The 124,082-nt window shown below is 33.8% G+C and overlaps 7 protein-coding genes across 9 annotated transcripts; 3 read left to right on the top strand and 4 right to left on the bottom strand.

Moving 5' to 3' along the window:
* The first annotated feature begins 14,274 nt into the window (after positions 1-14,274).
* On the top strand, positions 14,275-15,826 carry LOC128204445 (toll-like receptor 2 type-2). Its single transcript, XM_052905861.1, has one exon. The coding sequence runs from the start codon at positions 14,363-14,365 to the stop codon at positions 15,824-15,826; it is 1,464 nt and encodes a 487-aa protein (XP_052761821.1). The 5' UTR covers positions 14,275-14,362.
* A 2,261-nt stretch (positions 15,827-18,087) lies between these two features.
* LOC128205937 (thioredoxin domain-containing protein 5-like) lies at positions 18,088-45,062 on the bottom strand. The gene is made up of 9 exons (XM_052908002.1): positions 44,835-45,062; positions 40,339-40,426; positions 39,754-39,909; positions 36,028-36,261; positions 27,079-27,165; positions 26,239-26,385; positions 25,476-25,555; positions 25,090-25,216; positions 18,088-23,046 (listed from the first exon to the last, which is right to left on the bottom strand). The coding sequence occupies exons 1-9, from the start codon at positions 44,996-44,998 to the stop codon at positions 22,906-22,908; spliced, it is 1,224 nt and encodes a 407-aa protein (XP_052763962.1). The 5' UTR covers positions 44,999-45,062; the 3' UTR covers positions 18,088-22,905.
* A 3,856-nt stretch (positions 45,063-48,918) lies between these two features.
* LOC128206403 (ribosomal RNA processing protein 1 homolog) lies at positions 48,919-52,915 on the bottom strand. Its single transcript, XM_052908812.1, has 3 exons — positions 52,798-52,915; positions 51,358-52,118; positions 48,919-50,503 (listed from the first exon to the last, which is right to left on the bottom strand). The coding sequence occupies exons 2-3, from the start codon at positions 52,078-52,080 to the stop codon at positions 50,411-50,413; spliced, it is 816 nt and encodes a 271-aa protein (XP_052764772.1). The 5' UTR covers positions 52,081-52,118; positions 52,798-52,915; the 3' UTR covers positions 48,919-50,410.
* Positions 52,916-57,326: 4,411 nt separating this feature from the next.
* Positions 57,327-64,559, top strand: LOC128207049 (60S acidic ribosomal protein P1-like). The gene is made up of 5 exons (XM_052909862.1): positions 57,327-57,516; positions 62,472-62,532; positions 62,718-62,840; positions 64,188-64,247; positions 64,484-64,559. Exons 1-5 carry the CDS (start codon positions 57,445-57,447, stop codon positions 64,495-64,497), a joined length of 330 nt encoding a protein of 109 aa, XP_052765822.1. The 5' UTR covers positions 57,327-57,444; the 3' UTR covers positions 64,498-64,559.
* Positions 64,560-68,112: 3,553 nt separating this feature from the next.
* On the bottom strand, positions 68,113-84,267 carry LOC128205387 (transcription regulator spe-44-like). Of its 2 annotated transcripts, none has more exons than XM_052906971.1 (7): positions 84,145-84,267; positions 82,153-82,332; positions 80,074-80,309; positions 78,402-78,907; positions 76,941-77,066; positions 75,438-75,560; positions 68,113-74,787 (listed from the first exon to the last, which is right to left on the bottom strand). In XM_052906971.1, exons 2-7 carry the CDS (start codon positions 82,312-82,314, stop codon positions 74,441-74,443), a joined length of 1,500 nt encoding a protein of 499 aa, XP_052762931.1. In that variant the 5' UTR covers positions 82,315-82,332; positions 84,145-84,267; the 3' UTR covers positions 68,113-74,440. The 2 variants fall into 2 exon arrangements, with proteins under 2 accessions (XP_052762931.1, XP_052762932.1); XM_052906972.1 differs by lacking the exon at positions 84,145-84,267 and adding an exon at positions 83,969-84,043.
* On the top strand, positions 83,967-111,906 carry LOC128205386 (exocyst complex component 3-like). Of its 2 annotated transcripts, none has more exons than XM_052906970.1 (23): positions 83,967-84,084; positions 85,250-85,366; positions 85,725-85,781; positions 87,149-87,261; positions 87,606-87,696; positions 88,795-88,901; positions 89,641-89,722; positions 90,577-90,725; positions 92,876-92,989; positions 95,381-95,486; positions 97,238-97,321; positions 98,020-98,093; positions 100,459-100,554; positions 101,077-101,143; positions 101,826-101,918; positions 103,405-103,498; positions 103,802-103,872; positions 104,496-104,621; positions 106,251-106,369; positions 106,703-106,855; positions 107,698-107,803; positions 109,509-109,589; positions 110,899-111,906. In XM_052906970.1, exons 2-23 carry the CDS (start codon positions 85,265-85,267, stop codon positions 111,076-111,078), a joined length of 2,265 nt encoding a protein of 754 aa, XP_052762930.1. In that variant the 5' UTR covers positions 83,967-84,084; positions 85,250-85,264; the 3' UTR covers positions 111,079-111,906. The 2 variants fall into 2 exon arrangements, with proteins under 2 accessions (XP_052762930.1, XP_052762929.1); XM_052906969.1 differs by lacking the exon at positions 83,967-84,084 and adding an exon at positions 84,181-84,318.
* Positions 111,907-119,141: 7,235 nt separating this feature from the next.
* On the bottom strand, positions 119,142-123,703 carry LOC128206222 (toll-like receptor 6). The gene has a single exon (XM_052908548.1). The coding sequence runs from the start codon at positions 123,469-123,471 to the stop codon at positions 120,970-120,972; it is 2,502 nt and encodes an 833-aa protein (XP_052764508.1). The 5' UTR covers positions 123,472-123,703; the 3' UTR covers positions 119,142-120,969.
* Between the last annotated feature and the right edge of the window lie 379 nt (positions 123,704-124,082).

The following is a 124,082-nucleotide window of genomic DNA, read 5'->3' as shown; positions in this document are numbered from 1 at the left end:
AAATAAACTTAGACGATATTTGGGGAAGGGGGAGCTGTGTTCCGCCTCCCCCACCCCACCCCACCCTCGTAAACGCAAGTGAACATATTACCAATTTATGTACAGTCAGATCCATACTTATTTTTTATTTAAAAGAAATAAAATAAACATTTGTGGTCTTGATATTTTGCCACTGGAAATTGCTTTTACTTTCTCAGCATTTGTCATATGGAAGGCAGACTTACTCCACCCACTATAAATTGATGACATTTCCATTTAGTTCCTAATTTGGGACCTTTCTACCCCATTTTTAAGTTTGCAATAAAATATTTCATGTATGCAGCGGATAGGCTGAATCAACCCATGCGACTTCAAAGTCAATTGAAAATTCTGTTATATGAGGGAGAGAGACAGAAAAAGTGAATGTTACATTATCCAAAACAAGGTTTAGCTTCAATCGTAACAACTCGGCCATCTCCGGCAAGCTTCGTATTATTTCCGAGGCCATATCTTAATACTAGCCGATGAGTTCCGATTGGTTTAGCTTGAGATATATAGGGTCAGTGCCGTGGATTGAGGAAGTTTATCTGACAAGGCGGGGGAATAAATTCCATAGCCGAGGCAGATAAACTTTGTCCATCCACGGCACTAGCCTAGTATTCTATTTATCCTGTTACTTTGTTCATTAAACACGATAAATAACCTTTAAATTGTCAAGTACCTTATAAAGAAAGGGGGACAAATGGGTTCTTTCCCATTTTGACACACAATGTTCCCGTATTTAAATGTGCCCAAAAATAGTTCTCAAAACTGTTCATTTTAATTTAATACGTTAATATAAATTCAAAACTACAACGTTTTTGAAAGTGAATAAACGTAGATTAGTCACCAAACATATCTTATCATGTTACAATTATTCCGCATGTCACAGACTACACCTGTAGCTCAACGATTCAAGATCAGGAGATTTTACAAACAATCTCCACATGCTAAATCGATTTAATTTATGTTGATAAAGTGTTGGATATTTAGAACTTCACCGACAAAGAGAAAAATCATTTCGGTTGTAAGTGAGGTGTAGTCATTCACCACAAAAATGGAATTATATATCGTTGAATGCTGCACGCAGCACATTTTTCAGCATTGGCGGGTGGGGTAAGTGAACATGTAAATTGTCTGGCCAATTTTCGTTGCCAATGTCATTATTATGCATAGTAATTGAGCTTTCACGGATAGTTAATGCTGAAGTTGTTGTTTGCGGACTATATATAAAAATCTGAAGCATTATATGCGCTTTTACTCTGACATTTTAGAATAGAAAAAGGCCCGTTTTTGCGGTCACGTGACCAACTGACTGTATGTAAATATCACGTGGTCTACTGTCCTAATAAACTAAAATTTACACGCCACCTTGTTATATGACCGATTTGTAAGCGAGTGACAGGATAAATTGTATTATGTGTTGCCTATTGCCTATATATTTAGCTCACCTGAGCACGAAGTGCTCATGGTGAACTATTGTGATCGGTCTATGTCCGACGTGTGTCGTCAACAATTGGTTAGAATCATCTTCTTCTCCTAAACTGCTTGTACAATTTTGATGAAACTTCATAGGAATGATCCTTGGTTGGTGCTTTTTCAAAATTGTTCAAATAAATGAATTCCATGCAGAACTCTGGTTGCCATAGCAACCTAAAGGAAAATATCAACAATTGGTTATAATCATCTTCTCCTAAACCGCTTGGACAATTTTGATGAAACTTCATAGGAATGATCCTTGATTGCTGCCTTTTCAAAATTGTTCATAGAAATAAATTCCATGCAGAACTCTGGTTGCCATGGCAACCTAAAGAAAAATGTTAACAATTGGTTATGATCATCATCAAATCCTAAACACCTTGGACAATTTTAATTAAACTTCATAGGAATGATCCTTGGTTGGTGCTTTTTCAAAATTGTTCAATGAAATGAATTCCATGCAGAACTCTGGTTGCCTTGGCAACCTAAAGAACAATTACAAAACTATTTTTGGCAAATACTATGAAACATAGTGCTTAAATATTTGATGTGTAACATTGTCGATTGGTTATCTACCATGTTTATTCAAATTATGCCCCTGGAGAAAAATTGGCCTCACCCCGTGGGTTACAAGTTCATTATAAATACATTTTGGCTATCTGATGGTTATGTAAAGTTTACTCTTGAAGGGCAGCAAGTCTTGCTATATGGTCTCCTTTTTTGTTGGAGATTCCACTACTTTCTATTTTTATTAACAAGGGAATAGATTTTAAATTTTATTAAGTCTTCAACATAGTCACTTCTGAGGTAATTATTGTTCTTTTTTTAGGTTCATAGATTCAAATAATTATTATACATTTTATTCTTTAGAAGAAATTTCATTTTTACTTAATAATCAATTTAATAATCAGACTTTTCCATTGAACTTCATGTAGATAATTGTTCATGCAGATGCTACAATCTTATCTTCTGTGTGGATAGTGTTATTCACCTATAAATTATATAAAGAAAAATATTAATAAACATTACAAGCAATGTGATATTGTCCTAGATGATTAAATGTGATTATATTAATTGAAGGTGTTGAATGTGATCTGATTTGATTTTTAGAGATTAAGGCAGTTTATTGAATTTATTGGATGGTGCACTGTTTGTTGTTTGTGTATCTATACTAAATGTTCTTTCAGTGTGCAAGCAATTTAACATAGTTTTGTCAGTGTGCAGGGAATTGAACAAAGTCCTGTCACTGTGCAGGCAATTGAACAAAGTCCTGTCAGTGTGCAGGTATCTGTACCAAGTGCTGTCAGTGTGTAGTCAGTTACCAAGTCTTGTCAGTTTGCAGGCAACTGAACAAAGTCCTGTCAGTGTGCTGGTATGATAATCAAATTCTGTCAGTCTGCGGTCAATCATCAAGTCCTGTCAGTGTGCAGGCACCTGAACAAAATCCTGTCAGTGTGCAGTCAATCACCAAGTCCTGTCAGTGTGCAGGTATCTGTACTAAGTGCTGTCAGTGTGCAGTCAATTATCAAGTCCTGTCAGTGTGGTGCGCAGGCAACTGAACAAAGTCCTGTCGGTGTGCAGGTGAGAATCAAATTATGTCAGTGTGCAGTCAATCATCAAGTCCTGTCAGTGTGCAGGCAACTGAACAAAATCCTGCCTCTGTGCAGTCAATCACCAAGTCCTGTCAATGTGCAGGAAACTGGGACAAGTACTGTCAGTGATTATCCAGGCAACATGTTTGACCAGTATGTTTTATGCCCCCGAAGGTGGCCATATTAAAATCGCGCTGTAACGTGCTGTAACTTTCTCTTGTATGAACAGATATTAATATAACTTGCCACATGTGTTCGACATACCAAGACGACGAGTCGTGTGCAAGACCCGTGTCCTTACCTCTAAGTTGAAGGTCACACTTAGTGTTTATTCACAATTGAATGCTGCATATAAGTACATGGAGTATATGCTGTCGTGTCCGGGCTGTAATTTTCTCTTGTACGGACAGATTTTAAAATGACTTGCCACATGTATTCGACATACCAAGACGACATGTCGTGTGCAAGACCCATGTCTCTACTTCTAAGGTGAAAGATACACTTAGTGTTTATCACAATGGAATGCTGAATATGAGGACATAAGAATGTAGGCTGTCAAGTATGGGTGGATTTTTTATGTTCAGAGGCAATTTAAAATAACTTGCCATATGTATTTCACACGTAAAGGAAAGATCAACTTTTCATATACTTGTTCATAGGCCAATGCCACATTCGGGGGCATTCGTCACATACTGTGACAGCTCTTTTTCAATATTCTTTGAGAAGCAAGCTATATTGATAACAAAGGTTAAACTCTTTTACTCAGGTGAGCGATAGCCCTCTTGTTATTATTTCTATAATGAAACGTTTGTATATCGCTTATTCTTATACGTTGCAATGCTTTATAAACACGGGGTTATTCAAGGACCCATCACAGACACGTTCATACCAGAATGGGCTATAGTGTTTGCACATGACACATTAATCATCAGAATTGGGAAAAAAGCATATCATTATATTTTTATACAACGATTCCTTCACCACAATAATCATGTAGGTCAAGAGAAGCTAAATGTTCCCCGATATCGCATGGAACACAGAACTACACTGTGTCTTCACCTCGTACCAACAAGCGTGTTTAGTGCAATTTTGTATAATTACCCTGTATCACAAACGTTTGAAACTAAATAGATTAAAACTACTGACTTTTTCGCATAGGCAAAGTGGTTTTACAGTTTTACTACTCTTAGAGTAGGAAACTCATATCGGTAAACAAATAGTTGTATCCCTATTCGTTCCATTAATGTGTTATAGACCAACTTTCCAAAATCATCAATTTACATATTTTATCTAATTTTATTATTAATCACTGATTCATCGCTAAATAACATGTACTATTTCAATTGGGTGTAAATGATTAAAGTGGGCGCAATTGTTATCGGGATTAATGCTCATTGTGAATCTCATAATACGTAGAAAACAGGAAAATTAAGCATATTTAAGGGTAAGTGCACATTGTTATCATATTAACATATCTTAAACTATGAAGTAGTCTTTGTAATTAAAAGACAGAAATGAAATTAAACCTGATTAAAAAAAAGATACGTGTGTATATGGCAAATCATTTTTGTCATTGTCAAAACTCATAAACGGAATATTATGCAAGGACATGCATGAGAAATGCTTAGTATTGGACAAAGAGTGTCTTTTGCGTCATCATTTTGAATCTAACAGTCATTGAATAGTGTCGACATATTTTACTCTATTACCTCTCCCTTTCATATAGAAGGCAGACAATGGATACATTAGTGTGCAGGTGTGCGATCCTGTCAATTGTCCTGATACTGATACTCATCACGGAGATAAGTGGCAAACCTAATTGCAAAAGCTGCTTTCAGTGCCCTGAAAAACATATATTTGGATCAGAACAACATTAAAGTAATATTTCTCCCGTCCTCCTTGCAGTTTTCTTCTTTAGTCAGATACATGTCCATATCTTATAACAGACTACGTTTTTGGCACAAACTATTACTTCCTCAACCAATCATGTCTTCATTAAAGGCACTTAACATAGGTCACAACTTGTTTGACTGTTCATGTAATGAAAACTCCAGATGGTTGAGGAACCAGATTAAAGAAATACCTTCGGGCACCTTCTTCCAAAACGTAAAACTCCTCAGCTGGCCAAACAGTTACAAATTACCATTTCCCCGAGAATATGGCCGGGAGGTTGCTCAGAGACTTTCGACGAACTGAGGATGATTGCAAATTACCCAACAAACTCATACCTGTTTACATTTCAGTTGCATGTACAGGTTTTGTGATCACAGTTATAGCATCAGTTACCTTTTATATAAGATGGTACATATAGTATTACTTACATAAGTTAAAGAAAGGCTGCAAGAGGAAACTGACAAGAGCCAATCCAGAACTAACTCACCTTTTAAATCAAGATGGGGAACCTTATGACGCATTCGTTATTTACAATGAAAACGATGGTGGTTTTGTCCTTGGTGATTTCCGGAAGCTTGTTAAAGCAACTAAACTTCATATTTGGGACAGGGACGGCAGTATTGGAAATGCAACATCAGATTCTTACTTCGATGCAATGGAAGCATCCAGACATGTGCTTATAATCGTTTCTGACAATATCTTCAAAGATGCTTGGTGCGAGTTCCAGATTAACATTGCTTTGATGAGGAACGTTTAGACGGAGGGGCGAAAGAAAATGTTTCTAATCATTCTGAGTAACCTAAATGTAGAATCCATGAAGAAATCGTGGTGTTCGTTGCTTGCTAAAACGTCTTGCGGGAAATGGTGCGAAACGGAAAATGAGATACGGCGGAGGGTGTTCGTAGAAGATCTCAAATCCACTCTTTGTAACTGAATTTTGTAGTGGCGATCTTTCAACTCTGTACATACCGTACTTTATTTTTTGGAAGACTGTTCAAGGAAGTTATATGAAATATGAATATTTTCATTGAAATATATGTCAATGTGGTTTTCTTTTGTCATTTTTTATGACTATCTGTACATATCTTCATTGTTATATTGTGCAGTGCTCATAAGCTTCAATACATTTTTTTTTTAAATTTACTTTTATTGATTTTATGCCAACGACAAGATAAGACAAGTGTGAAGAATCGTTATTTTAAGTCGGGTATATTACAAAAGAACTCAATGAAATTTTCCCGCCTTCTTTTTGATTTCCGGACTGTCCGTCTGTCCTGTGTTTATCTGTCAAAACCGTGTCTCAGAAATAATTGTTATTGAACATAGAACTAATAGTATCTCAACAATCGAAACTGTCAAACTTCACAGATATGTATAGCAGAACAGGAAGTTAGCATCAGTACCCTCGCACCCAATAGTTAAGGTCGCAGTAAGAGGTGAAATCGGGGTCATTTGTCACGTTCATGACAGCTGGTTTCTTTCAATACGCTTCCTCATAGGTAAATATGAAGAAACCCCCAGCACGTTTATGATTTTAGGTGATTTGAATGCTCGTGCAGGTAATTTATCCGATTATGTCACAAACGATAATATTAGTTTAATTCGGCAAAATATATTACTAGACGATGATGCCATTGGTGCTTTTATAAGTCGTTGTTCCCAGGATACCATAACTAATTCAAACGGTCGTTTATTTATTAATTTCCTTCAACAAACTGGGTTAAGAATGTACCAATAGAAGGGTTGGTGTAGAATAAATATTTTCTGTCATTAATAAATGTATATGTATTTTGTAAATAAAATAGTAGATTTGGAGACATCTTCGTCTTATGTTGAGTTTTTTCTTAGTTAAGGTTCTTAAAATTTGTTTTATGCACATGTTAATGATGGCACATGTTTTCGATTGATTAGCCGTTATAATTGCGCGCGGCAAACAACTGTTATCGCATTTCATCCTACCGCGTGGTTACATCACGTCTAAATACCACAATCACTTGGTCGATCTTGTGATCCTTATACTAGATATGTATTTATTTACAGACCACTCGAGAAGCAATGAATCTACCAATTTTATGTTCGGGGTGTCAAACAATGAATGCTGATGATTCCGTTTATTGTAAACTGTGTGGTGTTAAGCTTGGTAGTCAAACAAGTGCATCTCCATTAAATTGTCCTTTGACGTTGGCTGAAAAGTCCGTTGACAGTTTAATTGGAAAACTACGAGCTTTATTCCGTGATATGTGGCGGTCCGCTGAATGGAACCCAGTTTTGCACACTGGAAATCCGGCTTCTGGTTTGCTTTTCAAAAACATTTAAAAGCGGTTGGTTTAGAGCAGGCTGCCTGTAATGTTACAAAAAAACAAGCGGTGCCATTAATGTTCGATAACTAGGTGCGCTTCGTAGATAATTGACTTATCACATAACTGTTGAAAGTTACGAAATATTAAAGTTCTTTTTGCTTAGGGACAGATCATATTTTTGGTTAATTTGTCATTCGGGCGATAGGGCCAGTGATCTGGGTCAATTAAAATTAGATCGGGTGTTTGAATTACCTGACAGTCAAGGCATTTTCATTTCTGAAATTTCTGACAGTTTCATTACACATTCCAAAACATGTAGTCGTTTTAAATTCCAAAGATGAAAGCATTTGCCCTGTTAATCATTTACGAAAAAACTTTTGCACCCACGATTGGTGTTGATCTTACACGTGGTTATCTGTAACAGTTGGTAAGGTGTTTCTTTTTTTCATGCTGAATATAAAAAAAAACTTCATTCGCAGTATTAAAAAGGTTATTATTGTTATTGTAATTGTTCAAAGAGACCAACGCTTATGGTTTTTAAGTTTGAATTAATCGATTTTGAATTATGATAACATGTTCTTATTAATTGAGACCACAGATTTTGTGTAATTGTACATTCCCGGAATATATGGTCCTGTGTGTCGATGTGTTCTCTGCAAAAATCACATAAACTAGAATTTAAGAGTTTATATTACACATGTATAATCATAATGTATTAGTAGTTATAATTCTGTTGATATATTTGTATTGAAAACATCATTTGTGCATCTATAGTGTGATGTGTAAATTGATTTCCATAAATTTTTATCTATATGTTCATTTTGTTTGACCCGTTTCCCTTTTTTCATTTATTTGAAAGTTTCTTCATTTTATTAAGTTGGATTGAATAGAGCAATGCGTTTGGTTTTACTTTGCTTGTTTGAATTTTGTGTTTTAGCGAGTCCTGAGAGTCATTTGTTGGCATGGCAACTTTCATTTGAGTTTTTGTTAACTGTGGCGTACAGGCTATTAGTTGTTGATATTAAAGGTAATCGTTTTTTTATATTGTATTAATGTATTATATCTTTAAATGTGTATAAGTCTTTTGAGCGGTAATCAAATATGTGTTGTATAAATTGTACAACTATATCATACCAATCGCCGCAATAAAAAGTGTTACTCTGTTAATGATGAGTTTATTGTTCCAAATTATTATTTTATTTGTCGGCACTTTTGGATAAAACTGGTTTACTTATGTCCAGGAATGACTTATATCGAATAAGAACTTGTTTTCCCAACACATTATGTTTATCAAGGCATCATTTAAATTGCATTAAAAAAGGTTTCCACCGTATTTGTCAATGCGACTTCAATTAAGTGATTTTATTGGCTTTTGTTAGATCGGTCTAATATTATCTTTACACAAGACACTTTAATTGAATTTACAAGTTTATATATGTCCGGTTTTTTCAGACCTCCGTGTTGGTAATGTCGTATAAGTAAATTTCGTTTTAATTTATCAGGGTTTTTTTATCCCATTTAAAGTTACATATAACTTTGCTTATATCGTCAAGAATATGTTTTTGTGGGTTTGGGAGTACAGTTAATGGATTTATAATTTTTGGCATGGCAAATGTTTTTATAACGGTTGCCAAAAAGGAGTGCGTTTTCTGTGATGCCAAATTTCAGGAAATTGAAAGTTTTGTAATTTAGAAAGAAAATTGATTTCTAGGAAGCTATTTTCGACATTAGTGAAATGTATACCAAGAGTTTTAGCTTGATCCGATGTCCATATGAAGTTTAGTAACACTTAATAGGAGATTAGAAATCTACAGTCGTTCAACGATTCCTTCTGCCATTTCATTGTGGAATAAACTCGATGTAGACGCAAGACACTCGCCTTCACTCTCGTCTTTCAAGCGCAATTTACAACAAAGGTTTAAAGGGCCTGATGTTCCATCGTTAATTGTCTGTGGAGAACGCCGCTGGTCGGTTTATCATGCACGCATAAGAAATAACTGCAGTGATCTCAATTACCTTTAAAAGGATTGCCATTAAACGCATCCGTACTCTTCACGTTTAATCTGTGCTTGGTGTTAAAACAACAACAAAAATTACTTTGTTTACGCCAAGATGGGTATACTTCATATGTAATGATTAATACGGTATGGTTTGGGTTTAAAGTAATCAATACGCAAGCCTTAACAAAACATAATGTTGCAAGATATTGAAACATGTCCACGAAGTACAAATTGGGCGGTGTGTTTCAGGAAGGTTTTTACAGATTTAGGATTTATCATGTTTGGCTAAACCAGGGTGTCAATGATATCCCCCTATTTATGTCATTATTTAGACAACGTGCAGGAGATATTATTATCCAAAACCTTGAAAGTAGGATTCATGACGTTCGTTAATTGTAATTTCCAATCTTACTTGAACTGCGTTAATATTCCAAAATATAGAATCGCACTGAGTAAATTAAAAATGAGCGCACATAGATTGAACGTAGGGCCACTACTTTTATATAAATTGGTTTACAAAACCGGCGGGTCTAATTTTCCGAAAAGTCCAAAAAAAAAAAAAATGAATTTCACTTTTTTTTTCAAAATTATTATCCCGACCGTATTGATTTTGGTGCGAAACGGAAGAAAAACGAACAGATAAGAGTACAAATGCAATAGATCTCGACTGGTTTGTTGTTCCGTAGCCGTATTCGCCAATTTATAGTGATAGCATGTGAGCCAGTCAATTGTTATGGAAGCGCCGTTGGCAATGGCGGAATTGACGATAGCAGTCATTCTTTGTATGAAATAATTTATTAAAATATGCAGGAGTTGTTAAAATAACAAAAGCAATAAACATTGGTAAATTTAACAGCCGACACAAACAATAACTGTCACGTGATTGTTGTTTTTCCCCGCCAATTTAGGTCGTGAAAATATTGTTGTTTATAGATAAAAAATAAGAGTGTCAGCGGCTGCCATCGAATAAGTAGACACAAATATCTGTAAATTATGTGTGAGAAAAACATTTTATAACATTTTATGGTTAAACATCAAATAACAGTGCACTAAGTGTGAGTGGTGAAATCGAAAGTAAGATTTCTAAGTTGACACTGGTGACCTAGTTTCACAAGTTCGGTCGGTGGTGTTTATGGATTTTAAATCATAGAATGGTTTGGAAATACTTGTCATTGAGTCAATGTAAAGCTTGTGTTTATTCTAGATTACATGTTTATTCATGTGTGGGTTAATAGTAGAGACAAAACAATGAAAGAGTTGAACACATGTGTCAATGACATTTACTAATGCCGGGAGTTGTGTGCAAAACATTTAGATAAAACAACACGGAAAACTTTTTTTGAATAAGTCCATTTCAATTTGTAATGAACTTGATATATCACTATAAATGAGATTTGTTGCTGTAACCAAGGAATACTCTTTAAAATGAAAAATAAACAAGCATAAAGTATAGATGCCCTGTGAACGCATGTATACACAAAACTGCGGAGTTGGGAGAAGATGAAAATATCCGATACATAATTATGGATGTCTCTGTCAGTTTACTATCATTGGTACATAAAGATAATTCACATGCTAGATTTATTATTTTGCTATGTGATTTATTATGTACTGATGTGGTAATTTGCTGCAATACTTGAATTTGAAATGGATTTGGTGAACATCCCATTGTAAATATCCCGGTCCAAAAATATCCAGACTTAGTATGGATCGGGTAATACACAACTAGAACCCCGCATGGTAAGGGTTATTAAAACTCAAATCTAGGTTTAGTTTGGTTTTTAGTTTTTCTGGAATTGTTTTCACAAAATTAAAGCTCAAATGTCTTCATAAAATGTTTTATTTACAAAATTGGTAATTATTTCACTTCATTGACATTTTCCAATATTGAAATAACTGAAACAATGTTTAGAAAATGTAATGTATTGTTTAAATACAGTACAATTTTTGTGTATTTTAATGAGTAAAATTCGCCTTCTCTTTTTTTCAATTTAATATTGGTCAGTTTTTAAGTGTTCTGCATTCACTTTTGCTTTAGCATACCTTTAAAGCTAAACAAATGTCTTGCTGAGTGATATTCAATGTTTCTTTGATAAAAAGTGTAGTTTATACATGTAAACATGTTTTATAGTCAATATCATTGATGTTTTATATGCACAGTATATGTAAGATTTAAACTGTGTGTTTAATTAGAACTTTGAAATTTTTGAGTGTATTAAAACATGCATCAAAAGCAGTTTAAAAATTTAAAATGTCAAGTAAATGATATAAATTTCAATGTTTTTATGTTTTGCTCTAATTTTCACCCTTTAAGAGTATGTTTTGTGACTTTTTTCCTTTTTTTTTTTTTTTCGACCACCCGGTGGACATTTTTTCCAAAAATTCTTGTAAACCAAAAAATAAAAAAGGAGTGGCCTAGAAGTGGGTAGATGGAATTGAACTCTAATGAATGGAAGACTGTTTCCTAAATATAATGCACTTGAAGACGAGTTCTATTTTATTTTTTGAATGCCAGATGTGTGTTGAGATTATAATTTTTTTTATAAACCTAGATATTGTCGACAACGACCCTCTATGTAAAAAGCTATAGAACCTTTTTAGTCAGAAAATTAAATTATACTACATAACGTATTTATCTTTGTATACAAGGCCTTGGAATTAAGAAATATAAATGCTCAACTGTTAAACTCATAACGTTCTCTAATCCGGTCATATTTACAAATTGCCCATTTTTCATATTGTATAATCTCAACGAATTGCATATTCAAGTGCGCTTAATTAGATTATAATCTGTTATTTTGTAATTATGTAATGATATCCAGAAAGAATCGTAACATAAACACTAAACATTTAACAAAAGTTCCTTACTTTTAAATGGTGACGTCACGCACGCTTAGATTTTGTCATCATGCTTTAAAATGTTCATGACTTCATTTCCTGTTTAAATACAAACATCAACGGTTTTAAGAATTGTCTTTATGAACTCAAGAGGAAATATCACTTTTTCTCTTATGATTTAAATAAAACATATCTTTATTGAAAAAAATCTTTATCATAAAAAAATGAGAAATAAAGTTATGATTTGCTGGACTATTACCAATTAAGCAATTTACTCTTTCAAATTAAATTGTTTAAATACGTGCGGAGTGAAAATAAAATATTGTATATATTGTACCGATTTACTGTATATTTTTTCTGATTTTATTCATCAATAAAGATTGCATATCGCTTGTACATTGCAATGCATTATAAACACGTGGCTATTCAAGGTCCCGTTGCAGACACCATCACTACCAGAATGGGCTGTAGTGTTTGCACATTACCCAGTATTCATCATAATTGGGAAACTACGATTTTTCAAAGCCTTTCACTTCTTTTTTTCTAAAATGATGCGTTCATCCCAATAATATTTTAAGTCAAGAGAAGCTTAATGTTCCTCAATATCCCCCAAAACATAATACACTAATGTGAAACATGAAAAGTATAGCTAATTTGCACTAATACGCACTAATCACGCGTGTTGGTACGTTTTATGACACAGTTTCGTATTACATATGACTTGTTTGGCGTAGGCTATGCTGAAGGTCTAACAGTAGGAAATTAAACGGTGCATTGTCCCTATACAATACAATGAATCATCGTGAAAAAATTGAACAAAGTCAATGGGGACGTAAATGTTATCGGTTCTTATGTTCATTGTGACTTTAATAATCATAGCAAAACAGGACATTAAGCAAACCGAGGTCCAAGTTCACATTGTTAACATCTACCGTAAGCAATGAACCAGTATTTGTAATAAAACGATAGAAAGGGTATTTAACCTGATTTACAAAACAAAATACGTACATATGTATATCACAGTTTATGGTTGACATTTGCAAGTGATATCAAACGGATTATTTTGATATGTGCAAGGACATGCATGGGACATACATAGTATTGGACATAAAATGACTTTTTAATCATTATTTTAAATATTGAAGCCATAAAAAAGTGCTGTACCTATTTCAATCCATCAATGATACATTTTGTATAAAAGCAGATCATGGATACATTACTGTGTTGGTTTGCGATCATTTCCATTGTCCTGATACTCATAACGGAGATTACCGGCAGACCCGATTGCAGACGCTGCGTCCAATGCCCTGGATCAAGCCTCTGCAAGTGTGAAAAATTAAGGAAAACTAGTTACACTAATGTTTATTGTGACGGAGAGGGTAATCGCCATACAATTCGCCAAGAAAGACTTCCAGACAGTGTGTATAGGCTTTACGTCTCTAATTTCATTTTCCAAAATATTTCAATTGAAACGTTCCCTGCTCTGCTGGACGTAAAGAAATTCTCTGCAATTGAAAGTGATATATGGAATATGGACAAAAATACTTTCTTGCAATTTTCATCCCTGAATGAAGTATCGATTTCAGATTGTAAAATACAAAATATAACGCAAATATTTAAAGCCATAAGCGGCATTAAAGGCGAAGTTAATCTTGCCCTTTCTATCAAAGGCATAAGACTGCTGAATTTAACCAATGCGCATCTTATAATGCGTGGAAAAGCCAATCTGACCAACCTGACGCTTGACCGAAACGATATTTCAGTATTAAACACTCGTCTTTTTGCTCGACTCAATCGTCTTCAACATCTGTCCGTGGTTCGAAATATTATTAGCCGTTTCCCTGCTGGGAATACACAACTCAAAGGTCTGGAGTCATTAGACCTACAGAGCAACAGACTAAGTGATAAAACCGTCTGATTTTGTTTTGTAAATGGAACTAGCTTATTCCCAGATTTATTGTTTTTAAATGTTGGATATAATCGGATTTCAAATATAAAGAAGGCAACATTCTTTTGTTTACATCGTTTGAAGACACTTGATCTCACGCATAACGCTATATCAAAACTGGATTTTACAAGCATCGAATGTCTAAGCTCCCTTCGAAACCTTATCCTGAAACAGAACTGGGTTAAATCGATTGGTGAAAATATACCCGGAAAATTTCCAAAAAGTTTGAATTACTTGGATTTAAGCGCCAACATGTTTGGGCCATACTTACCAGAGCTTTGTTCCAATAACAGCATGGCAAGGAAGAACCTAACAATACTAAACCTAGATTACAACCATATCGTTGAAATAACAAGTAACTACACAAACTGTCTGGTAAAACTAAAGGAATTATATCTCAGCAAAAATGCAATAGAAACACTGCAAGACAACGCTTTTGTCCACCTTCCAAATCTTAGGGTTTTGCATATTTCCAGCCAACAGCTTGGTATGAAAATCATTGATGATAATGCTTTTAACAATTCACATCTCGAGGATTTGGACTTGAAGATGAACTTTTTGTTAATAAGTGGAAGTAAGCTTCAGAACATTTTTGTCCCATGTCCGCACATAGCATATCTGAATTTATCTAATAACCACGTGACAAATATAACTGCTCTGGTTAATATGATAACGCCTTTAAAAGACTTGAAGGTTCTCTCTTTAAAGGGTGCAGGGCTCAACAGATTTCCATATGAAATACTGAGTAGGTTTCAAAATTTGGAATATATAAATATAGATAAAAACAATATAAAATCCATTGTTTTCCCAACGCCCTTTAAGAGTACCAGTTCAGTCAGATATATTTCTATATCTAGCAACAGAATACATTTTCGGCAACGGATGTTATTTCCTCAACCTATCATGTCGTCACTTACAGCAATAAGCATGGGAGTCAACTACTTCGACTGTTCGTGTAACGAAATATCCAGATGGTTACGAAATCAGATCAAACTTAATCATTCTGACGCTTTCTTTCAAAACATAAGACTCATCGGCTGGCCTTATAGTTACAAATGCTATTCACCGAAGGATATGGCTGGCAGATTGCTCGGAGATTATCAACGGACTGAAGATCAGTGCAAGGAACCGAACAGATTGATTCCTATTTATATTTCTATTGCATGTACATGGTTTGTAGTCACAGTTATTGCATCGATTGCCTTTTGGAAAAGATGGTACATACTGTACTACTTGCACAAGTTTAAGAAAGGCTGTAATAGAAAAATGGCAATCAACCCAGAACTAACTCCTCTCTTAAATCACGATGGGGAAACTTACGACGCGTATGTTATTTACAGTGAAAACGATGGTGGTTTTGTCGTTGGAGATTTCCGGAAGCTTGTTGAAGAACAACTAAACTTCAAGCTTCATATTTGGGACAGGGACGGCAGTATTGGAAATGCAAGATCAGATTCTTACTTCGATGCAATGGAAGCATCCAGACATGTGCTTATAATCGTTTCTGACAATATCTTCAAAGATGCTTGGTGCGAGTTCCAGATAAACATTGCTTTGATGAGGAACGTTGAGACGGAAGGGCGAAAGAAAATGTTTCTCGTCATTTTGAGTAACCTAAATGTAGAATCCATGAAGAAATCGTGGTGTTCGTTGCTTGCTAAAACGTCTTCAGGGAAATGGTGCGAAACGGAAAATGAGATACGGCGAAACGTGTTCGTCGAGGATCTCAAATCCACTCTTTGTAACTGTAATTTGTAGTGGCGATGTTTCAACCTCGTATTATACAGTGTGTGTATACCAAGTGACAAATTACGTCATAAATGCTACATCGGAAGATAGCATTTTGCACATACTAATATACCGTACTTTACTGTGCGGAAAACTGATCTAAAACTGATTTAGAATAAGATTTGTTTCATTACATTTCATATATGTTGATGTGGTTTTCTTTTGTCTTATTGTTTGACTGTCTGTACATTTCTCAACTGTTATATTATGCAGTGCTTATACGCTTAATAAAGTTTGTATAGGAGTGTACTTATATCGATTTTATGCCCTCGACAAGATTAGACAAAAGTGAAGAATCTTTTTTTTTGAAGTCGGGTATATAACAAATGAGCTATTTTCGGATATGAAATTTTTCGACAACTTTTTTTAGTTTCCAATTTTTGATAAACTGTACCTCCGTCTGTTTGTCTTGTGTCCATCCGTGGAAACCTTGTCTCAGGAATTATGGTTATTGAAAAGAGCACGTAGAATTGAAGACCACCGTTGTGATAAAATATGGATTTCATGGCGACCATTCGTATCTCAACACTTGAAACGTGTTACATAGTAGCCACACTGTCCGTCCGTGTGTCCGGTCCTAAGTATCCTGTCTAATATATAACGTACTGAATTGTATTCGATGTTTGATCAAACTTTACAGAAATATATAGCAGCACAGGATGTTGGCATCAGTACGCTCGCACCCAATGGACAAGGTCGCAGTTAGAGGTGAAATCGGGGTCATTTAACACCTTCATGTGACAGCTGGTTTTGATTCTATTTTACGCTTTCTTATAGGCAAGTTTGAAGATATTAAATATGCATTTAAAAGAAAACATGATAACACAACATTTGCATTCGTATATCATAAATATCGGCAATTATTAAAAGGAACAGTGTGTGGTTTAAAATAATGATCATGTCATTTTAGTGGCAAATTATGACCAATATCAAGGCTTGTACAGATGAGAATATTTGGTATTTACGATAGTGTCACTGATAACATTCTTATTAAGTTTCATACGAACATCTTGTACGGTTTCGAGATATCTTAAGTTCATGGTTTAACTGTTCTCACTTGGACAACAACACCTTGGATATGACAATGACTTCGAAAAACAAACGAAATAAGTATCTTGAAATTTGCATTTTGGAATACATTGAACCACGGACCTATGGTTTATAGGTCCGTGATTGAACATACACGTAAACATAATTTGATTAAATCTATTAAATTTCTTTCAGTACTTTCGTTAGACACCACTACGCAATTTCATGATTCTGCAAAACCCTTCGAACTTTTTAAATCATGAAACGAGACTTACTGCCCTTGCTTCAAAAGTAGTCATCAAGCGGTTTAGGAGATGATGTTTTAAAGGGACTGTACACCAGATTGGCACCAAAAAAAGTTTTTTTCTGTAACTAATCTCAATACAATTATCTGATAGAATGTGTTACGCTTTGATATCATAATTGTAAAAAAAAAAGTACCAAAATGTAAAAACAAATTTGTGTCGAAGACCGGGCCCCAATTTCTCGAAACTTCTTAAGCTTAACAGGCTTAAGTCTCTTATTTCAATTAGCCATAATACATACTGAAAATGGATTTTGATAAATGAAAAATGGTTTATTCTGATAATCATAAAGATTATTCCTACATAATTTTTAAAAAATCTTGAAGAAGTAAATATAACACATTTTATATAACAACAAAAATAGTGAGATTAGCTTAATCCTGTTATAAGGGACTTAAGAAGTTTCGAGAAATTGGGGCCTGGTTCACCAAAATTGTAGTCCAGCGTCGTATCCACTGAGCCACGGCGGCTTACTCTATTTGATTACATACTTATGCTATTCACCTACCTCGGAAATATCACGTGATAACACCGACTAGCCAATCACGCATAAAGAATGAATTCTACCTGGTAGACATACCCAGTAATCTTTTTTAATGGAAAAAATACGAAATAACTGCTCAATTTAAATAAATTGTAAACTATGTGGTACTTCAGTTAGTAAGTTTCAATGCATTGTACAGATCGATGCCAAGTTTGTCAGTTTTCGACAATTTTCTTTTTTCCCGCTATTTTCCGCTATTTTATCATACGGAGTACAGCCCCTTTAAGCAATTGTTGACGCTGGTCGACGGACGACAGACATGGACCGATCACAATAAATCAATCTAAAAAGCATTGAAATTTCCATTATAAGCAACTTTGTTGCTTAATAAACAATATATATAACAACAAAAATATTTTTTAATTTTATTTCTTGATTCAGAAGAAAATATATCCCATTCATGATATGTTTAAATGTACATTACTCACTCACACAAATGGCAGGAAAGGGTAATGATATCGGAAAAGAAAAACATAGATGTATATTGATTGAATGTAATATCAAGATTATCAAAGGCTATTTAAAATCTTTTTCCTAAAATGTATATTTTTATACATGCATTTCAAATTGTCTATGGACATTTTAAGTATATTTCGACACAAATTAAAAATTGTATACTGTATATTTATTTTGTATCGAAATTGTCCAAAGCGATACAAAATATGTTGCTACAACGATGACATTTTCCACAAAATATGATTATCCTTGTTAAGAGCATTGCTTTTATCTAATTTACATTCAAACTTTTCATCTTAATATATTTAATTTTCAAAACACTGGGCCATGGAATGTGTCTCATAGCAAAGATACACATTAAACAACAGGAGCACTATTACAGAAGCATCTAACTTAAAATTGTACTTCTTAAATTCAACAATTTCCTTAACTGGTTCACTGGTGGAAAGTCGTATGCTTAGTGTACAGCAATTAAAATATGGAAACTTAAGTTTTTAAAAATGAAAAATTTGTTTTAAATCATTAGTGTATTTTTCAAGAAACAAAATAATTCCAATATCTATACTTAAGTTTAATTTGTTTTTCTTAAGATGCTTCTGTAATACTGACCCAGTGTACCTGTTACAACAGCACTTATCATTAAGCAATAAATTAAGATTAGATATTTAATTATTCTATAGAATGTACAGATCGAGTAGCAGCAGCAGCAACAACAACGGCTGTTTTATAAAAATGCTATAGCAATTGTGTCTAATAATTCAGTAAGCAATAAATTAAGATTAGATATTCACAATTCTATCAAATATACAGATGTAGTAGCAACAGCAGCAGCAACAATGGCAATTTTTAACAAAGCTGTAGCATTTTTTCGAATGATTCTATGGCAATTTCACAACCCTGTCAACAGATTTAAAAATGCTTCATTGCTTCATTAAATGCAATTATAACTTAACCCATCCTCACAACAAACTGGACAATGGTAAAAACATCATTGTCAGAAACACTGTTAGGCATTTATTCACAGTATAATAGTACAACACCAAGAAGTATACAACTATTTTAAGAGCATGAACATAGCGTCACCCTAGTGCAATAACTCAATAACTGCATATAGAAATAGAAGCAGATATTGAGTTCTTGCACTAAGGTGACAATAGCCTTTTTTCGGGGATAAAGTAAATTGTTATTAAATAGTCTTCATTCAAACAAAAGAATGTGCTAAATTTGCATAGGTTAGGTTAAACTATGGGTTGTTATACGCTTACTGGATACAATACCTTAACACATGGCTCTCAATTTTCAAAACATCCACATTATAGACAAACAAGTTAACAAATGCTGATGTAAATTATAAAATGTTCTTCATAAATACAAATCTTACTTACTGCATAAAGTATGACCATTCTACTTGTTAATTCTACAAAGAAACTTTCTGAGCACCATCAACAAACAAGGTCATTGCAAGGTCAAACAAGGTCATTCCAAGGTCAAACAAAGTCATTCAAAGGTCAAACAAGCCCATGCTTCAGAGAGCAGTTTCAATAAAGGATTTTAGTATTAACTTCAAAAATCTTTAATCTGTATTAAAGTCACGAATGATAAAAACATTGCATGTTTTTTATTTCCTCAAATTCGTGTTCATTTTTAGTGTTGGCTAATGATTACTTAATAAAATATGCAGCATATTTATGAGACTAGGGCACTACGATAATTTCAATTAAAGACTAAAATCTTTTTTGAATTGGCCCCTGGAAAGGTTGTTCGAAGATTTTAACATCATTTCAAGCTGACAAAGTGGGGGGTATTTCTTTTCTAATAATAAATCTTGGAATAGGAACCATGTCAATTGTTCCACTGCAAGCGGGAGCTCTCCATTTCTTAAATAAAGAAGTAACGCCTTATAAACCTTGTAAGTAATGCTTTTACAAATCCAGGTATTATGCAAACTTTAAAATTTGAACTTTAAGCTCTTAACAAAATGCATATTTTTAGCACAATTTATGATCAACATGCGGCCAATTGTTTAGAATTTTGTTAAAGTTAACAACGTTGTTTACAACATCATTGTTAACTTTTGAAGTTGAACTAATATATGATGTGCTCATATTTAATTCAAGAACAGCTGAAACAGTTGTCTCAAATCTGATTTGAAATACTGCAGATCACAAGTGAATCCATTTAACTTCCAGCGCAGTAATGATTTTGAAGTTAATAACAATTACTTTTACAAAGTTCAGAACAATCAGCCCACTGTGTAACAAGCATATAACCCCAAACAAAGTAAATGCCCCGAAAATGTCACATAAAAATAATATTATATGACAAATGTATACTACAATGTCAAATGTATGTAAAATAAGAAAGAAAAGACAACAATGAGATTCATAATTATGTTACTATGATGAGCTTTATTCAGGCGTTTCCTGCCACCATGAGAAAATAAAAGAAGATAAAAAGAGATGAAGAATGAAATATTATTTTAATTGCAAAATGATTTTTAAGATAAAATTGACCTAATAAGAAAATATCTTTCGTCAATAAATTATAGCATTTATTATTATGCATAAATCAAATGGATTATAAATTAATCTTATTAAATTAATACATACTAATACACACTTATTAAGACCCAATGCCCTGCAGTGTTTGAAATTATATTTTGTTTCACAAAATTGGGACAATCAAAAATTGTTCAAGAAAATTAATTATCAATATAAGGTATGACAATGTCCTGGTACAGTTATATGAATGTGAATTTGCAGTATCAAAAAAAAATCTTTTGAAACAAATTATCATTTCAGACAGGTTCATAATTTGGCAGCAAAATCATCTGCCAATCTGACTAGATAAATATCAAATAAAATTTGGAGCGATAACAACAACTTTATCATATTTATCATTAAATGCAAAAAAAGAAAAGAAAAGTAAAAATGTGAACACAGAAACATTGTTAATTTTGATGCTTCATTTATACAGGGTGCTGATAATGAATGGTGACCAAATATACACACATGTAAGTTTTTCATTCAATAAGTATTGAGGCCAATTCTTAAAATATGAAGAGCAGCTTTTATTATCAAATACTCCACAGAAAATAATAATGCATGTGCTTATTTAAGGGTTCTAACAGTTGACAATTGCTAATCCTGTAAAATTGCTCGCGGTCTCTTAGCAGTAGGAGGGATTCAAGCCCAGAGCAAGGTAAAGGGCCGTTTTTGAAATTGTTTAAATACTCATTTATATATTCATTTCAAGGTATATGTACTTCCCTGTTTTTGATGCAACAAAAGTCCAAGCAAAAAACAACAACAATCATAACAAGTGTACAATAGTCTGAAGTTAAACGATCTGAATCATGGTATCTCGATTTATCCCAAACTTCTGAACCCCTGTGGCCATGATTACGAACAGTCTCAAGTTCAGTGAAAACTCAGAAAAGCATTTTTATGAAGGAACCAAAAATCATATTTATATCATTTCTTTTACAAAAATATATTAAGTGATTAATAGAACAACATTCAAATAGTCATTTGTTTCAAGAAAATTTCACCATCAATGCTTTGTTAGAAGGAAATTTAATGAAATTCAGTTTTGGCATTTTTGAGTATTGGGTCTGAATTCAGACTCAACTGTTCGTAATCACTGCTCCAGGTCTATATATCAAACTTAAGGCAAAAAGGCACAGGATTAAAAATCTGTATATCAATATATCCCAGTTGGCTTAAATATACAAAAATTGTCATTTATACAATGTCTTACATAACAATACCATACTCAAAATACAAGTTGCGGACTTAGCGCAATACAGTTGTAAAGACTCTAATTTCTACATGAAGATGGAACAACCTTGCAGTAAGCCCGCTCCGTAGTTTGACAAATAAAGTGGATTTGTTCATGGATTTATATTTGAACGAAGGCCCATATGGATTTCTATATATAGCATATTGCAAGCTTTCATGTATGACGCACATACAAGAAAGGTGTGAAGAGAAAGAAAACACATGAAATAAAGATAAAGAGACCCTAAGCTCGATTTGACACGCTCAAAATGGAAGACATATCTGTTTCAGATTTTGAAATGTAAACTAATAATCTAGAATACCTCATGTCGTCTTTCTCCAAAAAAATAAATATTATAATAGTAACTGATGTGATATAGATTCCGTTACACAATAAGATTGCAAATTTTAAAGAAAAGAAATTTGCATAGTTTGAGAAACTCTGTCCGATTATGTAAATGCTCAAAATGTGGAAAAAATAATAATTTGATTTTGATTGTAGTATGTTTTTTATTACTATTAAGAAATTTTAAACAAAGATTGTGATTTTAGCATTATTAGCAATATTAAACTTATTGCATTTTTCACTTTATGTCATAACACATCTCTGTTTAAAATGTTATTTCCCAAAATTGAAGGCTACAGAGTCCAATAATTACTAAAACACATCATAGTAATATTAATTTCAAATGAAACCTAATAAATTTGATATCAAAGGATGTAAGAGAAACTGTATTAAATATTTTAATCTTAAGATAAACATTATAAGATTTTATAAAGTAACACCATCTTCTGCTTTAATTACCGTAACAACTTGACTTGCGTTACTGCATCAAGATCTTAAACTAAATATTTAATACAATTTACCATTCAACCCTGTAATTAACTATGGAATTTCAAAATATCTAGAGTTATAATCCTACAAAGTCCTCGCCATTATAACTCATCCTTGGATTTGTCCTTCTGTATGAGGCTCTCGAGGTATTTCGTCACTGCACTGACCGTTTTCTCGCCCTTGTATGTCTCGATGATGGCACCGCTGTTGTAGACGCGCAGCTGTGGGTAAGGTCCCTTGGCCTGGAATGAGCGTATCAAGCATGTATTATTGCGTAAGTGTAACTTTTTAGTGGGTGGCTAATGTTGCGGGAATTGAGAATTTGTGACTCTTTAAACTGGATCATAAATAAATGTATTCCTTATTGCAACAATGATCAAATGTTTTATGAAACTGATAATTTCAGCACATAAAAGTTATATTCTTAAATTACAAAAATAATCATATTTACAACAAAAATCATATTTTATCGTTTCCCAATCAAGATGTAGACCAATCAGGGTTTGAATTTAGACTTGCATACTCGCAAAATGCAAGCGACATTTGCAAATTGCGAGTGACTTTTATTCAAGCTCGCAAACTTCTGCGAGTGGCTTTTTCTAGACCACAAAAAGGAAAGTAGAATAGACATGAACCTAACATGCTTCATAGTCGAGTGAAAAGAACCTATAAGTGGCATGTTTACACTAACAGTATAGAGAAGACAGTATGGAGTCACACTCTAGTAAGTTTTCAAAAACAGAATAATTACGGAAAAGGCAGAGTTTTATCTCGAATCTTTCCGGGATGCTCAAAATGCTCCTAATACAAAGTGAATACAAGTCAAATGACGTAATTACCTAGCTCAATCATTGGCTAAATTTAGCGCTTTCGTCCACTAAATGTAAACCTCATCAACCTCCTAATATACTGTATCCGCCCAAATGTCAAAGTGAATAGACTTCGATATATTTTATAGTCCAAAGCATCCACACTACATTTACTGTTGCTTATATTTATTTTAAGTTAATAATGTTATAGTTTTTAATACTTATAGACTTAATGAAATCAGAAGCGTACTCGCCGTATGTGTATTACCCAATGGCGAGGGTAAATAAGCTCACTTAGGTGTAAATATCTTCTTTAATAAGACAATATTATAAATTATTAAATATTATAATTGCAAGTTGATTTTTCGTTTTGCGAGTTGCCTCAAAAAGCACTCGCAAAATTTTGAGAGTGCTCTTCAAAGTTAAATTCGAACCCTGCCAATAGTATATGATAAAATGTCAATATAAATCAATTTGAAAAAAAATAAAAATAGAATAACCATTTACACAACACATGATTTTTTTGCTGTAAGGCACTTACATGCAAAGTTATTGCACTTCTACTTAGATTTTTGTTCAATTAACTTGACGCACAAATTGGAGAACATGTCAAAACAGGAATTCAATATAACTTTTATAACTAAAAACATTGACAGAAAGCAACGAATGTTAAAACAGGGTTCGTACACCAAGACTTTCAAATAATCAAGAACTTTTAAAGAGGTTTCAAGAACCTTAAGCAAAAAATATTAACATTTTTAAAGAATATATTAAGCAAAAAATATTAACATTTTTAAAGAATATATTAAGCAAAAAATATTAACATTTTTAAAGAATATATCAAGCAAAAAATATTAACATTTTTAAAGAATATATCAAGCAAAAAATATTAACATTTTTAAAGAATATATCAAGCAAAAAATATTAACATTTTTAAAGAATATATTAAGCAAAAAATATTAACATTTTTAAAGAATATCATAGGAAGCTATGACAATAGCACACACTATAGCACCCGATACATTTTTGTTGGCCTTTTTTCTGACTTGCCCATTAAACTGTGGTCAATAACGTTTATGCAATCTTTACACATTGCTTTGTGTTTATTATCGTATCCAACCAGACAAAGATGATTGAAAACGCAAGACATTCACATAAAAAATGAAACCAACGGAAATAGACTATGTAAATTGTACCACTTGAGTCAAAACCTGTAACATTCCCATACCGCTACATGCGAGCCAATAGATTTTATTAGCAAAGAGTTATTAGCAAATCCTCCTTACTTCTTCTAAAACTACACACACTTTTCAAGCAGTTAAAAGGTAAAGTAAAAATTCAAGTAGTTTGAAGGATTTTTTTTTCAAATTTAAGCACTTTTCATCCAGCAGCCTAAAATTATAGTACTTTTCATGTCTGTGCGATGAATACTGTAAAATGTGAAATGTGCACAAAAAAAATCTCCTTTCATCTTACATCCTGGTCCTTGCAAGTTTTCACATTTGTCCTGCAGTTGACCTTGGCAATCAGCACCTCAGGTCGGTCGATAAACTCGTCAGCCACACGATCCATAGTCGGGATCAATGCATTGCTGGAAGGTTTCCTGGAGCAAACATAAAGTAATTTTATTGCAGTCCTTGAGAACATAAAAAGTTATATTTTGTCTGTGTTTAATCATGTTGGTTTGGCTTCCCAAAGACACCTGACACTTCATTTTGTTGGCTTCCTAAAGTAAAACTTTATTGTGTTGCCTTCCAAAGAAACATTTCAAAGTCTGACAGTTTTTGTGTGAGGTTTGTCAGTTTTTCAGAAACCATTATTATAATTTTACGTGAAAAATGAGAAAAAGATGTCATGCTTACTCATCATCAGCGAACATGACGAGTGTGTAGTCCTCTGATACAGATTCAACAAAGTCTTCGTCAGTCAGGCTAACCATACCCTGGAAATGGATCACGAATTACATATCCACTTGTTTCAACATAGAAAACATAAGGTGACAGCAGTTAGCCATGGTTCAAAGTCATGATTAAGGTATTCATTCAAGGCTCCATCAATTTATTTGGAATGCTAGGTAAATTTCTGACTTTTTCATCACATAGTTATATTAAGTTGGTTGTTTAAAAGAAGTGCACATATATGCAATGTCTATTAAAAAAAACACGCACTTCAATACTTAATTACCAAGAAGGAATATATTTATTTTTGCTCCGCTTCACGATTAAAGGTACTCCCTCATGTTTTTGACCTTTTAGCAATTATACATTGATAACATCATGTGATAATGTCAATTAACCAATCATTACTAATCAAGCTGCAATTAAGTGATTATAAGCATGGTTAACACTAATGAAAATCTTTGTCCTCAAAGCCAATATTTGAGCAAATATCAACATTTGCTGAAGGGTTCCAGCTTTTGGTATCTAAGTTTAAACACTCATAATGATTTGCCACACCAAATTTCGTCATACAAAAAAAAGTGCACTTAACACTAATGAGCAAGTACCTTTAATTTTGGTTTTTCTATGGCCCCTTTACTAAAATTCCCAAAAAATGCTGATTGATTTGTCCCCAGATATTTCCATGACCCCTTATTTTCTGTCCCCTACTTCCAACCCTACATACAGCATCAACCTCCTCTTCCTCTCCAGCTTTCTTGGCAGGCACCTGTCCGTCTGTGGATGTCTTCTTCTCCTCAACATCAGCACTTGTCATCTTGGCGATGAACGCTTCAAAGCTGGGCAGCTCCCGTCCTCCGCGGTAATCTTCACTCTGAAGATAAATTCATTTAGTTCTTGTATCGTTTAGAACACAGCTATCTGCATTTAAGGAAACATGGTTAGCTTTCAAAATAATGAATGCCCAATAGGGAACTCATTTAGAAGGATATCGCAAACTGCAAACTGTAAACTGTAACTTTTTTTATCTTAAACTAATAGTTATTCATTTATAAGGCAAAGGACTGGATGGACAGAAATATTAAAACTTAAGTTCAATGTCAAGAGCATTTGAGTGAAAGATTTTGAAATCATTTATATCAAAAGAGTGGACACAAAAACTTAAAAAAAAAACAGTTATGCTTAAGGGGAAATTTTGCAAGATGACAGAAACAAAACAAACACAAACATTATATTGCAATGTGATGTAATAAACATGTATCAAAACACAGTGCACAATGCACTGTCAATTATAATTGATTATTTTTTTCAATTTGGGTGAAAGAGGATATTTTTTGGCTCAAGGAAGGAGAACTTAAATCAGCCAAAAATTTATCAAAAGACAACCCTGTATTTGCATTACCTGTTTATCTAATCGGAATAAAACTGAATACTTGCTGCACATCCCAAAACACTAGTCTTACACTCTTAAGAAATTAAGTACTGGGGCAATCCTAAAAGAGTTGTCTCACCACTCTCAACAAGTCTTTAATCTGAACTAAATTGATCAAGAGTAAGGCGGCCTCACCTTTTCTCCGTTAGTGAACCACATAATTGTCGGGTAGCCACGCACGGAGTGCTTGCTGCATGTCTGCGAGTTCTGGGTACAGTCGACCTGGAAAAGCACAACCCAGTAAAATCAATAAATCAATGTTCATGTGTAAATCAATGAGCAGATTTTGAAACGTTAAACATTCTGCATGCTCAATAATGCATTATTTTTTTTGAACATTGATTTTTCTAAATTGTTAAATGTTAAAATCAGCAGAATTTTTTTAATATTGGTTTTGGTACTGAAATGATCGTTTTGTCTCTATTTAAACTAACACATTTCTAACACATAGGTTTTGATTTTTTGTGTCACACTAGAATTATCATGACCAATACTAAAACTGCACTCTCACAGATTGAGTTTTTTTGGTAACTTTTGTATATTTTGTCTTGGAATTAGCAAATTTTGGCGTACATGTCTGAAAACCGTTGAAACAAGATTGCTGACAGAAGAACATATCGCAGTTTTATATATTTACGCTTGAAAATTGATATTTTATGGCCAAAAGCGTTGCAAACGCTTAAAAAAAATGATTTTTTCGGCAGTTTTCCAAACAACTGAAATCCCTTCTATTGCGAGTTATCCAAATAATTGTTATCTTATATCACTGAATTGAAGACAATGATACCAAAATCAGCTTATTCTGAGACAAAAACTAAAAAAATGTCAGAAAAACTTCAATCTGTGAGGACATGTACATACTATGTTTAACATAAATTTCATACACTTTGGTCACTATCTCTTATTTGTGTAAATGGTCTTTGGTCAAGCCTAAACATGATTGAAATTCCCTTTTTGGACTCACTTTAGGTTGGTGGGCAAGGGGTTTTATCTACTTTACATTTTGAACTTTGGTAAATACATGAAGGTTTTTGTTAAGACTAAACAAATTCTAATCAAAATCCCCCTTTTGAGGCATGCTGTAAGTTAATAGGCAAGCAGTTTTACCAAAGTATCTCAAAGTTGTTATATTTTGAAATTTGTAACATAACTCAGGTCAACAATATTCACTGGGTTCATAATATTCCTAATATTTCAAGATGGTACATCAAAGAATCCAATATGAACCAATCAAATTAGTTAAATTAGATTTTTCTAGAATCAATTTTTTTTCAGCTGTCCAAATGAATACCATACTTAAATTATGCATCAGAAACTTTGAAAGGTTCTCAAATGGTTATATTATTGCTATTTTGTACATTTAAATGATTTCAATGGTCAGTAGTCAATAGGCTAATAATTCAGAACTTTGTTAAAGTTAACATCATTGTTAACAGCATCGTTGTTCATTATAAAAGGAAAATCATTGTACAATATACTTATATACATGCATAAAATAAGTACAGGGGCAGTATACAATATAATTCTTATTCTTATCCATCATCATGCTTGAGTGATTCTATTCATTTCATTGGCCAATCATTTCTTACATGCCAATCAAAACACTTGGATTCTACTTGTACATTTATGTTAAATCTAACTGAAGTTGTTTATTGAATATGGCCCCAGCTGAAACAGTTGTCTCAAATCTTGTGAGAAATACTGCAAAAAAGTGCATCCATTGAACTTCCAGTGAAGTAACAATTTTAAGGTTAACAATGATGATGTTAACAATGTTGTTAACTTTAACAATGTTCTAATATAATATTGGATAAATATTAACCAATCTAACCAATCAATAAAAATTATGGAAAACTTATTATAAACCAAACCAAACATTTAACATTAAACATTTAACCAGTGTTATTCAATTGGCTAAAGATATCTACCAAATGGCTCCAGTAATTTAAAAAATAAAATTTCAAAACATTTCAAATTGTTGTTTTTATATGTTAATATATGCATCAAATAGTAGCCAAATGCTGCCGAGTCAACCGAGCTTCATAAATAGTATCACCATTTGCCTTGCTTGTGATTGGTACACGTATCAATACTGATCATTCAACAGCCACGTTTTAATATCTTTCTTCAATTATACACTGATTTTACACGTCAACAGTCAAACTACACCTTGAGACACGTTTATTAATGTCTTCCCTCTGTCCTTCCCTCCATTCCTAATTATGCTCATTCATGTATTGTAAATACTACGAAATAAACATGTATTTTACTGATGATGACTATAAGGCATTTTTTTTATTGCATTCTTTCCAAACAAGAGACAAATGAGGCTATGAAACAATTAAAGATAAACTAGACAGTGGTAACAAAGAAGTTATGTAATAACATTGTATTTCATTTATTTTGCTTTATATAATGTGTGTAACTTTTCGTCACTAAAATAACCATGTTTTTTGCTGATGATGACGACGACGATGATGATGGTGGTGGTGGCAATTACGATGACGCAGATGATGATGATGATGATAATGGTGTTGATGATAATGATGCTGGTGGTGGTGGTGGTGATGATGCTGGTGGTGTTGGTGGTGGCAATGATGATGATGATGCAGATGCAGATGATGATGATGATAATGATGCTGCTGGTGGTGGTGGTAATGATTGAAAACAAAATAAAATAAAAGTTTTATATGATAACTCAAAACTTGCAAAAGGACATAGATGGAGAATTTTTCTCTTTAAGTGTACAGAAACATTGTAAATGTGTCTTTGTAAGACTAACCAATCATATCACAGTAGTGACTCTGATTAGACCAATTAGAATGCGCCATGTCATTGACTTGTGTCAGAAAAGTAATTTCCACCCTTAAACTAATTTCATGTACTAATGCAATATTCCTAATATTTCAAGATGGCACAACAAACAAGAGGCACATCAGTGCCTGTGCTCCACTGGCCAAAAGGTTCAAGCAAAGACCACCTAACGAACATTTTCGTCAAGTTTCATAGAAATACAATCATCAATTTTTGAGGAGAAGTTATTTAAAAAAAAATTTTACTTTAATAGCTCTGGCTGCCATGTTGTGCAGTGGACCGAAATGATTTGGGCAATTTGAGTAAAGGAGCACCAAACAAACATTTCTGTCAAGTTTTATCGAAAAAAGGTCATCGGTTTCGACGACAAGTCGTATAAAGTTTTTTTTATTTTTTAGCTCTGGCAGCCATGGTGTGCAGTGGACTGGAACCATTTAACAAATTTTGGTTAATGACCACCCAAGGAACATTTCTGTCAAGTTTCATCAAAATCTGATCATCGGTTAACATTTAATCTGAATAGATTATGAAGCAAATATCTAACCTGAACAAGAACTGACGAGATAGAATCGACTTGGTGTTTCACTTACACTTTTCGGCCATTTAAGTTACTAAAAATAGCTGTTTCATAAACTTTCAGAATGTCACTTAAACGAAAATTAATGTTCAGTCTATATACTTTCCTATGTATAAATGTAAGGTTTTTAAATTGATCTTTTTGTGAGAACTTTATGCTTATATGTTTACTCATAAATTATTATTGTTTAAAAATTATTTAAAGATGCTATTCGTGAAAAATTAAGACATTATTTTTTTTTCTATTAAAGGGAGGTAATTCAGTAGTAAAATGTAATCAAAGCTATTAAAGCATGGCATTTCTTTTCTAACCATGTTGATATTATTACAGTCTATTCAAGCAAGATGCCTTTTGTTTTTACATAGTACCCATAGGTTCTGAAAAACAAGGAGCACTATTCCCAACAGAAGGATGTCACTCCCTATCACTGCATGAGCATCATAATAAAGAAATGTTTACTCAAACTGCAAGCTGCTCAATTGAAATAGGTATTTACCTCAAGCATACAGTTTTATAATGTGGCAAAATAGTCGGACTACTAGATTGTCATTCGGACTAGTAAAATATGCCATTATGCTAGTCCAACTGGCTAGTAGGTTAAAATGTTTTTCGTGAAGACTGCGGACGAGAAGTCCTTAAAGGTTTTTTTATTTTTAACTCCTGCAGCCATGTTGTGCAGCGGACCGGAACCATTTGGGCAATTTTGGTTAAAGGGCATCCCGATGAACATTTATGTAAAGTTTCATCAAAATCTGATAATCGGTTTCTGAGAAGATGTAGTTTAACGTTTTTTTCTATTCTTAGCTCTGGTGCCCATGTTGTGCAGCAGACCAGAACTGTTTGGGCTATTTTGGTTAAGGACTACCCAAGTAACATTTCTGTCAAGTTTCATTGCAATACGATCATCGGTTTCTGAGGAGAAGTCGTTTAAAGGTTTTTCTATTTTTACCTCTGGGGGCCATCTTGTGCAGTGGACCGAAACCATTGAAGCAAATTTGATAAAGGACCATCCAAGGAACATTTCTGTTAAGTTTCATCAAAATCTGATCATCGGTTTCTGAGAAGATGTTCTTTAAAGGTTTTTCTATTTTTTTGCCCTGGCAGCCATGTTGTGCAGCGGACCGGAACCATTTGAGCAATTTTGGTTAAGGACCACCCAAGGAACAATTCTGTCAAGTTTCATCAAAATCTGCCAATCCGTTTCAGAGGAGATGTCGTTTAAAGATTTTGCTATTTTTAGCTGTGGCGGCCATATTGTGGAATGGACCAGAACCATTTGAGCAATTTTAATAAAGGACCACCCAAGGAACATTACTGTCAAGTTTCATCAAAATCTGCCGAACCGTTTCAGAGGAGATGTCGTTTAAAGATTTTGCTATTTTTAGCTCTGGCGGCCATATTGTGCAATGGACCGGAACCATTTGAGCAATTTTGGTAAAGGACCACCAAAGGAACATTCCTGTGAAGTTTTGTCAAAATCCGCTTATCAGTTTCAGAGGAGATGTCGTTTAAAGTAAAAGTTTACGCACGCACGCACGCACGCACTCACGACGGACAATCTGTGACGACATAAGCTCCATGGCCTTCGGCCAGTGGAGCTAAAAATTAAATATGGACCAATCAAATTAGATTTTTCTGGAATCAAACTTTTTCAGCAGTCCAAATGTATACCATACTTAAATTTTGCATCAGAAACTTTGAAAGGTTTCAAATGGTTATATTTTGGCTATTTTGTACATTTAAATGATTTCAATGGTCAGTAGTCAATAGGCTAATAATTTAGAACTTTGTTGAAGTTAACACATTGTTAACAGCATCGTTGTTCATTATAAAAGAAAAATTATTGTACAATATGCTTATATACATGCATAAAATAAGTACAGGGGCAGTATACAATATAATTCTTATTCTTATCCATCCTCATGCTTGAGTGATTCTATTCATTTCATTGGCCAATCATTTCTTACATGCCAATCAAAACACTTGGATTCTACTTGTACATAAGTTAAATCTAACTGAAGTTGTTTATTGAATATGGCCCCAGCTGAAACAGTTGTCTCAAATCTTTTTAGAAATACCGCAAAAATGTGCTTCCATTGAACTTCCAGTGAAGTAACAAGTTTAAGGTTAACAACGATGATGTCAACAATGTTGTTAACTTTAACAATGTTCTAATATAATATTGGATAAATATTAACCAATCTAACCAATCAATAAAAATTATGGAAAACTTATTATAAACCAAACCAAACATTTAACATTAAACATTAAACCAGTGTTATTCAATTGGCTAAAGATATCTACCAAATGGCTCCAGTAATTTAAAAAATAAAATAAAATTTCAAAACATTTCAAAGTGTTGTTTTTATATGTTAATATATGCATCAGATAGTAACCAAATGCTGCCGAGTCAACGGAGCTTCATAAATAGTATCACCATTTGCCGTGCTTGTGATTGGTACACGTATCAATACTGATCATTCAACAGCCACGTTTTAATATCTTTCTTCAATTATACACTGATTTTACACGTCAACAATCAAACTACACCTTGAGACACGTTTTTTAATGTCTTCCCTCTGTCCTTCCCTCCGTTCCTATTTATGCTCATTCATGTATAGTAAATACTACGAAATAAACATATATTTTACTGATGATGACTATAAGGCATTTTTTAATTGCATTCTTTCCAAACAAGAGACAAATGAGGCTATGAAACAATTTATGTAATAACATTGTATTTCATTTATTTTGCTTTTTATTATATGTGTAACTTTTTGTCACTAAAATAACCATGTTTTTTGATGATGATGATGATGATGATGATGATGATTATGATGACGACGGCAACGACAACGACGACGACGATGATGATGATGGTGGTGACAATGATGATGATGACGCAGATGATGATGATGATAATAGTGTTGATGATAATGATGCTGGTGGTGGTGGTGGTGATGGTGATGCTGGTGGTGGTGGTGGTGGTAGCAATGATGATGACGCAGATGATGATGATGATAATGGTGTTGATGATAATGATGCTGGTGGTGGTGGTGGTGGTGGTGGTGGTAATGATTGAAAACAAAATAAAATAAAAGTTTTATATGATTTTTATAACTCAAAACTTGCAAAAGGACATAGATGGAGAATTTTTCTTTTAAAGTGTACAGAGTCATTGTAAATGTGTCTTTGTAAGACTAACCAATCATATCACAGTAGTGACTCTGATTAGACCAATTAGAACGCGCCATGTCATTGACCTGTGTCAGAAAAGTAATTTCCGCCTTAAACTAATTTCATGTACTAATTCAATATTCCTAATATTTCAAGATGGCACAACAAAAAATTAAATATGGACCAATCAAATTAGTCAAATTAGATTTTTTTAGAATCAAACTTTTTCAGCAGTCCAAATGAATACCATACTTAAATTTTGCATCAGAAACTTTGAAAGGTTTCAAATGGTTATATTATTGCTATTTTGTACATTTAAATGATTTCAATGGTCAGTAGTCAATAGGCTAATAATTCAGAACTTTGTTAAAGTTAACACATTGTTAACAGCATCGTTGTTCATTATAAAGAAAAATTATTGAACAATATGCTCATAAACATGCATAAAATTAGTACAGAGGCAGTATACAATATAATTCCTATTCTTATCCTTCATCATGCTTGAGTGATTCTATTCATTTCATTGGCCAATCATTTCTTAGAGGCCAATCAAAACACTCGGATTCTATTTGTACATTTAAGTTAAATCTAACTGAAGTTGTTTATTGAATATGGCCCCAGCTGAAACAGTTGTCTCAAATCTTTTTAGAAATACCGCAAAAATGTGCATCCATTGAACTTCCAGTGAAGTAACAATTTTAAGGTTAACAACGATGATGTTAACAATGTTATTAACTTTAACAAAATTCTAATATAATATTGGATAAATATTAACCAATCTAACCAATCAATAAAAATTATGGAAAACTTATTATAAACCAAACCAAACATTTAACATTAAACATTTAACCAGTGTTATTTAATTGGCTAAAGATATCTACCAAATGGCTCCAGTAATTTAAAAAATAAAATAAAATTTCAAAACATTTCAAAGTGTTGTTTTTATATGTTAATATATGCATCAGATAGTAGCCAAATGCTGCCGAGTCAACGGAGCTTGATAAATAGTATCACCATTTGCCTTGCTTGTGATTGGTACACGTATCAATACTGATCATCAGACAGCCACGTTTTAATATCTTTCTTCAATTATACACTGATTTTACACGTCAACAGTCAAACTACACCTTGAGACACGTTTATTAATGTCTTCCCTCTGTCCTTCCCTCCGTTCCTAATTATGCTCATTCATGTATAGTAAATACTACGAAATAAACATATATTTTACTGATGATGACTATAAGGCATTTTTTTATTGCATTCTTCCCAAACAAGAGACAAATGAGGCTATGAAACAATTAAAGATAAACTAGACAGTGGTAACAAAGAAGTTATGTAATAACATTGTATTTCATTTATTTTGCTTTATATAATGTGTGTAACTTTTCGTCACTAAAATAACCATGTTTCTTGCTGCTGCTGCTGCTGCTGCTGCTGATGATGATGATGATGATGATGATGGCATTGATTATGATGATGACAACGATGATGATCATGATGGTGGTGGTGACAACACCGACAACAATGATGATGATGATGCAGATGATGATGATGATAATTGTGTTGATGATGATGATGCTGATGGTGGTGGTGGTGATTGAAAAAAATCTTTATAATGTACAGAGTCATTGTAAATGTATCTTCGTACCAGACTAACCGATCATTTCACAGTAGTGACTCTGAGTAGACCAATCAGAACACGCCATGTCATTGGCTTGTGTCTATACTGTATTTTCCACCTTAAACTAATTTCATGTACTAATGCTTTTAAACATTTGCAATAAAATAGCCTAATAAAATGATTAATATTACTACTTGATGTCAACACCCTCAAATATCAAGCCTTTAGCAAAAATATATGAACATAATTAAAGCATATATAAATTAAATTTCTTTGCCACTTCCTTTCCCTACTTGTTGGAAAATCTTTAAATCAATTAAAGTTTCAGCATTTATAAACTTAAAGAAACAAATTAATAAAATTTTAAGCATCTTAAACCTGACTCAAGAGCAACCTTAGTCAGATTTTCAAACCGATGGAAATTTGTCTAGGAACCTGTTAATATAGTAAGGTTTTATTAAAGCCATATAAAAAAGAATTCATATTTCAACTTTTCACGCTGATGTCTTTCCTTATTTTTTTGCATCAGAATCAGCTGATTTTGGCAGCAATGCATTGAATTCAGTCATATAAAATAACTCACTAAAGGACAGATCTCAACTGTTTGAAAAACTGCCGAAAAACTCTAAATTAACGCTTTTTGAAACTCTGCAATCTGATCTTTTGTCAGTATTCTTGTCAGCAAAAGGTATCCGAGTGTTTTGATTGTACTGTAAAATTAATGCCCCAAGACTGATGGGAATCACTGACGCATGTCTAAGGATAAGTATAAGAACTCAATTTAATGTCTCTCCTGAAACACACTTCCCATACCATAGTTTCACACTTGCAAGTGGGAATGATTAAGAAAATAATAAATTCAGATTCGTATAAAAATAAATCTTTTTTAACTAACCTTAGCAATCTTGACCTTTCCTTCGATGCCGGTTTTCTTCGCCAATTCGTCCCAGGTAGGTGCCATACGCTTACAGTGGCCGCACCAAGGGGCGTAAAACTTGATGAAGTGGTGTCCCTTGGCCACGTGAGCCTCGAAGGTGTCATCAGTGAGCACAAATAGTCCTTCCTCGTCCTTTGGCAGCTCCACAGGTGCCTTCTCTTCTTTCGCCTCTTCTTCTTTTTGTTCTTCACCCTGTAACAAATTGAATATTGTGAACATTAAAGTAATCATCAAGGGCGGATCAAGAATGTAGAGGGGGCGTAAGTAAGGAGCATAACCTTTTGACTTGAGCCCGTCCATCCGAACCGAGATTTATTTGGTTGAAATAATTGGAAAAGGCGGGTACTCCCCCAGACTTTTTTACTGGTGCATTTTGGGCGTATTTTATTATTTTTTTATCCTTGGACGATGAAAAAGTTGCCAAATGGGTCAATCTGTGAGAGTGCAGCTTTAAGTCTCTAAAATGCTTGTATTTTTAAGGCACTGTACTTGAGTAAAAAACTGTATTGGCCTTCTTATTCGTCCTATGGGTTAGATTAGTCCATTGATCCCAGTGGTCTCTGTCTCTTATATATCCTATCTATTCTCCTTAAATTTCCTATTCACTAAAAACATAACTATTGTGAATTTTCAGTTGAAACTATTTACTTTGTTTGAAAATAGACCATAGAAGATCTTTGAAAAATGCTATTGATTTTTCTTGGCCCTTAAAAAGAATGAACGAAGAAATATTCTATGGTCCACAAAAATACTTTTGAGGTTATTTATCAAACTAATTTCAGTTCATACATTGACTCCAAATTTCATTTTCACTTTATTCAAAACAATAAAATAGATCCCAAAATGGTTTTTCATGGGTGTTATATTCGATTATCAGTTTGTATTATACCACTTAAGTTCAAAAGTATCAATAATAAATACCCAGAAATGTACATGGTTTGTTTTTAAATCGACATACCTTTTAAGCATTTTAAGCATTACCATAATCAATGCAACATGACATAAATGAACATAAAAGCTCACTTTCCATAAAATTACTGCTCATGCTCATTTAGATGAAAATCATCTCTGGACTATTTTGCAACAGTCTTTAAAGCTGCACTCTCATGCATATACCATTTTTACACTTTTTAATATTTTGTATTGGAAAGAGCAAATTTTTGCTTAAATAAATGCAAACAAATGAAAAAAGATTGCTGGCAAAAGATCAGATCACAGATTTGCATTTTTCAGTTTTCGAAAATTAATGTTTTTTTATGACTTAACCCGTTACTAATGGTTTAAGAAAAATGCAAAAAACATCAATTTTTTAACTTAAATATAAAAATTTGTGATCTAATTTTTGTCAGCAGTCTTAAATAGCTGGTGTCCATGGATTTTCGCATAAATAGCCTCGTTCCAAGACAAAAAATAAAAAAAGTTGTCAAAACGATCAATCTGTGAAAGTGCAGCTTTAATTCTTAGGGCACTACCACTAGAAAGTTGTCATGCATAATTTAAAACACACGCATCATTATTGCCAGTTGCATGCTTCATCAACATCCGATTTGAGTAAATTTATGATAAAAGTGCAAATATGAATAAAACCAATTGTTTCTGATTTAAACATCTATGACTGTTCATCTAAAATCTGATCTTAGTAACTCGATAATCGTTGAAACATGTACCGGTTACAATGTTAAAAGTTATGAATACCAGCATGCTATTAAAATTGGACAAAAAATCATTTTATTATAACCAAGGTAAAACAAGAGCGCCAAACAAAATGGCTAAACTCAATAATCTTAACAGCCAGAGTTAAACATGGGGGTATTGTCTAGGGCAACATATGTTATATCTTATATAAGTCAGTCATTTTTCTGCCCATTGCATGGGCAATTTTTGCCAATTTCAAGAAAAAATCCCAAATGAGATGAACTCATTGTCAAGAAAAGCCGGGCATCTCATCTAACACATTGCCCCTTAGCCAGAGTTTTAGCGCGGGATCAATTCGTTTGGAACAATTGTTCATTTACAACTATAAATGCATTTTTCAGCACTTTTGGGTGATAATCATGGTTCTATACATTTATTTCAAGAAAGTTGCCCAAAATGATTATTTTGTTGAGTATTTTTATTTTCAATATTACTAATTATTACACGACTTGAAAAAATTCAATTTTTGCAAACTTGTACTTTGTCCCAAATTGACAAAAAGGCCTGAAATTTCTTCCCAAATCTGTAATATATGTTGCAAAAAATTTCAATTTGTCTAAAATGGATAGAAAAAGCCCTGCAAGTTTTAATTAAATATATCTGGAAAGGGTTTTGAATTAAGGCCAATGTTCAAGTTGTTGCACATTTATGCCACCACTACTGATTGGAATGACACCAAGGCACAATACAGAAAAGGCAGACTTGTTTTCTTTGAAAAACAGACAAGCTCAGAATCAAATTCCTAAATAATAGATCAGTCCTTTAGCATACAATTAACTATTTTCTATTTCACACAAACAGATTGATCATTAGATTTCTATTTTCTAAAATATTGATGGGAACTGAAGTACTCCAATATGTCGCGGGACAATTAACTTTTGCTGGTAACAGATTGGTATGATCATTTTTCTATTTCTAATCTAGAGGATATTCCCTTTGACTCAAAGTATTGGATTTGATGGTCATTATAAAGTCACAGATGTGTACAATGTTAAGTACATGTATGGTATCTAATATCAACTTCATTATAAATGTGAATTCCTGTGAACGCTTGGTTTTTTCTTGAAATGAAAAAGATTGTTTTACCACCAAAGTTCGCAATGGGCCGATAGTTCAGAACGTTGTTAACTTTCATAGGTGGACAATTTTATGATGTGGTGATATACTTAAGTAAAACAACCATGGCTCAATCAGTTTTCTTAATATTTGTGAAAGAATCACAGAATACATGTGTGTTCATGAAACCTTCAGAGTGTTTAGATTTGTAAGTTAACTATAACAAAGTTCTGAACAATTGGCCCAATGTCTTTAATAAATATGAATTGATTTTTGAGAAATCAATTGAATCAACATGAGTATTGAATTGCCCTAAAGACAAACTTAATTAGATGAAAAATCTACATTTCTATAAATCATCAATTTTAATTATAAAATTATACAACCATGACCAAAACTCAATTGAAATATATTTCTAGATAATTTAAAATTGCATCATTCAAAAGGTAAACCAGTATAAAAAAGCTATACAAGTAATCATTTTAGTCACTTATACTCAGTTCATTATGATTTCTTTGCTGATTTAAGGTGCTTCACTTATATAGCACAATAAAACTACAGCACCCAATTATATAATTCTTAATTAATTATCATTCCCTTCTTTGTTTCTTTAACATATGCTTAAGAAATTTTGAACCACATCTAGGTTACTTTTTTGCTCATGATGCTACAGCTGATACAGATAATGACAACAACAACATTGGCAATGATGACAACATCAACAATGATGATGATGATGAAAACATGAACAGTAATGGAAATGATGACAACAACAACAACAACAATGAAGACAATGACAACAACCATGATGATTAAAATGATGGCAACAACAACAAGAATCATGATGACAACAACATCAATAATGATGTAGTGCGGTAATTGCAAGAGACAGGTATCATGTTTTCCTACAGTATGTTCTTACTGTAACAATACCTTGCCCAGCTGTTCCTGCACGTAAGATGTGAGGGCCTCCATGGTCCGACCACCGGCATACTTCTCCCCTTCTTTGTTCAGGTTGAAGAACTTGACCGTCGGGTAGCCACGCACACCGTGGTCACTGCAGAGGGCCGTCTCAATAGTACAGTCAACCTGTAGGAGAAAAATCATGACATGAATTGTTCAAACAGTTTTTTTACTTTTCTTGTTTGTGTTTTATTGCCCAAATTGATATTCACCATTACATAATGATGTGTGTCATCAAAAACATTTTTTTATGTATATACATCTCTCTGGTCATTATTTAGTATTTACTAAAACTTTTATAATCACACAAAGAATTACATAAAAGTAAAAAGGCAATTCATGTACTTGTTGTAATTCCGTTAAAGCTAAACTTTTTCCTTAAATATATAATTTAAAGTGTATGCATTTGTCAATGTGTCTGCTAAAGTATTGTTAACTTTTGGCATGCAAGCTCAAATTTCAAAATATCTATCAATATATTTATATTCTGTAAAATCACTCAAAAAGATAATAAAGCTTGTAGACTATTTCCGTCATGTATATAGCAATTTTCACCTTTCCGATGGCGACTTCCCTGCCATCAACATTGTATTTGGCGGCAAGTTCGTCCCAGGTTGGTGCGAGCCTTTTACAATGCCCACACCTACAAAGTCAAGAATGGAATAAAGCAAGTGTTCAAAATGAAACTCATATCATCTGGACATTGAACATTTAAAGCTTGGGTCATGTCAGATGACATCCTACACAGATCTGTGAAATGAATATTTAAACCTGCCTGTCCTTGGGACAGACATAATGGCAGAAATATATCAGTCTAAATCAAATTTTGCTTCTGTTTCCAGCCTCCAGACACATCAAGCATATTGCGCAATTATGTTTAGTTTTACAACTAGTAATAGGAATCATCAGAATTGTCTGTAATATCTTGCAGTTTTTACTACTATAAGGTGCAGGGTATCCCCCAGTGTCCTAATTGACTAGTATTAAAAGTGGCCATTCTGGAGTTCTAATACCCTTTTAAAGAAATTAACGACAGCCAAATCTGCTGTAAAATTCACTGTCCAAAAAGTCAGGATAAGTGCAATTTCGCAAACAGCTAGACACCCTCATAAGGAATACCCAAGTACAATTATACAATGTAACAAATCTGACGTTATGCTTTTTAACAGAGCTTTAAAGCTACACTCTCACAAATTGACAGTTTTGACATTTGTTTTAGTTTTGTCTCAGAATGAGCTGATTTTGTTATCAATGTCTTCAATTCAGTCATAAAAGATAACTCACAATATAACAGATTTCAATCGTTTGCAGAACTGCTGAAAATTACATTTATCTTAAAGCCTTAGTAACGCTGTTAGCCATAAAACATCAATTTTCGAATGTAAATATGAAAAACTGCGATCTGATCTTTTGTCACTAGTCTTGTATGACATTATTCAAAAATTGGCTATTTCCAAGACAAAAAGTAAAAAAGGTATTCAGAAACGGTTAAACTGTGAGAGTGCAGCTTTAAATATGACTGACTGGACTGGTGCTGATCCCATTCAAAAATGACATCATTATTAAACACTGAAAAATACAAACTTGGAAAAACGGGCCAAAAATAGGATATTCGTTGGTACTTTAGTCAGACCTCATAGTCTGATAACTAATTTGCTACAACAGGATTAGTAATACATGTTGTAGCTTGTAATCTCTAACATTCAGGGGAAAACACATTAGTAGATGTTGATTTTTTTTCTATTAATCACTTGAATGACACTTTATTTCTAAGTTTTTGACTGACACCAAGTAAAAATTTTTTTTAGTGGATTTATTGATTTTTGGGAAATCAACTGAATCAACATGAGTATTGATTTGCCCTAAAGACAAACTAAATTAGATGAAAAACCTACATTTCTATAAATTACCAATTTTAATTATACAACCGTGATCAAAACTTTGGACATTATAGAAGTTATCTCAATTGAAATAATTTGTTTCTAGATAAATTATATTATTCAAAAGGAAAAAAAAATGAAACAAGCAATATTCACTACTTAGGTCTTCTACTCAGTATATTATGATTACTTGGGTTATTAAAAGGGAATCACTCATATATATAGCAACAAAACTACAGACGTCTACAGCAGCCAATTGTATTCAAATTTGATCATTGGCTACATGTAATTACTTTTTAAAACAATTTAATTGGTAAGTAGTTATCATTGGACAAATATTGACCAATCCAAAAACATTTTAATCAAATCAAAGAATTAACCATGCTGCTGGTGATTAAAACTTTACAGCTAACTTGATGGATAAAACTTTTTTCTGCCAATCTTTAAGAGAGTCCCATTAAAAACATCAATATCTGTGCTTATGTTCAACATAAACCAGCTGAAACATGTCAAAGAAATATTTACCGTACATAGTGATGAATGTACAAAAAAGGTACAACTGTGAACAAAACTAATTTTTATTCATAAAATTGATTAAAAAATATTTTGCCATATTAAAAAATATTTACTGATTCTTTCAACATACTAGTCACATACTAACATTGAGTTAATTACTTCAAAAAAAGCTATAACCAGGAACCAGAAGGGCAGGAGTAAATCTCGGCCATTCACAATTTTTGTTGGGTTAAAAAAAATCAAATGCTTTGTTAAAAGTCAAGGTTTGTAAAGAAAATGTTAAACTTAATTTGTAGGTATTTTATTTTGTGTATACGTATGTCATGGAAAGTCAAATTATAAAGGAGTCATATATTCTGCTGAACAATATTATTTAATGGCAATGGAAAGGTTGTAATTTAATATTTATTGTTCAAATTATTCAAATATTAAACATAAAAACAAGATCTACTCTCCAACTGGTACAAGACCATGTGCAATTTTTGAGAACATAAACAATGGTCTAGTTTCATTTTGCTTGCTGTGGAATCACTGTTTTAATTCTGATTTAAAGCACAATCCCAAAATTCTATATTCTTATATCAATAAGTAAAATACCCAAAAATCGATATGATTCATACAAAGTTTGACATTTTCTACAAACTAAGAAACTTTTTTTTCCTTCAGGCTAGTGCAAATTTTAATCATATGTGGCAATCCTCAGTTTTTAGATTAATATGAATTTGACTAAATGAACATGTATGCATGGATCATTCTGCAAATAAATTAAATAGGGTAAGAATGATTTAACATGACAATGACAAGAAAACATGTCACACTCTGTCTGAAGAGCTTTTATTGAGTCAAACATTATGCATTTCTAAAATAATTCTTTAAACATGTGGTTAAGAACCAATTGCTTTTTACAAATGTAATCAATGACCAGTTCTATATTTCATCATTGATGAACAGATGAACAATCCAGCAAAGATGAATATCAAGGGTGAATCAAACCGGGACACCCAGAACAGCACACTACCAAGTACCCACTATGGCAGGCACCACACACCCAATATACACAAGGCAGGCACTGCACTACTACAGCACGTAGCTACAATAATGAGCGATCAGGGATACTTTTTTTTATTATTTTGACATTTCGTATGTATCCCTGTAACGCTACAACTCTCTACCATTTAACAGCCCACGAAAGAATATAAAGTAATATTATGTATCAATATTGAATAATAATAACAAAATTGTTCAATATATATACCCAACAGTGATCTAAACTGGATTGAATTTGTCATTAAAGTTGTTATTTTCACATAAATATATTCTGAGTCATGAATACCGTTTTATACATGTACACAACCTTTCAGTCCCAGACTTACAGATATTGGGATACTTGATAAACAATCGACACATGTAAGTGTAATGACATAAATAAATATGTGTTTAATATAGCTACAATAATGAGCGATCAGGGATACTTTTTTATTATTTTGACATTTCATGTGTATCCCTGTAACGCTACAACTCTCTACCATTTAACACTGGGCGAAAGAATATATAGTAATATTATGCATCGATGTTGATTAATAATGATATAATTGTTACAAATGTACCTGACAGTGATCTTAACTGGGTTGGATTTGTCGTTAGAGTCGTTATTTTCACATAAATATACTCTGGGTCACGAAATGAGCGTAGCAGTCCACCATTTTTTATACATGTTGATTTTTATCGAATAAATTTGTACCCATCCGTCAATGATTGTTAACCCTGTGCGCAGTCACAGTTATCCTCCCTTTTCCATGTATTGTGCAGAGCAACGCAACAGTGTTCAAAAATGGTGATACCTAATCATCATCATCATCATCATCACGAACATCATCATCATCAACTTCTCCCAACTTGACCCATCAAACACGTTAGCGTTCAGCGCATTGAAATGGTTGCATGTTAATAGTGTTATTTAACCGAGCCTATTAACGACCAAAATATTCGAAATCCTCTACCCCGTTTCATACATGTACACAACCTGTCAGATTTGTCCTAGATTTACAGATTAATGGATAGAATCGATGCATGTAAGTGCATTATGGTATCTGAACATTTTTTTTTGGGCATAATGACATAAATAAATGTGTGTTTGATAGTAGGCAATGATATTTTCGTAGAAATTTTAATTTATAACAAAGATAATTTAAAAATTGTGGCCGCGAGGATCCTCTGCGCAAGGCCCGTTTGCTACTTTTTGCTGGGATGGTGGAGGTCACCAGTCTGCCATAGTCTAAAAATCGTCAAAAGACTGGTTGACGGCCATTTAGGTGGACTAGTGTTTAATAGTAGGCAATAATATTTTCGTAGAAATTTCAATTTATGATGGAGATAATTTCAAAATTGTGGTCGCAAGGATTCTCTGCGCAAGAACTGTTCGCTAATTTTTGCTGGGATGGTGGACGTCTTGAGTCTGCCTTAGTAAAAAAATCGTCAAAAGACTCTTCGACAGACATTTGGTGGACTAATACAGCACGCTACGCACTATGGCACTAGCGATTTGTCATCACTAATTCATCATAATATAATGAACACGTTATTTGATTAAAAACTATATAAACAGGTTACTGATTATAGTAATAGATTCAACTAAAAAAACAAAGAGTCGCTTACCATGGAGCAAAGAACATCACGAACAGGCGTTCTTTCGCCACTGCAGAATCGAACGATTCTTTATTGTAGTCGACTGCATTCTCGCCGTGATCATCCGTACGAACATACACAATTGCTAGCGCAAGAAACAAACAACTGACAATACTTTTTTGCATCATGATCATGAGATTCTTTCCTGCCGGCTGACTGACTGACACTGGTGCGATTTGTAACGTGTACAAACATTAAATTCTGTCGATAACAACCAAAGGCAATCGAATATAAATAGAAACCACGCCTAATAGGACACGTAGGCTACATACCACCTAACCAATCGGATTAATCTATCGTGACGAATTAAGTCGAATATGTACTGAGATTGATAATGCTTGTGATGACATTTATGTGTACAAACAAATTTGTCAATGATATTACTAAAAGCATTGGAGTCATTTTAACAGACGCTGCATGTAATTGCAATCTTATACGAAACAAGGTTCGGGCTGGTAATACAAAGAAGCATGAATCAAAACCAAGGTTTTATAAGGATTGTAAGGCTAAACAAAAAAAAATATAATGAAAGTAAAAGTAAATATAAAAGGGTTAATTCGACACATAATTTAGACGAGTTAAAGGCTGCAGGCAAAGAATATAAAAAATCCCTAAATAAATAGTTTAAGGATTATCATAAAGACGTTGAGGAATTTGAAAAAAAAACATGTCCCAAGGATTATTGGACCTTATTAAACAAATATGCAAGTGTGGGAAAAAAGAAATATACTTAATAAGATTTCATTGCAAACTTTTTATGAACATTTTAAAAATCTCAATAGTGATGAAACTGCTGGTGATATTGGTGATTTTGATATAAATAATATTAGTGAATATAATAATTGGTTAAATGAGCATTTTACGGTTAAGGAAATTGAAAAGCTATTAGTAAACTTAAGAATAATAAAGCATGTTCACCTGAGGACAATATATTAAATGAATATATAAAGTACTCAAAACAGGAAATGTTTCCTATATAGTGTAAATTATTCAATTTATTATTAGATTCTGGTCAAGTTCCAGATTCTTGGTGTGTGTTGGCATTATCCTTCAAATCTATAAAAAATAATAAGGGTAATCCTAAGATCCAGACAATTATAGAGGGATAACATATTAAGCTGTTTGGGGAAACTGTTTACTTCAGTCATAAATAATAGAATCAATGGCTTTTTAGAAGATTCAAATTTGCTAATTGAGGAAAAAGCGGGTTTTCGTGCAAAGTATGGTACTGTTGATCATATTTATACTCTCAAGATGTTGGTAGACTTTTACTTATAAATCAAAAAACAAACAAATTTACTGTTCATTTATTGACTACCGTAAGGCGTTCGACTGTGTTGATAGAACTGCTTTATGGATGAAGTTTTATAGGGGAAAATTTTGAAACTAATATTCAATATTTATCAAAAAGCCAAATCTTGTGTACAGGTTAATGGGGAGCTGTCCAAAACGTTCAGTAGTACTCTAGGGGTGCGCCAGGGTGAAAACATTTCGCCGTTCCTTTTTTCACTATTTTTTAATGACTTAGTACAATTTATTTCTGTAAAATGTGAAGGTCTTTCTCTTTTGACATCTGAAATTCACACACATTTTGATGCAAGTGAGTTGGATGATTATCTGAGGTTATATCTTTTGCTTTATGCGGACGATACAGTTATTTTTGCTGAAAGTGAAAATGAATGGCAAATAGCTCTTAATACAATATTTGAGTATTGTCAGAAATGGCACCTTATTGTAAATTCTGCTAAAACGAAAGTTGTAGTGTTTTTAAGAGGTAAACTAAGAAATAAACCTACTGTTTATTATGATAATGTTTAACCTGATGTTGTGGATGATTTTAGTTATCTTGGTGTCAAATCTAATTATAGTAGTGGTAAGTTCAATGTAACCAAAACATCTTTGTAGTCAAGCAGGGAAACGCAATGTTTTCAGTTATGATTAAAATTAGAAAACTTTTGCTTCCTATAAATATTTAAATACAGCTATTTGATACTATTTGATTTGGTAACTAATATTTTGTTATATGGTAGTGAGGTATGGGGCTTTGAAAATAAGTCTGTTATTACTCAATTTCAACTCAAATTCTATAAAATGATACTTAAATTAAATAAATCAACTCCAACTGTTATGTTTCTTGGTGAACTTGGTGTTTACCCTATTTATCTTAAGATAGAGGGAAGAATGCTCAACTTTTGGAGTTCGTTAGTGTCCGGAAAAGCAGATAAATACTGTGCTGTCCTATATAAACGTATGTATAATTTGCATACCAGTAATGTCTACAGTTGCCAATGGATTGTTAAAGTGGAAAATGTATTAAATAATCTAGGTTTGTCTGAGTATTGGCTCTCTCAATCGGTTATAAATATAAATATGTTTAAAAGTAAAGTAAAATTGACTTTGCAAGATCAGTATAAGCAAACTTGGTCAAGTGACATTAACAATTTTTCTAAATGTTTGAGCTACAGATTATTCAAAACAGAATTTAAATTGGAAAACTATCTTACAAATGTTTCATGGAATCTTGCTTATATGATATGTAAATTTAGATGTTTAAACAATTTTATTCCTGTTGTGAGTGGTCGTTATTTATGAATGTTTATAGGGCTTTACGAAAGTGTACATTATGTGATATAAATGACCTTGGTGATGAGTTTCATTATCTTTTGATATGTTCTTTTTCTGATGATGATAGGAAAAAGTTTATTGATAAATATAACTATCAGTATCCAAACAAACTAAAGTTCCAAAAATGTGTAGCACTGACACCTCTACTATAATTAGATTAGCTAAATTCATAAAAAAATATTTTTTCAAATTTAAAAGATAAATTTTATTGAGTTCCAACTCGACCTTCCTTTTTTCTTTTCTTTTTTTTCTTTTCATGCAAACTATTTTGTCATTGTTCATTGTACAAATGTCTTGTTGTAGTGTTGTAGAATGGCATTTTCATACTTCTAAAACTGGTGATATATACATTTACATAACGTAGGGAAAGATAGAAAAAATAAAGTTATTATATATCTTACACTTTTTATGAAACAATAACGATAACGTCATTAAGGCCAAAAAAATACCTGTGTTTCCGGTAACCCGACCGATCCTATTTTTTCCTCGTCGACCCTAAAACAAAATAGACATAAAAGTAAAAAAAAAAAAAATATTTTTTAAATTCTATTGTAAAATATATTTTTTTTCAAATATATCGTCATTATTTTCGTTGTTTGTCTTTCAATGTCCCCGGGGGAAAAACTTTATTTCCCGATTATGTATTACCGAGACGGAAAAACAAAATGGCGGAGGGCGGCGAACCCTATCCGATATCTTCTAATTGGCAAACACATGTTTACGGTCCAAACACGTGGTTTATCACTGGTATTTTGCTGTCTTTATAATGCAAATATTTTAAAAAATAGTTCGCGGTGTTATTTATTCACATCCATGTTCAAAATAAAACTTACTTTTTTACGATTACCGATCGCGACTTATAAACGAGTATTGTATACAAAAAACACCCGATTTCATGGGCAAAATTGGCGGGAAAATACGGCAGTCGAAGGTAAGGAAATGATTTCAGATATTAAACAATGCTATTTTTATCAGACTTTTTGTAAATTAGGAAACGCTTAGATATAAAATATTTGATCTGATGCAACAGAAAATTGCATGATATTGAAACTGTAAAAATAAATAAATAATAATAAAACAAATATTCCGACCGACCGACCCTATTTTGTTTCGCCATGTTACCGGAAACACAGGTATTTTGTTTTTGGCCTAAAGTATCAATGTCATTTAAACCTGATTTCACGTTAATATTTTAATGTTATCGAAAAGAAATCGAAATGTTATCGATATGAATACAATGTTATCGAAATGTAATATGTTGTACTAAATATTTGCGGTCGATTTTGCAAATCGTGTTCAAATACATTAAAATTATTAACAATTAACCTATGACACTGTTATCATGCTCAATCGATTACGATTTTTGATGCATTGCGTAAACGCACTAGATTGCGGCACTGTAACAACAACTTAACAGTTCTCATAATTTATTATAAATTTTATTAAGGTATAAACATGTTTTTATATATGTATATTAAAAGCAATAATACCAATCAAGAGTTTAGCCATCTTGATTGTACATGAATTAAAACACTAGCACTGAAAGGAATACAAGTTGCATGGCAAATACAATAAAAAACAAGTACTCTATATCACATAAGGCATGAGTTTAGACAACTTCATTGTAAATCAATAATTTAAAGCACATTAAATAATACTGAAGTGAATAACATTTGCAGGGCATTCAAAACACAAAACACAAGTCTCCCTCTCTCCATGACAGAATACAATACAGGTTTTAAAACAAAATTATTATGGCACTTATATAATGATTGAACCTGTTTAACACATTTTAATACATTTATATATAATTTTATGCCGACAAAAGATATTTTGTGGATCTGCGGGTTGAATTGAATCACCCCTAGCTAAATCTGCGGGTTGAACCGTTTACATCTAAAGCGTGGCTTATCAGCGTTCCACGCCGTGACCAGTGGTCACGTGGTGTATGCGTGGCTTATCAGCGTCCCAAGCCGTGACCAGTGGGCACGTGGTGTGTGTCGGCCTATCGCTAGCCTCCCGCTTCAGCCATTCTAGAAAAATCTTCAGAGATACATGCTTGCGAATTTTAAGCAAAATATTTTGCATTATTTTCGTACACCTCCCAATCCACCTCCATACATGTTTTCAAACAATCTATGTATATATTCTTTTTATGCATTTCTTTACGCTGTATATTTGTAGTTTAATCAACCCATTTCTAAATTGATTGTGTATGGTTTTATAGTTCATTTCTATGAATATATACATGTTAATGCATTTGTTCTAGTATATTTTGGTTTTATTGTTACACGTTTATTGGGCGGTTGCTTGGACACCCAATATGCTAGTCGTGAATAATATGTTACGAGGATGTCAAACTCGTATTTAGTATTTAGTTTTGACACTGAATAAATGTCCTTTTCACTCACTGTGGTTTATTATTCACGTTTCCCATTTAGTTAACTTGGCATGGCCAAGCCTTCCTTATTCAGTAGCAATACATAACAAAATCGAACTAAAACTGAAACCATTAGTATGCTAATAATAGGCAATGTTTTCCACATTTTAAACTACATTCTAATGTGAATTAGTAAATTAATATAAAAATCACGGTCTCATAATACAAATACAACTGTTCGTGTCATTGCAAGTTCCTGTACTCAATATAGGAGTGGATACCATGCTTATTCTTAATATAATGTCCAAGCATGGTCTTTGCATGAAGAAGGTAATTTGATGAAAGCAGATACAATATTCCATAGTTTTGACTTTGACTCCTTTTGGTGCAGATCTACAATACATAGTTTATCGAGGTAGTCTTTGTGAATCTCATATGTTTACATAAAATATACCCACGTTCTAAAGTTTCACCGACCGGAGTTCGCTCTTTCAGAACACCATTCCTAAAAATTCATGAAAATGTCTTGCGATTGTAGATTTCACGTGAGTGCAAAGAATATTGCTACACCGATGCCTGCAAGAACCAGAGGAATGCTGAAGGCCAACAGGGCCACGATACACAACTTGCAACACTGAAATATAAAATGAAACATAGCCAGGTGTATGGGCAATAATGTGCTTTATAACAGAAGTAATAATTTTTAAGATATAAATAAAGGGATACCCCGGCCAAAAAGCTCACTTTGATTTTGTCCAATGGCACAAAAACAAAGGTCAACTTCTTACAGCAGACAATCAACAAAAGTGACACTATATAGTTTGTGTACCTTTAAAATCTTCATATCACTATTTGAAAAGGTTATTAATTTTCTGTTGCACATCGGACCCATTTTGTACGTGTATGTACAGTGGCACCAATTAATTATGCAAGAACTATTTATTTGTTTACAGCCGTGACAAGTTGACGACGAATGTGGTCTTTTATACGGAGAATATAATTGTAACCTCATACCAAGAACGGATCTGTACACGTACGAGTATAATTATATATTTAATAGTTTTCACACAAAAAGTAAAACAAAAACAACATTTTGTTTTGTATTTCCAAAAGAGTAGACGTTAAACATGTTATTACTTTGACCTTATGATTTTAGACAAACAGTAATTGCCGGTTGTCCAACGATCCTTAACTGATATTAGAAGTATACCCATTGTAATTTTACGGCTAGCATGTAGATCAGACATTTTAGACATTATGATAATACACCACGCATATATTAAAGCTATACTTAAACATAAAACACAAACGACCTATACCAAATTTTATAAAAAAAAAACCATATTCTCGGTTTGGTCCAAGTTGGCAAATATATTTATCCGAAATTTTCTACTAACCAGTCAAACCATTTAAATGTGTAAACTAACCAAAAAATAACCTGTGTACAATTTATCCCAGTTTTATACAATTGGCTGCTGGTGTACATACGTTTGATTTTCCTTGCACAGTTGTTGACTTGGTATGTTGATCAACTACAGTGACAGTATGAGTCGTGGGTTTCGGGGTTACAGTTGTTGGTCTGATCGGGTGATTATATGGTTCATCTTTATGATACCGTTCGAATTGCGGGAGTCCGTCGCTTCCAGTTGGTAGCTTAGATGTGTTTCTTACAGGTTTCAACTTTATAGGTGCTTTATCTTGATGGTATCGTTTGAATTCTGGGACACCATGTGATTGCGGATGAGGTTTTGATGATTTAGGTGTTTTATCGCCATGTTTAGCTCCTCCAGGTTTCTTCCTCTGCTTTTTTCCTTTCTGTTGACCTTTACTTTGTTTTATTTTTTTCAATTTCTGTTTTGGTTCTTTATCATCATCATCATCATCATCATCATCATCATCATCATCATCATCATCATCGAAAGTCTCTGAATTTTCGACACCCACTTCTTCCTCCACATCACCAACATTATTATCACCATCCCCAGCCGTATAAACAATATCACCGTTACAATTCATCTCAACATTGACGTTCCCGCCAATGTTCTCTTGACCACTGTTGAAATTGTCATACCCGCCTCCAAGCACACTGTACCCGCCCCCTAGAGCACTATTCTCGCCCATGTGACCCATTCCATCTCCCATATATCCCATCTCCTGGCCTCCAGACATTGGGCCCGTCATGTCTCCTCCCATATACCCTCCAGTGTCCATATCCCCTCCCACATATCCAAAATCGCCACCTTCGTACACTGCAATTGATAGAATCAGAAATGTATATAGTACTATACTGTTAAAAATAAGTAAAATATCCCATTACCTTTCTCAGGAATCAAACTCAAATGTGCCCAGGGCGGGAATCGAACCCGACCGGGTCACCGCCTAGGTGAGAAGCGAGTGCACTAACCACTGTCCTTAACGGACAACCTATACATGGGATGCTTTTCATAAATATGTGCTTATCTCACTATTGCGCACAGTGTATTTTCAATATATTTAAAATTAACAACCGCAACGAGATAGGCGGGATGTAAGATATTTTTTTTCATTGAAAGTTCATTTATTCATAAAAAAGATTTGTTAACAAAGCAAAAATCAAAAGAAATTATCATGTTATGGTCAGTACTTATTAATATGAAATGAACATAATGACGCAAATAATTGCTGAATTTAATAGTGAAGGATAAAAAAGTAGCAAAAGCGGAATAAAATAACATTAATTAATATAATAGTCCGAACACTATGCTCAATATTTTATTCATGTTTGTTTAAAGAATACAACGGCAGAACTCCTTAAGTTCCTTAAGACGTTCCCAATATGATTAAGATGTGTTAATTAATCTTTATCAGTTAATTTTAAAGCAAAGTTTAAATAAATAAATTATATACTAGTATACTTACTGTTATCAAAATAATCCAAAAAATGTTCACCTTTATAATAGTAATTTTGTAAGATCGTGTTATTCTTACCCAAGTATACACCTGGGTTTAACCTAGGATGTTGAACTCGTTTTCGTACATGCTGGTGTATCGATTGTAGGGCATATGAGGTTATGGTAAACACAATTTTACTACAAATAAACTACGACAATAAAGGACAAGGTATGTGATGTTTACCACGTTCTATCCCGTTTCAATCACAGGCATCTGAATCATTGTTTGTCACTAAAATATTGTTTAAAACCATTTTGAGTACATACAATGAGATAAACAACACATCTGAAGATATTTAGTGTCTTTGATATACAAAAAAGAAAGACACTAAATATCTTCAGATGTGTTGTTTATCTCATTGTATGTACCCAAAATGGTTTTAAACAATATTTTAGTGACAAACAATGATTCAGATGCCTGTGGTTTCAATACTTAAACATGCTTGCGTATACATTTCAAAATAACAAGCCATGCCCTTTTTACGTACACATCGCGAAATGACAGCTTAAAAAATTTTAAACCGTTAATAATGTAGAAAAAAAAAATCTCCTTGTTAAACAGTACGTGCCTTACTATCACGAATTCAAAAATGCTACAATGTGTTATAAATTACGAATTTTAAAAAGTCACCTAACGTTGTTTAACTTATTTCTGGAAAGGATCACAGTCTTCATTTTTAAAACCTTCACTCTCAATATGTGAATGTATCTATCCATGTGTTTTTACGACCAATTCTAGACGTTGTGATAATGGTACTGCATTGTGTCCAGTAAGTGCACATATACAAGGTCGGAAAGTTGGTACGTCCGACTCCGTTGTTCTTTTTCCCAACAAAAAAAACAATTGTTATTTCTCGTTTAAAATAAAGCGTTTTAGGGTTATTTTTTTATACCAGACGGTGTGCATACTTATGTGTTCGTAGATTTAGCGCTACATAACGGTAGGATGTACCTGTGGGTTTGACCTCGGCTTGTTAGGGTCAGAAACACCTAGGTTATGTCACTGTGGTCACCAGATTTATTATTGCAGCTCGATGTTGCAATTTCTCATTTGGTTTAAAATTATATGGGAGGCATACTCACCGATCTAGGAATGGCCTCACCTGTAATTATCATTGCCTTGTGGCACTAAGATGTTATGGTTTGAGGCTGAAAAAGGCCAGGCTGCTTTTATTTCTATAAAACAGAATGTATGTTATCGTTTTTCTTGTTGTCATGGTGCACTTTAGGTATGACATTTGCTATATGGTGGATGTGTTTGCCTGTACTTAGGTTCACTTTTGTCCTTACCCTGTTGACTAATTGCACTTGGTTTTAGAATGGGTTGAATAAAATATGTTTAAGTCATAGTTTCCACTTCTCACTCAAGTCTGTTTGAGGTCATTATTCAGGAGCTGAGGTCGATCAAGGGTTTGGCAAATTTGCTATTGTGGGATATTTCTTCAAGTTCATTGACAGTCTATCTCCTCAGGGTTTAATTAGTCGTAAGATGAAACTATCTTCGTGTCATGACTTTGTTAGTTTCGTTTGCATTTGTGTAAATTAAATTTTGGTCTATGTTTTGGTGCGAAATAAAGTTAATTGTTTGCTATTTTACCGAGCGATCAAATAATTTCTGAAACATAAAGTATACTATTTTTCTACAATCAACATTAAACTTTCTGTATGACTAGTTCTTTAGGACTAATCTTTGCAACTGATTTGACTTTAAATATTGTTCAACTATTGTTGTAGGAAAGACGTCGATATAACAGAATTTATTTTTCTCCAGCTGTCGTAAAATAATCGGGGCTTTGTCTCGGTCCCGGGAAGGACAGTCAAGTATGGTACCACTAGACCAGAAATCGACTACACTTTAAAGTGACACTCTTATTCAATATCAGTACATACATGTATAACAAACATCAATTTTGACTGATAAACCTTGAACTACTTACTAAATGATGCATTTATGGAAAATACTATTTACTGATAACAAGATTGGAACCGTGTATTTAATTGCAGAAAGCGCAAAAATATTAAATGATTGGTGAATGCTAAAAGATTTACTGTGGTCTACTATAGTTACATAAGGTAGAAGTACCATGTTTTATGCTCATTTCTTTCATATTAAACTCGGTTTTCTTCATAAGAACCATTGTTTTCGACATTTATTCATCCTTTTATTAATATTAAAATAATATCATTAATTGTGGTAAATCTGATTTGGGAGTGAGAGTGCATCTTTAACCAAAGTATGTGCATACGGTAATTCATACTTGGACTATTGTAAATCATTTTATGCTTTTGGGTCATATTGCACACACAGAATGTTACCCTGGTTAGAGCATTAACCATAGTTCTTTAACGTGCACCATTGTATAAAACTGCTGCACGGGACCCCCATTTAATGTCCCTCCTGGGAGTATATTTTAAAAGAGCGGCGGGGAAACGAACCTTCAACTCCTGGATTGACAGTCAAGTGTGTTAACACTAGACCACAGATCCATCACTTTGACCAAATCAAAGAATTAAGGCTTTTATACAAACGGCTTCTGAACATTCATTGGGCAGATTGGACGAGTCTGTTACATGGGACCATTCAGTTAAACTTACTTAATTATTCGTAAGCCGAGGGGAGATGAAAACTGCAATATGAATTTTATCCTAAAGTGGTTGAATAAAACTTAATTATTTGCAATGCATTATATTTCAAAATCATCACAATATATTGATCCGATCCGAGCTTTATTAAATTAAAGAAATACCCGCTGTACTGGTGTGTACATTACAAAATATAGTCTTAACCCCTTTGATAATGTTTTATTTTGGTGAATTAAAATATTATTTCAATGAGGCTAACAACTATAAAATATTTACTTATATGTCAAATGTATCTTTTTATAACTCTTATCAATCAGCAAATGCAAGCTCTATATATAAACTGTTGCAGTGTTATGTGTAGCATGATATGTATTTTATTTTTTGGAATTATCGATCATAATAAATTTCAAATGTGCTTGTTTTGTCAGGAGTCTTCGAGTTTTTAATATTAATCAAAATACCAAGTTACCAATTTATCCAAAAAGGCATTTCTATTATAGCATCCTTACTATTAACCGAACTCTAGCTTTTCCCCTGCTGTCCTGTTATTTATGCAACCATTCTAACCTTTACGCATGACTGATTTCCATATGCCAGTTGTAATATTAATGTGTGTTGGGGCGTCACAATTATTGTAGTCATGTGAAATGGACAATAGGTCGATGATCGATCTTACTTATAGTATGCATTGTCTAGATGTATTCAGTTGTACTATAATGCTTGTCAAGAATAAATGCATATATTTTAAGGTCATGAAATCTTAAGTTGTTACAACTTCATTAATGATAAATATCAGGTTAGTGCATTTTGTTCTATTGCTTCTATGAATTGGATTTTAAATTAGGTACAATCTTATTTATGAAAACCTATTTGTATTAACATATGTTTATTATGTGTATCATTTGCTTACACACACAGGACAAAATTTAGTATTCAAATACCAGAAAAGACTGCAGTGTGCATTTTGAACATGAATATTAATTATCAAAATAAAATGACAAGGGCTAATGTTTTTTATTGTTTCAAATGTGTCAAGCATAATAAACATCGGTTGCCGGGTAGAGATTTGGCTGTTAACTATCGGAAGGTCGTATTGACCCAGTCATAGAAGCAACCATGTCTTTGTTCGCTATTGTTTCTAATAATGCCTGCTAAGTCTACTAGTATTTCATTAAGGTGATAAATTTAGTACCTTCTAGCAATATTGTCCAAATATATTTTTCAAGGAAGCTTAAATTAAGATAAGATAAGATAAAATATATAATGTATAACATTTTTACCAACTAAACATTACTATGCCATGCTGAAATTTCCATGTTCATAATGTAACTTACAATTTTGCTGTTTAAAATGAAAACTATCATTATCCTTCATGTATACATTAGAAAGGACTATTCATTTTGCAATGGTATGTCAACTGCCGGAACCGAGTGCGTGTAGACTGGCCGTACAGACGGGACAAATAGTTGATTTTCAATCATTGTATACAGTGCTCTAGTCATCTATCTTTTTGCAATTGTCCTCATGAGTATAATTTGAAATGGCCTTTGTAAATACATTTTCCAATATGTAACCTATTTAAATGTTCATGCTTTTTTTTACATAGCACCAGTTTATTGTTATGTTATGTATTATATTAATGTTTGTTATTCGTTTCGGAAAATAACTCAATACAAGTATCGTCATTTCCATAACTATCATACCTATAAATAAATAAAGATTCTTGTAGCTTGTATTATTTCATGGCATTTGCCATAGGCCCTATAAATTCTGAACATCGGCGACTAGTCACTATTATATTAATAATAAATGTCTATTATGTGCATGAAATCACTAATCTTTCGGCTATACACAATAAGAACCCAACTACTCCTGACTTTCAGAATTAAGAGTTGTATGTAACCTCTTTCCGTAGGGCAGTAGCTTTTTTGCGACAATTATACTTCCTTTTCCGGTTTTTATCGAGTGAAAGTGTACTGTTCTCGACGAGCTAAGGCCAAATCCGGCAACGTACACTGTTTATTCGTGACATCAAGCTTAAAATTTACTTCAGGACTAAACAATGGCTTCCACAGACGAACTGGCGTGCACATATGCTGCCCTCATCCTCGCTGATGACCAGGTTACCGTCACTGTAAGTGTATTTGGGCATGATTTCTCGATCATAACGAAACTTTTGTGAAACGTGTTATTATTGTTTTTCTGTCGTGGCTGAGTATACATCACGAGGGATTCAAATAATATGACAATTCTGAAATGAAAAATGTAGCTGTCAAGTTAACAATAAGGCTAAATATCTAAAATCCATCAAATCTTAAATGTGCAGATTTAGAAATCGTAAAAATGTTTCAGTTAAGATTGGAATATTTCCAAGAGTGAGCACCAAATGTTGTAATTCACACGTGATTTGGGAAAACTTTACCATAATTGAACCATATGACATCGTAATGGAAATACATGGTCAATCACTTTGTGATTAGTTTTGTACAGTACACTGAACGAGTTAGACCCACTTTCTGTTTCCCTCCGCGGATTTTCGCTATTGCGGCCAACACAATGATTTTATCGACTGTCCTCTGAGTTTTAATTTAAGGCCCTCTGAGGGTGATCAGTCAACCGAACTCCGCGAAACTCTGCGGACACTTGATAAGAATCAACGCTAAAGTTATTTTATTTTAATTAAAATTTTCAATTGATTACGACCACTCCAGTAAATTTATATTCTTTTTTCTTTGCCCGTTTTGAATGAAGTTAGCTTACAAGACCTTAGTTTAAAATAATAGACGTGTTATACAGGATTCTTCCAATCCCGAACGTCTAAACGGGAATGTGCAAAAAACGGGGGTGTTTTAAAAATATTGAAATTGTTTTAAGTGAAGTATTTTATGGTTGAAATTGATCATAAAGAGTTATATTCATATTTTACCATGTAAGTGAAATGTTATTTTGCACTAAACAAGCATTTAATGCATTAAAACAAGTTGTTTACCTTTCCAATAAAACGAAAGTTGACTGACACAGACAACAATTATGCGAAGGGGAACAACTCAATACAATCGTTATAACTCGGCCTCCTCCAACAAACCTTCAAGATAGACCTCGTTATTCAATCATAACAATTCGGCCATGGCCGAAATGTCCCGAGCGATTTAAAACTGTGCCCTGAAGCCTTGCAGGTGCCCTTCATTTATATACTGTTATGTTTTGACAGAATGAAATGAAAAAAGCCATCAAACTCATAATTATAAGTTGGATATTTATTTTTTGTGTACGGAACTAATATAAAATAACATTATCTGATAATATTTCTTGTTTTTATGATATTTTATAGACGCTATATGCTTTAACCCTGAATCCTGATCGGAACAACTACCCACTTTTGATACTAAACAATTTGTACGTGAAGGATTTGCCATATCAAAAACTTAAAAAAAATCTGTCAACGTACAATTATTTGGACTAACAAGACCTTTGCCCGTTTTGAATGAAGTTAGCTTACCCACTGGCATCTGGATCATTGTTTGTCACTTAAATGTTGTTTAAAGCCATTTTGGGTACATACAATGAGATAAACAACACATCTGAAGATATTTAGTGTCTTTCATATACAAAAAAGAAACAAGGTATGTAACTCAAACTTACCCGATTTCACGGTAGAGTCCAGTTTTATGCAAATTTCCCAACCAACATAAAAACCAATCCATTTTTAAATAAGTGACATGGAAAGAAGAGTCAATTACCTTTAAAATGGTGTGCGATATGTTGGTATATCTATAATGTCTTTAGACAAACAAGCATAATTCAATGTCCAATTCTCGTGATTTTCTTTAGTCGGAAAGAGTACAGCAAATTCAAATCTTCAATTTTCCCCGTGTAAAATTTCCAAATAGGTAGGGTAATTCTAACCTAATGTATTTTTTTTAGGTCCAGTTATCACAAGTTACAGTTACCATGCGACCTGCCCCTGTGCTATTAAACACATATTTATTTATGTCATTATGCCAAAAAAACATGTTCAGATATCATTAAACACTTAACAAGGTACATGTGTCGATTGTTAATCAAGTATCCCGATATCTGTAAATCTTGGACAAATCTGACAGGTTGTGTACATGTATAACGGTATTTCGTGACCAGAATATATTTATTTGAAAATAATGACTCTAATGACAAATTGAATCCAGTTTAGATCACTGTTGGGGTATATATTGAACAACTTTGTCATTTTTATTCAGCATCGATGCACAAAATTACCATATATTCTTTCAAAACAACTGTTGCTCTAAGGCCAAATAAAAAAAATGTCTTGTTTCTGGTCACCCGACCGACCCTACTTTTTACCCCCCGACCGTTTTTTTTTTATAGCGTAAAGACCGTTTTTTATAATTAGCGTAAAGTGAGCCGGGATTCCCGGTTCCGGCGCCGAAGAGTAAACCGCGCTATCCGACAGTAATATTATATTCGTGACGTGTTTTTTATACGGCCGTGTCGAAGATGGCTGGCCCTGCGCAGACGACGTCTGTTACGCATTTGATAGCCATAAAAATAGACAAATGTTCGCACTTCGACGGTTGTAGTGTCATTAAAGTTGCCCATTCGCAAACAACAATAAAAAGTCTTTTCATCGATTTACATGGCGAGCGAGAAAATGTCCGACTTGAAGCTAAATGTTCGGTAAGTTGTATGGCTGTTTAGATATCGTAAAAGGGCCATCGTAAAACAAATAATGCCTCGACCGAGAATGACAGTTTTGGCACCGACATTTTCGTAATTCAAAAGACTACAGTACACTCCACGCGGAACTACCACTTTCCTCGGTGACTCGGAGGCGTTTTTAATTTATCGCGGATTTCCGCCGAGTACGCAACCTTTTTCCTCGCTAAATTTCGCCGAGTTGCACCGAGTTAATCGTTTTCTATGGAGGGTTTTATTGCCGGTAGCGCCGGTGATCGTATCGATTTATTGACCTAATCGCGGAAATCCGCGTTTTGTGCATAGCTACTACAGTACATTGCTTCTGTTAAAACAGTATTAAATAATGAGACATTTAATTTTTCAAAGTACAGTAAGTTTCTTTTTAAAAACAATTATTGTAAATTTTCATCAGCATCGTCAAACAACTGTTGTTTTTCACATTATGTAATTAAAAGATATACCATAGCGTGCGTTTGTGTTTGTTATTGTCATCTTTCTCTTACTATATTAAGGTGTTGAGAACTTAATTAGATTGGAGTAATGAAGGTGTTGAAAACTTTGTAAGTGTGAATATTTTTCGGTCATTATTTCTTAATTTGCATTTTACCACTTATTAACACTTATTAATGTATCCGTAGTTATCAATGGTTCTAAACTTATTTATTACGCATATAAGTGTAAATCCTTCATCAAGTTAATTAAAATCCCATTAAACACCATTTTATACATGCATTGAAATGAATAACACATTCTATCGGCTTCAGATCAAACAGTCTCACTGTGTGACGTCACATAACTCACAGTTTTACCCACGAGGATCTCATGGAGAGCATGTATATTGTTATGCAGGATTAATGTTTCTGAGTGGTGTTTTCGAATGTAACTTAAGTTTTGCATTTTCAACTTTAATTCATCACATTAATTAGTTACCTATATCATTGAATGTGTTGACTTTTATTGAGGATTCAATAAGTATAACTGTACATAATTGCTTCTTACAGTCTATAAGTGTGGTAAAGTTTTATTATTGGCAGATCGTTTTACAAAAATGTCATGTCTTTGTTTTCTTAATCCCTTGATTGCCCTTGTTGTTTATTTAATCCTACAATAAATATTTCACACTTCCTCTTTCTACATGCAATACATCGTTTAGGATGGGTATTTACTAATTAACTTGTCAACAGTGGTGTATACGGTTAGGTAAGGTTGAAACTTGGTAAGTGTGAAAGTTACGATTGATGTCCTTTGGATGTCCGAAAATTAGGTACGCGAAATAAATTATTTTTATAAATAATTACGGGTGTAGCAAAAAATATCAAATAAATTGAACAAAATTAGATACAGTGGGAGATTCTTATCGGTTTTCCTCCGAGTTTCGCGGTGTTTTTACCTCCGAGTAAAGCGGCGATTGTAATTATACGGTCCACTGATCAGCCTCGGTGGGTGAACGAGTAAAAACGCCGAGGAAAGACGATTATGATCAATTGGATGTCGTGTCTGCGATGACCATAATCCGCCGAGGACAACGGAAAGTGGTAGTTCCGCGTGGAGTGTACTGTATCTATACACATATACAAGGTTTATTTGAATCGGACGAATTGAGGCAAAATAATGCCGACGAAGCGTGAATCATTATGCTGAGTGAATGGATTTAAATACTTCGTCTCTCTCAAATACCGAACGTCATATTAAAACGTTTCATTTTTGGACCTTCGTTTTTAATGTTTTAAAGGATTAAAATTAATTTTCTGTATGAAGATCCATTGACATTACACTTAGTTAGATTTTGTCTCTGTGATGTTTAAATACCCAGTATTACGGTTTCTTCCATCCATGTTTATATTTGTTTTCTGACAAAGAATGACAATTGTTTCTTGAGATTATTTCAAATTCTAGTCTTGGACTTGTTGCTTCTTGTCATGTAATAGTGCTGTTGTTGTTCTGTTAAACTAATAAATACATAAATATGGTTATAAACTTGTGTCCAGTTTCCTTTAAGCCATATTTGATGGTGTTGTATTGGCAGACAATATTTCATCATTTTTCAAACGCTATACTATTTCATTCCAAAGGTTTGAATAAAAAAAAAAAAAAAACAAAAAAAAAAACACCTACCTACCGACCCTGTTTTTTTTGAGGCATGTGACCAGAAACAAGACATTTTTTTTTTTTGGCCTAAACTAGAAGGATATATTTTTTTCCACAAGTAACACGAAACCACTAAACTGCATTACTTTGACATGGGCCTTTGGTTGGAAACAGTAGCCAAAAGCATTACTTTTATGTGGCATTCTGTCAATGAATTTGCAGCCTTTTTAGGGTGTGAAATGGGCAGTTTTCTTACCATAGGCACGGGCCTGTTACAAAATTATAAACCATAAACTTTCTTTTCAGGATGACAAAATCAAGACCATCTTGAAGGCTGCTGGAGTAAACGTTGAGCCCTACTGGCCAGGTATGTTTATTTTCAACGGTCCCTTGTAAGAATTGAGTCAAATGAAAAATGAACTTCTGATTATGTTTGTGGTTTTGAAAATGTGTAGTGCTGTAAATTGCCATAACATAAACGTCAAGTACATTAATTTTCCTGATAAATCTGTAACCACTATCCAGTTTGAGGACAAGATTTTACTATTTCAGGTCTGTTTGCCCGTGCCTTGGAGGGTATCAATGTGCGTGAGCTCATCTCCAACGTAGGAAGCTCTGCTGGTGCTGCCCCGGCAGCAGCTGGTGGCGCTGCTCCTGCAACAGAGGAGAAGAAAGGTGTGGTCATGAGTTGTTTAAAAGCTACACTCTCACAGATTTACCATTTTACAACTTTTTTTTATTTTTTGTCTTGGAAAGAGCAAATTATTGCGTAAATATCTACAAACCAATGATTTAAGATTGCTGACAAAAAATCAGATCGCAGATTTTCATATCTCCGTTCGAAAATTAATATTTTATCGCGTAACGGTTTCCACAGAAGTTCTCAAAAATTGGCTTGTTTTAAGACAAAAAAATAAAAAAAGTTGTCAAACTTCCAATCTGGGAAAGTGCAGCTTTAAGGAAGTGCCATTATGGTGATGGTGACGATTTTTTTTTTTAATTTCTATACTGTAGGCTAGCAATTCCCAGCACAATGGCATTGTCTGATTCAATTATTTAAGAGATTATTCTTGTTGATCAGTATAAGGAAACACTTAAGGTGTAACTTTGATGCACATAATAAGTTGATTTGGTGTTAAGGCCTGGTTGTTCATGCCAAAAAATTGTCCTTAGCAAGGGCACAGGAAAAAAATGTTTATGTATGTGTATGGGTAACATTCCCAAAATAACTAGGTAGGGTAGGTAGGGAAATTCTTATTATTGTTTGGCAGACAGTATTTGAATATTTCAGCAACATTTTGTTAATGTAACTTGCCATGTTTAAATCACATGGTGTCCATTTTTGAGTGTGGGGTATTGATCGGACAGTTTTTTTTTCCACAGCCACTTAAATAAGGTTTTACAAAGAATTTTCTTAATCATTTGAAAGCATTTGATTGTCTTGAAAGAGCCCAAGCTTTCTATTGTATTGAATATGGACAGAATACTTTTGGATTGATTCCACTATGAAACTTCCATATGTTTTGTGAAGTGTGTGTTTGAAAATGTAGTTTAAAATCTTTTAAAACTTTATACAGAAGATTACTCATTCTCCAATGATGAAAATTACGTTCTTAAATAAAGCCTAAAAAAACGACAAAACTACCTGTTTTTGAAAAGGATGTATTTTTTTCCTATTGTTGACAAACTCTTGTTTGGAAGGGCCCATGCCCCATTGCTCTACAGTCAAATTACAGTCCTTAATTTTATAATGGTCACAAGAAAGGCCAAATCTGAGAAATTCTCTCTCTGTACACAAACTTGATGTTATAAATTGGGAATATCTTAGTTTAAAACAATATTTCTTTTTTTAAGTTCAAAAAGAGAGTATTAAACATTTTAAGCTAAAACAAAAATAGCTTTCCTAGGGACTTGAGTTTGGGAACTTCGGACCTGAGTGACAAACCTTGTATTGACAACTATTTGCACATAATGTATTTGTGTGTTCCTCTGGGCTGAATGGTTTTGTATATTTGTTTCCAGAGGAGAAGAAGGAAGAGAAGAAAGAGGAATCAGAGGAGTCGGACGACGACATGGGCTTTGGTGAGTACCCCTTAGTGCAGTTCATATAGGGAACAGTCTTATGCATTTTAGAAGTGTAATACGAAGTCTGGTAAAAACAGAATCACTTGAAATTGTCAATCAAATCAGGAGTATGAAGTTGTTATTGTTTAAGTCCTTTATGATGGCTGTAATTTAATAAATATGTCACTTTGAGTACTCAAATGTTGCATTGTGTGATGGACAGAAGTGTTAATTTTGCCATTTGTTTCTTTCAGGTCTCTTCGACTAAAGCATCAGCCATTGTTGTTTATGTCTTGTACCATTTAAAGAGAAAAAAAGAGAAAAATAATAGTCATTTGTTTTTATAACCTGATCACTAATGGACATGGCTGCTTGCCTTCTTGTTAAAGCAATCACCGAGCAGGACCCTGAATTGAATCTGTTTTGAGTAAAAAAAGTCAAATTCTGAAAAATAGGGTGTCCACTTTCTTTTAAATGACAGAGCCAGACCCAAAGAAAATGTTACATTATGAACCACCAAAGGAAGCTAGAAATGCTGCTAAAATAACATGAATATGGTAAAAGACATTGGATCAAACCTGGAATAAAAGGCTTGAACACTACTGGTCCAATCTGACAAACTGAATGGTGTTGATAATAGTTGGGAGTTCTATGACATTAAGTATTTTGCATACATGATACTGGAGCTGAACAGTTATTGACGGAGACACATTTTGTAAATGTTAACATCTTGTACCCCAGTTTAATAACTTAAGGCTCGTCATATTTGGTGTGTCTCTGAATTCTGGGTTTAGTTTGATTTCAAGTCATTCTTGTTTTTGAAGTAGGTCCTGTACAAGAAAAAACCTTGTTAACACGTTCCAAGTTCAATGCCTTGAAACTTGGTCAGGCTGTAAAAAAAGTAGTGAAACAAAGATATATTTATCATTATTAGAATTGGATGGAATGTGTATGGTCATATTATCCCTTACAAGTTTTAATACCCAGCCATATCGCAGGAGTCGTACGAGAGTAATTACACTTTTATTTAGATATTTTCTTAAATTGGTCTGACTTGTCTGCTCAATAACTTCAGAAGCCTTTGTCCAATCGTCGCCAAATTTTGTCAGAATGTGTATGGGCAGAATATCTCTGACAATATGTGTTATCTCCCTTTAATTTAAGAAAATACCTAAAATTGGTCTTGCTCTGAGGAATAACTTTTGAAGCCTTTGTCCAATCCACCAAATTTGGTCAGAATGTGTATGGGAATAATATCTTGGACAAGATTGTTAACCATTTTGATCTAGTCACTAAGAGTAAACGCCCTTTAAATATATAAATGACCTGAAATCAGTCTTGTCCAATCAATTACCTTTTTAAGCAGAATGTTTATGTCTAGAGTATCTTGGTCAGGTACCATATTCTGCCATGTTGCCTCATGTCACTCAAGAGTTTAATTTGAAATGCAAAAATTCTTCACGGTTTCCGCTCTCTAAATTTGGCTTAACGTATCACTCAACTTGGTGTCATAAAATAACTACATGGGAATTTGCAACAGTTGGAGCTCTTAACTTGGTCAGTATGTGTTTCTTGAGCATTGAATAATGCTGATTTTGATGTAAGAAGGTCACTAGGTAAAATAATTGACCATCCTCCTCACTCCTACTGCCCATGTATCTCTTCATAAGAAAAATATCTTATAAACTAGAAATGTGTCCATAGGACACGGATGCCCCCACTTCGATTTTTTGTCACAGAAAATAAGCCATAATGATTATTCAGGATAATCTGCACATATAGGATAAGTTGAGTTGAGTTGGGTTTTACGGCATCGCAAGACTGTATAGGTTATATGGCGCCATTCAGGCAGGAAAAAACTTGTTGGATCCACATTGGACACATACTTTTCAAGAATTAGATTGGAAACATATATTTTTGAAGTATTTTTGGCAAAAAAGGGCCGTAACTCCTAAATGACTAAAGCGATTTCCATGACTATCGAACTTGATCAAGATATTATGGTCACAAACATGTGTTTAAAGTTTGGTGAGGATTGGACAAACAGTTTTCAAGAATTAGATTGGAAACATATATTTTTGAAGTATTTTTGGCAAAAAAGGGCCGTAACTCCTAAATGACTAAAGCGATTTCCATGACTATCGAACTTGATCAAGATATTATGGTCACAAACATGTGTTTAAAGTTTGGTGAGGATTGGACAAACGGTTTTCAAGAATTAGATCGGAAACAATCTACGGGACGTACGTACGTACAGACAGACAGACGTACGTACGGACAAGGGCAACCCTATATGCCGTCACTTTGTGGGGGCATAAAAAAGTGGGTAAAACAGGGGCTACCACAGTATGTGACATTGTCCTTTGAACAATGTCAGTAATTGAAAGAGAAGAAAATAGCAATGAAATGTACAACAAGTTATTTTAAATTGCCTCTGAACATTAAAAAAATACCACCCATACTTGATAATCTACATTCTTATGTCCTTATATGCAGCATTCAAAAGTAAACAAACACTTCGTGTGACCTTGACCTTAGAGGTAGGGACACGGGTCTTGCACGTGACACGTTTTGATATGTCGAACACATGTGGCAAGTTATTTTAAAATCTGTCCATACAAGAGGAAGTTACAGCCAGGACATGCCTAAATATGTCCTTATATGCAGATTCCATTGTAAACAAACACAAAGTGTGACCTTGACCTAAGAGGTAGGGACACCGGTCTTGCGCGTGACATGTCGTCTTGGTTTGTGGAACACATGTGGCAAGATATTTTGAAATCTGTCCATAAAAAATTGTGTGAGTTACAGCCTGGACACGACCACCTATACTCTTTTGTCCTTATATGCAACATTCCATAGTATTCAAACACTTAAGTGTGACCTTGACCTTTGAGGTAGTGCCCTGAACTTGCACGTGACACATCGTTTTGGTATGTCAAACACATGTGGCAAGTTATTGTAAAATATGTCCATACATGAGAAAGTAATAGCCAGGACCCGCGACACATCGTCTCTATATGCCGAACACACGTGGCAAGTCCTTAAATCTGTCCATACAAGAGAAAAATACAGTCCAGACACGAGAAGTTGAGCCGGATACACCGGTGGACGGATGGTGCATTTTTGAAAATGCCCACCTTCGGGGGCATAAAAAGTGGAATTGTATCATTATAAGACTGTTGGCTTATGAGATTAACAGTGTTTCCTTTGCCATGTCAAGAAGGGTTCTGAATGGAAAACGATTGTTTTAACCACTTTGAATGAGGAACATTCCTGTGAAATTTAGTTTAAATTTGCCATGTAGTTGACTAGGGAATAGTCGGACAAAAACCATAAAACAATCAGAGTCGACAACCTGAAACTTCACTAGGTCAATGATATCAACATTGATTTCATCATCAAATCTGATTCTTGACAAATGTTAAACTTGTGGAAAAGTGCTTTTAAATTTTAATATCACAAAATGTAAATTCATTAAGAAAAATGTTTTCTGATAAATGACAACAGGAACTTTGGATAAGAGCACAATTTACAAATGTTTGTGAGAGTGGAATTCTTTGAAATTTTATGGGTTCAAAAGTTGTTTCATTCCAAGTAAGGCAATTCATTTTAATAGTATAAGTCTAGGTTTTTATCTTGATACTGTAAGCGATTATAGATTTTTGAATCTGTTTAATGGGACTGGTGGCAAATGACTGATTTCTGACAATACTCTGTTTTATCCCCATAGTTTAGGAGAAACTATTTCAAGCAATTTTGGAAGACGGACATCCATCGATCCTAAATGCACAAAGCATGTAAATGTACCTCAAGTTTCCACACAATCAATGGAACATAATAGAATAATGTTAAATCGTAGAAGACACAAGAACGCATGTACTGAAATGTAGCTTTTTATTATTCTTGAACAATGGTAGAATACAAATAAATGCAATAAAGTGAAGATTTCAATATATCTAAAGGATTTCTTAAAAAAATGAGAACCATTATATACATGATCAAATATGTACACACCGGATAAAAAATACAAATTCACAATTATTGAACCAAATGGCAACACCCCTTAGCTAGCCTGAACTAAAATCTGCTGGCTGTAAGTTGTGGAAAATCAATTCTGCTGCAATACAGTGTTACATTATCCCACAGTCGTCAAAACTTGTCGACTAAACCCAAATCCCCTGCTGCGGTTATACTTCTGGAAGCTGTTTCAATAAGTGATTTAGTCATAGACTGCTTAAGAGAACTCAGGCACACTCATAAAGCTACAGGCAGAATGTATGTGATAAATATCCTTTAGGAATTTTTATTAAAACACTGTTTACGCCAAAACAAGGTACGTACCAACTGGTACTTTATAAGTTTAAGCCCAAAACAGGGTACCGCTTGGTAATTTACGAGTTTACACCCAAAACAAGGTAACGCCTGGTAATTTACAAGTTTATGCCCAAAACAAGGTAACGCCTGGTCATTTACAAGTTTATGCCTAAAACAAGGTAACGCCTGGTAATTTACAAGTTTACGCCCAAAACAAGGTAATCCTGGTAATTTGCAAGTTTACGCCCAAAACAAGGTAATCCTGGTAATTTGTAAGTTTACACCCAAAACAAGGTACCAACTGGTAATTTACAAGTTTACACCCAAAACAAGGTACCAACTGGTAATTTACAAGTTTACGCCCAAAACAAGGTACCAACTGGTAATTTACAAGTTTACGCCCAAAACAAGGTAACGCCTGGTAATTTACAAGTTTACGCCCAAAACATGGTAATCCTGGTAATTTACAAGTTTACGCCCAAAACAAGGTACCAACTGGTAATTTGCAAGTTTACACCCTAAACAAGGTAACGCCTGGTAATTTACAATCTTAAGCCTTACGATCTTTATTGAAACAGGGTCCAGAAGTTCTGACATTTTTTATTAGATCAATTTTAATACGAAAATTATGCTTAATCTACACCTATGTAACATCAAACACAAAAATAGAGCAACATGATTGTACAAGGCTAGGAATGACAAACGAGAAATTAATTGGAAGAATCTGGCTTGAAAGGGAAACAGCCTGATCATTTTCAAATTGCGGAAATAAAGCTTTCACCACTGATTCTGATTTTAAAATGTTCTTACATGATGATATAATCACGTGTACAACAACATATTTTTTTATGAGCAAAAACACAGGCATCAAAACTTCACATAATGTCCATTGTTTTGCTCAGCTTGTAAATCAAATTTATGTACGGGTTCTTAGACCTAATAATTGTCAATCTTGAATAATTTTTTAATGCAAATTTTATATCCGAGCAAAAAAATCATCATTTCAACTGTACAATTATCTAGAGTTGAAAGCTCTCGATCCAGATTTTAGGATTAATCCTGAAGATTAGTACCTCAGTTAATGGAATAATTTACTCTTACATGTAACAGTACATAAGAGGTGACACAAAGTTATGATTATGATGTTTTTCGCAAAATATTATACATGATACCAACAATATTGAATAAGAAAATCTGTCCATGTTTATTTGTTTAATAAATAGGGATATAAGCAATATATCCTGGAGTTGCTTGTGTTAAGTTCATATTATTTGTACTCAAGCAACAAGTGCCGATAAAATCCCTTCAGATTGACTGACTTACATAGCATTTCTTTCATTTCATACCTTTAAATTATTTTCTAAATAAAAAATACTTAATTTAAGTATTAGAATTTGACAAAAAACACCTTATGTCCATCCTGTATTATTGCAGAAGTAGATTTGCACTTGCACACTACGCTACTGTGAGTTACCAATTCAAAAACTGAATAATACATATTTTTTTCCAGTTTACATGTTTTATGTATATAAATTATCATATACTATTTTAGATTGAAATTGAAAAGGAATATGATAAAAAATTATTATGACACATCATTTACACTCATTGAGCTGGGATTTAAAATATTTGTTTAAACATTTAAGCAACAAATTCATTGTTAGAGCACAGACTTTTATACAAACTATGGTTAAAAAGGCAGTGGTTAGAAAATAAATATTAGGTGTAATGTACACTGAAAGTTTTATAGTTTTCATAGCTGGAATGTTGTTTAAAAACATGAAACAAATCTGTAGCAAGACAAAGTATATATGAGTTGCATCGCGCGATTTTGGACCTTCGGTCATATGTTTGCTATTATAATATTTTAAGATACTTGAACTAAATGATATTTCAGGAAAAAGTTCTGAAATTTTCATGATGATATCACTTAAATTGTGTAAGATATGTGTTTACAAGTGAGACCATGTATTGCGCATTTTGAATACTAAATTTGACGTCATGCACATGGCATCGTTAGGAAAGCACATTATTCAACTGACATGCAAATTTAACACATCAATATCAAAACTAGCTTATAATTTAAATTATTTAGTTAATATAGAATCTTTAAGGACCATTAATTAAGATAAAAATGATGAATCATTCTTGTATTTTTAATGCATTTGGTCACTTTAAACACAGACTATTAATGCAGTCAAAATATGTCGGGACAAATTCCATGGTTGCTATGGAAACATGAGTAAACAAATGGTCATAAATCGTCGAGAAAATGATGCACCAATGACAAATCTCTAAAAGAAAGAAGTTTGGGAGAAATTGATAAACATAGAAAAAATAATTATTTTTGGCATTTTTTATAAATGATTATTTCATTTGTAATAATTATGTCCGAAGGCCCTAAATCGTGTGATGCGGCTCATATGACATGTATGTAAGTAAGTTTCCGTAAGTTTTAACCCGATACACAGAGTATCGAACTAGAATTTAAGTTATATTATAAATAATTTAAGCGTTACAAATCAAACTGCAAAATAAATTAATCTTAACAAAAAATACCAATAAAGCTCTTATTTTCAAAAAATATATTACAATTCAGTGCTCTTGCAAGCCCATTTTATTTACATAACTCTAACAAGGGAAGCAGACTACACATTATATGTTGGCAGAAATAAAACTGATTACATGCGTCTTCTATATTTTACAAGAAAAACAATTTGATTGTCGTTGAATTTCGGAGTAACAGCGTGCCACATTTACAACAATAAAATCTCAAATCCAGTTCTCAAAATTGCTGCAAGTTAAAAGAAAAACAGCATTTTTAGCAACTAACAGAAATCCTTCACAAAGAGAATAATCTCTCATTTGAAAAACAAAATCAAGGAGCTTACACTTGTTAGTATGATTAGAATTATTTTTAAGTCAAGAATTAAAGTATGTGTCATTTATAATGTATACCATACAGACATGTATAAATATATAATCACATGACATTACATATTTGATTTTGCTCTGGGATAAAAAGAAGAAAACTGCTGAAAAGCATATACACAATATTTGCAATTTGGGTGAAATTTTATGCTCCTTCTTTGAAAAACTACAAGTAAATTATATAATGGTGGATTTCTAAATATCTTGTATAATTGTGGAATTCTAAATAACTGGTACATAAGTGGATTTCTAAATAATTATTATGTAACAAACAGTCAAAGAGTTGTAACAATTAAAGCTATACTGTACATGTTGATAAATGTTTTTATCGAATGGATGATACACAAATCCATGATCCAGCACATACGGTACATGGTCCAGCATCAGAAAATCAAGTGTACAATTCATGTAAGCATGTTAACATCATTTTGGTTAAAACGAACAAATATTTACATGGAATTCAGACGATTTGATGCAAAATGGTTTAAATATGAATTAAGTTATCTTGCAATGATGAGCAGGTTACATACATGTACGCTCTGTAGAACATTTTAGGGCAACGAACATATCACCACCTTAATGGCAGAACTCAATATCTGTTTCTATTTCTATATGCAGTAATTGAGTTTTTGCACTATTTAGAGGTGACAATATGTACAGTTTTGAAAAGCTGCTATGTACATGTTATTATACCATTCCTGGGAAATAGCCAATACTAATCATTGATGGAGTTCAGAGTGGGGATCGAACCCAGAGGTTTGATTCACCAAGCACTCGGCCATCGCACCCAATAATAAAGACCAAATAATGTCAAGAAAAATATTAAATATGTATTATTTACTCTTCTTAATTAATAATGATGTCATATAAAGCATTGTAAGCTTTGGTAACATATTAAATGTAAGTTGTGGTAAAACTGAATTCAAAATGAAGGATTTCTTCAAGGAATACAAAGGGATATTGCACATATTACTAAGCATGAAAAACGCGCTGTTAGTTAATAGCTTTGGTTGAAAACAGTATAATGGGAAGCAAAAATATGAAAACATATGAAAAATGTAAATAAATGATGCATGAATAATTAAATCTGTTTAAAAAGTAACATTATATTATAACAGGTCAGTTTTATTCATATACACAAGGGTTTCAAAGTGACCAGGTTGCCGGGTCTGGTAATAAGTGTTGGCCTACATGGCCACCTGTTAGCTGCCCCTTTGAAACCAGATATGCAGGGTGAGGAATCATGTGAATTAAAGTGGTTCACACATGGGTCACCATCGATGTTAACAAACAAATGATGTTAATTTTCAAAAAAACTCTTGTGACAGAAAAGATATGAAAAAAAATTTAGCACATAAAAGAGTATGCTATTGTCTGCTTCTACATGTGTGAAATGTTGTAGATTTGCTTGTATTTTAATGATGCAATCCTTGGCCAATATATCAACTTGATAGAATTTTGTAGAATGCTGCAACAATGAATTTTGACCAATGCGAGAACTGCTTTAAGTAATGTGATTCCTCAATCTGATATGGGATGTCCCCCAAAGCTATGCCTACTTTCAAATAAAATGAAAGCCCTGTAAATAAAGGGTCATATCATAATTATGAACATCTATTACACAACGAGTTCTTTTGGAATTCTAAAGCAACTTAAATATCATGTAAAGTTGAGTATAAGTGTCTTTGGATTTCTGATGTTCTTTAAGTCATTATATATCACGCAAAACCCTGATGGAGTCAGCGTCACCTACCACCAAATGAAAAAAGAAAAATGAGAACAAATGATTTAAAGGAGATCCAAACTCAAAACCCTGATGGAGTCAGCATCACCTACCACCAAATGAAAAAAGAAAAATGAGAACAAATGATTTAAAGGAGATCCAAACTCAACTGATTAATAATCATGAAATGTTCTGGCCCCAATTTCTCGAAACTTCTTTAGCTTAAACAGGCTTAAGTAGCTTATTTCAATAAGGCAAAAACATAAACACTCTTAAAGTAGTAAATATCATGCAAATTATTAAAAACAAAAATAGTGAGCTTAGCTTAATCCTGTTATAAGGGACTTAAGAAGTTATGAGAAATTGGGGGCAGAAGTTACAAATAAAACATTGGGCAGAATGTTCAGACCTTTGTTAAAAGTGAACAATGTTGTTTATCTCGTTGTTGTGAACTTTTTTCTTTCTTTTTTATTGCTCTGGAGTTTAATGGATACACATGTGATCTCGTTATTTCTGACAACAATATAGACAACTGTTTCAGCTGTACTATTTTCATCTAAACCCATGAGCACATCATCACATAGTTCACATATAACAGTTAACAACGATTTTGTTAATCACGTTGTTAACTTTAACAAAGTTCTGAACAATCAGCCCATTATTAACAAAATATTGTAACCAAATCTGCCCTCATGACAGGTAAATTGTGCATAAGTGATAAACCTGTACAACACAATATAGAATTCTCATCTAAATGGTTTGATTATCTTGTAAGTATGATTCTAGTACATTTATTGGTGTATGTAACAATATATTAGTATTTTAGTACTACAACACTGGTTCTACACAAAACTATTGTTTTACATACCAAAATTTAAAGATTTTCTTTTTAATCCAAAATTAAACTAAAAATCTATAAAATTTAAAGATATGACAAGGTAAAAACTATTTTTTCAAACAATATGGATTTCAAATATAATAATTTGAGTCAGTAATTTACAGTAAATTGAAATAAAAGGAAACATATTTTTTCTTAAAAGAATTCAGATATCAAAATCTCGTAACAATAAATTAACCATTTCTAAAAGCTGTTTGGATTTCAAATACAACAATTTGAGTCAATAACCTGCTGTAAAATGCAACTAAAATAATCAATAATTTCTAGAGATCAAAAATCTCAAACAAAAAAGACATTCAAATGGAAAATCATGGAGTTTATTAACCGAACATGAATGGAATGCTACTTGACTGGAACATCGTCTTGTGATGATGTGTTTAATGTGGATTCTATGGAACTATCCTGCGACGACATCGCAAATGAAGTGGAACTACTTTCTTGTGACGGAAACGGACTATTTGTGCGTGATTCGTTATTAGCCATTTCCGTGGATACTGGTGAGGGAGTCTCGTATTTGATTGTCGGATGAGGAGACTCGAATGTGATGTTACTCTGGGAATTTTCACTTTCATTATCAGAAGGAATTTCGTCCAGTTTCAGTTTTTTGGTCATCAAAGTTTCGTAACAATCACTTTTTCGCTTCAATAGCTCGGATTTCTGTTCGCATTCTGTAACCTTCTTTCTCAGAACTGAAAACATAATGCAATTATGAATTGAAATAAAAAAATATTTTATTATAGTTTCTGCAAACAAATGGTACCGGTAATGTTTAAAATCATGATTAGAAAGAGATTTTCTTCATGTGCAGTGTTCTCAATAAGAACCTGCTGGCGGCCAAAATGGACGGTTCAAATGGCAATAGGGCCGGTTCAAATTTGGAAAACTAAATCAAATTTCAGTAGAATAAGTAGAAGCTGGTCCGTTACTTTACCATTTGAGACGGTTCAACCGAAACTTATTGAGAACCCTGAATGTTGATAAAGTTCATACTTGTAACAAGGACAACACTTGTATGCTAGCTACATTTTGTCATTTGATTAGCTTACATTTACACTTTATGTTCAATAAGTCAGGTCATTGTGGGTAAAGTAGTTGCTGAATATTGCCACTTGATGAGCTTACATTAACCTTTTTTGTTCAGTAAGTCCATTTATTGTGGCTAAAATAGTTGCTGGATTTTGTCTATTGTTTACATGTACAATTTAATTTAACATATGTAATGCAGATATATATTTATGGGTGAATTCTCAGCATCATTTATTTGGATGAGGTGCAATAGATTTAGTTTTTTGAGGGCATCAAGTAGCAACCTCAATGCCATAAAAAGTCAAGATGGTACCTTCCATCTCGCGTTCCAGTTTTTTCTGCTGTCGCTCAAACTCGTGCTTGTGTGCCAACAACTTCAGGTCAAATTTCTGCCTCATCCCGAGCTCATTCACGATACGGGAAGCCTTTTTCGCATCTGAAAATGATCAACAAGGTTACATAGCATTAAGTGAAAGATATACATGTAACTGTCCTAGTGTCATCATAATGTATGATGTTTTTTTCTCTATCATTAAGACCCAAAGGCCACAAGAGAATCATTTCCTAAGCTCATTCACAATATTGGACACACCATTCTTACATTGTGAAATGAGACAAATTGTTTCTCAAACAGTTATGTAAGGCAATAATTCACTTTACAGTGCATCAAGAGCCCTACACTCGTTGTTTTTCTTAGGGACTGGTCATTCCTAAATGTGTGCATTCTGGGGATGCCTTGTTTTGTAGTAATATGTGTACAAAATAATGATTGGGCCAGACTTATGCTCCTGGGGCCGTATTCAATCAACTTCTTAAAATTGAACTTAAATTTAAGATTAGAAACTAAGTGCTTTGATTGGCCTGTATATTTAACTGAATGGAATCACTGAGGTATGTCTAAGGATAAGGATAAGAACAATATTGAATACTGGCCCTGGATCCATGTTTGTGTAATATGTGAGACCCCAGGATTGTATTTAAGCAGATGTAAGGATGTTAACACTTGTATTAAGCTCAAATATAGGCTACTGGATATATGTGTTTTTCCCCCATTATTCATGACCAGTCTGTCGCAACAAAACATCAAGGTAGGAAGGTAATTATGCGTATTACTTCAATAATGTACTTTTGTTAATATGTTAAGTACGCGACTTTAAATTCAGTATAGAAATTGGCCAAAGCATGGTCTTACTTGTAAACACATAAGCAATTTGAGAGAAGTGATCATGAAATTTTTAAAATTGCTTCCTGAAATATCATTTCACTAAAACACCCAAATATATATATATATATATATATATAATATATATATTTAAACAATAAATGCACATGTATGTCTGAAGGCCTGAAATCTTGTGATGCAGTTCATATTGTTATTTACATACATGCACTTTCTGATATTAATGTTTTATTTTAAATATTGTGTATCACCTTAAACCAAAAATTGTCCCACATGGTTTTTATTTCCAATTGCTTTTAGTCAAACAATATTCCATGTTTGTTTCCTTAAAAACTTCTATTTTAATAGTCACTTCCATTTACAGGTTGTATTTTTTTCAAATAATTGGTACCCCACAAAAAAAAGGGTCAGGACTTAAAAAAGGGTTGATCCGGTAAACAGAACTACAACATTAATTATTTTACGCCCAAAACAAAAATGTGCATGTGAATCAAATATTTATGACGGTACTTAAATTAATAACATAGCTAATGTGAAATACCTAATCTAAATTATCATCATAACATTATTAATTCATTAAATTGCTGCGACATCTTTGTAACAAAATTCTCAAATTTTTATAAGAACACAACCAACCTTTTGAGTTGGCCCAGTTTTTCACCATGTTTCCTTTCAGTGTGTCGAGATGGGATTTAATCTCCCTAAAGAACTCATCGGACAGACCTAGCTGTATTATAGTTCTCCAGAACGTCACGTCGTCATCTGAAAATGATAATTTTGGTGTAACATTAGTAACTTAAACCAATTTTCTTGCCATGAACCCTCATTTCCAACTTATATGCATCAGCAGTAGTAAGAATCACAGTGCACGCCCTGGACCAGGAGTCAAAATTAGCACAAGCCCTGCACTGGTAAAATGCTTTCTGGGCTTGCTCAATTTCTGGGTTTTATACAGCAGGGCTTGTTCAAAAATGTAATACCAAGCAGTAGTATATGAATTCAGGCTTGTCTATCCAAAAGACTAACTTCGATGACTGCTTGACCAAGGACCCAAGGACCTGAAGATGAAATTTCCTAGCAAAAAACCTGGGGTTGTGTGGACATCTTCTGAAAATGAGATGGGAAACCAATGCTTCTTGAAAGCTGCACTCTCACAGATTGACTGTTCTGACAACTTTTTTTCAAAAGAACAGATCACAGTTTTTCATATTTTATATCAAACATTGGTTAAAAGCGTTACGTTCGCTTAAAGAAAAATGAATTTTTTGGAATAAAACATCAATTTTCGAACATAAATATGAGAAACTGCTATCTGATCTTTCGTCAGCAGACTTATATCACTGGTTCTCAGACATTTACCCAAAATTTGGCTCAATCCAAGACAAAAATAAAAAAATTGTAGAAACAGGAAAATCTGTGAGAGTGCAGCTTTAATATCACAGCACAGAGTATTAAAAGTGTCAAACTGCTAACAGAAACAAACAGATAACATGTACAAAACTTATTGTCAAGTTCTTTCTCATAGAAGAAACCAATATTATTGACAAGACTTAGTATAATGTGGCTATATATATAAATCATCATCTGCTAAAATCAAGCGCTAGACCTCTTGGGTAGGAGGCAAACAAGAGGTACATGATGGCCCTAAATCGCTCACAAAATTATCTTTCCTCTATACCTAATATTTAACGACAATAACTGCTTTACAGTTTTCTACAAGTTACACAAGTGTCCACCATGACATGGCACAATATCAGTGAAAATGGTAGAGAAGCACTTGTCAATGCTACATTCCTAATGTCTTAGCTTTACTTAATGATTTTGGACAAGATGACTTTTTAAGTTGTTTTTTCAATACAAGTCTTTGTTAACAAGTGATCAAGTTTTGACCCAAGGTGCCTTGACCAATTTTCAATGGAAACCATCCAAAGACCATTCCTGTGAAGTTTAGTTGAAATTCATTCAATGGTTAAGAGGAAACATTGTTAAAAGCACAATGATGCATGATGATCGACACAGATCAAATGCAAAAGCTTCTGAAAAGCAAAATTGCTAAGGTGAGATAAAAAAAGAACTATCCAACTAACCAACCCATACCTTGATTTTCCACACTTGAATTGAAGTTTTCTAGAGTTAAAGGCACTGATTGCTGATGCGAAATCTGAGTATGGTGTGATGGCTGAGAGAGTAATGGAATGGACTTCGTGTTATAGGCCACCATGGGTTCACCAATAGGAGCTAACGTTCCGTTAGTGGGTGTTCCTATTGGCTTCCCTGACTGTGTAACCGCGGTGACCGCATTTGGAACACCTCCATTCATTCCAGGCCGAAGATGTAGCAACTGAAACAGTTGAAGCTGGTCTTGGCTTGGTTTAACATCTTTTTCATCTCCATAACCATCTTTAGCAACTTCTTGCATCCGTTCCTTTTTCAACATTTGTTTTTGCAACATGCTCACACCATTGGGTTTCTGTATGGGGGTTGGAGAGTTAGCTATTGTTTCGTACAAACTCAGTTTGGATTGTCCGATGCGGGATTTACATCGTCCGGTACACAAGTCAGAATGATTGTAGAAGTCAAGTTCACCGGAATCGATGTAGCATCTACAACAAGAAGGATAAGAAAATCTGATTTATTGAATGTCATGTTATTATTTTGAAAACCCATAAATATTAGGGATGCAAACGAATATTCGAATATTCAATCAAATGTTTGATAATCGAATATTCGAAGTTTTGTTGTTGAATAAAAATTATAATTGATATTTTGCATACAACTCTGTTATTGCGTTTAAGATTCGTTTGTCTTGTTTTTACAACAATTGGCCCATAGTGCCAGAGGTGTGAATGTGACGGCAATACACTTAACAAGTGTCATTCATCATATAGGGACATATTGGCTGGTACTAAAAAAATCCCCATAATTTTACAAAAACTGGCTGTATGACAATTGACACAAAAATTCCAATTATTTTCGGTAAATTGCCTCTACCAATTAAGAAATAAACTAGTCCCAAAGTTGGTTTGGTTTTTCTATAGTTTTTTAGTAGAGGTCAATCCCAGAACGAGGCTTCTCGTACTACGGAAAGACCCTCCATTCGCGCATAACCCCATTTGACCAGGAATCCATCTAATTTCACATTATTTACAAATATGAAGACAGAGGAATATAAATTAAATGTTTTTGTTTTTTTCTTTGTTCATAAAGTATTACTTTTTGTCTTTCTGAAATTAGGAATTTCAGAGGCTTATTTGGTGAAATTCAGGGTCCGCCGTGCGTAGTGGTTATGACAAAGTAAAGATGAAATGCTCCGACCATAACTATAGCGAATATTATAATAGTTTATTACAACTTTTAAAAGATGTATTTTGGTAATCGAATATTCGTTCGAAAGAATTACCGAATATTCGAATATCAATTTTGCCATTCATTTGCATCCCTTATAAATATCCATAAAGAATCAGTGTCTTTGCGCATTATCAAACATTTAAAATTATACAATACATGAGTGAATACTAATTATCCTTGTGAAGTATAGACTGGAGAAAGTGTTTGTATTAAGAATGCTCTGTAAGGGCCTTTTCATTCAATAGGGCTAACTCAAATCACTAACCCAAATCATGAAATGTGTGCAATTATCAGGTTTCTTCAGTTTAGAGTCATGGTGTTTTACTCAGGGTAGAACAGTAAGTACACATGAGTTCAGACAATAGTGCCAAGTATCTGTTTTAACACAATAATGGTTTCTAATAATCCTAAGACACACTACCTGATTTTTTTGCCATTGATTCTAATGGCATTTTTCCAATCCTTAAGGCTTCCCTTGTCAGCCATTACATAAAATGTTTTTGGTGTAATGTACTGCCCAGCAAACTCGATGCATTCTCGGTTGATTCCCGGACAGATAAATCGTTCTCTGATTAGCACAGCCTGAAGGGCGCCACATGTGATTGGAATGGACTCGCTCGTCTGGTCCAAAGGGGGTAGGTCCATGTCTGCTGCTTTCTAGTAAAGTGAGAAAGCACTTTTATTGACAATCATTACGAAGCAGCATGATGATAGAACTTTAAAACCAAACTATTACATACATTTAGCATATATTTAACAGATTTTTTCATCTATTTTTGGAAAGGGGACACTACTTAAAATTCGGAAAAAATATAGTGATTTTCTTAATCTAGGAATTTCCATGCCAAGTTAAATTCATTTAAAACAAGAGCTGTCACAGACACAGCGTGCTTGACTATATCGCCGCTTTTCAGTGTAAGGATTGAAAAGTTTTGGCGAAACATGCATGGATCACTGTTAGATTAGATTTCAATGCAATACATGATGTGCTGAGATATTAACATAAATGTGGTTACATGGAAAATTTTAACCAGAAGTGTAATAATAAAGGGCCATTATTTGCAAAATACAGTTAACTAACTTGGTTATTCAATTAGGTTGGGTGGTTGAATACCATTGTATAAAGTCTCAATGCAATACATCAAGTATTTGCTGAGATATTATCTTATGTGTGCTAGCATGCAAGACCTTAACCAGAATTGCTAAGTCGCATAATAAAGGGGCAAAAATTATATAATAAGAAAGATAGAGTTATCTTACTAGATTTAATAAGAAGGTTAAATGGTTGAGAGCCTGTGTGTAAAGTTTCAAAGCAATACATGATGTATCAGCTGAGGTATTGACTTAAAAGTGGTTACATGCAAAACCTTAACCAGAATTTCTAAGTCTAATAATAAAGGGCAATTAATGAAGTAGGTTGGATGGTTGAGTACCATTGTATAAAGTCTCAATGCAATACCTCAAGTAGTTGCTGAGATATTAACCTTTGTGTGCTTACACGCAAAACCTTAACCAGAATTTCTAAGTCTAATAATAAAGAGCAATTATTGGCATTAAATGAAAACTATAGTTATCTTACTTAATTGGTTAAGTACCATTGTATCAAGACTCAATGCAATACCTCAAGTAGTTGCTGAGATATTAACCTATGTGTGCTTGCACGCAATACCTTAACCAAAATTTCTAAGTCGAATAATAAAGGGCAATTATTTGCATTAAATGCAAACTAGAGTTATCTAACATGGTAAATTAAGTAGGTTGGATGGTTGAGTACCATTGTATCAGGTGTCAATGCAATACCTCAAGTAGTTGCTGAGATATTAACCTATGTGTACTTGCACGCAAAACCTTAACCAGAATTTCTAAGTCAAATAATAAAGGCCTATTATTGGCATTAAATGCAAACTAGAGTTATCTAACTTGGTTAATTAAGTAGGTTTGATGGTTGAGTACCATTTTATAAAGTCTCAATGCAAAACCTCAAGTAGTTGCTGAGATATTTACCTATGTGTGCTTGCACGCAAAACCTTAACCAAGGAATGACGCCGAGGCCGACGCTTGGGTGAGTAGAATAGCTTTCCTTATTCTTCGAATAGTCTAGCTAAAAACTACAATTTGGTAAAATTTAGAAAAAATGACAAGATAGTTTTAGTTTTTCAGTTTACACTGTTAAAATGTCAGCCAAATATTACATAATCCCCCTTTTAAGATGATAAAAAATGGACTAGCTGTGTTTTTTGGTCTAATATTCGACCTTTAAAAGGGCCGAGTACCCCTGTATTACTAGATGATAAGACCCTTTTTCAGGAAATTATTACTTTTTATCACAATATAAGATAAATTAACTTATGAATATTGATACTACCTTAATAAAATGATCTAAAACTACAGTTCAATTTCAATTTTGAACAAAAAATATCAATGTAGTTTGATTGCTCTCTATTTTTGATAACGTAAAAACATTAAAATAATATTGAACAATGTTTCTCTCAAGGTTTACCAGTATTCTAAAGACATTAACACGCTTGCCGCGTGTCTGCATATGTGGCGACTGGATCTGCTCTGGGAGTATATTGCCAGACTGCATCAGTTCCATTTGCATTTGTCCTGATAGGTCAACATGCTCTGATTTGATGAGACTTTGTTGCATTTGTGACGGCATATATCATTTGAGCTAAGCCTGAAAAACGTAAAATTTTACAATATTGAGATGAAGTAATAAATTTGTCATGCCAAACTAATTTTATTTCACTTTGACAGTAATAAAAGATACAACATAGATCTACAATGATCTTTATTTTAAGCAGGGTATATATGATAAAAGGATACATTAGTTCAATGAGCTATTTTCCCACATGAATAACAAACATAAATAATATAAAAAAACATAACAATGACAAAATATAATATTAATTTAAGTATAACCCAATTTACTAATTTGTTTTATGTTTCATGTTTTATTATTTAGAACCTATGCATGCTAACTGGTTCTGTAGAGTCTAGCAGATGTGTCAGTGTTGTTCGGAATTTGAAAGATTTCATTTTCCTTATGTATGTTTCTATGTTATGAAAACTTTGCATACTCCAACAGTTTTAAAAAGCAATGCACTGTGTTGCATAATTGTTTTGAACAGGATCTAAACCTTCCATGTGATGTAATGCACCAGTCAATTGTAACCACGGCCCCCCAGGTCCAGGGGTATACCGGGGAAAGCCGGGGAAATGGGCCGTGTTTTTACCTTCCAGGTGGCCCCGTAGTGCCGGGTGAATGCAGTGGTTTTGTCATCATGCCAAATATAGCGGGAAATTGGCCTTATCTAGGGTCCATGGGGTGCGGGGGCATTTGGCAGGAGTTTTTACCAGCAGTTAGTCCCCGCAGGGCAAAGATTTTGCCCAGGCTTGGCTGGACTGAAAGTCAAAGTCCCCGCTATTCCCCGGGGGGGCCGTGGTTACAATTGACTGGTGCATAAACAGGTTATGTAATTAATACACAAGACTTTGATATATGCTCTGTACATGTCATGTTGATGTTTTGCAAGAGTATATGATCTTAATCGGCTTCCTTATGTTACCCTCAATTTATTTCTGGCAAATGAAGTTACACCATCAAAGACACAGTACATAAGGATATATTAACCATGCCCAAAATACTGTTTGTTGTTTTAATTGACCTTTTTTAACATGTCAATGAATGCGCTGACTAGCACCTGTCCTTATATCAAATAGTTAACATTTGGATCAATAGTGATGCCTAGATTTCCTGCACTGCATTAAACATTGAGTGAGCGATAAGGAGTATGAACACCATGGGTCTTCTACAAGCGATAAGCTTAAAAAGACTCAGGAGTGGCAATCTTGTATGGATTACAAGGACAGGGTTCGCAAGCATGGGACATAGTAACAACAATGAGCGATAAGGGATACTTTATATTATTTTGACATTTCTTTTATATCCCTGTCCCCAGACTGCCATAGTCTTAAAAGCTTCAAAAGACTTGTTGATGGCCGTTTAGGTGGACTAGCATGATAAATTGAACCCCCTACTCAACTTGACCAACACAATAAAACTAATTAAGTTAAAAGCATGATCGCAATATCAGGTATAATTTCGCCTAATTGGAATCTATGCAAGTAACCATAAAATCAAAATACATCAAATTATTCCACAGCGAATTTCAAAGTAAACGAACGTTACTGAGTACGAATCAACAAACGCACCAAAACGGAAGTTTATTACAACCAAAAAATTGGTTTTCCAGTGAAATAAAGAGAATAGTTTTAAGAGGTATTGTACGATTATATGTATTGTGTTCAACCTCATAAACGTCGCCATTTTTATGAAAGAAAATCGGTCAACTTTAGTCCTGAAACGCTGTGTAAACACGGCGATAAGAGATCCTAAAACCGAAAGTAGAAACGTCACATGTGACAGGTAAATCAAAAGGAGTTCACGTTTTTATGTATAACGGCAATTAAAGTGATGATTAATTACCTTCTTTGGTTAATTGGTCGCGTGCATCAGACGTTCCCCCCAGTATCCAATGGCGTCACGGAACGTTACTTTCTGACGTCACTGTCGAAAGTCTCGCGTTGCGCGAGAAGAGGCGTGACCGAATGGCGGCGATGATAATGTAAACATTGACGTGACCTAATTAATTAACGTCAGGTAATGCCTGCTAAAAGTAGAGTTGGCTTTTGCCTGACATTGGAACTTACTGAAGGAAGCATTTGAAGTTTTGGCCCCATTGCCTTGATTTGTCATGCATTTTATAGAATTGTGTCTTCATTTATCTGCAGCGTAACAAACGCTTCCGGGATTAACGTTTGTTTCGTACTCAAACATTTTCGACCTTCGTACTCAGACATTTTTTTTTGTCGTAATGTGGCATTTTTGTTAATTCTTAGAATTGAGTTGGTATTCAGAGATTGCGATTGATGATTTAAATAAACAAAATATGTTATTAATGTTGAATGATTCTTCACTATTTAATAATATCAATTTATAATTTTAGTATTTATATATAAATAAATGTCAATTGAATTAAAGGCCTAGTTAAATCATAATTATAAGTGACCCCCCCCCCCCCCCCCCAAAAAAAAAAAAAAAAAAAAAACACAAAAAAACAACAACCAACAACAACAAAAAAACAAAAAAAACAACAACAAACAAACAAAAAAACAACAAACAAACAAAAAACATGTATTGTACACAACCTCTGTGTATTGATCTTAATCTTATTGCTTATTTGTCTTATCAGATCTCCGATCTGAATATCATGAAGTACGGTTTTGGAGGTTCTATTATAGAAATGGCACTGAGCTATTAATCAAATAAACAGAAAATAGGCCCCTACTGTGATATCAGCGCAATTACCAGGAGATGCATAGCAGGGGATTGTCATGCCAAACATTCCTTAAACTAGGCCTTTAAGTCCAGGATATGATCTATGTGTTCCTATTACGGGATTACAATTTTAGCCAATTGCAAGTATACTACTATACTGGAGGGGTGATGCAATCACTTCAGATGCTGATGATTAAATAAATATCAATTAATTTAACACCAGGTTATGATAGACTTTGTGTTACTATTACAGGTTTAATCTCACATCATGTCGGAGTCTCTCCTTACTCCACAAGCCCCATTAGATCTTGGCCGTCTAGAAAAACAAGCCAAGGAAAATGGGACGAAATATGTGGCCAGCCTTTTACAGGTTTGTATTTTATGTAATCATCATGCATTTACTAATAGTGTCGCCACTAGGAGCAATAGGCAAATATCGGGCCAGCTTCCTTGATAAGTCTACTTCAGATATAGCGGATTATTCCTGATAGGCTGGATTTTTACAGACATGATACCAGGAAACTGCTATCAGGAAATAAGATTTGGTTTCAAGAGTTTAAGTTGGAACATTCAAAGTCTTATTCAGGCATAAATTTTGTAAAACCTCCAACTGTGGGGACTTTGACCACAAATTATCTTGCTTTCTTCTCCTCTTCCTCATCATCATTGCAATTAAAAGTACAGTATTTAATTTAAGTGAATTAAGATATTGTTTTTTTCTTTTCCAGCGTCCAGACCAGTTGGAGAGGGTGGACCAGTATCGTAGAAGGGTGGCAAGGAAAAAGGTAAATGTCACTTGGATTGATCAGAAATGCAAGTTATGTCACAGAAAATTATACCTTTTGATGAACAAGCCAAACAGTTTACACTAGTTTGCCATAAATAAATACTAACAACGTCAAGGCCTGCTATAAAAGTGCCAAAATTTGAGCAAGCCTGGAATGATTTTTATCAGAGCAGGTCTAGCAGGCCTGGCCCCATTTTTTCAAAAATTCTTAAGCGTAACCCACTTAAGTATCTTATTTCATAAAGCAAAATTACTAACTTAAGTATGATTTATAAATCAATAAGTATTTTATCTTATTGATCTCAAGTATAATTTCCTTTACAAGCCTTAAAGCTGCACTCTCACAGATTGAACGTTTTGACAACTTTTTTTATTTTTTGTCTTGGAATGAGCCAATTTTTGTGAAAATCCATGGAAACCAGTTATATAAGACTGCTGACAAAAAAAAGATCGCAGATTTTTATAATTACACTAGCGGATCCAGGGGGGGGGGGCGCACCCGGCGCATGCCCCCCCTAAAATTCCCGGAGCTTACATGTTCTTTGGTATGGAAACAATAAAATATACTATATTTTCCTATTTTTTCTTCGCTCGCTTCGCTCGCGTATCTTTATACAACATTGCCTTTTGAGATGTACTCGTACACAACACAGAGTGCACGAAATTTAAAAGTTCCCGCCTTCCCTTACTGTAATAATTCGGCACTATATAAAAGTTACGCCCCCCCTAACCCAAAATCCTGGATCCGCCCCTGAATTATGTTCAAAAATTGATATTTTATGCATTTTAGTTGAACCGTTAGTATTGGTTTAAGCCATAAAACATTAATTTTCGAACAGAAATATGAAAATATGCAATCTGATCTGTTGTCAACAATCTTATAACATTGGTAAGCAGATATTTACGCAGAAATTTGCTCTCTCTAAGACAAAAAATAAAAAAAGTTGTAAAATGGTAAATCTGTGAGAGTGCAGCTTTAAAACTCTATAAAGAGAGAATATTACACAATTTTTACCAAATTAAAAATAGTGTGCTGAGCTTGATCCTATTATAAAGGGACTTAAGATGTTCGAGAAATTGGGGCCTGTGCTAATATCGACCACTGAAATCATCACCCAATACTAAATGTTGTATGAACATTTCATATTATATTTAAGTTGAGAACAGACATAAACTGAATGTTACAAATAGATCTGAATATGGATGTAAAGCTATTAACTCTGTTTATGATTTATAAATATCAACATAACACTCATAATTTTTTTCCACCCTCTAGGCATTAGTAGAAACAATGTTGTAGAAGGCAGTATATTCACAGAAGAGCGATGCAGTACTCTTGTTGACATGTTTTTTCTCGCTATGCAGGCGTCAGTAGAGACGATGTTGAAAACGGCGGTACAGTCACAGCTTGATGGAGTAAGGACAGGCCTGAACCAGCTACAAAGTGCCCTACATGATGTACATGAAATCAAGAAAAGGTAACAAGGAAAGTCTTATAATCCTCAGACTCCCAATTTCTCGAGCCATAATTTTTATTTTGGTATTATTTGTTTAATATCTACGTTCTTGAGAGATTTTGGACCGTGAATGGAAATTATCTTAATAATAACAATGAACTTATTTGTCTTCTGTAGAATCAAGATAAACAAAGACATTTGACTTTATGAACTTACAAGAAAGTTGGACCAGCATCTATTTCAGGATTAAATCTTATCTTTTATTTTGTAAAATTTCCAGCTTAAAAACAATATATATTAGACACCATGTTTGCAGAAATTGGCAATTTTTTTGGCAATTGCCTTTTCCTGTGTTTTGTTAACAGTTTGGACCAGGTTGATGAACAGTACAAGCGTATGGGGCCGCTGCAGAAGAAAATAGGGACAGTTTTAGATGAAAATCAAAAGTTCTGCCAGGTACCGACAAATATTTACAGTTTGTAAAGTGGGGCTATTTTTACAAAAGAAAAAAAGTAACATATTAGACTATAATTTTTATGCACCATATTTGCCATTTGATTTTATATTGTTTCATCTTAAATTAATTTGCATAGTTAATCCCGCAAGACATAAGCATTAATATTTTGAACATTCAAAGAGTTTCTGTTAAATTTATTTAAATTTAATGAATTAAATTATGTATGGCAATTAAAAATAATGCGTACAAATAAGGAATCCAAGGTCTAACTCAATAGATTCAGGCTTTTATGTTATTTTGAAATAAATTATGCATGGATTATACATTGTTGGCTAGACAGTCCACGCGAAGAGAGTCCCCTGATACCCCCTGTACTTGCTTACACTCTGCACTTCATCATGTAACTTTAGTAGATTAAATGGCAGATAAATTTTTCTTAGCAATGCAATCAATTTGGAGAATTATCTTAAACAATTAAGGCTAAAATTTCAATAGAGATTTATGGTGATAATTAAAGAAGTCCAACTTCAACACAAATTATTTATTTATGAAACAACGTTTTGGCCATTCGGCCTTCATCAGGTTGTATGTATATAATGAACAGGAAATGACGTCAACATCAAATGACGTCAACGTTGATAACGTCAAAATATAGCATACATTTTTGCGCAAAATAATGTCTTATAGGATCTAGATAGAGATACAATTATACTGGTAAAATGCAATATAAATGCATAAACAAACATCAATAAAAATAGATAAATAGATAAAAATCATCATAAATAGAGATTTATGTAATTCTTGTAAGTTCAGTTGGTTTTGCTTCTGACTGCAGTCCACAAAGACTATCATGTTGTAGGAATGAAATTTACTTAACTACATACTTTTGTCAATTCCATTTACTTCATTAAAGGCATTAAAACAAAATGTTGTCCGTCATTATTATTATCTCATGTAGTGTTTACAGAATGTTAATCGTGGGTGCAGACAATGCTCATTTCGACTCAAAGTTAAATACTTTAACTCATACATACAAATCCACATAGATATATTAATACGATCCTTACTAATAAACCGAGTTAATATTCATATTTCAGTTGGCCACAGCGATGGAGAACTTGAAGCATATATTTACAGTGCCAGAGAGTGTGAAGAAGACAGAAGAGTTGATAAACGATGGAAAACTGCTTTATGCACATAAACAGTGAGTCTGGAGTCTTAGGTTGTGATTCAGAATCAAAACTGATCACACTCAATAGAATTATCCCGTTACCATCAAATATTTATGATTGATATTTAGAGAAAAGTCCTACCTGAATGTTGCTTTATGCTAACTATTCGATCCACCGCAGATGGCTATGGCAAAGAGTTCTTCTCTCGATCATGTTTGAAGAAAATTGTTAGTAATACCTAACAAATCAGAAAAAATCATTGTTAGAAGTTAAGATTATAAGTATCTCCCATGGCTGAGAGTGTTAGATAGGTTCATTCTGACCCGAGCGTAGGGTGTTTTGTGGAAACAAAATTTACGGTAGAAGCGCTATGGTAGATGCTTTTTCTCCCACCTCAGTAAAACAAAATTTAGTAAAAATGATTTTTTTTGCTGGAACAGTTTTGTGCTTAGTTAATATAATTGCGTATGGATATGTGATCATTCGTGGTTGTCATGGATATGCGCGCAGTGATTCAGATCATGTAAATAGTCAAATCGGTCTTTAAATAGGGAGGTAATTACAATGTGGCTTCCATTAAAATGGAGTTTCATACGGGCATTTTATCTTCACCTGTTAGCAAGATAAGAATTTCTAGCATGGTTAAATTATTGGATCTTCTTATCTGAGGTGGGAGAAAGAAGTCTCTAATTGTCACCAGGAGGCTCTTATTGGTATATATACTATTATACATAATATATTAGAAAATTTATTATTTTCGTAATTTTCAAGCCTGACGGAATTAGAGACGGCCAGGGACGATCTTCTTTTTGAGCTCCATAAACAGCCCAACAGAAGTCCTACGGATGACAATGTAAGTCACAAGTATTTTCGAGCCCTGGGCTCACATTCACGAATGTCTGGAGTCGGAATTTGAGACTAGAGGCTCAAAGGTGCTTAAATCCTGAAATATATTTCAGAGTATTTTAAATTTGAAGTCGTCTGTTTACTTCGCTCATATGTTCAAAGGCTGTCGTTGATTATATGTATACTAAATATAAAATGTAAAAGAAATATCAATAAATGAATAAATAGAAATTTTTATTTTTACAAAATTGCCATATTGCAAAGCAAAGTGACAAGAAGGAATTCGTTTCAGAGATTCCGATTTTTGATTGATAGTATCGATGGATCGATGGAAACGACTTTTACAGTATTAGAGAATTAAAAGTAAACAATGATCAAGCTTACAGCATTGTTAACTGTGTTAAGCTCTGAACGATTGGTCCATTATATAATTATAATAATGATTATAATAATAATAATAATAATAATAATAATAATAATAATAATAATAATAATATACTTATCATAATAATATAATAATAATAATAATAATAATAATAATAATAATAATAATAACAATAATAATAATAATAATAATAATAATTATTATTATATTAATGATAATAAAGATAAAATTGAAATAATACTAATAATAATAATGAAAATAATAATAAAAATAATAATAATGATAATTATAATAATAGTAATATTATAAATAATAATATAAAAATAATAATAAAAATAATTATAAAAATTGAAATAATGATAATATAAATGAAGATAATAATAATAATAATAATAATAATAATAATAATTGTAATGATTAAAAAATATTGAATGATGCATTTAATGAAGAATTCAGCAGTTACCGTATTTTTTCAGACCCTGCAGAAGTATTTTGCCGATGTTGCCAAGTTGTCTGTGACCCTCGGTAAACAGTTATGGATCATTCTGCAGCGCGTCCTCATGTCCGTCAGGCGGGAACCAACCCTGATTGTGACCGCTCTCAGGATCATCGAGAGGGAGGAAAAGTAATTACGGGAGACTTTTCAAATCCTTTAGTTTACTCTTTATTCATGTTTCATCCAGAAATTCCAGAATAAGTGAACCAAATTGAGCAAAGAATTTATGGTTCTTATTTTCAGAAAATGGAGTTCGTTTATTGCGTGTTTTGCTTGATCTGCTTGATTAATGTTTGTGAACAAAAAAAAAAGATATTAGGGGAACTGTATGTGTTGTCACCTGACTTGTTATCACACATAATCACAGTCCTTGGCCAAAAGTATTGAGATCAATTAGAATCGTTAAGCAACTTGTCTTTCCAATCGCAATATTTTTAATGCCTTTGAGAGAACAGAAATAGAATTTTCTAGGTTTGAAATTATTAATATGGAGATCATTATTTTTTAAGCCCCCCCTCGAAAATGGAGTATATTGCTTTGCACATGTCAGTCGATAGGTCTGTCGGTGCATCGGTAGACAACAGTCCGAGTGGTTACTCAACAATGCCTTGAGATATGGTAATCAAACTTGACATGAAGAAAGGGCCTGACCAGTAAATGACCCTTATTGATTTTAGGGGTCATCAGGTTGAAGGTCAAGGTCACAGTGACATCAAATGGTAAAAGGATTTTAAAGCTTGTCTGAGAGATTAATCAACAATGCCTAGACCTATGGTCATCAAACTTGACATGGAGGCTGGGCCTGACCAGAAGATGACCCCTTATAATTTAAGGGGTCATTGGGTCAATGGTTAAGGTCACAGTGACCTTGAATGCATAAGCTTTTCTGTGTGATAACTTGACACTGACTGCACCCATTGCCCAAAAACTTGGAGGTCCATGCATATTTCATTCAATTGTCCAAATAATCCTGACAAGATGGCGCTCAGGGGTGGGGGCATAATGTTTGACAAACATCTCTTGTTCTAATTTGATTTTATGTGTAGTGCATGGCGTGACTTTAGTTCTGACATTAGGCTCTAAATTATCATTCAGTCTTGAAACATTTGATGAAGCAGGTCAATATTTATAAAAACAATTTACAAATAATATTAGTGTATTTATATGTATATGGAATATTTGGATCAGTATTTACTGTGAAATCATTAATGTTCGTGGGGCATTAATGTTCGTGGTTTTCGTGGGTTGGGTGATCCACGAATTCAAGATCCCACGAAATATAAACCCTTTATTCACTTTTTCAATTGCCTTGTTACGTACATACTCTAGTATATTATTTACAGAGGTCGCAGTATACAGTGTTAAAACCTGTCTCACTGTATAACTTACGATCATTATTCTGTTAATATATTATAACTGCCTTTAACAAATAATGAACCAAATCAATTAAATGTGTTTTATGCAGCAAATGACAGTAATAAGCATGTGTTTAAACGTGTGCTGTTAATGAAAATCTCCAAGTTTACAAGATGTGCGTGATAAGTGTCTGTACTCGATTTTTCTTATTTAATGAATAAATACATTGAAGGTTACTTAGCACCGAACGTGACAATATACGCACCTTTTCCGTTTTTTCACAGTTTGCAAATTTTTTAATTGGCATTCAATGGCTTCCCCATCTGTATTTATGATCAGGGTACATATTACCTTTATTTTCAATTAAATCGATAAGTGACATGGGTATATGCACTAATTGGCATGTCATACCACATTAGCGAGTGTCATAAACCGAGTGACGTAGAAGACGGAAATCACGGGCCAGCGCGTGGATATTATGCAGACGATCTAGGACGATCGCATCTTCGATTTTTTTTTTCAAAAATGAAAATCCACGAATTCAAGTACCCACGAAATTGTTTTTTTTCGGCAAACCACGAAATTTCATGCCCACGAACATTAATGATTTCACAGTAGTAGTATTTTTAATTTTAATTTTTGTATAATAAACAGTATTGTATATCCATATGTATGTAAAAGTGATCTTACTAGGTACTAAATTCAATTAATGATTTTTTGAATTGTAAGTATGTTTGTCCATTGATAGACATGAAGTCCTTAAAGGAAAGTCTTTTCTTGTCAAATTAAGACTACTTGTTATTGGTGTGTACATATAAAAGCTATTTCATTCAAGTTTGGAAAATTACACTTGAGTGTATTCGTGAAATGAATAAGATTAAACTTTGTATTATGTTTGTGTAATTAATAAATTATTTACGCAGGTTGGACCAGATATCTTTTAAGCGGAAGGAGCAGACAGGATTTATGCCCCCTGACCGTCCCAAACGCTGGAAGGACAAGTGCTTCTCTGTCATGGAGGAATGGATCTCAAACAGGTGAAACATCAAAGCTTTATATAAGTTTGTTATTTAATTATATGGGAAAATCTTTGCAAATATTTTTGTCTGATACCGCTAGGCCCACACCCTTGGTATGTAGCATCATGAAGTAGTCCTCTATCAAGTTTTCGAATCGTGCCCCTCTGTTCGAAAATAGCCCTGCCCCATTTGGTCACAAGTTTTCAACAAACTTGTATAAGAAAAACTTTTTTTTACCTGGAACTGCTGGGCCTAGACTCTTGATATTTGTATGTAGCATCATGCAGTGGTCCTCCTTCATGTTTGTTAAGATGATGTCCCTTTGGGAAAAATCAGGTTACCTCTGTGCATTCACAAGTTTAGTATAGACTTATATAGGGAAATCTTCTTTTCTATAACCACATGGCCCAGACCTTCGATATTTGTTATGTGGCATCATATGATGGCCCTCTCCGAAGTTTGTTCAAAATATGCTCCTGGGGTCAAAACTGGCCCCACCCCTTTTGATCTAAATATCACTGTTTTCCTTGGATGACCTTTTGACCTACTTTCTCATTTTTGAAGCTACAGCAATGAAATGTAGACCACAGTGCAGTTTTGAAAACAAATTTCAATGTTGTCCTTGGATGAGCTAAACTTTGACCTACTTTTCATTTTTGAAGCTTCATCAATGAATTTGAGACCATGTTTGCAGTTTTGAAAACAAACATCAATTTTGTCCTTGGATGAGCTTAACTCTGACCTACATTTCATTTTTGAAGGTTCATCAATGAATTTGAGACCATGTTTGCAGTGTTGAAAACTTCAATTTTGTCCTTGGATGAGCTTTACTTTGATCCATTGACCTACTTTCTCATTTTTAAAGCCAAGTCAATGAAATTTGGACCATGTGTACTGTATGGAAAACATTTATCAATTTTGTGCTTTGATGATCTTAACCACTTCAACATTTGACATAACTCATTTATAGTTTAATCCCTTGCTGTATTGCCATAGCCCATAAAAATATAAAAGTTTAACACTTTCACTCCAATGGCAATTGAGGGTCCTCATGGCCCTCTTGTTAAATACTTCTTTTATGGATTTTTCTTATTTTCCATATTTTTAACCAGGTTATTAGAATGACGAACGTTGTTGTTCGGGCGGGCGGGCAGCCGGGCAGCGTCAAACTCACCTATGAAACTGAATAGCTTTAGTAAGGGTTGACATATCTTGACCAAACTTGGTCTATAGAAAGAGTTTATGAGTACCTTTCATGGGATTGCATTTGTGGTCCCTAGGGTCAAGGTCACGGTCACTGTTACTAAAAATAGAAAAACGGTTGAAACTTAAAATAACTGGATGAGCTTTACTTTGATCCATTGACCTACTTTTTCATTTTTAAAGCCAAGTCAATGAAATTTGGACCATGTGTACTGTTCGGAAAACAAATATCAATTTTGTGCTTTGATGACCTTAACCACTTCAACATTTGACATAACTCATTTATAGTTTAATCCCTTGCTGTATTGCCATAACCCATGAAAATATAAAAGTTTAAAACTTTCACTCAGATGGTAATTGATGGCAATTGAGGGTCCTCATGGCCCTCTTGTAAAATACTTCTTTTAAGGATTTTTCTTATTTTCCATATTTTTATCCAGGTTTTCACATAGTGAAACCTGGTTATTAGAATGACGAACGTCGTTGTTCGGGCAGACGGGCAGCCGGGTGGCGTCAAACTCACCTATGAAACTAAATAACTGGGTCAAGGTCAAGGTCACTGTTACTAAAAATAGAAAAAACGGTTGAAACTTAAAATTACTTTAGTTAGGTTTGACATATGTTGACCAAACTTGGTCTATAGGAAGAGTTTATGGAGACCTTTCATGGGGTTGCGTTTGGGGTCCCTAGGGTCAATGTCAAGGTCACTGTTACTAAAAATAGAAAAAAGGTTGAAACTGAATAACTTTAGTTAGTATTGACACATCTTGACCAAACTTGGTCTATAGAAAGAGTTTATGGAGACCTTCCATGGGATTGCGTTTGGAGTCCTTAGGGTCAAGGTCAAGGTCACTGTTACTAAAAATAGTAAAACCGTTGAAACTGAATAACTTTAGTCAGGGTTGACATATCTTGTCAGACCTAACTTGGTGTAAAGGAAGAGTTTATGGATACCTTTCAATGGATTGCATTTGGGGTCCCTTGGGTCAAGGCCATTATTACTAAAAATAGAAAAACCGACACAGGCTGAAGTTCTTCAGTCAATCAATCATTAAAAACCTGGTTTCGTTGCATTGCGGCGTTTCTTGTCTTTAAATTGAAATATTGATCGAGTTTGTTAAGAGTGTTATTGGTAAAACGCAAAAGTAAATACAAATTAAGCTAAATAATGACCAACTTAAGTAACTTGTACTTTTATTTCTGTAGGATTGAAGGTAATCAGATGGAGGATCGTTCAGGCAACAAGATGTGGCTGGTACGCCATCTAGAGGTCACCAGGCAGATCATGCTAGAAGATCTGAGAGTGGCCAAGGTCAGTCACTGTTCTACAAGTTATTCACTTCTTCGTTCACTCTTTTATGCAAAGGGATTTCCCCCTATAAAATTAAAAAGAAAATCACACACAATACAATGTGAATATTCGTTCGTAAAAAAAGAAATCTGTGTCTTTGAAAATTAAAGTTGAAATGAATAAAAATCACAATTAGTTTCATCTCTTCAAGTTGCAATGCAAACGTTGAATATTAAAAGGTGTTCAATGTTGGTATTTGATCATCAACTAGTAATTGATGTTTATTCAAGTATCTATTCATTTATTGTGTTAACTCTGATCAAAACATTTGCCAACACATTATAAACACGATTTCTCAATGAGTAAATACATAGGCCAATCGTGTGATGTTATATGCATTTTGATTAGATGACGGAAATATCTGAGGCCATAGTATTTTCTCTGTAAACTTCAATATGTAATTAATGCTGTGTACAGTTGAACACCGCTATTTCGAATACCGTTTATCCGAAATTATCGATATTTCGAATTTATTTTTTGGTCCCAATTTTACTCCTTCTTTGTTTAACTAAATTTTTGGTCTTTCATCAGAAATCACTATTCCGAAATTAATCGCTATTCCGAAGTAAAAATTACGGTCCCGATGTGGTATTTCACACCTATTTATCAATTCTTAATTCGAACCTGGTCGTGTCATAGTTTTAACACCTTACTGCGAATGCACTCGGGCATCGGCTTGAGGTGACAATGGAGCACAACGCTTGTAAAAGAATGACATTGAGCACGCATATGTTACAAATATCAATGTCAGAAAATGAGTGTTCCATTTCGGTGATGTAGTATGCTGGTTAACACAATCTGAATCTCTTTCGAAAATGTCATCAGATTCATACATGTGATGTTATTTTATTTTTAATGTTTTATGTTGTTTTAATACAGAACTGTTTGTCAATTATTAAACAATAAATCAACAGATATTTTTATATACGAAATATAACTCAAACCTAGTGTATCGTATTGGTAACGTTTAACCAATATTGTAATTTTTACGACTTAGTATTTCACGTCATCTATTATTCGCGAACGCTGTCATTTGGGGAACATTGTTAATCGGAAACACTGCTATTTCGAAGTAATTTGTTTGGTCCCTACAACTTCGGATTAACGATGTTCAACTTCATTGGAAAATTTATAAGCGGAAGTGTCAATGACATGGGTTCAGTGGCAGCTAATTAGTGTTTATATGGCTTCATGGGGTCAAAAGTTTGTGACCATGGCTGTGTTAGACAGGTGACCTCTTAAAACTTGTACTTTATATAGTAAATACGTATTTGAGGAATTTGGAGTGGCCCGATAGGGTGGCTGGCCTTATAAAACAGGTGACCCTTCAACCAGGTTTGACTGTACTTTCAAACTCTTTGAAACTTTCAGTATCCAATAGCAGGGGTTCTAAAGTTTGGGATTAAGAGGAAACAGGATTGTGAGCTATTTGTTTAGTTGTAAAGACCATTTTTTCGTTAGGACATTTGTATACAAACCATAGGAAATACCTTGAAATGGATATAAATGTCAAATTTAAAAGGGATCTAAGCCCCTATTACCTGTTTTGAGCACAAACCCCCTTATTTAGACTGACTCTAAGCTATTTTTCAGGATTGACTATTATCATCTGTTAGAGCAAAAGTAACTTTGTCTATTGATATTGCTAACATCAGCTTTCACTGTGCATATAATACAAACAATAATTGATTATCTGTTTACTTGTGTTTCAGACCCTCCTTCCGGCCGTGTTTCCGCCTTCGTACAACATAGTGAACAAGTTTGTCTGGATGTACCATAACGGCCTATCCAAACATGTAAGATAACCAACTCCATCCAGCCCCCCCCCCCACCCCCCCAAACTCACCGTCTACGTGGCCTAGTGGTTAAGCGTCCGCCTATGGTGCGGGAGGTCGTGGGTTCGATCCCTGGCCGCGTCATACCAAAAGACGTTAAAAATTGGTACAAGTAGCTCCCTTGCCTGGCGCTCGGCATTTAAAGGGTAGTGCTTGGAAAAATGGCGTACTCAGTACTGGTTTAACCCAGGAAAGTTGTACCCTGTGTATCGGTGCTTTACACCGAGCACGTAAAAGAACCAATGGGTCTCTTCGAAAAAGAGCTAGGGGATCGCACCCGGACTTCCTTGTATCCCACCACTGTCTCTTCAGCGTGCTGTCCCTTCAGCAAAAACAAAGGACCCCGTTGGAAATAAATGCTTGCACTTTCACGGGTTATCCTTGACCGCAAGGTCTAAAGAAATACATACAAATAAGATTTATTTTTCCTGGAACCATCTCTCAAAGTGCAAAAAAACAAAACCTGTGATTGGTCAAATGATTTTTTATAGCGGAAAATTGTTATGTGACATTGATGAAACAAGTGAAACCATTGTCACCAATGTTCTTCAAACAGCTGATTTATATTACAATCATTCACCAACAGTGTACTTAACATGTACAGGGGTGGGTGCAATACTAGAACATATAATTCTTAAATGAATGATGCAATGTTGCAGATACAAGAGATGATAAGTCAACAGCTGGAGGGAAATGAGTTTGTGTCCCTGCTTTCCTGGCTTAACAGTTACGAGTAAGTCTTCATACATTTATATCTGTGCCTTTGGCTCAAAAATTAGGAGTAAGTTTTCAGGAGTAAGTCTTCATACATTTATATCTATGGCTCAACAGTTAGGAGTAAGTTTTCAGGAGTTAGTCTTCATACATTTATATCTGTGACTCAACAGTTAGGAGTAAGTTTTCAAGAGTTAGTCTTCATACATTTATATCAGTGACTCAACAGTTAGGAGTAAGTTTTCAAGAGTTAGTCTTCATACATTAATATATGTGTCTCAAAAGTTAGGCCTAAAAAAAAAATATGTCCGTTTCGGGTAACCCGACCCTACCTATAAAAATGCGCCGACCCTAACTATTAACTATTTTTTTCCGTTTCTGAGCAATAAAAATATTTGTTAGCGAATAGAGAGTTACGAAGGGTGGATAAATGCAGATTTTAATCAGAATTATTGTTAATATGATCAAACAAAGTCAGGCAATGACAGTAATGTAGGAAAGACTGCCATGTGCAAGAAAACACCCTGAACTTACGACAGATTTTGGAAAAAAAAAAAAAAATCCCTACCTACCCTACCTAGAAATTTTGGGAAGGTTACCCTAAACAAACAATTATTTTTTTTTGGCCTTAGGAGTAAGTTTTCTGGAGTTAGTCTTCATACATTTAAATCTGTGTCTAAAAAGTTAGGAGTAAGTTTTCTGGAGTTAGTCTTCATACATTTATATCTCTGTCTCAAAAGTTAGGAGTAAGTTTTCCCGAGTTAGTCTTCATACATTTAAATCTGTGTCTAAAAAGTTAGGAGTAAGTTTTCTGGAGTTAGTCTTCATACATTTAAATCTGTGTCTAAAAAGTTAGGAGTAAGTTTTCTGGAGTTAGTCTTCATACATTTATATCTGTGTCTCAAAAGTTAGGAGTAAGTTTTCTGGAGTTAGTCTTCATACATTTATATCTGTGTCTCAAAAGTTAGGAGTAAGTTTTCTGGAGTTAGTCTTCATACATTTAAATCTGTGTCTAAAAAGTTAGGAGTAAGTTTTCTGGAGTTAGTCTTCATACATTTATATCTGTGTCTCAAAAGTTAGGAGTAAGTTTTCTGGAGTTAGTCTTCATACATTTATATCTGTGTCTCAAAAGTTAGGAGTAAGTTTTCTGAAGTTAGTCTTCATACATTTAAATCTGTGTCTAAAAAGTTAGGAGTAAGTTTTCTGGAGTTAGTCTTCATACATTTATATCTGTGTCTCAAAAGTTAGGAGTAAGTTTTCTGGAGTTAGTCTTCATACATTTATATCTGTGTCTCAAAAGTTAGGAGTAAGTTTTCTGGAGTTAGTCTTCATACATTTATATCTGTGTCTCAAAAGTTAGGAGTAAGTTTTCTGGAGTTAGTCTTCATACATTTATATCTGTGTCTCAAAAGTTAGGAGTAAGTTTTCTGGAGTTAGTCTTCACACATTTATATCTGTGTCTCAAAAGTTACTTAATACATAATTATCTGTGGCTCCAAGGTTATGACCGATTCTTCATATTTAAATGTCCTTTGCTTAAAGGCTATGACTTTGTCTTCATAGGTAATTATACGTGTCTCAATGTCTATGACTCAGTATTCATATATAAATATCCTTGGCTCAACCTTTATGACTAAGTCTAGGTACCTAAATAGCTGTGAATAAACACACCTTGTTACTAGTGATGGCTCCAGGGTTGAATATAGTCATATAATCCTTAAAGGTCAGTTAGCATAGGTGATACTCTATAATGATCATCAATTTTGACCGCCGGTCTTTCTCCTGACGTAACAGACACGTGTCTATCAAAATTTTATGCATGTTCTCAAAAGCGCGGGAAAACAGGTGCCCGTATAGTTGTTTATTTCCTGTTTTGATGAAACCGAAAGTAGACTGCATATCCTCCTGTTTAGCATTTCATTTAAAGCCTGGGAAAATATCTGGTGGTTTTATATTTTCAAGAAAATGCAGAAAAAGACAAACCATGTCAAGTAAAAAATACGTCTTGGCAGTCAAAATAGGTACATTTTCCCGACGTTAAAAACGACTAAAATAGCCCCAGATATGCTCTAGAATGCACCACAGACGTTCCCCATTAAAAAAAAAATCCCCCCTAGTGTGCATTGACATTACGACGAGTGTCCCGGAATCGACCCAAGAAAATATGGCATGTATGATTTTGTTGATTGAATGTATTGGTTCATATACATGTATATATACCTGTGGATATGTCAGCTGTCCAAAGCTGATGAAGATCCTATGTATTGGTACATAATTAAACATGTATATAACTATGGATATTTCAGCTCTCTGGAGCTGATGAAGCACCCAAGTATTGGTAAACGTTCATGTATATAAATATAACTACTGTATGGATATTTCAGCTCTCCGGAGCTGATGAAGCACCCCTCACTGGAAATCAACACAAAGGATCTGGGGCCCCTACTGGATGACAACCAGGTCAAACTACTACAAACGCAGTAAGTGCTAGTACTTTTGGTACTTGTATGATTAAGGATGATTTCTTGTGTTCATGCTTTGATATATATATGCAAAAGTCTGGGTGAATGTTAATATTAAATAAATGTATATGTTTTTTTTTTTTTTTTTTGCAGTTTAGAAATAAATGAAATCATATTAATGGAAGTTTGTTTGATTTGCTAAGTCATTTCATGTACAGTGACGCAGATTTGTGTATCTAATGGTCCCAGGAACCAGAAAAGAATAAAAAATGTTAACTGGTTTCTTTTTGTTGTTACTGTATTTCTAGTTACCGTAGTATAACACTCCAATTTGCTTCAAATTTGAATTCAAGATATCCCTCAGAAATCCAGTTTTGTATCTGCAGCGGGGTTCTTCACCCCTAAAAGTGCAACCCAAACCCATTGCTAGAATAGTTTCATCCCTTCATCTGCCAGGTTGATCACATCCCTGACAGTGTACATAAAGTTCTTTAAACTTTGTTTGGTAAATTATGTGAAACGTGTATAATGTCATTGCAGGTATTTGACGTACATGAAAGCCAATATCCAGGAATGGACTGGAAACACGCTGAAATCAGAGCAGAAGGTTTGATAATGTTTTAATATGAATTTACAAACATAGAACTATTAAGATATTGAAGATAATTGTTTGTTTCAGTGTAAGATCAGAGTATATTTCATCGAATTAGTACCAAAATTTATATTTCATGAGTGGCCTAGCCACGAGTGAAATATTAACATTTGGTGTTAACAAGATGAAATATATCTTACACTGAAACAAACATTTTTTTCTTTTTATTATTTGGCTCAAATTGGAATTAAAAGTCACACATTTAATTACACTTTTTTTAGAAAAGCACTCAAATTTGTATATGTATGTTTGGAAATGATGTCGTTGAAATTGTGAACTGTGTGAGCTGATTGTGTTATCATAGGTTGTTAAGGAACTAATTACCTATAAATTTGAAAAATTACAAACTTGTTGGATTTGGGAAAGTGGGTTGATGGCATTCTATTTGTGTGAATTGTTCAATTTAACAACAGTTCAACTGTCAAACAATATGAAAGATACTTGTTTAAAAGCAATGGTGGAATTTGTCTGCCTATGCAAATAATTAAGTGGTGAGGATTTATTTGAAAGAGAAGACGAATTTTCCCTCCAACTGGTTTTATATGCATTAGTTTTACGGGATGTATGTCCAAAATAATCTGTATAAAATGAATAGGAAATCCTACAATCTCATTATGTTTATTTTGTGCTGGTTTAGGACTGGTGCCGAGATGAGGGACCGGATCAAGATGGGGAGGGATTCTACAACACATCGCTGCCGGTCATCATCTTCCAGATGATTGAACAAAATGTAAGCCTAAAAAATTAACCCTATCTATTGTAGAGAAGTGGCCACATCAGCCGGCTTTAGTTAATCCCCTTGTTATACAACTTTAGACTCAAAAGGCATATTTATGGATAAAAGAGTAAAGAGCGTATTTATGAGACCATTGATAGCTGAGTAAAAGGGCGTATCTATGAGGCTATGGATAGAGGAGTAATAGGCGTATCTAAGAGGCCATGGATAGAGGAGTCCAAAGGCATATCTATGAGGCCATTGATAGAGGAGTAAAAAGGCGTATCTATGAGGCTATGGATAGAGGAGTAAAAAGGCATATCTATGAGGCTATGGATAGAGGAGTAAAAAGGCGTATCTATGAGGCTATGGATAGAGGAGTCAAAAGGCATATCTATGAGGCTATGGATAGAGGAGTAAAAAGGCGTATCTATGAGGCTATGGATAGAGGAGTCAAAAGGCATATCTATGAGGCCATTGATAGAGGAGTAAAAAGGCGTATCTATGAGGCTATGGATAGAGGAGTAAAAAGGCGTATCTATGAGGCTATGGATAGAGGAGTCAAAAGGCATATCTATGAGGCCATTGATAGAGGAGTAAAAAGGCGTATCTATGAGGCTATGGATAGAGGAGTCAAAAGGCTTATCTATGAGGCTATGGATAGAGGAGTAAAAAGGCTTATCTATGAGGCTATGGATAGAGGAGTAAAAATGCGTATCTATGAGGCTATGGATAGAGGAGTAAAAAGGCTTATCTATGAGGCTATGGATAGAGGAGTAAAAAGGCGTATCTATGAGGCTATGGATAGAGGAGTAAAAAGGCGTATCTATGAGGCTATGGATAGAGGAGTAAAAAGGCTTATCTATGAGGCTATGGATAGAGGAGTAAAAAGGCTTATCTATGAGGCTATGGATAGAGGAGTAAAAATGCGTATCTATGAGGCTATGGATAGAGGAGTAAAAATGCGTATCTATGAGGCTATGGATAGAGGAGTAAAAATGCGTATCTATGAGGCTATGGATAGAGGAGTAAAAATGCGTATCTATGAGGCTATGGATAGAGGAGTAAAAATGCGTATCTATGAGGCTATGGATAGAGGAGTAAAAATGCGTATCTATGAGGCTATGGATAGAGGAGTAAAAATGCGTATCCATGAGACTATGGATAGAGGAGTTAAAAGGCGTATCTATGAGGCTATGGATAGAGAAGTAAAAATTCATATCTATGAAGGAAATGATTCAAAGATACAAGTTTTCTCTTTTTATATCAATCTATGATAAATATGTTCAATTGATAACAATTTATAATAGAAAAAAAGCGATATTTATTCTGCATGTATCGTAATTATAAAGATCAAAGATTGTCAATTGTTTTTTGTCTGTAAGGCAAGAGCTGGTAATGCCATTCATTAGTTTCTGTTTATTTTTTTTCGACATTGACATCACAAAAGACCAAGTTTAAATTAATAGAATCAAACATTATTTTTATGTGTTTATTCCAGATTCAAGTAGCCATGGTGTTAGGAAAGGACATTGTCATAAGCAGTCTAGAACAGTTTGTGGAGGTGCTTAGTGACTTTGCTGAGCAGTTGAAAGGTAAGATTTTTTATTCAGAAAAATAAAAGATGTGGTTATTATGTGAAGACCAAGTCTACAACCCCTTCCTCACAATGTTGTGACAGTAAAAGTGCCCTTAAACATTTAGTGATTACCATAGCAAGAGGATGTGTCGCGCACATAACCCATGTTCCTAACTTATTATTCTAGCTATACAAATTGTTGACTGGTTTTGCTACTTGGTTTATTAGGAAAATTGCATCATTTTGCTGCTTATGATTTTCAACTACATTTTGTGTTTGTATCCTCTTGTGATGATGTAGTTCTATTATACTTTTACAGGGGTGGTAGTGATTTACAAAGACAGACATCTAAATGACAGGAGGGAACCCAAGTTTTACCTCCACTATTTGGTAACTTTGGCAACCTTTTGACCTTTTTTCATAAAATGAAATAATAATATTTGATAAATTAATAAATATGCAAATGAAAACCATTAAACATGCACTATTACTTCCAAATAAGATTTAACACTATCAATGCAATTGTTTTAATATACCAAAAACTATGAACAAATGTTGACAACAATGGTTCTTATAAAGGATACCGAGTTTAATTTGAAAGAAATATGCAGAAAACACGGTATTGCTACCTTATGAGACAATAGTAGATTGCAATAAATATTTTAGCATTCACCAATCATTTAATATTTTTGCGTTTTTAGCTATTAAATACATGGTTGTAATATTGTCATCAGTAATTTAATTTTCCATAAATGCATTATTTAGGAAGTAGTTGAGGGATTATCACTCAAAATTTATGTTTGTAATACATGTGCATTTATTGATTTTGAATAAGAGTGTGACTTTAAGGTTACATATAATACATTTTCCCCAACCAAATGTCTGTAGAATAATGTTATAACAGTTATTTAATGAGGGTGTTGTTTGTTATTTGCAATTAAAGTTGAATGAACTTAATCAGTACAGTTTTCATTTCATTTGCCACTAGGTTAATATGACGCTTGTATTTTCAGATAGCAACTTGTAACAACCTGCTGACATTTGGTGAGTATATGAAGCAGCTACGTAAACGCTATTTGAAGAACGAGTATGACAAAGAAGATGATGACGAAACAAACAGTCGCAACGACAGATTTCTGGTTGGTTGAATAGTTGTTGTTTTTTCAGTACAAACATTTCAATTCACCATCATTTACAGAGGATTTTTAAAAGGACACTTTTGCATCTATTAGGGCATATACTGTAACTTTATCATTATGTCTCCCCCATTCATGGGGAGATATATTGTTTTAGCCCTGTCTGTCAGTCAGTCCGTCAGTCTGTACATCACACTTCGTTTCCACTCAAAAACTATAGAACGCTAAGACCCAGGAACTTCATACTTGGTATGCTGGTAGGTCATGACTAGTAGATGACCCCTATTGATTTTGTGATCAGTAGGTCAAAGGTCAAGTTCGCGGTAAACTTGAGGTGAAAAACGGTTTCTGCTCAATTACTAACCTTTTGGTCCAGGAACTCCATACGTGGTATGCTAGTTATTCACAACTAGTAGATGACTCCTATTGATTTTGAGATCGGTAGGTCAAAGGTCAAGGTCATCGTGACCTTGAGGTGAAGAAACGGTTTCCGCTCAATAACTAAAGAAGGCTTGCACCAAGAAACTTCATGGTATGCTAGTTGGACATGACTAGTAGATAAACCTGAATTTGAGATCAGTAGGTCAAAGGTCAAGGTCACGGTGACCTTGAGATGAGGAAACAGTTACCGCTCAGTGCAATTTGGTCATGAGTAGTAGATGACCCCTATTGATTTTGTGATATGTCCATCATTCAGCCAGTCTGTACGTCACACTTCGTTTCCGCTCAATAATTAAAGAACGCTTGCATCCAGGAACTTCATACTTGGTATGCTAGTTGGTCATGACTAGTAGGTGACCTGTATCGATTTTGAGATCAGTAGGTAAAGGTCAAGGTCGCCATGACCTTGAGGTGAAGAAACGGTTACCGCTCAATAACTAAAGAACGTTAGCATCCAGGAATTCATAGTTGTGATGCAAGTTGGTCATGTAGATGACCCCTATTGATTTTGTGATCAGTAGGGCAAAGGTCAAGGTCACGATGACCTTGAGCTGAAAAATGTTTTGCAATCAACAATTGAATAACATTTGCGCCCATGAAATTCATACAATACAAACTTTGTTGACATTTTCCAAGATTAATCAACACTTTCTTCTCTTCACTATTTAATACGGGTAAATAAACCAAACTTCACTGTTGGTTCGTCTCCAGTCCAAAATAACAAATTTCATGTCCATCATTGATTTTTTCTCATTTACTACCACACTATAGGGGAGACAATCGTTTTTTCATAAAAGCAATCTTTAGTTTACCGAGTGGTTTTTAAAGGACACAGGTGCATCTATTACGGCTTTTACTGTAGTGTCCATTTACAGAGATGTCTGAAAATGATACTCATGTATCTTAAAGGACATATACTGTAACTATCATTTCAAAGGGGTCTTAAAATGACACTTGTAAATCTATTATGGCTTTTACTGTAGTGTCCATTTAAAGAGATGTCTTAAAATGATACTCATGTATCTAAAAGGACATATACTATAACTATCATTTATAGAGGGGAATTCTCATGACATTGGTGCATCTATTATGGCTTTTACTATAGATAACATTTACAGAGGGGTCTTGAAATGACACTGGTGCATCTATTTGGGTATTTACTGTAGGTATAATTTTCATTGATTTTTTCAGGTTTTGAAAGACACTTTCAACAAAATAGCTGCAGCGGTGGTTGAATACATTCTGGATGAAGTATTAATTGATTTGAAAAACCATGAACACTGCTTTAACGAACTAATGACCAAAAATTGGTAAGTGGGGATAACATTTGGAAATTGCATTTGTATTGTGGCTATTTTTGCCAAAAACTAGAAGTCTTTAGTTTGTATTTACAATTTTCTGAGGCTCAAGGTATTTTCGCTGGTCCCTGGGATCTCAAGCCAACGGGGTTGGACTGTACTTGAATGGGTCTGGTATTTTTATGCCAACTTGACAAAAGAGAAAAAAAAAAAAAAATAGAAAATGAGTTTTCAGTCTTGTCAAAGCTTAAAACTAGAAGGCTTTTGAGAAGTCTGAAAGATGAGTGTTTTCACAGTCACGCCAAACCAAATAAATATTAACATAGTTTTGATTATCTGTAACAGGCAGCAAACTGGACAAGCTATTGAGGTGATCGTAGCGACCTGGCACGACTATGGGACAGACTTTGTGCACCTCAAACCTAACCTGGAAAAACAACTCTACCAGAAGGCCAAGAAAATTATCCTGAAGGAATATTTAAAGGCCATCCTCTCAAAGTATTTATAAATTACAGTTATCTTAACATGTGTGATGTTGTCAGTGAAAATTAGTCATGTGGAGGAAAATGTGAGGCTTCATGAACTATTACAAGGGAATCATATTTAGTTGTACATTTTTTCGTAAGGTTCTTTAATTTAAAGTTACAATTCAGTCAGTGTTTTTTTCGGCCTTTTAGGAGGCCGAAAGTTGGTCCTGAAGAAGTATATATTTTTCCCTGCCCACGTTAAATAATCTCCTTAAAACATTTTTTATATAAAAATATATCATATATTTCAGGAAAATGATATTTTTTGTGTGTTTTTTTTCATTGACTAGGGAGAGCTTTCAAGAAACAAGAACATTTACTTGTCCATAAATAATGGACATCTATTATTACAATTATAGACTGACATAAGCTCAAAGCCCTATGATTTCTTATTGTTCAAAATTTCCACTCATTTCAGGAAAATGAGGAAATATTTTTTTTTTTTTTTTTTTTTTTTTTTTTTTTTTTACTAGAAAAAGCTATTAAGATACAAAAACTTGTATTAAACAATTGATATCTTTTATTGTATAAGTCCTATAATTTCTTATTGTTTGAAACTTTTTGGTTTTATTTTATTTGACTAGGGAGAGCAAACTGACATAAGCTCAAAGTCCTATATGAATTCTTATTGTTTGAAATTTCCACCCATCTCAGGAAAATAAGGAAAACATCTTTTTTTTGTTTTTTACTAGGGAGAGCTCTCGAGATACAAAAACACTTACTTCTACTAAAAAATTGACAACTGTTATGACAATTACAAAATGATCTAATTTCTTATAATTTATATACTTTATCAATTTCCACTTGTTTCAGGAAGCTGACTTTTAAGCAGTATGAGGAGAGGAAAAACGCGGCTGAAAAAATGATAAAAGAGTCGGAGCAACTGGAGTTTATGTTTCAGAAGTATAAAGAAGATGAGGTAAAACTTGTTCATTCCAATAAATCCCATCTTTGGCCATGATGCATAAGCTGCTTCATTCAATATTCAAGGAATTTTGTGTGCGTTCATGCAATATGAACATTCTGGCCGATGCTGCATACCATTGAACCACAAGTGGAGGCAGACTATATCCCCCCGGACAAAATTCCTCCCACTCATTTTTGTATAGGCTGACACAATTGGGGGGATTGTGTCGACCTATACAAAAATGAGTGGGAGGAATTTTTCAAGGTGGATATAATCCTTCCCATCATTTTTACAAGGCGGACATAATCCCCCCCCCCCCCCCCCCCATCATTTTTGTCTAGGCAGACATAAAAGATATTGAAATATAAGTGTTAAAGCTGCACTCTCACAGATTTAACTTTTTTTATTTTATGTCTTGGAACAAGCGAAATTTGGCTGGCGAAAATGCATTAAAACCAGTTATATAAGACTGCTGACAAAAAATAAGATCGCAGATTTTTACATTTAAGTTCAAAAATTGATGTTTTGTGCATTTTTTTAAACCAAAATATGAAAATCTGCGAACTGATCTTTTGTCAGCAATCTTTTATCATTGGTTGGCAGATATTTACGCCAAAATTTGCTCTGTCCTCCACTCAACCACAAGAAGCTGATTCAATTGAGTTTATGGTTTGTACAGTAGGCCTATATTTGGTACAATTATGGAAAGGAAATAAGTTTTCGGCATTTCATATTTTTGTAACAAAAAATAATAATTGAAAATTTGTTTATCATTTTGCAAATGACATCAATCTTTTTAAACTTGAGAACAGAAATGATATAAACAACAACATGGTAATTACAATTTGTGCATATGTTTAGCTCTTCAGAGAAGGTCCATGTGTAAATGATGAAGTTTATAATAATCTTAGACCTATAACCTAATATCAAAATGCTAATGCATAGAAGAATGTTATAAAAGCACACTGTTTTAGTTAAAACAGTGATGATATATGAGAGTGGTTAACCCCCTTCTGGAATAGAGACCCTTGAATGCACAAACCACAGTAACAGTAGGAAACAAAACAGCATGTTTGATTAAAGCTGCACTCTCACACATTGAACATTTGACAACTTTTTTTATTTTTTGTCTTGGAAAGAGCCATTTTTTGCGAAAATCCATGGAAACCAGTTATTTAAGACTACTGACAAAAAATCACATGGCAGATTTTTATATGTAAGTTCAAAAATTGATGTTTTATGCATTTTTCTTAAACTGTCCACTAGCCATAAAACATTAATTTTCGAATGGAAATATGAAAATCTACGATCTGATTTTTTGTCAGCAATCTTATATGATTGGTTTGCAGATATTAACGAAAAAATTGCTCTTTCCAAGACAAAAAATAAAGATATTGTTAAAATGGTCAATCTGTGAGAGTGCAGCTTTAAGGCATCTGATGCTCAAATATGCATTTCGTTTTAACAAGCTATTGACTGCAATGTTAAATTTTGATGCTTAGTGACCCCATATAAACGTTATTTATTTGATAATGATTTTGTGGAAAGTTATATTAAGTTATGCTAAGTGATTCTCATTTGCTATCTTTTAAGGCCAAAAATTTAAGTTTATTATACTTTTTGTGTTAAATGTTTTATGTTTATGTGGTCAGCAGGCACCAGGGTTAAAATGTTGTGGTAAACTGCATGTTTGTTATTTTGATCATTTATAATACAGGAGGTGACCTTTGCCATTCTTCCAATGATGGCTGAGAGTCTCAAGTTAAAGGACACGTCCATGCTTTCCCTGGAAATAGCAGTAAGTCACAATACTAAGTGTATTTTTTTATTTTCTCATTTAGAGCAACCAATCACCTAGTTTCTTGTGTAACGTGCAAGGCATAGTGGACTCGGTGGTTGCCTTGTCAAGGGGCTGCATCTGGTCATTGCACTTTTGTTTTATTTCAAAGACATTTGGAACACTTGATGTAGAGTCTTCAAACTTTGTATGCACATTGGTGCAGGCCTGTATATAAACTCTATTGGTTTTGGGGTCAGTAGGTCAAATGTTGACCTTGACTTGAAAAACTGCGGTTATTTATGATCAGTAACTTTTAAACTGTTTTGTGTAGAATCATCAAACTTGGTTTGCTTATTGTTCATGGTCCTGTACCATATTGATTTTTTTAATAGAGTCAAGGTCATGGGAAAAAGTATGGGCACTCTTGATTCACCGAATTTCAGGCTATTTTTATGAAAACAGTCAACAAATTACTATAGCCTAGGTTTAAAATTATCAACTTATCATCATGGCTAGGGCACCCAGTTGTCACCCAGACTGCTGAATATTCTTGCCAATCTTGCCAATCTATTAATATGATGTTGTAATCTCCTCTCGTTCATTTGTTTTAAAATGTAAACTTGGTCAAGGCCAATAGACGGAAATTATTTAAAGGAATAAAACTTTAAACATTTTTAAATGACAATGTAAACTGGTGCACTGTGAAAGAATTATAACTATAGCCTATAGGTCACATTGTTGCAGAATTATCTCCCCTTGTACAGTACTTTGTATATTCTTATAAAGTTTGCGCCAAGCATAAATTTAAAACTACTGGTAGGAATTGAATGAAACTGTAAACTTGATGGTATGATTATAATGTGCAGTTGTACACAGCCCAAGAATTTCTTAAGCACTTTTATGCAATGTTATCTCCAATGTTTGTCTGAATCACAACTCAAGTTACTTCTGAATTTTAAATTGAAGGCACTTTCTATTAAAATTATCTCCCCCTGTATTTATTTTTGATTTTCTTAGAACAGATTTTATCCTTGGAAAGTACCTTTTGTAATTCAATTAATCTCAGAAGACTGACGATTGTGAATTCCTAACGCTTACTTTACATAACTTTTCTTCGAACATACGCATGTAAAGTTTTGGCAATGGCTCTTCAAAAAACAATTCTGGTTTAGCCTTACTGAATTACTCTTGATTGCCCCAAAAACACAAAACAAAACTCTGGCGTGCCAAGACCACAGTCTCTCATAACATTTTGGCGACAAGAGTGAAATTCACTATAATAATCGTTGAAATAACTTGTTTTACTTCCTACGATTTCTTCATTCAGGGCATGATGAAGCGGTTTCCGGACATCCGCCTTGACCAGATGATCAACCTATTGTTGTGCCGGGGAGATATGAGCCGGTCTGAGGCTCGCCAAATGGTTATTGAAACTGTTGGAGAAGAAAAGGCTCAACGCTCAGTAAACGTTGGGATTTTCCATGAACTTTTTAATGAGATGAAGTAGATGGTGATTTTGGAGACTGAAAGATGTTTATCGAGATGTAAGATATGGCTTTGAATTTGTTGCAGCTTTCATATGAAATACTAGGAGTGGGGTCCAAGATAGGAGTTGAAATCAATTGAGGAAAAACTCGCTTAATTTTGAAAAATTGAGCGAAAATTGAGTTATTTCTTTTCATGATGAGTAAAATTAAACTTTCGAATAGAAAAAGGATAAACTTAGACCCCCATTTTTTATAGTTTATTTCTTTTGATGATGAACTCTCAAACTGAAAGATGATAAAATTAGGCCAGATTTGTTAAATTGTATGTTTGACATCTCCTGACTGACTCACAAAAACACCCTCAACCAAGTTTATTTTTTAACCTTTGTGGTTGTATTTTATTTTTTTTACCACTGAATGAAGGGGTTAGGAAGTACCGGTAAAAATAAATATGTGGGTATGGAAAGGTCAAATAAGGTGTTTATTAACTTTGGTATGTGGAGTACCTCTGATATTATTAAAATATTGCCACAATTGGTACTCTCTGAATTGAATACTGTTGAGTAATTCATTATTTAGGTAGAGTAAAATACACAAATAACATTATCAAAATCAGAAGATATATTCTAGTCCTTAATCAGAATTAGATAAAAAAAGAGTAGATTATGAATGAGAGACAGTCAAACTGTTGTTCTAAAGAATGTTATATGAGTATTCAACATTGTAAATGGAATAATTCAGATGTGGTTTGCTGTAAAGTGCTATTGAAAATATGTATTTTTTTTGCTTTACAATTGTATACTTTGTTCTCCAAAAGATGTGCAATAAATAAACATTATATAATTATACTACATTTTTGTCGTGCCATGTGTAAGATAAGCGATGAAATTGAATAAGAGACCCAGATACATGTAGGTCATACAACAAGTTACGGGGGTTTAAGCCAGGTTTTAAAAAGGGACAGGGTGCTGAGGGACAAAATGGCACATTGTATTGGGCAGTGATAAAATAATCATGAATTTCATAGCATATGTAAGAAATTGTGCTTTTTTTAAGTAATATTAGGTTTCAACTACTAAATATCTAAAGTTTGTTTGAAATCATCATCACATTTGAAGTTTTAATCAAAACGAAAGAAATATTTGATTATCTTAAGCATTTAATTCTATGAAGGCAGTAGGGTGCACATTTTGGTCTCCAAGAGGGCAGAAGGGTGCTTCCAAAGTAGGATGTGGTGCAGCACCCTCTCATAACCCTCTGGCTGAAACCCTAATTTTAGTTACTACACAGCCTTATACTTGTCATAGTGTGACCACTCTGAGTTTAAGGCTTTGCAAGTCTCTGCCAAAGGTCAAATGGGACTAGTAAAAAATGGTCTGAATATTATTGTGTCACATGTACAAACAGTATTGAACATACTGACATGAAAGTATGTCTTTCAGCATGGGCTGTTGTAAACCTGCCATTTCTGTCACATATCACTAGAACTAATTAGAGTTATGGCCCTTGACTAAGTAAAAAATGGTTTGTGCGCCTGCCATTTCTGCCACATATCACTAGAACTAATAAGAGTTACGACCCTTGACTTAGTAAAAAAATTTGTGCGCCTGCTATTTCTGTCACATATCACTGGTACTAATAAGAGTTATGGTCCTTGACCTTAGTAAAAAAAAGGTTTTTGCACCTGCCGTTTCTGTCACATATCACTGGTACTAAAACAAGTTATGGTCCTTGACCTTAGTGAAAAAATGGTTTTTGCACCTGCCGTTTCTGTCACATATCACTGGTGCTAATACGAGTTATGGTCCTTGACTTTAGTGAAAAAATGTTTTTTGCACCTGCTATTTCTGTCACATATCACTGGTACCAATAAGAGTTATGGTCCTTGACCTTAGTAAAAAAATGGTTTTTGCACCTGCCATTTCTGTCACATATCACTGGTACTAATAAGAGTAATGGCCCTTGACCGTAGTAAAAATTGGGTTTGTTTTTTATTACGTATTCCTGCAATCATAAAACTTCATAATTTGGAATGTTGGTCTCCATGACCTAATTTCTTTCACATACACTTGGTCTCACAAGTGTTATGGCCCTTGACATTAAATAATGAAAAAAATGCATAATTTGAATAATTTGAGCAGCAATAAGGGAAAATGTCAGCATTATGGATTTCCTTGTCTTTACTATCTCTCAGTTATGAAAAAAACAACATATTTTGTGTTTAATATATAGAAAACAGAGTAATTACACTACTGTTGATAAGTGCAGATTGTCGGAGGTCATGGCAGATAGCAACGGGCAACTGATAAGCCCCGCCTAATCTGGACGCTGATTGGTCAGTCGGGTATTATCCGGCCAGTTTGACTGACAAGCCGCGTCATGTTAATTATGAGAGACATCTCGGCTGATTCTAGCATTATATAATATTATGTAGGGATGTGATGTGCACACATTTTCGGTCGCGCTCCCAAGTTTTAGTGTTTCACTTTGCTTGCTTATAATTTTAAAATATATGTATAAATAAAATATAATTATACTTTTTCATATAAAATTCTAGTTTATTTTATTCATTCCTGTCATTTAATTTTAATAATTGTAGAAATTTGTACAAATAAGGTAGCATGTAGTAACAATCTATTAGGTATTTCATCTTCAATATCATTAGTATTGCAGTTAAACAATATCGTTCATCTCTAGGTGTTCGGTTTCTGGCATACCTACCAGTCTGAATTCTGAGTTGAAATACAGATAGTCTCTGACTGCAGAAATAAGTATCTGCGTATTTATTTATTTATGTTGTGAGAGGAGGGGGTAAAATATCAAGATATTTTTTCGTTTCGTATTGTAATGAAGTTTTAACTTCTTTATATATAATAATCAAAGCGCTGCATGAACAGGGTTTTATACGGGTTTTCACCATTATGATTCAAGACCATGTGTGTATTGATAAGGTGCTGATATGTAGCATAGTGAATCTAAGAGTCCCCGTGTAAACCAGCCACAGGGGCCGCCCAGGGTTTATTGAAGCATGATGGTAAATGACAAATTAATATTGTATTGACAATAAAGTTAATGTCGCTGTGTAACCAGACAAACCAGGATGGAGAAAGTAACCAATACCATCACAAGACTCCATCCTATGGTGTTACAATATGAGTTAGGCTTGCCAAGGATTAATTAACCAGAGAAATGAAATAGAAATTGGTTGATCATCCAGGTTGAATTTAAAAGATACACTTAAACCGTTTCCGGTTGGTTACTAGATGTTGGCGTAAACAAAGACTATACTAATTATTAAATTGAAAACGATCCTTTTCAGGGCCACTGTTAAAATTGTAAATAGTATTTTAAAATGATATATGTAACGAGAAAAACAAAGCCAGCAACAAACTTTACCAAATTTATTATGTTAAAGTTACAATGTTGAAATACAATTTAAATACCTGTTTTACAATTCCAAATAGCTTAAATAATTCCAATCCTGGTTTAACACCCAAATTCATTTATAGGGCCCAAACAGGTGTTCTGGTGTCTCTAAGCTTACTACAGGTCTACAGTGTTGATAACACAAGTCACACATGTAGGGGACCATAGGCCATTTACTGGAGAACTAATGTTGTTTGTATCAGTTTGCTCTTAATTAAATATTATTTTATTAATTGCACCAAAACGATACCTACGTTACTGACGCCAGTTGTGATTTTTAATCTTTCTGACATTAAGCAACAGTTAACAAATGCATATAAAACACGTTTAAACTCAGTTTTCAAAAGAAATAAACATTTCCATCGTTATCAAAATCAGAAATCTTTGATACATTATATAATTCTCATTGTAAAAGGTTGTAAAAACCACAGGCATCTGAATCATTGTTTGTCACTAAAATGTTGTTTAAAACTATTTTGGGTACATATGAAATGAGATAAACAACGCATCTGAAGATATTTAGTGTCTTTGATATACAAAAAAGAAACAAGGTATGTAACTCAAACTTACCCGATTTCACGGTAGAGTCAAGTTTTATGCAAATTTCTCAACCAACATATAAACAATCCATTTTTAAATAAGTGACATGGAAAGAAGAGTCAATTACCTTTAAAATGGTGTGCGATATGTTGGTATAACTATATTGTCTTAAGACAAACAAGCATAATTCAATGTCAAATTCTCGTGTTTTTCTTTAGTCGGAAAGAGTACAGCAAATTCAAATCTTCAATTTTCCCCGTGTAAACAGTACTAAACACAGACCTATTGAAGTTATTTATCTCATTGTATGTACCCAAAATGGTTATAAACAACATTTTAGTGACAAACAATGATTCAGATGCCTGTGGTAAAAACGTGACGACAGCATATCAGTACATACGTTACCACAAAATACAGCACGTCATTCAGTTATCTAAAGACAGTAAGACACACTATAAATTCAGTATTTAATTTCTATCTAGCATACCAAATATAATTCAATTTGATTTAATTAGTTTTTAGTATGTCAAAAATATATGGAACCGATTTTGTACAAGCAATGCAATGGTTTGAAAAATTATAATACATACGTTACTGACTATTTTCTAATAGGCATGAAGTATTTATTTAAACGTTTCTGCTCCAATGAATAGCTAATGGCAAAGTGATTGTCTCAAAACCAACACATTTTCATGGTTGGTATTTAACAGCCGATATATTGTTATTAAAATGATAAAGTAATACATACGTGACCGATACATACGATACAAAATAATTCAAAAATAATTCGAAACAATCGATAACACATAATATCACCTACTTTACCCGATTTGAAGTTTGTAGACCGCCATGATTTAAATATGGAAGGTCATATTTACTAGCCGTATGTTTTTCGTACGTTTCTTGTCTTAACACAATTTGAAGCAGAGAGGCTGATTTGCAGGTATGAACTACTTTGTTGTTTTTAATATTTAGTTTATATAAAAACTGTCTTTTAAATGTGAAAACAATGATATTTCATGATTTCAACTCACGTGGAGTCTAAAGCTTAGAGGAAAGGGGAACTAAGGATGACAATATAGTGATACATACGTGACCGGTAGTAACGTATGTATCATTATGTTAAAGCACTGATATAAGTAATAAAATAGTGATTTATTTTATATTTTAGTAATACTAATTGCATATACATATTGATATATGCAGTAGTGATGAAAAAACGTACGTCATTGATTATAATTGAATTAAATTTGATTGTTTCATTGATAGTAGTTTGTACAGAAATATGAGAAGTACAATATTGACAGATCGAGCCCATTTTTCTAATGGTTTGCATTTCTTTATCACACACCTAGTTTTAGTATTTTTATTAAACCTGCTTACATCATATTAGAATAAGTAAAACGTTCAAAGAAACGTTTACAGGCGGCACTTTTGGCCAAACATGTTGGTAACGTATGTATCGATACTTTTATATTGGTCTTTCAGAATGGCGAAATCAAGGAGTGAAATACAAAAGGCGTATAGAGAGAGACAAAAGGCTAAAGGGTCAGTGTTTTTAGAGAAAGAAAAGGTTCGACAGCGCGGTTACTATAAACCTGCATTCACACTATCAGAGAGAAAAAGGGTTGGAAGAAACTCAAAAAACAAATTAAGGAACCGATTATCCAGAATGCGTAAATAACAACAACATGATGGTTTATCTCAAGTGAACGAAACTAGTGGATACGAAAGCGGTACTCCTCAAGGAACACAACAAGAGCTACAAGAACCAAGTCGACTTAAATCGTTAGGTTACCAACATATAGTAATAAGTCAAGGGGTATAAAACAGTGAAAGCCAGAGCGCTTGCAAGGTCTAACAAGAAAGTAAGACAACTTAAGGAATTGTATGAGAGTCTGAGAAAGAAACTTAAAGTCCGGAATCACAAGATATCACGCATAAGCAAGAGACTAAATGAAGTGAAACACAATACAACTGTGAATAGTACACCAAAGAAACAGACAGAAGCAGACCTCCAAAGTTTGAAACTTACACCTAAAAGCAAGCAAGCTATTAGAAGAAAGTTATTGTTAAGTAACACTGTCATGTCTGAAATTAAATCAGCACGAGAATCAACATCAGCAAAAAGGCGACAAGGGCTGCACTGTATTGTATCCTCCGTTAGAATAGCAAGAAAATAAAGGTGTCTGAATCAAATACAGTGACAGACAGGTCTGTCGAGAAAATCGTTGGCTAAAGTGATGGACAAAAAATTGGTGAATATCACGCACAGTGAAAGTCGTCTGTGCATAGCGAGAAATATGAAAAGTCAGGTAATCGAGTTTCTAAGTCGGGATGATAACAGCCGTTCCCAACCAGGAAAGGCCGATGCTAAGAAGACAGAGTCAGGAGAAAAGCAACAAACAAGAGTTTTGACAGATTATGTTGGGAATCTGTATGACAAGTTCTTGTCAGAAAACCCTGGAACAAAACTATCTAAAACAACATTTCAACGTCTGCGCCCAAATAATATTTTGCTCACATCTTTCATATCAAGAAATACATGCCAGTGTGTCCATCATCAAAATATGGCGTTAAAGATCCAGTCCCTCCGTAAACTTGGTATCAGAATTGGACAAAATCTAGAACACCTTATTGCCCGACAAGATGAATTAGATAATATTCTCGAGAATTTGCCAGAAAATGTCAATTTTAAAACCTGGAAAAAGGTTGAGAGCGAAGGCAAGATGAGAATGAAAGTGATCGAACAAAACATTGATAGCAATACATTCAGACAGGACATGAAACAGCAGCTAAAGGCATTTGTTGATCACGTTTCTCGTGTCAAGGAACAGTACAAGCAAGTTAGAACTCTCAAGGAAAACCTAGGTGATGACGAATTCATGCTTCAAATGGATTTCGCAGAAAATTTTGCCTGCCGATCACTGAATGAGGTTCAAACAGCTTATTGGAACCAAGCAACTGTTACATTACATCCAATAGTGGCTTACTACAAGGCTTCCGGTGAACTCAAACATCAGAATGTTTTTGAGCACTTCTAATTTAAATAGTCCACACAGAAAACTCCCCAAAGAATAATCCAAATGCAAATCTGTATTTTAAAAATTATGAATGTCACAAAAGATAACCAAAGATAACTCTTACTCTGCTATACCTTATATATATATAGTCAAATATCTTTCTCGAATGATCTTCTTCTTGATTGTACTAGATAAGTAACAAACATTTCAGAAGTTTCCATACGATTCTATAACTTTCTTAAAGTATCCACAATGTTCCAGAATGTTCCAAATGTTAATACATGTATAATTTGTAACAATAAACATCATTCTAAATACAAAGCATGTGCATAATACATAAATAAGCCGCCTACATAACACTTTCAAACAATTGTAAATGAAACACCGAAAAAAATATTAAATCCGTGATATTTTCTCATATTTACACCAAACCAGCAAAAAATATAACTCAATTCATTTCAATGAAATGCAAATTTACCAATATTTGTTTCCTTCTTTGTCTTTATGATAAGCAACTCTCTTCTATTTCTATATCGTTAGCTGACTCGTCAGCACTTTAGTACGTGCATGTCAAAAAGGAGTGTTTGTTATTCTCATGTGATCAAATAACGACTGTTGATTGGATGCGGGCTATCACGTGATGTTTTAAGCCGGGATGAGATCACTGTGTCACGTGATGGAATGATGCGCTTTGAGTGGATAGTAATTCTTTGTTTACGTTTCGATGTTCATTCATTTTTGGGCGCAGGGATACTGCTTTAATATTTTATTTATCTTATTTCAACAAATTAAATTATTAAAATAGCTATTGTGTTATGATTGCTTCTTGCTTTGTCAAATCTAGCTCGGTTATCGGAAACATAGCTTGCAATTTATAAAGTCCGCACTTTCTCAAACTATATTTTTGGTGGTAAAGAGGCAGACGACACTTGTTACTATTAATAGGCAGTTTATGTTGTGAGTGTCGAGTTTTGGCTATACTAAACCCTGATCAAAAACTGTTGTTTAGCGTTCAGAGCCAATTTTGCTTAAAATATCTAATAGTCTACCTTTAAATTCATAATAATACTCTACAATCTATATTGGCAACATTGCTAAATGTATAAGAGCAAAACATGATAGTCTGATACCCAATTTATTTTACCACTATTACAATATTTCATTATTCTTATATACCTTTGTATATAAAGCGAATATCTTCCAAGTTAACCATACATACAAGCATTACATGAATTTGGCCTAACCTTCAACAGTTTCTCGCAAACTTTAAGGTGTATTCTCTCTATTTCTTTTCATTTAGAATTTCCCTCACTTTTACAAGCATAATTTAAAACAGACAAATAAAGCATTAAACACTTGGCAAAAAGTATATTTGGACTAATGTCGGAATATTTGCATTTGCATAATAGACCATTCAAATCATTTAGGGCTTTGCCAATTAAATGTTATTGATTAACGGCAAAATTTCCCGTATACGCCGATAACGTTTCCATTGTAGGCGCAACGCTCAGTGGTTAATAATCCACCACGTTTACGTAAAACCATACTTTTAGATTTAGAGGTATTAACTTAAGTCTCCAGGCATTACAATACTCCTATATTGTTTCTAAATAATCTTGAAACTCTGTGGGTGTTTTTCCTACAATGGTCATGCCATCTGCGAGCAACAATAACATAAATACAATATCATTTAATTATAAACCAGATTCAACATTATTTTCAAATACAACTCAAAGTATTCAACAAAAACAGAAAACGATACAGACGAAATTACCTCTCCTTGGCGTAAGCCAACAGCTTAATAACAATATTCAGAAAATCAGACCATGATTTAACACATGATTTAACTTGTTTGTACATATCGCTTATACTTCTAAGAAGTTTGCCTTGGATTTCTCATTTAAATATTTTTAGCCATAATGCATTTTTATATATAGAATCAAAACTTTTTATCATATCGACACATATAACATACAATATTTTATTTTCATTTAAATATGTTTGCACTCATGACATAAGTATATAAATTGCATCAACCGTTGACCGTATATCATTAATTACACATGCAGTTTATAATGTTTGTACATTTGTAAATTGTTCTTTTTTAAACATATAATCTACGACAACATTTTTTCGTATATATTTGTTTTAATTTTCTAATTCCATATTATTAACCTGAAAGGTGATAATGAATTATAATTATCCTTTAAATATTAATTAACATTAAAACACCAGGTGAAACTGCACAAATTATGCTAAGTTTCGCTGTAAAACAGCATTTATTATATACTGTAGAAACCTTATCTGGTCAGTACCTTATCTTTATTTAGTCTGTCCCTTGTCTTACCCTAGTGCACTAAGTAGTCCACTTGTAGTGCAACACTAGTGCACAAACTGTCAAGTTTAGTCTTAACAGTACCTACAGTTCAAGATAGGCTTCCTTCCTCAAGGGTTCTGGAATCACCAACTGGAGTTTGTCATCCTCTGCAATAGTGGCTTGGCGTTAAAGAACATTATCTCGAACAACTACTGGTTCTGCCAGTCCCTAATAAACGGTGCAAAGCGGGGGACTTCTTTTGCTTCGTCCCATCTTTCATGTGATCGGACACTTTTCCGTGCTGCTATATATTTCTGTGAAGTTTGATCGAATATCAAATACAATTGAGTAAGTTACATCCTCTACACGATAATAAATGAGGGGGACATTGTTAAGACTGAGATACTAATTATTGTATAACATTGACTAAAAAATGTACCTGTGTCCTTTACAATAAAGATAGTGCACATAGTCATACAATATGACCAAGAAAAAAACACTATATTAAAAGTATGTTTCATTAAAAAAGTTCTTATTAAAAACAATTTGCGTGAACAGTTTACCACAACATACAGTACAGTATATACAGAGTTGAACTAATGCTTCTACAAATTACAGTTAAAAAGAGTGGATTTGAGATCTTCTACGAACACCTTTCGCCGTATCCCATTTTCCGTTTCGCACCATTTCCCTGAAGACGTTTTAGCAAGCAACGAACACCACGATTTCTTCATGGATTCTACATTTAGGTTACTCAAAATGACTAGAAAAATTTTCTTTCGCCCATCCGTCTCAACGTTCCTCATCAAAGCAATGTTTATCTGGAACTCGCACCAAGAATCTTTGAAGATATTGTCAGAAACGATAATTAACACATGTCTGGATGCTTCCATTGCATCAAAGTAGGAATCTGATCTTGCATTTCCAATACTACCGTCCCTGTCCCAAATATGGAGCTTGAAGTTTAATTGTTCTTCAACAAGCTTCCGGAAATCTCCAACGACAAAACCGCAATCGTTTTCACTGTAAATAACATACGCGTCGTAAGTTTCCCCATCGTGATTTAAAAGGTGAGTTAGTTCTGGGTTGGTTGTTGCCATTTTCCTATTGCAGCCTTTCTTAATCTTGTGCAAGTAGTACAGTATATACCATCTTTTCCAAATGGCAACTGCTGCAATAACTGAGATCACAAACAATGTACATGCAATAGAAATATAAACAGGTATGAGTTTGTTTGGAAGTTTGCAATCATCTTCAGTTCGTCGATAGTTTTTGAGCAATGTCCCAGTCATACTCTCGGGGAAATGACATTTGTAACGATCTGGCCAGTTGATGAGTCTAACGTTCTGAAAGAAGGTGCCCGAAGGTATTTCTTTAATCTGGTTCCTCAACCATCTGGAACTTTCGTTACAAGAACAGTCAAACCAGTTGTGGCCTATGTAAAGTTTCCTTAATGAAGACATGATTGGTTGAGGAATCAATAGTTTGTGCCAAAATTGTAGTCTGTTATACGATATTGACAGGTATCTGACTGAAGAAGAAAACTGTAAGGAGGACAGAAGAGACTTCGACATTATGTTGTTCTGATCCAAAGAGATTTTTTTCAAAGTCTGAAACCTGCTAAATATTTCAAAAGGAAATTCTTTCAACCCTACCCTTCTCAATGTAAGCTCTGTCAGTCCCTTTAAAGGCGTGATCATATCCATTAGAGCAGTAATATCTTTCACGTGGTTGTCAGAAAAATGCAGCGTTGATACATGCGGGCATGGGACAAAAATGTTCTCCAGTTTACTTTCACTAACTAAAACAAAGTTATTCTTCAAGTTCAATTTCTTGAGAAGTGAATTGTTAAAAGCATAGTCAGTAATTAGTCTTATACCGAACTTTTGGCTATCAATATGCAAAACCCGAAGATTTGGCAAGTGGGCAAAAGCGTTGTCTTCAAGTGTTTCAATTGCGTTCTTGCTGAGATATAATTCCTTCAGTTTTACCAGACACTTTGTGTAGATACTTGTTATTTTGGCGATAAAGTTGTTGTTTAGGTTCAGTCGTGTAAGGTTGTTCCTTGCCATGCTGTTATTGGAACAGAGCTTTGGCATGTATGGTCCAAGCTGGTTGGCGCTTAAATCCAAATGATTTAAATTTGGTGGAAAGTTTACTGGTGTGATTCCACTAGACGATTTAACCCAATTATGTTTTAGGATTAAGTGCCGAAGCGAGCTTAGACATTCGATGCTTGAAAAATCCAGGTCAATTATATCGTTATGCGTGAGATCAAGTGTCTCCAAACGATGTAAACAAAAGAATGTGGCGTCTTTTATATTTGAAATCCGATTATATCTAACATTTAAAAGCAATAAATCTGGAAATATACTTGTTCCATTTTCAAAACAAAAACTGGCGGTTCTATCATTCAATCTGTTTCTCTGTAGGTCTAATGACTTAAGACCTTTGAGTTGTGTTTTACTAGTGGAAAAACCACTGATACTGTTTCGAACCACGGACAGATGTTGGAGACGATTGAGTTGAGCAAAGAGAGTAGTGTTTAATACTGAAATATCGTTTCTATCCAGAGTCAGATTAGTCAGAATGGCTTTACCAGACACCTTAAGGTGCTTATTAGTTAATGTCAGTAGTCTCATGCCATTGATAGAAAGGGTAAGGTTAACTCTGCCTGTCATACTGCTGATGGCGTCAAATATTTGTGTAATATTTTGTATTGTACAATCTGAAATCGATACTTCATTTAGGGACGGAAAACTCAAGAAAGTATTGTTATCCATATTCCATATGTCATTTTTCTTTGAGTAGAACTTTTTAATGTTGACCGCAACAGGGAACGTTTCCATTGAAAGGTTTTGGAAAATAAAATTAGAGACGTAAAGCCGATGAATACTGTCTGGAAGTCTTTCATGGCGAATTGTTCGGTGATTTCCCTCTCCGTTGCAATAAACATTAGTGTAACTAGTTTTCCTTTGTTTTTCACACTTGCAGAGGCTTGATCCAGGGCATTGGGAACAGCGTTGGCAATCTGACTTGCCGCTAATCTCCGTGACGAGAATCAGGACAATTAACAGGATCCCACAAATGCACACAAATTTATCCATTGTCTGCCTTTAAACGAAAAGGACCATTGATTGAGAAAAATAGGTTCAGCACTATTCCATGGCTTTAATATTATAAATGATGACACACAGTCATTTTAAGTCCAGTACTAAGCATTAGAACATATCAAAATAATCCGTCTGACATCAATGCAAATGTCAACCATCAATTGCGATATACACGTACATTGTTACGTTACTAAGATTCAACTTATTTTTGTCTGCTCATTGTAAATTATTTTCCATATTTGCACTTCAATTTCATATCCTCCTTTTTAGTGATTATGAGTCACAATGAACATTAAACCCGATAACAATACCGACCACTTCAAACATTTACGTCACAATTGAAATTGTGCATATTAATGCAATTGACTGAGTGTTTAGCAAAATAGTAATTACAAAATGCAAATTGATGATTTTGTCAAGTGGGTCTATAACACATTAATCACGAATTAGGATGAAAATGCTTGTATAGCGATAATGCACTATTTAATTTATTCTCATAGATCTTCAGCATAACAACATTGCAAATGCCAAGGAAGTAAATAGTTTAAACCTATTCAGTTACCAACGATTGTGGTACATTGTAGTTGTGCATTGTTTCACTAACA

The sequence above is a fragment of the Mya arenaria genome, chromosome 10, assembly GCF_026914265.1.
Source record: "Mya arenaria isolate MELC-2E11 chromosome 10, ASM2691426v1".
Lineage (NCBI taxonomy): Eukaryota > Metazoa > Mollusca > Bivalvia > Myida > Myidae > Mya > Mya arenaria.
This window is presented reverse-complemented; position numbering and strand designations above follow the sequence as displayed.

Excerpts from the sequence above, each read along its gene's own strand:
- LOC128204445 (XM_052905861.1), top strand. The coding sequence starts at position 14,363 with ATGGCAAGGAAGAACCTAACAATACTAAACCTAGATTACAACCATATC.
- LOC128205937 (XM_052908002.1), bottom strand. The coding sequence starts at position 44,998 with ATGATCATGATGCAAAAAAGTATTGTCAGTTGTTTGTTTCTTGCGCTA. Across the intron at positions 36,262-39,753 it reads TGCAGGAACAGCTGGGCAAG|GGTGAAGAACAAAAAGAAGA; the intron begins GTATTGTTACAG and ends AATTTGTTACAG. Across the intron at positions 25,556-26,238 it reads AGGAAGAGGAGGTTGATGCT|GGTATGGTTAGCCTGACTGA; the intron begins GTATGTAGGGTT and ends ATCCATTTCCAG.
- LOC128206403 (XM_052908812.1), bottom strand. The coding sequence starts at position 52,080 with ATGGACACTGGAGGGTATATGGGAGGAGACATGACGGGCCCAATGTCT. Across the intron at positions 50,504-51,357 it reads CTGTGCAAGGAAAATCAAAC|TGTTGCAAGTTGTGTATCGT; the intron begins GTATGTACACCA and ends TTTATATTTCAG.
- LOC128207049 (XM_052909862.1), top strand. The coding sequence starts at position 57,445 with ATGGCTTCCACAGACGAACTGGCGTGCACATATGCTGCCCTCATCCTC. Across the intron at positions 57,517-62,471 it reads ATGACCAGGTTACCGTCACT|GATGACAAAATCAAGACCAT; the intron begins GTAAGTGTATTT and ends CTTTCTTTTCAG. Across the intron at positions 62,533-62,717 it reads CGTTGAGCCCTACTGGCCAG|GTCTGTTTGCCCGTGCCTTG; the intron begins GTATGTTTATTT and ends TTACTATTTCAG.
- LOC128205387 (XM_052906971.1), bottom strand. The coding sequence starts at position 82,314 with ATGCCGTCACAAATGCAACAAAGTCTCATCAAATCAGAGCATGTTGAC. Across the intron at positions 77,067-78,401 it reads TTCAAGTGTGGAAAATCAAG|ATGACGACGTGACGTTCTGG; the intron begins GTATGGGTTGGT and ends TATCATTTTCAG. Across the intron at positions 74,788-75,437 it reads ACTGGAACGCGAGATGGAAG|TTCTGAGAAAGAAGGTTACA; the intron begins GTACCATCTTGA and ends TTATGTTTTCAG.
- LOC128205386 (XM_052906970.1), top strand. The coding sequence starts at position 85,265 with ATGTCGGAGTCTCTCCTTACTCCACAAGCCCCATTAGATCTTGGCCGT. Across the intron at positions 87,697-88,794 it reads AAAATCAAAAGTTCTGCCAG|TTGGCCACAGCGATGGAGAA; the intron begins GTACCGACAAAT and ends TTCATATTTCAG. Across the intron at positions 107,804-109,508 it reads AGAAGTATAAAGAAGATGAG|GAGGTGACCTTTGCCATTCT; the intron begins GTAAAACTTGTT and ends TTTATAATACAG.
- LOC128206222 (XM_052908548.1), bottom strand. The coding sequence starts at position 123,471 with ATGGATAAATTTGTGTGCATTTGTGGGATCCTGTTAATTGTCCTGATT.